This window comes from Prunus avium, chromosome 1, assembly GCF_965620075.1.
Source record: "Prunus avium chromosome 1, drPruAviu1.hap1.1, whole genome shotgun sequence".
In the NCBI taxonomy this organism is placed as follows: Eukaryota; Viridiplantae; Streptophyta; class Magnoliopsida; order Rosales; family Rosaceae; genus Prunus; species Prunus avium.
The window spans coordinates 8164619-8306404 of record NC_142284.1 but is presented as its reverse complement, the minus strand read 5'-3'; the positions used below and the strand labels follow the sequence as shown (position 1 = coordinate 8306404).

The window sequence follows — 141786 nt, the reverse complement described above, 5'->3', positions numbered from 1 at the left end:
ATGTTCTTGAGTACGAGCAGGGTTTAGTTTACACAGACACTTTACAGCTGGATCTTGTGCGTGTTGTGGAATCCAACGGCTGATGTACGAGCTGGAAGTGCGACCCAATGTCACGTTTGTACCAGCTGTCTCCTTCCTTTTTAGCTATTTCCTATTATCTTTTTTTGGGCGAAAGCTGTTTCCTATTAATAATCATGCTTTAATTTTTTTTTATATCCAATTCCCGGAAATTATTATACCCACAAAAATTGGAAAGACGAATTCTAAGCTTTTATCATTATTCCAAAAAACCTCCATCCATTCATACTCAAATTTCGGACAATTCAAAAAGGCCAAGAAAATCTCTACTTTATTTTATGCTTCACTTTCCCGAGAAAATAGAATGCCGGAAAATTGAACCTTTCTCTCAGACTCTCCTCTTTTCAAACGATTCTTAGGATACCCACAAGAAAGGCATATTGAAATATTTCCTTTACAAAATAGAAAAAAAAATTATAACAACTTCACAGCTCTCCCAAGTAAAGAATGTATCTCGGATTTTTTTTTTCTTTTTTTTTGCCCTAGGATTCTTTTTCCCCAGGTTTTTTTTCCTTTTGGTTGGGGAAAAAAATCCTAGAAAATTTAAAGTAAGATTAAAAAAAAATAATAAAAGGAAATAAAGGAAAAGAAATATTAATTTACAGGCTTGCCATGATTGTAGCCGTAATAAGAAAGATACCACCTAACAAACTTCTTCAACCCGGTCTGCAAATCGGTTGTGGGCTTATAACCGAATTCCCTTCTGGCCAAGCTTATATTCGCGTGCGTGAACGGAACGTCGCCGTTTCCAGGCATGTCCACGAAATTCTTCTTCGCCTTCATCTTCAAATGCCGCTCCAGGATGCTGACAAGTGTCGGCACGGTCACCGGTGACGTGTTCCCCAGATTAAAGATCCGGTACGGTGCGGGGCCCCGCTTCTTCCCGCCCGACCCGGTACTCTTCCCGGATGTATCCAAAGACCCCAAACAACCCTTCACAATATCGTCAATGTACGTGAAATCGCGGGCCAAGTCGACCCGGTTCTTGCCCCGGTAAATGGTGATGGGCTTGCCTTGGAGGATGTTGCGGGTAAAAGAGAAATACGCCATGTCGGGTCGGCCCCACGGCCCGTAAACGGTAAAAAATCTCAACCCGGTAACTGACAGGCCGTAAATATGGTTGTAAGTGTGGGTAATTTCCTCGCCGGCTTTCTTTGTGGCTGCGTAGAGGCTAGCGGGCTGGTCGGTGCGGTCAGATTCGGAGAAAGGAACGTTGTCGTTTAGGCCGTAGACGGAGCTGGACGAGGCCCAGACGATCGACGGCTGGGGATTGGCCGTTTTGCAGACCTCGAGAAGCGTGACGAGGCCGGCGATGTTGCTGTGGACGTACGAGTGGGGGTTCTCCATGGCGTACCTGACGCCGGCTTGAGCCGCCAAATGCATCACGTGCGTAAATGCCACGGTGTCGAAGAGCTTGTCGAGGAGACGATTGTCGTTTATGTCGCCTTCCACGATGAAGACGCCGTGGCTCTTGAGCAGCGAGCGGCGGGCCTTTTTCAACGACGGGTCGTAGTAGCTGTTGAAATTGTCGATCCCGACGACACCGTCTCCGCGCTTCTTGAGCGCCAGCGAGACGTGGGTCCCAACGAAACCGGCGGCGCCGGTGACCAGTACGGCCATGCCGCCGGAGCGGTGGATCTGGGCGGAGTTGCGGACCTGCTTCTCCCACTGGATGCCGCCCCAGGAGGCGGAGAAGTACCGGCTACCGGAGTCAACGAAGCTCTGGAAACTCAAATACGACGCCGTCAAGGCGATCAGGAACAGGGCCCACAGGAACATGGTGCTGGTGGAGGCGAAGCATCGGTGGAACTGGCGGTTCATGCCGTGGCCCCGCTCGATCTTGAACTTGCCTGGCGTCGACGGAAACAGCTCATCTTCCAATGCAGACGGCATTCTCTGGTCTCTCTCTTTCTTTGTTTTCTCTAACCAAAATTGAAATCTCTTCTTTTTTTCTTTACAGAATCTTGGGTTTTTAGATTTGCAGAGAAAGAGAGGGGTAGAGAAGAAGATTGAAGAAGAAGAAGAATACAAGTGCAGAGAAAAAGAAATTTTATTTTTGGGTGATTAAATTTTCTGCACCTGCTAATAGATTGAAGATGATGATGGGTTATATATAGTGGTCACCCACATTGATACTCGACAAGGCAAACGCGTGAACGCGTTTATGGACCGGGACGGCCAGTTAGAAAGTGATAGAGAGAAAAGAGAGAAACAAAAAACAAAAACAAAAAACAAAAAAACAAAGAAAAAACAAAAAGGGTATTTTCGTCACATAAAAAAAATAAATATACCTAGGGTTAATGCAGTTGAAATTGTTGAATCAACTTTTTGTTTTTTCAGAATTCCATGTTTTTAAGCACTCGACTGTGAAAGGTAGAAACACTGTCCTCCGAACCGACCTAACAAAAGTTCAATTGGTAGATTCTGTTTGTTTCCTTAATTGACTAATTAAACTAAAAGAGTGGATTGGTGCTGGCAATAGTAATTATACGACACAACATAGCAATGTTGCTTGATAATTTGTAATTGATTTTAATTAACAAATCTGATTTACAGTAATATAAAGCGATGATGGAGATTTTTTTATTATAAAAATACAAGCGATATTGGAAGAAAGGGAAATCGAAATTAGAACCTCGATGCATACTCTTGATCACTTGAGCTACAAAGTCCCTTATGATAGGGGGAGAGTAGGCTTTATGTACTGCAGTCTAGATAGTGGTATTGGTGACTCAATCAATCAAGTAGGCGATTTGATAATTTGGAGAACATGGGCGCCACATCATTGGGCTGTTTGGTGATAGTGAAAATCTGGGTGCAATAGAATATCACTCAAATCCCAAAACGAATATTTTATTATTCGTTTTCAAAAAAATAAAAAATAAAAATCAAGAATAAAATAGTTGAGAGAGTAAGGTAAATAGTAGTTTAGCTTAGTCTTAGACCGGTCACCGGAAGAAGCGGTCATGACTGAGCGAGAAGATAAAAGAATTGAAGGGGAATTGAGAAAAAGGGATAAATCGGGAGAAACGGGCAGAAGCCGCGTGGCCGGTAGAAGGAACGAATTGAACTAATTTTTAATTTTTAAAAGATGTTATTGGGGATCGCGGGCGGTGCTCCTTCAATTTGATTTCTGTTTTTCAAGAAGAATTTGTACCTTTTGTATGACTCACACACTCTCGCTACCAAACTTTTGCCAGTTCAGCACACTGCGGTGGTGGGGCCCACCAAGTAACAACTAAAGTTTAATTCATTTATTTAAATTGTTTGTGGTAATTTGAAATGGATATAGCAATGTTTTGGTATCTCAAGCAACTTTATTTAAATTGTTTGTGGTAATTTGAAATGGAGATAGCACTGTTTTGGTATCTCAAGCTAATCATGCTATATCAAGTAGAAAAATTATCACGCATGGTATAACATGACTGACGAAAAATAACAAAACAGTGTCATTTCCGTTCCACACAAGTGTCCGTGTTTGAAGAGAGCAAGATGAGCTATTTATAGAATGTGGATTTGCTGGCAGATGATGAGATAGAGAACATGATCCCTGATAAGTCCAAGACTGTGGACTTTTGTACATGTGCAATGTGCATGGTTGTCTTGTCTCCACCTCCACTTCTGTGGAACTTTCCTTGAATGTTCATGTATACTTAAATGACCCCAATTTTATTTTTCAATGCATTTTTCTTTTTTGTACTTTTCGTCAACTCCTCCACTTTGTATAAAATATTGCCAAAAATCAAAAGAAAATTCCTCCTCTTGTATTAGATTGCTTCATTGATTTTAGCACCCAACTAATGGTTCAGTATCTTATGATTAGCAGGATCAATTCCCTTGTTCTTTCTTTAGAGCTGGAAGTTCTTGTTTGAACTAAAGAACTTAAGACATATAATCCATAATAATAATTTAATAGCACCCCGTATCATAAGTTTCTACTTCAAATTTTAAACGAGTAATTAGGTTATAATAATTTTAAATATACAAGTTGTTGTTGTTTTGATTTGATAATCCCTAAAGTATATATGATTTTCATCTAATAACATGGTATGTGCCTTTTTAAACTACTTAATAGTATATGCATATGTAGATTCGTGTGTTTGTGCCCTTTTTATTATTATATATATTTTAATTTTTTTTTTATATTTTAAAATTTATAGAGAAAGGCGATAATATTTTATTGAAGAAAAAATGACTCACTAGTAAAAAACAGCCCCCCCCCCCATATATCACGCTTATAAAAACTACTTATTACCATTCTTAAATAAAAGATCAACAATAAAATCTCGTACCACATGCGTTACCACTCGTTAATTTAATTAGGCCATCTCTAGTCATAGGGCTAAATGTAGTATAGGGCTATAATTCTAGCCCTCCAAAAAATTAATTTTTTAAAGAATAGTATAGGGCTAAATTTTTCTATCTTCAGCCATGTAGGGTTATATTTTAGGGCCCTCCATATTTTAATATTTTGAGAAAAAAAAACTATGGTTCAATACTCATATATTCCACTACTATGTATTGTTTAATTTAATTAAACTACTATTTAGAGACAATATTTCATACTCAATTTTTTTGAGAAAAACTATGGTACAACACTCATACCTCCGGTCAGAATCAATTTTTTATATTAAAAAAAATGAATTTAAATACATTTAAAAAGTTAAAGAAAAAGTAACGGCTAGCTGACGTCAACACACACCTTTAATATCAGCCTTTGGATATGCAGTTGCACGAGATGTTCCGTGCTCATGCCCAAGAGTGATACTTTCTCTTTCTGGGCAGGACATGTGCTAGGCCACGAAAAAATTGGCCGGAGCTATAGCTAGGCTACAAGTGGCCAAATTTTTTTTTAATCTATGACTGAAGATGAATTTTATAATATTTTAGAGCTACATTTAGTTTAGCATATGGTTAAATCAATTCCGTTTTCGTACAAATTAAATTACAATGCCTTTTCGCATTTGACAACTTTTTCTGTCGATTGTAGGTAGAAAGCCGCTACTTTTGACCACACCTCATACACAACAGGCACTGTAGCCCGTGCTAAATTGTCCTTATCTAAATGAAAAGATAAGACCTATGAGTCTATCACTATATAGTTTAACTTTAATGAGTAGATAGCCCAATCTTGTTTCTTTGGTATCACGTGGACTGGGAACTAACCCCAATCGTTTTGCCGATTAAAGCATCTCTCACTTCACTATCGACTGAAAAACTCAAAGCTCTCTCTCCTCTCCTCATCTCTGCTATCTCGTCAATCTGTCTCAGTCTCTCACCACCACTACCACTGCGATACGCCATCTTTGTATTTGAAACCTTCTCTGTTGGATGATGAGGTTAATAAAGCAAAATGACCAAACAATGAAGGTCGGGTTTTGGGTGGTGGGTGGGTGGGTGGGGGAGGGTTCTGGGGTTGTGGGTAAGGGAGGGAGTGTGAGAGGATGTGGTTCAGATCAGAGAAGGGGGTTTTGGGTTGGTGGGTTGGCAATGGATTGGGTCAGATTATATATTTGTCAAGAATATTAAATTCAAATCCAACCCGTTTAATAAACATGTCATTTTCGGGTTGACTCGTTTATTTTCTGTGCGAGTTTCGGGTCATGTACGTGTTGACCCACTAAGTGGTTAGAATAATAAAAATTAAATAAATAAATCTGAATTGTGATAAATTAATCATGTAATTGCATTTTTTATTTTTTTTTATATAAAATAATTATTGCATTTTTCCTCTCTATATATAAAGATTGAGAATGAGAAATTTTAAAAAAAAAATTTAAAAATTTAAAATAAAGAAAAAACAAAGAAATGGGTTGGCGGGTTACATAGGTATTTTATTAGATTGGTGGGTTATATAGGTATTTTAGCGGGTTGACTTGTTTAATAAACGAGTTAAACAAGTGTCGGGTTGGCAGGTTACATAGGTATTTTAGCGAGTTGGCGGGTTATATAGGTGTTTTAGTGGATTAGCGGGTTGACCCGTTTAACAAACGAGTTAAACAAGTGTTTTAGCGGGTTAGCGGGTTGACCCGAAACCCACCGGTTTATAAACGGGTCACTGGCGAATTGACCTGAAAATGACCCCTTTTTTAATCGTGCGGGTTCGTGTTATTTTTTTCGTGCAGGATTCAAGTCGTGTAACAGGTCGTATTGGAAATTGCCACCCCTAGAGAGAGATAGGCGAAAGGGGAGGAGGATGGTGCAATGGGGTTGGGTTTCATCTTCGTTTTTTAATAAATCTTTTGTTTTTATCTGGTTTTTTAAAACTCTTTTAATTAATTAGAATGTTCATAAAAGATTTATCTGTATTTTGTTTTGCTTTTCTAGTTTTTAAGGTTATCTATTGTAGACATCCCTGAACTTTGGCCCCAGTTGCAATTGGGTCCGTGAACTTTTTTTTGTCCCAATTACATCCTTTAACTAGACAAACAATTGCAATTAGGTCATGCCGTAACAGAATCTGTCGAGTTTGACTATGTAAATGGCACATGCTCTTGTTCTAAGGGGTATATTCGAGTTTTCGTCGTTTTGAACCGAACAAATCCCATTTATAGCTGAAGAGAGGGGGGAAATCACACTTCGAAACAACCATTGGAGTTCCATTCCGTGAACCGACCCTTCTGCGGTAGCCATTGGAGTTTGATTTGCTGCAACAGTGACTAAGTGAGTGAGAAATTTTGTTTGTAAGCTTCGAAATTTGGGATTGATTGGTGTTACAATTAAGGGTTAGGGTTTCATTTTGGGGATAGTTGGGTTTTTCGTCCTTTTGGCTGATAGTGATGGAAGAGTTTGACTTTTGTTGGGCTGGTGTTGCTCCTAAATACAATAAGTGATTCTGCCTATTTGAATACATATCAGTTGGTTTTGTTTTCATCTGTGTGGTCCATAGCTTTTTAAGATTCCTTACATGCTTGCTTTACACTGTCATTGACTGCAACCTTTAGGTTTTTTTTTTAATCCCTTCTTGTGTTCTATGCCTCACTCCAAATCGACTGAAGTTATTCTATAGCAATTAAAAAAACTCACCGAATTGTGTACAGTATATTTTGGTTTTGGTGCCCAACATTGAATTAAAACATGATTTTGTTTGATTTTATGAATCCAAAACAGGTTTGTGTGTTTTAGCATTGTTTTGACCCTTGTTTACTATGCAGGAAACCATGAAAAGTGTACTTTAGAACTTCACCATGGGGGTGTGTTGGAAAGTGGGGAGTATAAAAATGGAAAAGTTTGTTACATGGATAATGTTATAGATGATTTTCTATCATTGGTGGACTTAAGAAAGGTAGGGAAAGGGCTTGGTTACAATGTAGACATTTCCAACTCCAACCCCAATTTGGAAATATGGTATAGGAAGGGTGGAAAGCGTGGTGTAGATGGGCTTGAACTTATCAACTCTGATGCTAAACTGGTTGACATGTTGGCCCAAATGCCATGTAATAGGATTCTTGTGGTGTACTATACTGAAGTGGGCAATTCTAACACAGTTTGGAGTCAAGCATCTTTTGGGTGCCGTAGTTTGGATGGTGCAGACAATTATGCAGAGGTGTAACACAATGTTTAGGTGGAAGATGAAACTGACGTGCAAGACAAAAGTCAGGTGGAAGATGAAACTGAGGTGCAAGATAATGTTGATGTGAAAGATAAAGATGAACCTAAGGTTGTAGACAGTGAAGAAGATGATGGAGAATTTGTTGATAGTGATTACGAGTTTCGTGAAAAAGAATTTGGGTTTAAGACAGTTGAAGTGTCTGTTCATGAAGGGGCAGAGCCCACTATGAATGGTAACAATGAGGGGTCTACTTTTTAGCCTCCTGGAGAGGTGTCATCAGATGGTGAGCACACCTCAGAAGTTGATACTCAAAGTGAGGGTGATGGGGATGATATGGAAGGGGATAATGAAGGGAGAAGTAAGGTGAGAAGGAAAAAAAAACTGCCTTGGTTTAAGCAGTATAGGAGGGTTACTGCCTTGAAGGAATATTCCATTATTCAAGGAAGGTGGGTGTACTTTGAAAAAAATGACAAGACTAGAGTAAATGCAATTTGCAAAGGAGGATTAAAATGTCCATTTGTGGTTTATGCTTCACAGATAAACCAGGATGTTCAAACATTTGCAATTAAGAAGTTGAGCTTAGAACATACATATGGGAGGGTGGACAAGCTGAAGTTTGCTAATTCCAAATGGATTTGTGACAGATTTTCCAGAAAGATTAAAAGAAACACAGATTGGAATATGAAAGCATTTCAAGGAGAAGTACTGGAGTCCTATCATGTGAGGGTGTCCAAAACTCAAGTGTATAGGGCAAAGAGATTGGCTAAAGCACAAATTGAAGGAAACTACATACAGCAATATTCACGGTTGTGAGTCTATGCAGAGCAGTTAAAGATTACCAACAAGGGTAGTACAGTGAAAATTAAGTGTGATCTGGTTAGGGGTGAAGCAATATTTCAAAGTATTTATGTGTGTCTAGCTGCTTGTTAAAAAGGGTTTTTAGAAAGGTGCATGCCTATTATTGGGGTTGATGCTTACCATTTGAAAGGTTATTATCCTGGGCAAATATTGACTACTGTAGGAGTTGAAGGTAATGATGAGTTTTTCCCAATTGCATATGTTGTGGCTGGGATTGAAAACAAGGACTCCTGGATTTGGTTTCTGTCTTTGTTGATTGAAGATTTAGGTATTACAAATGGTTTATCCTGGGTTTTCATAAGTGACAAGCAAAAGGGCCTCATACATGTCATTGCACATGTACTACCAACTGCAGAGCATAGGATGTGCGTCAGACACTTGTACAATAACTTTAGAGCAACACATCTTGGTCCCACTCTTAAACACATGTTATGGGTAGCTGCCAGAGCCACTACTATTCCTTGGTGGGAAGCAGATATGGATAAGACGAAAGAAAAGGACTTGGAAGCTTGGAAATGGTTGGTGCAGAGACCACCCAAAAATTGGACCAAATCTCATTTTCATCTAAGGTATAAGTGTGATCTTCTGTTGAAAAACCTTTGTGAGAGCTTTAATGCAGCTATAATTGATGCCAGAGATAATTCCATTTTGACATGTTTGGAAAGTATTAGAATGTATGTGATGCTTAGGATGGCTAATCGAAGGGCTGCTTGTGCAAAATGGAAACACCCTGTTAGCCCAAGGATATTCAAAATAATGAGAAGAATAAGATGGGAGCCTCTCAATGCATTCCTAGATTGGTTGGGGAGAAAATGCATCAAGTCAGTCACATGTATGGTGGGGAGTTTGTTGTAGATCTAAAAGCAATGACTTGTAGTTGTAGGAGATGGGATTTATGTGGCATACCATGTGCACATGTTGAGATGAAAACCCTATTCAATATGTAGATGAGTGTTATAAGCCAGAGACATACATGAGGTCATATGAACCAATAGTTCACCCCATCCTTTCTATGGATCAGTAGGTTAAGTATGGCTTGCCTCCAATTAGACCTCATTTCATAGTTCACCCCATCCCTTCTAGCAATGTTGCCCTAGCCCAAACTAATGCTGCTCCAAATCAAACTTACACTGCCCCAGCCCAAATTCAAGTTAATAGGGGCAGAAGAACATGTAGAGGCAGAGGAAGAGGAAAAGGCGTATGGAATCAAGCTGCAAGGGTGTCATCTTCACAACCAGTTAGTTGCCTATTATTCTTGCCCAACTCAGGTTTTTTTTATGTTTGCCTATATAGTAATATATGTTCTTTGTGTTTTTAATCTGAGGTGGTAAGTGGTATCAGTCAAGAAAGGGCCAATCTGCTAATGACATCCTCACAACAAGTGCCCTTGCAACCACCATTCTTTTCACTTACTCAACAAACCACAACCCGTAGAGGAAGATTCAAACACAGTGTCAAACGAGGAGGACAAGTATAGATTGTGAAGACCTATTTTTTGGACTTTTAAGACCTATTTTGAACCTTTAAGTACTATGTGGATGTGTATTTTGGGTGGACAATTATAGACTGTGAAGTATGCTATTTGGTAATGTTATTTTGAAGGCTCCTTTGCAGTTGGATTATGTAATGTTCAAGTATATTTTGGATTGTATTTTGGTGAATGTTATTTGGTAAATGTTGGATTGCCCATGTTCATTAATACATTGCCAATTCAGCACAAAATCAGCTTACATAGCAGAAGGTTTTATACACTGCCAATTCAGCACAAAATGACCTTATATAGCAAATGTTTTATACATTGCCAAAGAGGCACAAAATAACCTTATGCCCAGGTTTCTGCCCAGATTTCTACACTAGCAATTCCTTCCCATATCCTGCCCATACTACCAATTCCTGCCCATTTCTACACTACCAAATCATCCATACTAATGAACAATATCACAAACATAAAACACAATAGAATAACAACCCAAAACCACCTTTGTCTTTGTCGATAACTCAAAATTTCCCCTTCTAGTACAACAACTTATTTACCCATTCCCAAAATCTGATTTTTCAAAATCTTGATTTCTTCTTCCTCTTCTCTCAATTTTTGCTCTAATTTATTCTTCTCTTCTTCCATCAATCTGAAGTTCTCCGTTGTTGCTCTCAATTCGTCCTCCATTCCTCTTAGTCTTCTAAGTAACCCAGGCAAGATTTCCTTTCCTTGTGGGCATGTTTCCTTCTCCACCCATGCAAAAAAATGCAACCCCCACTGTCTGCAATTGAAACAAAACGAAACACTAATTTCAGACCCGACAAAATCATTTTTTACTTCAACCAATCTTCTACAAATATAAAAACTTACCCGATTATTGCAACATGCCTCAAATCTTCTTCCAAGATTCAGATCTGTCCATGAAGTCTGGCGTTTGATTTCTGACCCACACTCGCAGTAACGACGGCTGCAATTTGAATCTGTCGAACTCTCCGACATTTTTCCTTTCCTCGCAGTCCCCTTTCAGTTATTCAGTTCTTCATTTTGGGGATTTCTAATACTGAGGGGTTATGAAGTGAAGAAGAGTCTTCAAACTCGAAAGGACGCTTTTACCCCTCATTTTGACGGACAAATTGACAGAGTTGGATGGCAAAACCTAATTGCAACTGTTTGTCTAGTTAAAGGATGTAATTGGCACGAAAAAAAGTTTACGGACCCAATTGCAACTGGGGGCCAAGTTTAGGGACTTCTACAGTAGATAACCCTAGTTTTTATTTTCTAAAATCTTTGTCTAGGGTTTTTTTGCACATTAGAATTTTATTATTATTATTATTATTATTATTTTAGAACAGACATTTGCAAAAGGAAAATACTCTCCTTCTCATGGTAGGAACTCCTACTTTCTTGCCAATCACAGTTTGACATATGTGTAGAGATTTTTCTTTTTGTGTTTTTGATGAATTATTTTCGCATATGTGTCAAGCTGTGATTTGCAGGAAGTAGGAATGTCTCCTTCCTTGAAGGAGTGTCCTTAGCAAAAATACAATTGAAAAATAGTTCACATATTATTATTCTCAAATTGTACTGGCAGACATGTTTTCACTATTTTATTTTCTGAATATGTTTTCCAATTAATCTACCAAATGCATTCTCAAATCCTAAAAACGCAAATTTGTTTTCTTGTTTTCATTCTCTAAAAATGTTCTCCGAAAACATTACCAGACGACCCTTAGTATTTAGCTGTTTTGGAGCCATTACCTGAGGAAAGACCACTTAATTCTCTATAACATAGCCCGAATTTTTCTGTTAATACTTTGTTTTTTCCCTCTATCAATAAAACACTATCACCCTTTGAATCAAAAGGTGGGTGTACCAGAGAACAACACAGGCTTGGGCATATTGTGAACAACGTGTCTTTGAAGAGGATATATATAATCAGCCAACAAAGGATTTATTTTCATTACTTTGGGAAATTGCTTGAGAAACGTATATTATTATTTAGGCTGACAAAGAGACAAAATGACACATGCATATGGAATAATCGATGGTATAAACGTCATCAGAAAAGAACATGATAGGGATAGTTAAGAATACAAATGGAAGCAATATGTAAAGACATCCAACAAAAATAATTTAATATCGTGGCCAATTCTTTTATTAACAAACACTCTAAGAAAGGTACAACATATTACAGACAATCACACTCACCACCTTCTTTTTTCGTAGCACCATCTATTTGATTATTTATTCAAATTCATCTTTTCATACATTTTTAGCTGAATAAGGTGAAACTTGTCACTAATCTCATGCCACGAGCCACAGTTCCATGCAGGCATGGCTAGAGCCTCTTATCCACGCCCTCGGTTTCCTGAGCCTGACCCAGCCCTAGACCCGGCAGAAGACCCAGCAGACGAACCTGCTTCGGAAGAGCCCGACCCATTGGATCTCGACGACGAAGATGAGCTTGAGCTAGAGCTGGAGCTAGAGCTAGACCCGGACCCCGAACCTGACCCCGCACCCGAGCCCGCTCCACTACCACCTAGCCCAATCCCTATTCCAGCACCCACTCCAACCCCAATCCCACCAAGGTCTATCCCCAGGTCCTTTCTTGCCACCCGGCATTCGGACAGGACAGCACTTGAAACAAGAAAAGCAAAAAGGGCTAAGGACTTCAAACTGAAACTAAAACTACCCATTGCTAATGAACTTGAGACTTCAATAAGCCAAAGGATCTAAAATAGTACAGGCTGAAATGTCAATACGAGCGGGACGTGGATAAATAAATGAGCTATTTATAGTTGTAGATGATAGTGGAATTGGAGGCAGAAGCGTGTAAACTAAGGCATATGAGAGGAAGTGGAGGAGCATGTGCAGATTGCTTTATTCTGGGAATTGCGATGTGGGACAATTTTTAAGAAGTCTGATTGAGCAAAGTTTGTGGATAGAAATGGAGGTGAGTTTGAGTGGGGCATTCTTCATTTTCGTAGTAACATAGGTTGGTGGCTATCATTAGGGTGGTGCCAACCCACTCCTATCACAAAACCCACTCATCATAGTGCGCGTTGCTGAAAGTGGAGTGGAGTATGGCTGGCTCCTACTAAATTTTATTTCTAGAAAGTATGATATATTTTTGCCAATTTAATGTGGAGAGAGAAGAGATACATATGATACAATTTTTTTTTTTCAAAATTAGGAAGGAGAGGGGGGTTTCTCACGCACACTACCAAGGTGGTGCAGAGTGAATCTGAGACCATTAATATGTAAGTCAATACCATTTTTCATTGGGAAATTAGTCCACAAAACTAAACTCAACCAATTGAGAGAGGATATATAATTATGTATTTGACATTTGCCAATACATTAAGGTTTCCTCATGAGGATGAGCTGAAGAAATCCCTCTTCAAGAATTATTCCCACAAAAAGTTATTAAAATAAGAATCTGCAAAGGCAAAATTAATCCACCAAACGAAAACCAACCAATTCAGAGGCCATATTTATACATTTATAATTAACATTCCTCTTCAAGAATCCTCCAAAAATTAGCAAAACGAGAATTTGCCTTTATGAGAAATATCTATTGATTTTTTTTGTTTTTTTTGTTTCATTGATATTTTGTTGGTATGAAAACTTTCCTTGAAGAGTGCAGCTTGCATTTTTCCCAAGTTTGTGGACGTATACAGTTAAACTTTCCTTTATAACCTTCCTCAAGAATTTGTGGCAATGTGCTTGGAAAAATGGCTCAAAGAGGCAACTAAGTTTCGGAAGGGAGAATTCAATGAATTAATCATAAGCACTGACATTCGAAATGCCCGATTATCAAACTACATCAGAAGATTAAGTCCACATTCGAAATGCCCGATTCTCAGTTTAGTAAGAAATGTTCTCTCATGAGTTGTCAATTGGATATCTCCGGAATCTATATTTTGTAATGAAATTTTGGAATCAATTTGATCAATTGTGACAGTCTTTAACCTAACTTAAGTAGGGATATCCAACTCCTTGACGATGAAGATCACTTGCATGGCTTGTAAGACCATCTCCAGGAGACTCTCCAAATTTTACCCAAATTCTAGCTAAAGTAGCTAGAAAGCTAAAATAACTAACCACTTAAAAGGTGGTTCCTCCAGCAGTCTATATTTTAGCTAGGATAATGCTATGCTTACCACATAATTATACCACATTTTTAATACCATCTCACGTGGTAGTTGAGGTGGACATCCAACTCATTAAAATTATATATATATATATATATATTTTAAAGATATAAGTTTCTTATAATTTTTATTAATTAAAAAATATTAAAAAACTTAACCCTGGAGACTTTTCAATTTTCATGTTATCTGTTGGCCTCCCCAAATTCCCTCTCTTCCTCTGCCCTTGATCTGCCACCGCTCCACTCCCTCCACTTTTAATTTTTGGTTAGTCCAGCTTTGAGATGATGTCTACAGTCTATTGTTAATGGTAGTTGAGGGGTCATAACATTGCTCCTTGCATCACCAGCTCCGACTACCTCTCTATAACCTCTCATAGAAGGACCATTTATACCGCGATGATGTTGATCATGATATGGGTACATCAAGCAGATTTGCAGTTGTTATTACATGTGTACTAACCAAAAAGCCAAGGAGGGAGTCTTGTGGCGGCGAAGAGGCGATGGATCGGCTGCATAGGTCTGGCAGAGTGCCTCCGATGGGGAGGAGAGGAAGTAGGGAGAGATGGAATTGGGGGAGGTCGACAGACAACGTTAAATCTAAAGAGTCTCTCTAATCCAGTAGGATTAGGTTTTTTTAATTGATGAAAATAATAGGAAATTGATATGTCAAAAAAAAAAAAACTAATATAATTTTAATGAGTTGGATGTCCACCTCAACTGCCATGTGAGATGGTATTAAAATGTGGTATAATTATGTGGTAAGTATAGCATTACCCTATTAGCTAACCTCGAATATTTTATTATTTTAAATTCATTAAAAAAATAAAAATAAAAAGAACCCAAAAGCCTTATTCTTTTCTTCTCTCTCTTTCCCACTCTCTCTTCCAGCTTTTTCTTCCCTCTCTCTCTCTCTTGCGCAGCTTTCAGTTGGCGAGCCTGAATTTCTCTCCCCCCCTCGCTACATGTAGCGAGCCAAAATAGCGATCTCCAAAATGGCGAGAGAGGTAGCGACTCTGCTGGAGGGTAGTTTTTCCTTCTTTTACGCTAAAATGGCTAGGGAGGATAAGGGAGTAGCGATGCAGCTGGAGATGCTCTAACAAGTTATTAATTCCTATTCAAACCTCACGCGAATCCTGATTAATTCTTATACCATCTCATCAAGGTAACAATATGCGTTCTTCAAATTTATCTTTCGATTAGATTATAATTGACTGATAATTAGTTAACCGACATATAACATTGCACCCAAAATAAATATGTTTAGGGCAGTTTCATGATCTAGTCTATAGGCTGAAGAAAACTAAAGTGGGATATATGAACTGGAACACCATTTAAATATATATATATGAAATGAACCGATTACAAAGATGATGATTCAAGGCTAAACATCAGATCTGACTGGTACACAAATTCACCATCTTCCTTATTTATACACTACTTTAGCTCCATGCACGTACTTCATGTATTAATATTGCATTCTCTCAGTTTCCGCCTCCACTGCCATAACCCTCACCATAGCCACGGCCTTCACCATGACCCTCACCGTTACCCTCGCCACTGCCCCGGCCCGAACCCTCCCCACGTCCATACCCCGAACCCCCACCTCGCCCACCACCACCGCCTCGAGCACCTCTCCCTGACCCTGACGAGGCCCGAGACCCTGCAGATGACCCTGCCTCAGAGCCTGCATCGCCTGACCCTGAACTCGAACTAGCACTCGATGAGGCTGAACTCGAAGAAGAACTACTTCCCCCGGACCCGGATCCCGACCCTGCCCCGGACCCACTTCCGCTTCCTCCAAGTCCTATACCCAGGCCTACTCCTCCTCCAACCCCAATTCCTCCAAGATCCACACCTAAATCCTTCCTAGCAACTCGGCCTTCTGATACATTAATAGCTGACAAGGAGATACCAACAAGCAAAGCAACAAGAGCTAGTGACTTGAATGGAGCCATTTTTGGAAATGGAAAACTGGAAACAACCAAGGTAGCTAGTACTTAAGGAGAGCTTGAAAAGCAAATGCAAATGAAATATATGATTTCAAGGCGATCGTTGTACTACCTGTGCATGCATATGTTGGAGAATCCTTAGCTATTTATAGTACTACTTGTGCATGTTGATATTGTTGAAAGTGGAGATTTGTTGGTGTGTTTTAATCTATTTTGAAGTGGGAGGTGGTGAGGTGGCCCGTGGAGGTGGTGATGTTGTTTCCATGGCATTTTGGAGGACCAAAATTATGTGGCTGAGAGATGGCTGAGTTCTTGGAGATCAACATTTTTCGGACAAGTGTTTGAATGCTGGCGCCGACCCATTTGATTCCCACTCAATATAGTGGAGCAGCACTGGTCTTGAGTGGAAGTTTCTGATAAAGTTCAATAATTAATAAGAGATATGTATGACCACAAATTGAATATGAAATGTTTACGTATCTTTTCAGACAACCTTGAGTTGCCATCATTCATAATGCAACATGAGATGGGTAATTTGAATTCGCACATGAACAATACATACATCAAATAGTGGAAGAGATTTGAGTCCATATAATTTCTTCCTTAAAAACTGAAACTGATATAATTTCTAGGATATTCTTGGGTGTTATCATATACAACCCACATCTCCATTCAAACTTCTTATGCATCCAAATGAAGGAGAACATAATATATTAGTGAATAAGAACTTGATTTAAACCAGAAAAAACAAAAACTTGAATAGAGATCCGCAAAGAAAAAGAATTTGAATAGGGGAAGGCACTAATCTTTTTCTGCTAGTTATGATCTTCTCCAATAAGGGTCAGCCTTTTCTAGAACGATTTTTCCCGTTAGAAAGCAGCAAAAAATTACAATTTTTATCCTTTTTTTAAAGAAAAAAAAATGCAGTGTTAATAATATTTTGCTTTGGATAGTTTTTTAATGATGTGGCAAATTCAGGTTAAAAGTCAAGAAAATCCAAGCAGAGAAAAACCAAGCATTACCGTAAAGGATCAGGATCCTCTACTTGGTTAATCTTGCGTGTCTAAATAGCATTACCATTAAGTGAAATAAAGAAACAGTATCGCTGGACATGGCTGAGAGTTGGCAGTTCCTCCCTTCCTCCACCAAATCTACCCATCGCCATCTTCTATTTTTGTTGTTGAGAGTTGGGGTTTCCTCCCTTCCTTCAGTACAAATGAAATGCGTCCCTGGGCTACCGTCAGTAATAACAAAATGAGTGGTTGAAGAATGGAGAGGTTTACTTTTCTACTCTTCTCCAAACACCTATCTCACAACAGGTTGAAGATTGAAGTGCTAATGTACTTTATATTTTTTGTCAAATTGATATGTGTATTGAGAAATATAATTCTCAGTTATATTGATAAAGACAAAAAGGCCTCGTATATATATACAGAGGTTGTAGGCTCTACAAGGAAAACTAGGTAACTTGCAAACTACTCCAAATCTACTGTAATATACTAGGAAACTAAAAAAAACTTTTAAACATAAACCAAAATCTTAACACTCACCCTCAAGTTGAAGCATGGATGTCATCATGTCAAGAGTGCCCAACTTGCTTAGCAGGATGTGTAAGACGTGACTTCCCAATGTTTTGTCAACAGATCCACCACTTGGGATGAGGAAGGACAAATGAGGCAACAATCTATCTTTTTTTGAATCACATGACAATAAACTTCAATGTGTTTTGTGCGCTCATGCTAAACTAGATTGGCGACAATATGAAGGCTAACTTGATTGTCACAAAACAACTATGCAAGTCAAAGATTGGTAACCTGAAGATCTTTTCGAAGAAATCTCAAGCAAGTTAACTAATAAGTAGCAGCAACCATGGATCTATATTCTGTTTCAGCAGATGAACGAGAAATTGTTTTTTGTTTCTTAATATTCCAGGATATGAGTGAGTACGGGTGGGCATGGATTGGGTTGGATCAGTTTTAATCTCAATCCGATATATAGCGGTTTATGATTTCTTGGATCCAAGACTCGCTCATTATTAGGTCAACCCAACCCAAACCTTTTGTGATCGGGTTGAGCGGTTCGGTCTTATTAACTCAAAATTAAGCTTACTTTTACCCACTTATTTTTAGGCCAACTCAATTCACTGTGATCGGGTTGGATGGTTCGATCGGATTGACCAGAAATTATGCCCACCCTTATGAGTGAGTCCCAAGTAAAATACAATAACCTGAAGTAGATCTTCCAGTCATGAGAAAATTTGCCCAACTAAAATCACAAAAACCTCTGAAACGTAATTCATTATAAGAAGAGAAACGAAAACCTTGTCCTAGACTTGATTTCAAATAGCAAAGTGACTTAGAAGAGCTGTATCTAAGTGTGGTTTCCGTGGAGGGTTTAGTGAACGGAAGAGGTGGCTACGTGATTTGTGAGCGAGGTTGTTGGAAACGATGCAGTGTAAGTGTTCACTTTTGTGATCAAGTAGTATAAGCCATTAATTTGTTTCCCAAGATCAATCATCTTCTTCGAAGCTAGGTTAGTAGGTCTTATAGAACACAGAAGGTGGAAAAAAATTGAATATAAAGCATTTTAATCGAGAGGTGAGCATTCTAATATATTTTTATAAATAAATTCATTGAATTATATGTGTTGGTTCTCGGATTCTTCATCGTATTATTTATCGTGCTCTTAGGTCACAATTTACATCTTTGGACAACATCCTTGAGTGGTCATGATCTGCAGGGCTATTAACTAAGTCGTTATTCAACGGTGTCGAGACATAGAAAAGAGAAACCGTAACTAATAAAAACGCAGGCTTTTAACTTCTCTTTGTTCTTCAAGTTGACTGTACATTATGCACTACAAATCTAACTACTACTGCAACTTGTTTCATTACTTCTAGAATTTACTTGATGCTTCAAAACACTTGGAATCAAATGGTGAGTTGGCCTATATCATTTCTTGATCATGTATTCAAACTCTGACATATACATATTGCAAGTCAAATATATATATACTTGCAATCCAATTCGAAAGGACTATCCAATTTGAGTACCAGAAGAAACCAACTAGAAATTAATACATAGTATCATGCAGTTTAAATCGCTACAACAATGACATGTGAATGAAAAGAAGAAAAAAACCTGATTTTGGGGGTCGAGTACAAGTTCAACTCCATTAGTAATGGACACCAAAATCAAACTTCAACACTTCTTTATTTCATGTGTTCGTTTCGATTTAGGTAAAATATAGGGTGTCATATGCTTTCTACCATATACTCTTCATTCAACTGATATGGATGATCTCCTTGAGCGAACCCCATTAATAAAGCCACATTATCTTACACACACACACACACACACAAAAAAATCTAGTAACCAAATAATTTCAAATACATCACTAATTAAATAATTAAATACAATAGTAATAGAAAAACATTAGATGAATCTTTTCATAACTCATATTTCGAATGGAAAATGTAGGCACTACTACAAAAAGTGAAAAAGACGACCAGAAAAAGACGACGGTAGTAGAAAAAATCGTCGTTGTGTTTAAAAAGATGACGGTAACAAAAAAACCGTCGTGGATAAGTGACTTAAACAACTAAAAAACGGAGGTACTATTGAATATTTTTTTATAACGACACACACAAATAAAAAAGCGTCGTCTTATTAAAAAGGTTTTCTTCAGAGTTAAAATCTGACCAAAAAACGACGACAGCAGATATGACAAGCGTTGTCTTTTAAAAATCAAGTGTCCTGTTTTTGGTAAAGACATGGTTGTTTTGAAATAACTGTCGTCTATTATATGTAAAGATGACGGTTTTTTTTTAAAAGGGTCGTCTATTATGAAGTAAAGATGACGGTTTTTTTTAAAGGGTCGTCTATTATGAAGTAAAGATGATGCTTTTTTTATAAAAAGGGTCGTCTATTATATGTAAAGATGAGGCTTTTTTATAAAAAAGAGTCGTCTATTGTGAAGTAAAGATGACGGTTTTTTTAAAAAAAGGGTCGTCTATTATATGTAAAGATGACGTTTTTTTTTGTAAAAAAGGGTCGTCTATTGTGAAGTAAAGATGACGGTTTTTTTTAAAAAAGGGTCGTCTATTATATGTAAAGATGACGCTTTTTTTGTAAAAAATGGTCGTCTATTGTGAAGTAAAGATGGCGGTTTTTTAAAAAAAGGGTCGTCTATTACATGTAAAGATGACGCTTTTTATAAAAAAACGGTCGTCTATTATATGTAAAGACGACGGTTTTTTTTAAAAAAGGGTCGTCTATTATATGCAAAGATGACGCTTTTTATAAAAAAAGGTCGTGTATTATAGGTAAAGATGACAGTTTTTTTTTTTAAAAAAGGGTCGTCTATTATATGTAAAGATGACGGTTTTTTTTTAAAAGCGTCGTCTTTTAAAACACGCTAAAAAATGGCCGCTTAAGTGAATTCGCGCTCGACAAATTTTCAAATTTTCACCCGTCTTTAAAAACCTTATCTCTCATTAACAAGCGTCGTCTTTTAAAACACGCTAAAAAAAGGCTACTTAAGTGAATTCGCGCTCGACAAATTTTCAGATTTTCTCCCGTCTCTGAAAACCTTATCTCTCCCTCCTTGAAACCCTCCTGCACTCTCTTAAACACCCTCATGAAACTCTCTACAAAATCATCAAAAAATCGATATCAATGAAAGAGTTGAGAGATTTTCGCAGATCCATAAGATGTAGAGGGAGGTTCTGTATTTGAGAATCAAAGCTGGTTGAAAGGTTTGATTTGAAAGTCACCTAATCTCTCAATACCCTTCTATATCTTGCTAGTGAATTCTGGATTAGTCTCTTTGCGTTTCTAGTATGTTCTTTGTCTCCCTGATTTCAAATTTTCTGTCTCTCTTGATTTGTCTGGTTTGTTTACATATATTTTTTTATATTTCTGGTTTCTTTTTAGATTTTCTGATTTTATTATCAGGAGATGAGGAGGAAGCTTGTAGATTTATAACTTTTTCTTTTGCAGGTTTTCTATGTGAGTCGTATGTTTTTTTGTTGTTGAAAATTTGTTACCTTCTCGTTTCACTATCATTTTATTTATATATTTTTTCTTTTGTAGGTTCTTGATGGTCTTTTTTATGCTCATTTTACAAGTTTTCTATGGAAATCTGGTCCAATGGTAAAATTTCTCTTCCACCTAATTTTTTATGTTTATAATCTTAGCTTTTTTTTTTCTCTCTTTGTCATTTTGATTTATTTACAGGGATGATGGAGGAGACTTCAGTTGTGCATCATTTGTATGTTTGGATGAGGAAGGCTTGGATTAGGAGTACGTAGGTCTTGTTAGGAATTATGTTTGTTGTAGAATAAAGATTGGTTAACTATGTAATAACTATTGAATCTTCAAGTTTTATGAAAGAAACTATTTTTGAGTGTATATATTCATTAATAAAGCATTATGGTTGGTTTTCTAGTTAAAATCGTTGTATAGCATCATAGGAAATCAAAAAGAACTAAAATGTAGCAATTTGGGAACTTATTAGATGACGGTTTTTATAATAAATCATGATCTTTACAGATAATTAACGACGGTTTTTATAAAAAAGGTCGTCTATTATAGGTAAAGATGACGTTTTTTTTTTAAAAAAAGGGTCGTCTATTATATGTAAAGATGACGGTTTTTTAAAAAAAGGGTCATCTATTGTGAAGTCAAGATGACTGTTTTTTTTAATAAAAATGGTCGTCTATTGTATGTAAAGATGATAGTTTTCATAAAAAACCGTCATCTTTACATACAATACACGACGGTTTTTAAAACCGTCGTATTTCATCCTATAATTAACGATCTTTACCTTTAAACAACGACGATTTTCTTTAAAAACCATTGTCTTTACAGATAAACAACGACGGTGAAAAGCCGTCGTAGTTTGACACCCAAATAGACGGCGGTCGATTTAACGACGGATTTCAAAGCATTACAACGACGGTGGATCCCCGTCGTCTATTTCATTTTTTGTAGTAGTGAGGGTAGTGATCATCATACATGTCACGCCCCAGCTCAAGGGTCAATGAAAACTTGGATTAAGACATGATTCACACTTTAATTATAGAGTTTAAGAAAAACTATAATTAAAATGTGAGGAACACTTAAATAAATAAATGAATATTTCACATAAAATTTTTAGCGGAAACAACAAGATTCACAATCTTACACCATTAAAATATTTTACATATTAGAATTACTCAAGAGTTCACTAAAAGAGTAGCTCATTATTCAACCACAAGTTATGTACAAAAAAAAGGCTATAGACATGCCAACTTCATCTCAAATTAATCCTAGATTTCAGGTTTGGTACCTATAAAATCTATTAGGGGGTGAGCGAAATCACAACTCAGTAGGGACATAAACTTTTCATGGTAAATTGATATAACTAAATTAAGTGACATGCAATCACTTAGTCAATTATCATATCAATAATAATAATGCATGAATGTTCTTCATCTACTCTTTTTAATTCATATAACTGGACAAGCAGACCTACATGTCACATACCATGCTTATACCACTTGGTCCAGAATGCCTATTTATATGAACTAACCCCCTCATCTCAATCATCCCATAATTCCCCCTTTTATTTGTCATCTTGTCTAACTCCTTGTCGCTAGTCCCGCATCACCCAATAAAAACCATGTGCACTGTGTGTTAGAAATGTGCCCTAAGAGCCAATACATTTGATGTAATCTCCTTAGAATACATTTCGTATATGATAAATAAAGGGCAATATTATTTTGTTATCTTTTATGTCGTGTAAAGAAACAAAAGTCCAGGGTGTACTAAATAAGAGATAAAGTAATCTAAAGAAGTTTAGATTCGGGAGACCTTTAATCTCTAACTGTAGTATCCCAAAATGTTCCTAATCATAAGGTTATCAAATGGGCATTGATAAACCGTCAAGATTGGCACATACTATGTATGCTCAATGATGAGGATGGTTGGTCTCAAACCATTTGTGTAGTTGACACTAATACAAGTATGTGGGTGCTCATTAGTGAATGAGTACACTGAACGCGATCAACCGGAGTTCTCGTATGGAGTATTTATCTATATGTCAAACGAGAACTCATAGTTGCAATAATGCAAATTAGTCCTTAGACCTGAGGCATCATGGTTGTCTTGTGATGCGTTATTGATCTTTGATAGCTCACAAAGGCAAGTCGTAAAAGATTTTCCTTATGTGTTATTGGGATCTCTTAATTCATCATAGAGGCATGTGAATGTACAATAAGGAATCTCTACCTTGATAAAGAAAGGAGAATGTTTCAAGATATGATTCAGTGAATCTTCGGCCGAAGTACTTGAACATGATTTAGAAAGTGGTTTTTAATTGTGTTCTATTGAATCATATGAGTTTAATCATATTAGGGGTTTGACATTATCAATCCGTACCCTAACAATATGATTGGAAACATTGTATAAGAGAAGGACCGTATTGCATTGCAATTCCAACTGAATAGGTTCTTAATCTATTCTAATTAGCTTGGGTAGCCATGATATATTGCTAGATGTCACTCTTGGCTTATGGAAGTCCTAGGACTGATTGTGATCAATCCAAAATAAAGGAAGAATTAAAAAGGGGTTTTAATTCCAGTTGGTTAGAAAGAGTTCTAATGTTTTCCCACTGCCTTGCTAAATTAGAACCTAATGGATCGCACACCTTAAATGGTTAACTTTGAGTAATACAAATGAGAATGAGGAAATCAATTTGATTGATTTGATGTGGATGATTTACTACGTGTAAAAATACATTTGGGCCTCGATAATAGTTAGAGGGAAGCCCAAATGGTTGGGTATCAAGCCCAAGGGCTTAAGACACCTAAATATTATGGTTTAAGTGTCATAAGGCCCAATTTTGGAAGCCCAATGGGGTTTGGCCGAAAATGGTTAAGTGCATGTGTATGGGAATTGTTTCTATAAGCTCATTTGACACACAAACACAATCCAACATCAACCAAAGAGGTTTGGGAGATCAAAGAGAGATAGTTGTGAGTTTTTCAAGAGTGAAACACAATCTTCTTTCAAAGGGGTTTAGATTGAAACCAATCTTGAGAATCTTGTACTAGCATCCTTGTATTCTCAAGATACCTCTTCTCATCTCAAGGTTTCATTGGTGTGGAGACTTAGAGGCCATATACTTTTGTGGCTCACAAGGAGGAGAAAGATCAAGAGGAGATCAACAAAGGAAAATCATCAAGAGAAGACCAAAACACAACTTGGTTCATATAATTGCTTCAAGGGTAATTAGATCTTATCCTTTCTCTTGAATTTTCATTTATGAAAAACATATCAATGTTCATGGCTTAAGATACTTGGAAGAAGTTTTGTTTTTGAATTTAAACAACCACCATATTCTTCCGCTGCGATTAATTTGATTAAATGCATGTTTAATATTCAAATGAACTTCTTAAAAATGTTTTAAAACCAACAATTGGTATCAGAGCCATAGGTCATGAACTTGATATGTTTCTAGGGTTTAGAGATGCATATGTGGGTTGTGAATTCATTTAAAAGTATAATAGTTATACTTGATTTATTTTGATTTGATTGAATAAAAATCAAATGGAGTGAAAGGGGTTGTTTGGGATTTTGAATTTCCGGATTTGTGTTTTGATGATTGATGCTCTCTTTGAATGCATATATGTATGTATGAACATTAGAGCATAGTTGCATTAAAACCCCCATGATTTTAACTTCATGAAATATATGATATTAAGAGCATGAGATGGTTAAAATGGAATATGGATTTTTCCGGAAATAGCATGAACATTCATATAAGTTCATATGCATGTTCTTGGTGTTCTTGATGTTCTTGTTATGGGATCTTTTTGATCCATAAGTTAGGTGGCTAATTTTGATGATTGTGTTTAGTGGAATTTTCCACCAAAATAGGTCAAAAGATGATGATGGTGTTTTATTATAAAATTAAAAGTTTTTCAAAAATTGTTTCCACTTAATAAACTTTTACCCACCACTAAAATGAATAAGATTACTTTGGTGAGTGTGTGGGGCTTTCTAGGTATAAATGTTGGTGATTTGATATAAAATGCAAAAGTTGATCAATTTATTCATATCACTAATTATTTTCCTACCACACTAAAATTATTTTTGATTACTTTGGTGAGTGTGGTTGGCCTACCTAGTCACATTCATGATTATTCACCTTGTTGGAATAATCATGATCACCACTTTGTATTATACAAATGTATGCTTTAACCCCACTCCCTAGTGGATCAACTTTGGATCCATTATTAATTGTTGAATGGTTTTGGAACTAATTACTATATATGATAAGTGTAACTATGTCCAAAAGATTTACACAATTACTTTTGCTATTGTAGTAAAACGTTTTCACTCCATGGTAAATTTATTTTGAATATGGTTACCACTTGAATTAAACCCACATATGTATGCAACCCAAGAGCATGTATTTACATTGCTAGTTTAATTGTTTAAAGCGTTTAAATAATTAAAGGATGGTTATGGACTTAGACCAAACAATTGAGCTATGTGATTGGCCGCTTATTGGATATGTATTCATTTTTGATTGGCTATGTAATATTGAAATGGCTTTCATGCCTAATTTATTTGGCTATGTAATATTGAAATGGCTTTCATGCCTAATTTATTTTTATGCGCGCGTAATTAAAATGAATCACCTTCCAAGACCATGATCCAACATGGTGGCTCGTGTTGGATCAACAAGAAAGTCCATAATCATCCTATAAGCCCAATGCAATTTGAATGTTCGGTAATGACAATAATTAACCAATTAGTAGCACCATGTATTCTCGCTATCTTAAGCAAATGGTTTCTAAAATATTTAGTGGGAGTATTATGTGCTACTAATATGTTGCATTGGGAACCATTTAATGAGATTAGATAGGTAATTTTAACAGGATTAAAATTGGATTAAAATGAGACCAATTCAACTACCCTCAAAGCAATATTAAGTTGATAAGCGAAATGGCATTTTGAATGCTATTTTGTGGCCTTCCACCGTGGTAGTCTCTTATTGGGTGGCACATTTACACTTTGTTGTACCTCAGTGAGGCAACATCCAGTACTTTTAACCATCCAAGGGAAGCCTATTACACATACTTGATGTAGTGCGGATAGATAACGAGTGTGGCCAACAAATCGTTAGGTTGAGGTCATGCTTGAAACCCTATACCCACAAGCATGGTGGGAATAACTTAACTAAGACGAACGAAACCAACAAACTGTTAGGTTGAGGTCTAGTTCTCTAGAGGCCATAGTGATGGGTATTCACATGAATGATGTGATTGGATAAGAGTATCCTCTCATTAGTAAGATAGCAATCCAACAAACTGTTAGGTTGAGGAAAACTATATGAAAATGAGACTCCCATCCCCACTAAGAGTTTCAACGGAAACTCTCGGATTTCAAGAGGGATATGAAATTTGCCAAAAATAGTGGGAGCTACCATCATGACTTAAAGACCCTAAGTTTTTGGTAGAAGATTAATCTAAACTAAAATTTGTTTACGTTGTTGCAGAATTTTTCAAATGGCCGTTAAAAACCCAATCTCATCGATACTTAACAATTACATCCTTGATGGCACGAACTATCCGGGTTGGCTTCGCAAAATGAAACTTGTCCTTAAAATGGATGAGATTGATTATGTGTTGACACTAGCCCCACCACATATTGCTCCTGACGAAGAAGCTACTCAGGAAGAAATAACTGCTTATGAGAAGCATGTCAAGGATGATAGTAGAGGTAAATGTTACTTACTAGCATCCATGAATGATGAGCTACTAAAACAACATGAAGATATGGAAGATTATGCTTCCATATTGCTTCACCTTAATGAGCTTTATGGTGAAGCTACTCGTAGCTTGCGATTCAATACAATATGTGAACTTGTCAATACAAAGATGACAAGAGGGACTCCGGTTAATCAGCATGGTCTCAAGATAATATCATTACTTGAGAAATTAGAAAAATTGGATTGTCCATTTAATGCTGAAGTTCAACAAGATTTTTTTCTTTCGTCCCTCTCATCAGATTTTTCCCAATTTGTTATGAACTATAATATGGGAAAGATGGAAAGTTCTTTATCTGAGCTACTCAATATGGCTATAGTAGCTGAAAAGAATATCTCAAAGGATAAAGGGCTGAAAGGGACAGTTGCGGTGTTTGAAAAGAGTTCTTCCTCCTCTTCCAAATCCAAACCGAAAGGTAAGGATAAGGGAAAGAAGAAGAAAGGTTTTCTAAAACCCAAGGAAAGAAAAATAACAAAGAAAGGCAAGGAACCGAAAGGAACTTGCTTTCACTGTGGAAAGGATGGACATTGGAAGAGAAATTGCAAGGATTACCTCGCAAGCTTAAAGAACAAGCCTTCGGAAGGTAACACTCTTGTTCTTGAATCAGTTTTTACAGTTAATACTTCTACCTGGATAGTTGATTCAGGAGCTAGTCAACATATTTGCAATTGTGTGCAGGGACTAGTAGGAAGTAGAAGACTCGGAAAAGGAGAAATGGTGCTAACTGTGGGTAATGGCACTAAGGTAGCTGCCAAAGCTGTAGGCACCTATCGTCTCAATCTACCTTCCGGGGAGACCCTGAATTTGAATAATTGTTATTTCATTTCTGGTTGTGTAAAGAACTTAATATCTGTCTCTATGCTTTTAAGAGACGGATTTGTTGTTTTGTTTGACAAACTACTTTGTTCTATTTCACATAATAATCGAATTATTGCTTATGCAAATTTGATTGATGGTCTTTTTCATTTAGAAATGAATGGTAGTATTAACTGTATAGATAAAGATGCACCTAGACCTAAAAGGCCTAGAGAAGTGGATAACTCAACTAAATTGTGGCACCTCAAACTTGGACACATTGGCCAAGATAGGATTCACCGGATGGCAAAAGATGGATGCCTTGGATCTTTAGACCCTGCTCCTATGCCTACTTGTGAATCTTGTCTACAAGGTAAAATGACCAAGTCTCCTTTTACAGGAAAAGGAGAAAGAGTTACAGAGTTGTTGGGGTTAATCCACACAGATGTTTGTGGACCTTTGTCTACAAACGCAAGGGGAGGTTATTCATACTTCATTACCTTTACTGATGATCATTCACGGTTCGGGTACTTATACTTAATGAAGCATAAGTCTGAATCTTTTGAAAAGTTTCAGGAATTCAGAAATGAAGTTGAAAACCAAACAGGCAAGAGTATTAAAATCCTTAGATCTGATCGAGGAGGTGAATACTTAAGCACAGAGTTTCTTGATTACCTCAAGGAACATGGCATCTTATCACAATGGACTCCACCAGGGACTCCACAACATAATGGGGTTTCTGAAAAGAGAAATCGAACCTTAATGGATATGGTTCGTTCCATGATGAGCTATACTGATTTACCTATATCCTTTTGGGGATATGCACTTGAAACAGCAATTCATTTGTTAAATAGAGTGCCTTCCAAATCTGTTCCACAAACTCCATACGAAATGTGGTTTGGGAAGAAACCAAGTCTTGGTTATATCAAGATTTGGGGTTGTCCAGCATATGTCAAAAGACAAGATGTGGATAAACTAGATGCAAGGTCAGTGAAGTGTAGATTTATCGGGTATCCCAAGGAAACTATGGGATATTACTTCTATCACATCGACGAGCAAAAGGTGTTCGTCGCAAGGTCAGCTACCTTCCTGGAAAGAGAATACGCTCTTGATGGGAAAAGGGGACATGAGATAGAACTCAAGGAATTGTCCAAAGAGCTAGAAATCAACACTGAACTGAATGCAATCCCAGATCCACAAACTGATATGACACAAACTCCGCGTAGTTCAAGTAGGGTTAGAAGAATGCCTGAGAGGTATTACGGTTTCCTTCATGAAAACGAAGGAGAGTTAAATCTCCTAAGTGATTGTAAGGATATTGAAGACCCTTCGAACTACAATGAGGCAATGTCAGACATTGACTCACAGAAATGGCTTGGAGCCATGAAATCCGAAATGGATTCTATGTATACCAACCAAGTCTGGACTCTAGTTGATCCGCCTCCTGGTATTGTACCAATAGGAAATAAATGGATCTTTAAGAGGAAGATAGGCTCAGATGGGAAAATAGAAACCTACAAGGCAAGGCTAGTAGCAAAGGGCTACAAGCAGAGAGAAGGGATTGACTATGAAGAAACCTTCTCTCCTGTTGCTATGACAAAGTCTATTCGGATTTTGCTTGCAATAGCTGCATACCATGATTATGAGATTTGGCAAATGGATGTGAAGACGGCTTTTCTTAATGGCCACCTTCAGGAAGAACTATACATGGATCAACCTGAAGGCTTCATTTCTACAGCTGATAAGCATAAGGTATGCAAGCTACATAAATCCATTTATGGGTTGAAGCAAGCTTCTAGGAGTTGGAACATCCGCTTTGATGAAGTTGTCAAATCGTTTGACTTCATGCAAAACATGGATGACCAATGTGTGTACAAAAAGGTCAGTGGGAGTTCGGTAGTATTCCTAGTGTTGTATGTAGATGACATACTGATTATTGGAAACGATATAGGAATGCTATCTTCAGTGAAGCTGTGGCTCACTAAATCATTCGCAATGAAAGATTTAGGGGAGGCATCTTATATACTTGGTATAAAGATTTATCGTGATAGATCTCAGAGAATAATTGGATTATCTCAATCATTGTATATAGATAAGGTGCTAAAGAGATTTCATATGGAACAATCTAAGAAAGGGTTACTTCCAGTTAGACATGGACTTCACCTTTCTAAGAACATGTGTCCGAAAACTCCTGAAGATATACAGCAGATGAGTAAAATCCCTTATGCATCAGCAATAGGGAGTCTCATGTATGCCATGGTTTGTACAAGACCGGATATCAGTTATGCTGTTAGTATAACAAGTAGATATCAGTCAAACCCAGGATTAGATCATTGGGGAGCCGTTAAGTGTATCCTTAAATACTTACGAAGAACTAAGGATATGTTCCTTATTTATGGAGGAACATCAGAGTTACAAGTGGAAGCGTTTACCGATTCTGATTTCGCATCTGATGTTGATGATCGTAAATCCACATCTGGGTATGTCTTCATTCTGAATGGAGGCGCTGTTAGTTGGAGAAGCTGTAAACAAAGTGTTACGGCTGACTCCACCACTGAAGCTGAGTACATTGCTGCCTCAGAAGCGGCAAAGGAAGCTGTTTGGATGAAAAAGTTCATTACCGAACTAAATGTGGTTCCAACCATAATGTCACCAGTGCCTTTGTACTGTGACAATAATGGGGCGATAGCTCAAGCCAAGGAACCAAGGTCTCATCAGAGATCCAAACACATTGAAAGAAAATTCCACAAGATTCGAGAACTCATTTCGAATGGTGATGTGTGCATCCTAAAGGTTGCATCAGCAGACAACGTAGCAGATCCACTCACTAAGCCTATGTCACAGTCACAACTGGATAGACATACAGAGAAAATGGGTATTAGATACATGGCTAAATGGCTCTAGTGCAAGTGGGAGATTGTTAGAAATGTGCCCTAAGAGCCAATACATTTGATGTAATCTCCTTAGAATACATTTCGTATATGATAAATAAAGGGCAATATTATTTTGTTATCTTTTATGTCGTGTAAAGAAACAAAAGTCCAGGGTGTACTAAATAAGAGATAAAGTAATCTAAAGAAGTTTAGATTCGGGAGACCTTTAATCTCTAACTGTAGTATCCCAAAATGTTCCTAATCATAAGGTTATCAAATGGGCATTGATAAACCGTCAAGATTGGCACATACTATGTATGCTCAATGATGAGGATGGTTGGTCTCAAACCATTTGTGTAGTTGACACTAATACAAGTATGTGGGTGCTCATTAGTGAATGAGTACACTGAACGCGATCAACCGGAGTTCTCGTATGGAGTATTTATCTATATGTCAAACGAGAACTCATAGTTGCAATAATGCAAATTAGTCCTTAGACCTGAGGCATCATGGTTGTCTTGTGATGCGTTATTGATCTTTGATAGCTCACAAAGGCAAGTCGTAAAAGATTTTCCTTATGTGTTATTGGGATCTCTTAATTCATCATAGAGGCATGTGAATGTACAATAAGGAATCTCTACCTTGATAAAGAAAGGAGAATGTTTCAAGATATGATTCAGTGAATCTTCGGCCGAAGTACTTGAACATGATTTAGAAAGTGGTTTTTAATTGTGTTCTATTGAATCATATGAGTTTAATCATATTAGGGGTTTGACATTATCAATCCGTACCCTAACAATATGATTGGAAACATTGTATAAGAGAAGGACCGTATTGCATTGCAATTCCAACTGAATAGGTTCTTCATCTATTCTAATTAGCTTGGGTAGCCATGATATATTGCTAGATGTCACTCTTGGCTTGTGGAAGTCCTAGGACTGATTGTGATCAATCCAAAATAAAGGAAGAATTAAAAAGGGGTTTTAATTCCAGTTGGTTAGAAAGAGTTCTAATGTTTTCCCACTGCCTTGCTAAATTAGAACCTAATGGATCGCACACCTTAAATGGTTAACTTTGAGTAATACAAATGAGAATGAGGAAATCAATTTGATTGATTTGATGTGGATGATTTACTACGTGTAAAAATACATTTGGGCCTCGATAATAGTTAGAGGGAAGCCCAAATGGTTGGGTATCAAGCCCAAGGGCTTAAGACACCTAAATATTATGGTTTAAGTGTCATAAGGCCCAATTTTGGAAGCCCAATGAGGTTTGGCCGAAAATGGTTAAGTGCATGTGTATGGGAATTGTTTCTATAAGCTCATTTGACACACAAACACAATCCAACATCAACCAAAGAGGTTTGGGAGATCAAAGAGAGATAGTTGTGAGTTTTTCAAGAGTGAAACACAATCTTCTTTCAAAGGGGTTTAGATTGAAACCAATCTTGAGAATCTTGTACTAGCATCCTTGTATTCTCAAGATACCTCTTCTCATCTCAAGGTTTCATTGGTGTGGAGACTTAGAGGCCATATACTTTTGTGGCTCACAAGGAGGAGAAAGATCAAGAGGAGATCAACAAAGGAAAATCATCAAGAGAAGACCAAAACACAACTTGGTTCATATAATTGCTTCAAGGGTAATTAGATCTTATCCTTTCTCTTGAATTTTCATTTATGAAAAACATATCAATGTTCATGGCTTAAGATACTTGGAAGAAGTTTTGTTTTTGAATTTAAACAACCACCATATTCTTCCGCTGCGATTAATTTGATTAAATGCATGTTTAATATTCAAATGAACTTCTTAAAAATGTTTTAAAACCAACACTGTGGGATCCATGAGATCAGGTACTTGCCAAGAGTTAGACTCAACTACACAAAAGAATATTTCCATTACCCTATTTTCCATAATTATTTTCTCAACCCAAGAACTCCAACCAATTTCCATGACATGACATAATTATATCTTTCACATATCTCTTATATCTAAAAACAATGTAATCATTCATGCCAACATTAATCAAATAGTTAACAACACGTAAACACCCCACATCAAGAATATTATATAACATCAAGAACATCCATTATAATATCAAGCATAATATAGTGCTCACGAAATTTAATTAAATCAATTCCCGTAAAAGGCCCCCGAAGAAACCCCCTACCTTGACATTAATGCTTTTGCAAGAAATGTAAGACTATTCCCAATTCTCCACCGCATTCACAAACTCAGTCTCACTCACTCACTCTCTCTCTCTCTCTCTCTCTCTCTCTCTCTCTCTCTCTCTCTCTCTCTCTCTCTCTCTCTCTCTCTTTGTTCTATTGCCTCTACGCTTTACTAAAAAGGGAAATGTGATTTAAAGAACCAAATGTTGTATTTACAGGATACTGAGGGTGGTAGCTATGTTTATGAGATAACTTCAATCTTTAAAGATCAACACCTTTTATCTTAATGCCCAAGTAATTTTTCTTTCACTCCAAGTCAAAGTAAGATAAGAAGGGATACCATGAGGACACGTACTGATGGGTTAAATGACTCAACCATTTATTTCATTGATATCTCAACAGCTTGTGTAGGGGACTTTTTCTTCTGGTAGCAGCAAGTGGGATGGGCTGCTGCAAGGAGCAATCTGATGCCAGTGTCCCCTTGTGTCTGAGTTCGAAGATCAAGTCCCAAGGATGTCTCAAAAGGGTAGTGAGGCCTTAAGAAACTCCTTGGTTACCTTCACCAATGAAAATAGCAACAAATTACAGATAATTTCTTGGTGTTTACAGATAGAATCTTAGCTTGGCATGAGAAATTTGTGGCATGGGAGCTTAGTTGCCATGAGTTTAGTACTAAAGAGAAAATTAAGTGTTCCTGGGGAAATATGGGTATTAAGAAAAGGGATTTTGAAGAGAGGTTTGGTTGGGAATGAGGGAAGGAAAGGAAAAGATGGCTTGGGCGCTATTTCCGGCAGCTCGACAGTGACTCTGTCAAATGTCAGAATAGCATGACAAAGGGGAAAGCTGAGGGAGGAGATGAACTAAGCATGAAAATTGCTGGGTTTTGAAGTAAGAGAGGAAGCTTGCTATCTGGTTGTGGATGATTCTCGTTGGGTGGAAGAGGCCCTATTTATAGCTGCTGGAAGTCATCTGTTTTCAAGAAACCCTAATGACTTCCCTCCTATTTTGCCAAGCTTTTCCCTTCCTTTCTCTCCTCATCCTTTCAATCATCTTCTTGTGGTGAAATTTACTCTGCTCCTTTGCATAAAATCAGGGATTTTGGGAGCTTAAGGCCCCCTTTCCCGCGGCTGCCTCTGAAGAATGCCTATTTTCAGATATCTCTTTTCTCCCTTTTCCTCTTCTTTCCATGGCCAGATCTGATGGAGAAAGGAAACGGGTATGTATGCTGGTTCAAAGGATGGCATCTTCCCCTTCACACCACTATCCCTTGGTCCTTCGGATATTTCAGCTTGGAACTTGTTCCCTTGCCTGCGCTGGAGCCTTCCAGCAATTCTGCACATGTGATCCTCCTAGCCCCTTTGTGGTTTTCTGCTTCAACCAAGTGCTGAGGGCCTTGGACTCCCTTTATTCAATTTGTATGGGCTTTTTAATAAGGAAAGCCAAGTTATCCAATAAGTGGGCTAAGTGCATCAACATTTGGGCTTCGTGGGCTATCCAAGGTAATAGACTATTTTTTCACTAAGGTAATGTACTATTTTGGTTAATTTTAGTGGGCCATTTTGGTTGGGATATTTTCTCTCTTGTACTTACCCATGTTTTTGGGCCTAAGAAATGTGCATGAATTCCGAGGCTCCCAAGCGACCCGGAACTTCCATTTCTTGGTCCATCAATGGGTCTCATGACAACTTATTACCATCCATACCACAACCCACTCAAGCAAGCCCCGGGCATTCGAGTGGCTTGGGCCCACTTAGGCTTGTAGCGTGGTTGGGTGTGTAATAATGATTTCCTGCTTGGCATGGCATATCGCTTGGCATACTTTTATTATTATGCTTGATGAGATAATTAGCATGGATTTGCAGAGCTAATGCACATTATAATCTTAATCTTGATTCATAGCATGGCGGATTATTTATTTGGCATGGCACGTGGAGTGTGACTCGTGCATTGCGGACTTTTGTGTGCTCCAAGTCGGGTTTTTTCTCAATAAGGTATTGCGCTGGGCCGGGAATTCATTTGGGCCAAGCCGTGGATTTTTTGGGCCTCAACAGCTTGCAAGTAAATAAAACTAGTAAACTGATTTGGCTACCATGTGTGAGGGTCTTTCTCCGTCGAAAGGTTTGTCCGGGCTTGTTGATTCTTGGGCCGCTATAGAGTGGTAAATCAAGCATTCGTTGCCCATTTTTCTGAGTTAGCGAGAATTAGGCCCAAAGCATCCCGAGGGAGAAGCAAGTCCCAGGGGAGTACTTTGTTCTTCTTCCAGCAGCTGGGTGTTTTGTGCTGATGTTTCCAGCAGTTAGACGAAGAGTTGGAGATAGTGTATTGATATTGCACATGCTTGGCATGATAGTTTGATTTGGTGAATCAAGATACTATTAGGCTCGACATGAGAGGCTTGTGGCGTGGGAGCTAAGAGAAAATAAGCATAAAGAAATGATTAAGGCTTGAGATTTTGGGTGTTTTCGGCAGATAGACAAAGAGCTTGCGATGTCTGCGTTTTCTTACCAAAACGGAAATGACACTACTACAAAATTGTAAAACCACGACACAAAATAGACGACCGTGTAGTTTAAAACCGTCGTTGTATTTTAAAAGATGACGGTTTTACAAAAGCGTCGTGATATACCATTTTAGACACCACTAAAATAGAGTTGTGTTTTAAAAGACGACGTTTGTAAATTACAAAGGTCGTCTTTTAAAACACGCTAGGCTCCTTAAGTGAGTTCGCTCTCGACCTAATTTTCAGATTTCCTCCCAACTCGAAAACATTCCCTCCTCTACTTCTCGCAGCGCTCTCTCAACTCTCTTGAACGAACTCTGAATTTTCCTCATCTCTCTTCCTCCCTCGTCGTCACAGATCTCTCTCTTCATCTGTCTTTCTCTTTCTGCTATGCGTCTCTCTCTTGACCATTCGCTTCTTTTGCTTTGCAGGTCGTGATCGATAACGTCGTCTGCTCTCCACTGCGACTTTACTCAAGGTTTCTGAGCTCGCCATCTCGTCAGGCCGTCGTGGTAAGTGAGAGTTTCAATAAGAGATTTGGGGCTTTTTCTATTTCAAATCCCTAGTATCCTTTTACTTGTACTTTCTCATCGATCTCCATCTCTTTCAGATCAAACCCACCGAAACCCTAAGCTTGCTCCTTCTGCAACAAAACCTCCAAAGCCGCGAAGGCCTCTGCAACAGTTGGTCTGAAATTTCTTTTCTTTTTTATGTTCTTTATGATTTACCTATTATATTGTTTCAATTTGATTATGAGTTGTTGCTCTGTTTGGATTATGCTGGTTGTCTATTCATATATTTTTATTTTCTGGAGTGCATTTCTTTCATAAGAACTTTGGTCAGTCCCCTTTCTCAGTCTCAGGCTTTAATTTCTCGAACAGAGATGAGAGATGGTTTGTGGTTCGTGAATTTTAAGGTGGGGTTCAGATAATCTTAGTTGAGTCTTACTAATACTGCAGCTATATCATGTATATTTTAATCTCAGTTGATCTCTCTCTCTCTCTGTTTTTTTGTTTTTGGTTCTCTTTCTTGATCCACGGTATGTCTCAAAATGCATCAGATACTCAAAATTCGTATTTAGTTGACTACATGGATACATGATGGATATGCAAGGGATACATGAGGGGTTATTTTGTATTTTCTTTTCCAAGAACAAAGGGGAGAGGGTAATTTTTTTTGGAAAAAAATGGATTGTTTGGAATTGTTTCTATAAAAGCGAGATCTGAGTGCTAGTTTCAAATGTTAAAGAAAAAAATAAACAATTAATATTTAACTATATATTTCTTTATTGTCTTATCCCTGTATATGCTAATCTTTTGTCATATCGTCGTATTGTTTTGCATATCTTGTAACATATCTGTGCAACACAACAATGGATTATTAGCTTTCTTGTCTGAGATTTTTCCTTTTCTGATTTTTCTCTGACAACTTGACATTGATGTTCATTTTTATGCTTCAGTGTTGTAGTTTTGTCTTAGAATACTATATGATATAATTCTTTTTCAATGCTGTAGTTCCGTTTGGTTTTCGCTTTAAAATTGCTACTTTATCAAATGCTTTGGTTTAATTGGTTGAGTATTGGCCAATGCTTGGGTGGTGGTTGAGCTCATGAAATATGGTTTCGATTTTCATGTCTGCTTTCCTTAGTTGCAGCTAGGTGTGTAAGCTTTTCCTTAGTTACTGCTTCAGAAGTAAATTCCGCTTGATTTCTGCATTTTGGTGTATAAACCACAATAATTCAGTGCTTAGTATTGTGAAGTTGTTATCCAATTAGAATGAGTATAGTACCAATGTTGATAATCATGTCTAGCGTGTTAGAAATGGATAAGATAAGTGAACCATATTGCTGAGATTACTGTCATTACTGAGATTATTGCACTTTTTGAGGTGATTTCCCCCCCACCCCTCTCTTTTTTTACACTAACACTGGTACTTTCCTTTCTTGACTTTGTGGTGCTAAGGGTTGCATTTGTTTGCCAAATATTTAGGTATTGCGTGCTAAGAATCATTTATTTTACTCTTTTTTTTTTCTTAATTTGTGCGGCTGTATTTTACCTGAAATTAGAGTTCCTCTTTCTCTTTGACATGTTGTGATAAGTTTAATGGGTGATTTGTGTTTGTACCATATCTGACCCTCCACTCGTGCAACGACACGTGGATCTCATAAACTCGCCCAAGTACCCAAGGCCTCGGACAATCGGCATCGGCCACCGATGGCATTGCCTCAAAGCCACGAACAGCCGCTGCAGGCCCAACACAGCCTACAATCGGTATTCCATACCGATTCTACAGAATCAGCCTCGAAGCACCCGCCAGAAATATCTAAATACTCGTGTCAACCTCCTAGGGCCCTCCCACGAGTCCCACATCGGAAATGAGTACTAAGAGCATACTAAATGCCCTCTATAAATAGGCCCCTCCACTACAATACAGGGGTAAGACTTTTCAGCTTGACTTTTATACTTCTATATGGTCAACAGCAAGAGCTCTAAAAACAACAAACTTACTTCAGCATCGGAGGGTCTTAGGCTGGTTCCACACCGGTTCCATAGACCTTACGAGTCTCGACTTCTTTCTATTCAGGATCAGCATCCAAGGACAGGAAGGATCGGCATCCAATATTCAATCGATCTCTCGATCGTCCATCCCATTTGTAAGTTGCACTCATCTCTATCTGTTCAAGATTTAGCGCCAACAGATTGGCGCCGTCTGTGGGAATCGCTTATCGATCAACCCATATCTCAAAACAAAGAACTCTGAGACCAAAAAATGAATCCATCTTCGGCCCTCCCTACCGATGGCCCCATCCTCGGCCTCGTTGGCGAGCCAAATCCAACTCCCTTGCTTCAGACACCTGCTCGACCGACCACCCTGGAGGCTCGCATGGAGACCCTACAGCAGGATATGGCAAGAATGCAGGAGCACAACAATGTTCTCGCCTCCAAACTGGATGACACCCAGAGGCAACTGCATCAACAACAAACACTCTCCGTCCAGTTGCAGAACGATCGGGAACCAACCACACAGCTTCGGCAGGAGAAATCGTTTAAAAGTGTACGAAAGCCCACTTTCCAGGATAGAGGGAAGCAGCAGGCCGCGAACGGACCAACTGTCTCCCGAAGACTGTTCGTGCCCACTCCGAAGGAACGCCATCCCGAATATCGCGTTTATTCTGATTGCCACGAGAGGATCAACGATCGGCGCAGGGAACGGCAGTCATCGCCCATCCAGGTCCGGGCGAAGCTAGACGATCCACGCCTGGAGGTACTTGGACCAAAATCCCCCCTACGCCAGAGGTACGGTGCGATCGGCCTGGAAGAGACGGACGAATCAGATTATGTTCCAACATCCCCAGGAACCACAATCTCATCAGCAGGGCCCTCTGCACGACGCCACAGCCACCGATCAAACCAAGACAACGATCGGCGAAAAGGAAATTACGAGAGAAGCCCCAGCCGAACGGCAGACCAAGGAAGGCGAGGTCACAATACTGACCAACGCACAGGGAACCGAGCGGTCGAACCCTTTGGTGACGATCTTCCATCTACCGATCCGACTATTCGTCTCCTCCTACAGAAGATGAATCGCATCGAGAAGGAGCAAGACCAGGCTCGGACACCAACATGGGGAACGGTACAGCCAGGGCCGTTCACCAATCGAATCCGGACATTCAGACACGAGAAGGAGGTCCAAGCACTCCGCATATCGTTCTATTCGGGGGTGGAAGATCCCGTTACCCATATTCATACCTTCCAATCAGCCCTGGGTTGCAAAGGACTGACGGACGAAGGCCAATGTTTGCTATTCCCCTCCACCCTGACCGGAGCCGCTCTGAATTGGTTCTACCGGATGGAGCCAGACACGGTTGACAATTTTAATCAGTTGAAGCAAACCTTCCTCAACCATTTTATGATTCAAACCGATCGCCTATATTCCGCCGATGATCTATATACCGTTCGGCAGCAAGACGATGAGCCGTTGAGGGAATATGCGGCTAGGTTCAGCCATGAGTACTCCCGATGTCCGGAAACTGACGACAGGGCGGCCTTCGGTGCCTTCAAAAGCGGCCTTCGGTCGTCTCAGTTTCGTTATTTGGTCCACAGCAGCAACTGGACCACCTACTCCGAATTAATGAAACAGGCGGCTATCCACGCCAAGGCTGAGCACTTCAACTCCAAGGGATCAGCTTCGACCCTAATAAACAAAACGGCGTCGACCGATCAGCCTCCAACGCAAAACTACGACCGATTCCCGGTCGATCGATCGGCAAACCAGGCCCCCTACCGAACGGCACCCCCTGTCCCTGCTTTTTCCACTCAGCGAAATAAGCGGAAGGACAATTTCCGGGATCGGCAGGACAACAACAAGAAGGGCAACCACAAGGGGAATCGGCCAGACGAAATCTTCACTTTGCTCAACACCACCTATGAGCATGTTCTCCTGACCGAAGGGGATATGATAATGAAGCCGAACAATCGGAAACTCCCTCGCCAGAGCGAAAAGGACACCGGTGTCTTCTGTCGGTACCACCAATACAACGGCCACGATACGGAATCATGCATCGCGCTGCGCAAAATTGTTGAACGCCTCATCAACGACGGAAAGCTGGATCAGTATTTAAACACCAAGCCAGCAACGGATAACTCATTGAATCGGCAGATCAATATGATCAGTGGAGGAGCGCCCATTGCCGAAGCCAGCAACCGATCCGTAAAAAACTACGTTCGTGCCGTTCGGCATCCACAGATCCTCAGCGTAGCGGGAGGGCGCAATGACAAAATTCAACGAAACGGTTGGGAACCCATCACCTTTTATGAGGAAGAGGAGCGAGGCATCATCTTCCCCCACTCCGATCCTATGATCATACGGGCCGATATCTCGGATTTCGACGTAGGCCGAATCCTCATCGACACCGGTAGTTCAGTCAATGTGCTATTCGCCGACGCTTTCAGCGCCCTCGGCGTGGACCCTCGGCATCTGAACAAGGATATCACCCCTCTCCTGAGCTTCTCTGGCGACGTGGTTGAACCGATCGGCAGTGTCCAGCTCCCATTCGCCGTCGGAACCATCCCCAGACGAACGGTCCTCTACACTCATTTTCTGGTGGTCGACTGCCCAACGGCATACAACGCTATCATCGGCAGGACGGCGCTCACAAAAATGAAGGCCATGCTGTCACCACACATGCTCCTCCTCAAGTTCCCCACACACGCTGGCGTCGGCCAAGTACGAGGGGACCAATTGAGCGCTGTTGCGTAGATACAGCTGCACCAAAATGGATTCAGCTGCATCCTCAACTTGTGATACTCGCAAGTGCACGAGCCGTTCGGTAGTATAGCGTATGTAAGTGCGAGGTCGATCCCACGAGGATTGGTGATTGAATGATTCAATTCATTTTCCCTACACAAAACAGAAATGAAAAAGAAGGGAAATAAATAAAACAAGGAAGAAATAACTCAAGCAAATAAGTTCCCAAGTTCAATTAGATTAACGGATTGATTCTAGCTAAAGTATGATTAAGCCATGGTGTTTGGTCATAACCTTGTGTTCCTAATTCCCTAATTTGATCATTTGTTGTCTAACCTAAAATTAAGCATTAGGAACCCATTAAGCATAGAAGAACAATTTAAACAACCAAGCATGTATCTAATCCCTGTTGTCGAATGTCCATACATACTCTTCCTATTCATAGTTCAATTCGAATTAAAGCATGGTGTCTACTCTTAATTCAAACCAAGATAGCTAACATGCAAGCCTAAATGGTGATCAATCATTCAAACTAGCATATTAACTTATAAGCATAATGAATAAGAACAAAAACCATAATTGAAACTTGGAAACTAATTCAACTTGAAAACTTAAGAAAAGAATTTACATTACAAAGAAAAATAAACTACAACTAAGAAGCAAAAGGAAAGCTAGAATTGAGAACTAGAAAGCAAAATTAAGAGAATTTGAGGGAGAGAAGGGAAGGGAGCTCTAGAGAAGTGTTTGAGAGCTCCCCCCCTTGGGGTGTGTTTACAAGCTTGGGAAACCTCACTATATATAGGCCTAAGGAAGCTGAAAATCTGAATTAAGTATGGCTAATGCATACAACACTTGTTTTATAAAATCTGAAATGGTTGATGCACTTCACTAATGCATACAACACTTCCATTATAAAATCTGAAATGGTTGATGCACTTCACTAATAAATCCCACCAGCAGCCCTAGCTCATCTTCATGTCACCATGACCAAGCTTCCAACCAGAAATAATAGCTCATCCTGAGGTCAGCATGACCAGCAACTTCAAGGGCTTACGAATTGGGCTTCCCTTAAGCAAATTAAGACTTTAAGCACTCAAACTTGAAGTTCAGAATGTCTTCTTTCCATCCATATATCATTTGGGCCAATCCAAGGTCGGAGGAGGAAGTTAAGGCCAAAACAAATTGCTAACTCATTTTGCGCGCTGATAAAATCCATCCTGAGCATGGCTCTGTGTTTGCTAGGTAACAGACTCCATATTTATCCAATGGGGCTGAATTTTGGATATGTTATATTACACACCCATTGGAACAACTTTCATGAAGAATGTAGCCTCATCCGAGCTATGTAGGTTGCTGAAACAAAGCTTGCAATATGACCTACGAAACTGGGCTGGCAGGGGACTGTAGCCAAAATTGAGTTTGTCTTTAAGCTCTTCATCCATTCATCCAAATTAGGCCCTAACATGCATGGATTGCATGAATTATGCTCTCTAAAGCCATCATTATTACCTAAAGCTCAATGAACTGAAGGATAAACACAAAAAGGATTAAAAGCACAAGTTTAACTCAAAAACATAACCAAATCATAAGCTAGAAGGGTACAAAATGATATACAATTATGAACCGATCAAGCGCACGGACGTGTTACGTTTCGGCAACCAAGGAATCGGCAAGGGCTGCGCTTCGCGAAACATACTCGGTCGCCACCAGCTTGGGCGTACCGAACGGCAGGGGAACGGACAAACCGGATGACCCCCGAGATGAGGCTGTAACCCCACAAGCGCAGCCCGCCGAAGATTTAGAATCAGTCACCCTCTTCGAAGCACAACCGGACAGACAAGTTCGAATCGGTACAACCTTGAGTCCGGCACTAAGGGCCGATTTTATCACCTTCCTGCGCACCAATGCAGAAGTCTTTGCATGGTCATACGACGATATGCCCGGTATCGCCCCGAGCGTCATCAGTCACAAGCTCAGCATCTGCCCCACTTTCAAACCCATCCGGCAGAAACGGCGGGCCTACGATGCCGAACGGTATGAAGCAATGAGGCTCGAAGTGGACAAACTAAGGACCATTGGCTTCATCCAGGAAGTAACTTACCCAATTTGGCTGGCAAATTCGGTTTTAGTCAAAAAATCAAACGGCGCCTGGAGAATGTGTCAGGACTATACCGATTTAAACAAGGCTTGCCCAAAGGACAGCTTTCCTCTGCCACGAATCGATCAGATGGTGGATGCCACGGCAGGCCATGAACTTCTCAGCTTCATGGATGCATACTCAGGCTACAACCAGATATTCATGAGCCCTACCGATCGCGAACACACGGCATTCATCACCGACAAGGGACTTTACTGCTACAACGTCATGCCGTTCGGCCTGAAGAACGCTGGGGCGACATACCAGCGATTGGTCAACAAAATTTTTTCCGACCTCATTGGCACCTCGATGGAAGTCTATGTGGACGATATGCTGGTCAAGAGCAGAACGGCCGATTCTCATCTCCACAACCTTTCGCTCATGTTCGGCGTCTTAAAAAAGTACAACATGCGCCTCAACCCGAGCAAGTGTGCCTTCGGCGTTTCCTCGGGCAAATTTCTCGGCTTCATGATCAGCCAACGAGGAATCGAGGCCAACCCTGAAAAAATCAAGGCATTACTCGACATGCAGGTCCTGAAGACACAAAAGGATATTCAGAGTCTGACTGGGCGTGTTGCCGCTCTAGCCCGGTTCATCTCCAAGGCTACCGATCGGTGCGCTCCATTCTTCAAAGCCCTCAAAGGAAGCAAACGGCAGATTGTCTGGACTGCCGAATGCGATCGCGCCTTCCAAGATCTTAAGGCCTACATGAGCAGAGCACCCCTATTATCCACTCCTCTCCCCGGCGAAGAACTCATCCTCTACCTCTCGGTTTCGGCAACGGCACTTAGCTCTGTGCTCATTCGCAAGCCGAACGGCATCGAACTCCCCATTTTCTACATTAGCCATGCCTTGCAAGACGCTGAGATTCGGTACCCCGAGCTCGAAAAACTCGCCTACGCTCTCGTCCTTTCAGCACGCAAGCTTCGGCCATACTTTCAGGCTCACAGTGTTACCGTCCTCACCAATCAGCCTCTGCGCCAGATACTCCAGAAACCGGAGACATCCGGTCGGCTAGTCAAATGGGCCATCGAGCTCGGCGAATTCGACATCCGCTACCACCCTCGTCCTGCCGAGAAGGGACAGGCTGTAGCCGATTTCATCTCTGAGTTAACCGCGTCCGAGGGGCCAGTTCCGAAGGACGCCGCCTCCGATTCATCTTCGACGGTACCAGTCGCCCACCCGACCAAAGGAATCTTTAATCCGTCAATTCCACTTTGGACTCTCTACGTGGACGGTTCGTCCAACCGACAGGGCAGCGGAGCCGGCTTGGTACTCAAGGCCCCTGACAAGACAACCATCGAATATGCCATCCGATTCCAATTCCGGACTTCCAACAACGAAGCCGAATATGAAGCTCTGTTGGCAGGCCTTCGGCTTGCTAAAGAAATGGGCGCTCAGCAACTCAGGATCTGTAGCGACTCATAACTTGTCGTCAACCAGATACTGACTGAATTTGAAGCCAAGGACACTTCGATGGTTGCCTACTTGACACACGCTCGCCGATTGCTACACCACTTCACTGCGTACCAAGTTCAACAGATCCCCAGATCCGAGAACAGCCACGCCGATGCTCTATCACGCCTTGCATCGGCGATCGACGACAACATAGGGCGCCATGTGCCGATCGAGGTCCTCACTCGGCGCAGTACCATCGACCTCGAAGTACATGCCGTTCGGCAGGATCCAAGTTGGATGGATCCTATCCACGCCTACCTCGCCAACGGCACGTTGCCTGACCACAAATCTGAAGCAACGACTATCCGCCGCCGGTCGGCACGATACCTCCTTCTGAATCAGATTCTCTATCGGCGTGGTCACTCCTTACCATTGCTTCGGTGCATGACCCCGCAGCAGGGAAACTACGTCCTACGAGAGATTCACGAGGGGGCCTGTGGAAACCATTCTGGGGCTAGATTTTTGGCTTTCAAGACCATTCGGCAAGGGTACTACTGGCCGACTCTCCATGCCGATGCCACCACCCTGGTCCAGAAGTGCGATCAATGCCAGCGTTTCGGCTCCGTTCCAAAGCTGCCTGCCGAACCACTCTCTCCGATTGTTAGCCCATGGCCCTTTGCCCAATGGGGTTTAGACCTCATCGGCCCTATGCCCCAGGGCAAGGGACAGGTCAAATTCGCCATCGTCGCCGTCGACTACTTTACCAAGTGGACCGAGGCCGAAGCTTTGGCAACAATCACTGCAGCCAGGGTTGAACATTTCGTATGGAAGAATATCATTTGTCGATTCGGCCTCCCGAACGCAATAATCACCGACAACGGAAAACAATTCGACTCCTCTCAGTTCCGGCACCTATGCCACCGATTTGGCATCAACCTGTTCTTCGCCTCCCCAGCACATCCACAGTCGAACGGCCAAGTCGAAGCCATCAACAAGATCATCAAGAAGACGCTGAAGAAAAAGCTTGGGACAGCTAAAGGAGCATGGCCCGATCTCCTTCCGGAAGCGCTATGGGCCATCAATACCTCCTACCGACGGTCGACTGGCGAGACGCCATTTTCCCTTGCCTTCGGTTCCGAAGCCGTTGTTCCAGTCGAGATCAACGCACCCTCGTGCCGAACGGCATCTTACGAGCCAGAGCAAAACGAAGCCCAGCTCACTCTCAACCTGGACCTCATTGAGGAACACCGTTCCCAGGCTCAGCTTCGGAATGCCGCCTACAAACAACGGACTTCCCGCTACTACGACTCGCGCGTCAGACGCCGATCGTTTAAAGTAGGGGACTGGGTACTACGCAAAATCTCCCTCGCCACCAAGGACTCCAACGACGGCACCCTTGGTCCATCTTGGGAAGGTCCTTACGAAGTTGTCACCATCTGCCGCCCAGGCACTTACCGTTTGCGTGGTACCGATGGTCAAACCCTCGGCCACCCTTGGAATGTAGAACATCTCAAATATTACTACAAGTGAACGCCCCTTCGGTCATCACCTTTGTACACAAAGGTCATACCTTCGGTCGTCACCTTCGGTCATCCACTTTTGTAATCGGTTTAATTTGGAACTCCCTATTCTATACATACGGCACTACCATTCAGCAATATTATATCAAACATATTCTACATACGACATGCACACATACAGAATTAAGGGACATAACACATTAACCTGAAACAAACTTAACATTGATAAATAAAAGGCCACAGAAGGGCCATCTGTCTTTACAATATGTCATTCGGCACGCTCAAAAGTGTTAAAAACAAAAAGTCTACGAGGTGGGTGGATCGGCTTCGGTCGCTACAACATCGGCATCAGCTGACGCAGGCACAGGATCAGTCGACGGCTCGGCAGTAGAAGCAACGGCAGCCCTCGGCCCGGGATGACCTTCTTCCTCCCCACTGCTTGAATCGGTGTCGTCGGTTTCCTCGGGCTCGGCATCCTCCCCCTTGTACGCCTCCACCATCTCTTCGGTCACCCCTTCCGGTAATGGCGGCGGATCCCGGAGAAAGTTCAGGTTCAGCTTCTTATCTGCATTGTACCGCTTGAATCGGTAGACAAAGTCGTCACATTGCTCCATGACTTCTTTGTCTACCAGAAGCGTGAACTCCTCCGACGCTCGGTAGTCATCTACGGCTTTCGCCTTCGCCTCCTCTACCTCCTTGCCATGCGACCGTTCGGCCGCATCCATAGCCACCTCCACCGCTGCCTTCGCCTCCTGCGCCGCCACCAAATCCAACTCCGTTGCTGCCAATTTCGATGTCAGCTCCGCTATCTTCGCAGCATTTTCCTCAGCACGCCGGTCGGCCTCCTGAATGAGCTTTCCGGCTTCAGCAATCTTCGAACGGCCCTCTTCAAACTTCTTTTGGTACCGTTCGGCAGCATTGATGGCTCGCTTCACGCAGAGCCACATCTCCATATCAGCCTGATAACACATACCAAGTTAGTATGCCGAACGCATAACCACTTGAACAAAAAACACAACAAGTTAAACACTTACTGCAGCCTGAAGCCGGAAGGCTCGCCCGGTCTGCTCGCGCAACGTCTTCACCGACAGTTGCTCAATCTCTGACAGCTCCATTTGAGCACCATCGATCATGCTGTTGATGAACGGCACGGCCTTCCGAGGGCAAGCAATGTTCACCGGCCCCTCCTCTCCCTCTCCTTCATCATCGGGAATCACCACCGATGTCCCTTCATTCGGCCCCCTTGGCCGCTTCGGCAACGGCGTTGCGTCGAGGGCACCCTCAATCATCCTTTTTCCGGTTACTTAGAGGTGCACCTCCCGAACGGCCTCAGCCTCGGCCGCTTCGGCAACGGCGTTGCGTCGAGGGCACCCTCAATCATCCTTTTTCCGGTTACTTAGAGGTGCACCTCCCGAACGGCCTCAGCCTCGGCCGCTTGCTTCTCCCGGCGGCGATCCGCCACCGTCTGCTCATCACCTGAGGCCCCTGCCGCCGCCTTCTTCTTCGGTCGGGGGGACTGCCCTTTCTTTGGCTTCGGCGCCCCATGCCCCTCCAGCCGCCTCCTGGTCGCCTCGCTCATTGGACGCCCACCTGCCACTGCAAAAACACAAGTCATATCACCAACGGTAGATATGAAGAGGAAGACGCTCACGACGCCTGCCGAACGGCATCACTCACTTTGCCTTTTCTCCTCTTCCTCTTCCTCCTTTAACCTTCGGTCGTGCTCTGATTTGCCGATCAAGCCCGCCTTGTAAAGGTTCCGGAAGTATAGCAACTCCTTGAAGAAGCGATCTTCTTCGGCAATCTTCGTCCTCACCCTCTCGATCGCTTCCACTTCTCTGATCGGTGCAGACGGCCGTTTCAAGGACACTGAAACACAAACATCAGACGGTCAAAAAAAAAAAAAAAAAAAAAAAAAAAAAAAAAAAAAAACAACCAACGAACTGCCGAACGGCAGGCTCTACCCTACCGACTGTCTGGAAAGACGTAGGAATCCTCCTCTCCTCGATCACTCCTGGTGCCGATTCCCAGTCACCAGAGACGATGACCCGACGCTTGCGCCAGGTCTTCTGGGAGCTCGGCACCCCAACCACAAAGTGTCCACGCTGACCTGCCGATAGACAGTTGGACTGCACCCACCCTCCATTATCGGCACTCTTCGCCCTCGTCACACTGTACAGTTGGGCAAATTGTTCGTAGCTCGGCTCCCCCTCGCCAGCCAAGCTGAACGCTGCGATCATCCCAAGCAACGTAATCCAAAAGTTTGGATTATACTGCCCTGGTGCATATCCGATCGCAGCCAATATCTTCTGCACCGAATGTTTCAACGGCAGCCGAAGCCCATGCTTGAAGACATCAGTGAAGAAGACCACGCCCTTGTCATTATCACTGAGCGACTCTAAGGGCCCCGGGATCCGCATCCCTACCGATTCCGGAATATTGAACTCCGCCCGAATCTTCGCCAATTCAGCCTCGGTCAGCGTGTTCGGCTCTAAATCATCTACTCCAAACAACGGTTCCGTGGGCTTCGCCATCGGAATCCGTTGCCTCCCCCTGACAACCCTCAATACCCCTTCCCCTGGAACGGCAACGGACACGCCACCTCCATCGGCCTCCCGACCCGAAGTCGAAGGCTCCCCATCTTCAGGCACTCTCGTCGAAGTGCCCCCAGCCTCGGCACGCACTCTCGCCTTCTCTACTATTTCACAGCTTGAAGAGCTCCCAGAATCGGCACTCTCACTCCCCTCGGACGAACTCCCCGAGGACGATTCGTCCTCATAAGCCCTCGGACTACGCCTACCCTCGGATTCGGTATCTGACATCTACAAACACAAACGAAGGGAAACTAAGTGCTATGCTAAAATCAAAATCTTGTTCTACCCTTACACACTCTTGTTCATGCTTGTTCATACTTTGTTCAAACAAAAAATCAACGAATTCAACACTTTGATTCATACAAATGCCAAAACACGGCAACATACCTTGTTTGCACGGTGGTTCAAGTTCGCCGGAAATCGCCTCCGCCTTGTTCACACTCACCGGAAATCGCCTGCTCAGCCTTCGCACGGTTGCCGGAAATCGCCTCTCACAAGCTCTCTTCGCTCTAAAAAATTCCAAGTATTTGTCCTCTCGTCCCCTCCTCACATTTATAGAGCCGATTTAGCATCGGGACGCGAAGCGACGCATCGGGATACGAAACGCCGCGGCTCTTCACAAGCCATGCCGCCACGTGTCACGCATGCATGGGGGAGACCAAACGTCAGTTGCAACGCTTCCAATCCTCAGAGACGCTTCAACTTCCCGAACGTGGCGGATCTAGCCACCTTCGAGCACAACTCCACTAGCGATCGGCCGGCGTACATCGTTGAGTTTTCACTCACCTCTCGTGCCGAACGGCAGGCGCACATCGTTGAGTTTTCACTCACCTCTCGTGCCGAACGACAGCCGCATATTCACGAGTTTTCACTCACCTCTTGCAACAATCGGCACATCATGCCGTCTCTTCTCCAAGCTCACTCCCTTGGGCACTTGGGGGACTACATACCACCATCGGCAACTATGGGACCATTGTGTCCGGGTCAGAACTCCGAATACACATTCAAGTCCCCAACCGAGAAGCTTCTCAATCGGCAACTTGGGGGACTACTGTTTGTACCATATCTGACCCTCCACTCGTGCAACGACACGTGGATCTCATAAACTCGCCCAAGTACCCAAGGCCTCGGACAATCGGCATCGGCCACCGATGGCATTGCCTCAAAGCCACGAACAGCCGCTGCAGGCCCAACACAGCCTACAATCGGTATTCCATACCGATTCTACAGAATCAGCCTCGAAGCACCCGCCAGAAATATCTAAATACTCGTGTCAACCTCCTAGGGCCCTCCCACGAGTCCCACATCGGAAATGAGTACTAAGAGCATACTAAATGCCCTCTATAAATAGGCCCCTCCACTACAATACAGGGGTAAGACTTTTCAGCTTGACTTTTATACTTCTATATGGTCAACAGCAAGAGCTCTTAAAACAACAAACTTACTTCAGCATCGGAGGGTCTTAGGCTGGTTCCACACCGGTTCCATAGACCTTACGAGTCTCGACTTCTTTCTATTCAGGATCAGCATCCAAGGACAGGAAGAATCGGCATCCAATATTCAATCGATCTCTCGATCGTCCATCCCATTTGTAAGTTGCACTCATCTCTATCTGTTCAAGATTTAGCGCCAACAATTTGCGTTTTATAAATATAAAGTGAAGGTCTTGGGATAATTTGTTCATGATCCAATTCTATCAATATATGTTTTGCAAATTTCTGCATAGTGTACCAAATCTTAAGTGAAGGCACTTAACTGTTATCATGACATAGTATTCTTCAGCATCGCAGTGTGGTTTTAAGATGTTCACTAGGGCTGCTGCAAGAAAGTTTTTCACTAACATCCGTTTGAACAGGTAATTCCACTTTAGGTTGTATAGATAGCATTCTGTTTGAACAAGTAACTGCACTTCAAATAGCAATTTGCAATAGTTTATGCTTACCTCTGTTGCTAGAATTTCAAACCCATTCAACCTATAATTTAACAAGCACTTGGTTTGGCTTATTTAATTGTCAATTTCAGGTCATGCATATCTCAACCATCTGAAAAAAAAAAAAAAATTTAATAAAAAAGTGGACAGGCAATGTTCAAATAATTATATATAATGCAAGAGACGTGCGCAGGTGATGATCCTAAATTATTAACAACGGGCTAATTTAATTGTGCATGCATATATGATATACCACTTTCTTTTTATGCAATATGCTCGTGCATGTCACGTGCTCTGTGTACTTTCATTTTAGCAGAGCAGATCGCCACTTCCTTCATCTTTTATTCATTTTATTGCGCACTTAGAGTTAGAGCCACTTCTTTTATTAGTCATTGGGGAGAATTTAGCTTCATGTCGTTTTGCCTGTAATGTTGCTTCAAATAGCAATTTGAATATATGCATCTTTTTACTGCTTCTCTGTTATCCTTTTGTTGTTGAGAATCTGATATGTATGTCAATTTGATGTTTAGGAGCAAATAATTTTTCTGTTGGCAAAGCGGCTTGGAATGATGACAAAAATTAAATTATGTTTTTCTGTGCTTCCCTGGTATTATAGATTCTTTTACGGGAAGAATGAACAGATGTTGATTTTCTGCAGGTGGTGCTTTGATGTTGAGGTAGTTTACCTATGCAAATGGTTCATAATTCGAATGATCGAGATATCTGTGAACTGGTGGATCAAAGGAGAACCTGTTAAGCATGCCAAATATGCTTTAGGAGCTTGTGCTCATGTCTGTTGGATATAGAACTGCTATGTAATTGCTATTAAATTTTTGAAAGAAACGATTTGGATATATTGGTAAATTATGAAATTACTATTGAATCTTCAAATTTTAAGAAAGAAACAATTTGAGTACATATGTATGAGTGGGTAATAGCATATTTGGATATGAATTTATTGTTCACAAAGCATTATGGTTTTATAGTTAAAATTGTTGTAGAGAACCATTGGAAGTGGAAAAAAAAAAAAAAGCTAAAATATAAAATCACTACGTCAGTTTTGCAATAAATACATGACGATAGTTTCAACGAAACCGTCATCTTTATAGTTGATAGACGACTGTATTTTAACAAACAGTCATCTTTAGGGATAATAGATGACGATTTTTTTTTTAAATCATCGTCTTTTCAGCTAATACACGACGTTTTTCAACAAAACCGTCGTCTATAGATATCTATAGACGACGGTTCTTTCATAAAAACCGTCGTCTTTACAACTAATAGACGACGGTTCTTTTAAAAACCGTCGTCTTTACATGTAATAGACGACGGTTAATTACCGTCGTAGTTTGACATTTAAAAAGACGACCGTCGATTTAATGACGGTTTGAAAAAGAAAAAGACGACGGTGTTTCCCCGTCGTCTATTTCAATTTTTGTAGTAGTGTGACTATCATTTCAACTTAGCTTGAGAGGATGATTGGTGTTTTAGATTTGAGATGGAGCTTTTTAAGTGTGTGTGTGTGTGTGTGTGTGTGTGTGTGTGTGTGTGTGTGTGTGTGTGTGTGTGTGTGTGAGAGAGAGAGAGAGAGAGAGAGAGAGAGAGAGAGAGAGAGATGGAGATAAAGGATGGGTGGCTTTAGTAGATTTTCAACAGCTTGACGAATGCTTGGTCGTGCTTTTGCATGGTTGAAGATGACTTAATGATGTTGAACCGAGATTGTGCGAGCTTGGCATGAGAGCTTGGAGTGTGGGAGCTAAAGACCCGCAGGTTTAGCAAATGAGAATGCATGTGCTTGACTTAGTGTGGATAGGCTTGAGTTTGGGTGTTGAGAACTTGTTGTTTGTGGTTATGGCTATGGTGATTTAAGAGTTTTAAGAGAAGGATGATGAAAGGAAAAGCTTGGGGCTTGAGGGCTTGTCACGACCCGATTCGAAAACAAGGAATATTCTCGAATCAGGGTGTGAGTCATACCATAGTCATAAGAATAACTTCCTACAACCATGATATAATGAGAAAAAGAGCCACAAAATAATACAAATTTACTTAACAACACTAAATCAGAGTCGCAGTAGCTCGTAGTTAAATACACACTAAGATCTTTAACAAAAGGTTGACTACTTACAAATATTAATTACACAAATCAACAACAAAAGCCCAGCCGCTTAGTTGAACCCGCTTCCTCAAACTTCTTCTTTAATCCTGCACAATCTATTAGGGTATGAGCATTCTAATGCCCAGTAGAGTACCATCAAACCCCTCAAAGTCAGCTATCACAGTTAATTAAAATGTCATGCATCAAGCAACACAAGGTATATGATAATTATGTAATCAGACCAGATAAATAAATTTGCATATGCGATGATGTCATGAACTCACTCCCTTCTAATCCCACTAATTCATATCCTAGGGCAACAAGTCTGCATGTCTCATACCATGCGTTTTACCACTGTGGCTCCAATACCCTAAAATATAAACTAGCACCCATCTGTCCCTTAACCCAATTTTCTTTTGTTTACGAATTTCTCAACTTTCACTTATCATTAGAGGCCCTGCTCCCATCACCTTAATATATTCAAGCTCTGCTCCCGTCACCTGAATATATTCCACATTTAATTTACTTAGATATATCTAAGGCCTTCTCCCACCCCTTAGATATACCTCAAACGACAAACACACACACCCCAAACACCACTGTCTTTATGATGCATATGTAATGCAACGCAAACATCATTTATCTCTGCAGAATAATAATATAGATAATAACAATAATATTCCAGGCTTAATCACATGCATAATAATATTCACTCAACGTCAAATAATATCCACGGAGAAACATCAACAATAATCTTCACATAACATCAAATAGTATTCACCAAGCAACGCAACAATAATATTCATATTTATAGTACTATATATAAGCACCAAGATTAAAAGTGACATAGCCCAATCATCGGGAAATCAGGAAACCCTACCTCATGTCCAGCTAGCTTAACCTTGTGCAATTTTGTCCTTGAAAGTACTCAGAGTAGAACACCTAGTTAAGATAATTTACTGATTAAAATTTATTGGAAATAAGGAAACAAATTTGAGTGTCCTACTAGCGCACGTAGACCTAAAACCCCAAAATACACTTGACAAGTTGTTTAACCCGATTGTTACTCCCTTAACCTCACATCCAAGCAAGCGTAGAACCAAGCGTTAAGGAAAACTAATCTATTCACTTCCTATAATAGTTCTACTCTTTGGGATATTTAAAATCAGGTGGTTCGGCTCTAGACTCATAAAGAAAATTTAAAACTAAAATTTCAGTTTTGCTAAACATTTGGGTTGGAACACGTTAACTTTGAAAATTCACTAAATATTGAGTTTAAATCAAAATAATGTAAAACTTTCCAGATCACAACTAGACATAGAAACATTAAAGAAGTCAAAATTTGATAAAAAGTAGGGTTAAGGAAGCATGTCAAAATAGAAACCAAAACAGACTAGGCTGCATAATGTTTTTTTTTTTTTTTTTTTAAGGTTTGTACACTTTATTTTGAAAAATCACCAAAATTACAATTTACAACCAAACTGGATAAAAATTTTCAGATCTGAAGAAAATACGAGAAAGTAAAACATACTAAAATTTCATGAAAATTCAAGTTTAGGAAGTTTTCAAACACTCACTTCAAAACAGGGTATGTAGCAGAATCAAAACAATTCCAGCAGGATAGTCTCTACTTTGAAATTTCACAAAAAAATCAATTTAAATTCAAATGGCACAAAACCAACTTTGAAATAACTCTTGAGATATTCATTTTGATGTAACAAAACCCCAAAATGAAATTGGAACAAAAATCACATCGAAATAATCTAGAACTTCACAAAAACACCATTTGAAAGATATATATATATATATATATCCTTGAGGCATTCCAACCAAAACTTAGTTTAAAACTAGCACTCAAAGAGACAATAACAAGATGAGCTTCAAGACTTCAAAGAATCATTTACTTGAGATGATAGTGGCTAATTTGAGCAATTGAATGATAAGGAACAAGCCATTTGAGAGAAAGTACACATATCTATAACAAGAGATTCAACATAATCAATTGAACAAGTTTTGTTCATACCAATTTTTAGAGAGTTATAATGATTGCGTTTGGATGATCTTTGGATATGTTATAAAGAGAAGAATTTGGAGTAACTATCATGAAGAAACCATAGTGTTTTGATATTTTGAAATGAGTGTTTTGGACTGAAAACGAGGGAAGAAAACTAAGGTCGAAGACTATAAACAGGTTCCACTCTAAACATTCCCAAGGTGACTATAGAAGTCCGATCAATCTGATATTTTGATATGTTATAATAGACAGCATTTCAAACAACTTTGATGAAGGAACCAAAGTCATTTGAGTACAGGAAATCACAGAAACAAACTGAAACCGAGCATACTGCTGTGAAATCAGGAAATGGTAAACTCATTGTGATAAAACCAACGTTTCAGAGCCTATACTAGTCGGATTGAGCTGAAATTTGAGTATGTTATAGGAATCACGTAAATGAACAACTTTTATGAAGAAAGTTTTCTCATTTAAGCTTCCAAAATTTGAGTTCTCGGCTGTTCCAAGGAAGTGACGAATTTTGGATTTTGAAGAGGAACAAAAGAAAAATGAGGATGAAGATAAGTGAATGAGGAAGAAAGGATGATACAATGAATGATGAGGATAAGAGTGAATTTATGATTGAAGAGCCTTAATTAGAATAGGTGAGTCATCCATTTAGAAGAGGGTGATAATACAATGAATGGGAAGAAGAGGATAAGAAGAATCTTAGGCTAGACTAGGTGACTCACTCACTATAGGTTTACAACTCATCCCAAAAATCAGATTTTTTGAAGAAAAAGTAAGTGGGAAGGGGGGGAAGAATGAAGGAGGGAAGAAATGCTTGGCTTACACGTTGCCTCCTTTTTTTTTTTTCTACAAGGGTATTTTGGTAATTATCCACACCTAGGGGTATTTTGGTCACGTTTGTCCAACTTGAAATTAAACATACTTAATTTAATAATCTCAAATCCAAAATCACTTGATAAAATACCCACAATCATTCTCCACAATTATTTTATTATTTTTCACTAAAATATGAAAATTCACCTTGAATTTTTCGGGGTATTACAGGGCTATGGTGTTTATAGCTTGGAAGAGTATAGGGATGAAGAAAAAGCTTGGAGTTATACTTGGTGAGGCTTTGTAGGGAAGATGGAGGATTTCAAGGATGAGAAAGTAGAAGAAATGGTTGTGATAGCCGAGGAATGGCTGGGATGGCTGCTAGAATGCTTGCAACAGCCGAAGGGAGGAAGAAAGGTGGTCTGATGGTTGCTCGGGTGCTTGAGCAACCAAGATATGTTGGTCAATGGTTGTTGGGATGCTTGCAGCAACCAAATGATAAAGGTTAATGGCTCAGAAATGACTGTAATGGCTACTGGAATGCTTGTAGCAGCTGAAGAAAGGTAAGTTCTCCTGGTTGCTGAGAGGCTTGCAGCAACCAAGAGGGGTTAGTTTTGCCTGGACAATGCCTCCAAATTTATAGAAGGTGAAAGCTCTCTTTAGTTTCCAATATGTAAAAGGAAGTGTTGGAGCTAGTCTATTTCCAATGGGTAGAAGGGAGCATTAGAGAACTCCAAGTAATGGGCTTGGACTTTGGTGCTCCCAAGTAGCTAGCCCAAAGTCTCTATTATCCAAGAGCTTCCGTAGGCCTTATGGACCTCCGTAACCTTTTACACCAGAATCCCTCGTGCAATCCCCGTAAACCACATGACTTGGGTTTATGTGAGCTTGGTAGATGATTGGCATAGAAAAAATGTATTATTAGTTTGGCATGACATGTACACTATTTCTATATTTATTTAATAAATTAATTCTCAAAATACAGCTTGGATTAATGCATGACCAACATTATATGTTATATTGGGCTTTAAATGTCATTGAATTTCCTGTGACTTTTTTGGGTCTCAACACCATGCAAGTAATTTGCATAGTTGATTGACACATATATTAAGGAATTGTACTTATGCTAACCACGTGGAGCTTATAAGAAAACTCCCCAATTAGCTAGTCATGCATGAAATATTCCAAATAGATAGTCATGCAAAAAACAATCTTACTACCATTAACTAATTTTAATATTAAAAGAAAATATTAGGGAAATCATCAAAACCATTTAATTAAAAAGAACGAACATGAACTAGTTGAATCAACAAAGCAATTAAATATTTATTATAAACACAGACTCCATAAAATGATTATAATACTATAATTTATTGTAAAAGTACAACAATTATTATTATTATTATTATTATTATATATATATATATATATATATATATATATATAATTACTATAATTTAATACTTATCAAAATAATTACTTTAAAAAATATAATTTAATGCAACCATCGATGTATAAGATATAGCACTCCCACCCAAACTATATAAACCCCCACATTTTCTCCATTCATGACTCCCCCTGCAATAGAACACTTGCAACCTTTTAATTGGGTCAAGGATATTCAATTTCTTTCGCAGTTTTGGTTTACCCAAAGTACGCACCACTCTATAGAACATTTTTTATTTTACCGAGTATAGCCGCTCGGCTATACTATTTATTCATAAATTTTATTTTATTTTTTAAATTTTGATTATCGGGGATGCGAGCTGCTGTCGAAATCATAGAGAGAAGCCCAGGTCGTTGAGGTCAAGCGCACACCCACAGGCGTCAGAACTCATAAGGCCATAGCGTAACGTCATAACCCAGTTTCAAAAACAATCCGTCAGCTTTCTCGCTTTTTCTGCGCCCAGCTCTGCTCGGTACCATCGCCAGCAAATCACCCCCCTATCATCCAAGTTTTGCCAGATTGTCTCCACAGGGTCTCGTAAGTACCTTTCATTCCTCTCTCTTCTCTTCTTAGTTTGGGTATCAATTTATGAATTTGATGCCACTCGTTGCATATAATTTGTACGCTATGATTGATTTCTCTACCCGTTAAAGATTGAATTGTTAATATTTACATTGGGCATGAAATATATCTCAAAGGGTGTGTTGGGCAATTTTATGTTGGGGTTTTGCATGAAATTTGATCAGAACTGTGTATGAATGTTGTTATCTTCTTTGCATTGTCTGGTTTTCGATAGATGAGAGACCGTAATTTTGAGCATAAGGTGCAAGAAATGTGATACATTATGGGACTTTTTCCATTGATAGGGTAGAGGTTCTTCATTTCTTCTCTTATTTCTTGTGATTCCTACCTACTCACAAGGAAGTACATTTTTCTATTTAGGAAATTTGTTTTCTGTTAACCTGCAGATTAATTATGAACAGTTTATATGGTGGGCGCTATAATGTGGTATCCCACGGTTTTCAATGGGAAAATATCTGTTAAGGGGAGTATTATTCGCACTCCCTATCGTCCTCCTGTATTCCAGCGCAGGATTGGTGTGGCGGAGTGCCTAGTAAAAGTCAAAGAAAATTTCATATATCAGCAGATAAATCATGATTACTATGAAGTTGGAATTGAGGCTCTATTGAGTTCGGCTGAGTGGATTTGTTGAAACGAAGAAGAGAGTATCTGTAAGGCTTTCTCATTAATTGATGACGGAGCTCTGGTCTATTCTAGTATTTGATCAATAGTGTGTACATATTGTTTATACATTTCTAGTTTATCTGTTGTGAAGGTTATGCAATTGCCTATGTTTGCTACTTCCTCCATTGTTGGTTTGTTCTTGAGGTCACTCTTGTTTCTCTTGACAGGCTGCCGAGTTAATTTATCTTTAGGGAAAATGGGTGTCAAATTTCTCAAAATTCCTGTAACGCAAACGGATTGTTCAATTCAAATATCTGGTTGCAGTCCCTAACTTCTGTAATAATATAATTGTATTTATCACCAGTCACTGGTTTTATTATCTTTGAAAGCTTCTGGCTACTTCGAATATTTTATTTTTTAGTTTTCGCTAAGGCAGCTACCTGCATTTCAGGGCTCAGTGAATCACCATTGAACTTTGCTGTGGCCATAGGGATTATTAGACAAGGATGTCTGGGAGACGAAAATTTCTGTCGTCTTTTGAGCGACGTCCCATTCAATCTCCAGGTATGATGCGGCATGGTCCATTGCCTGGGTTAGGGCCTCCTCCTGGTCATCAATCATTTGAGGCACTACCACGTCCTGAACTTTTGGAAAATAAAATTGCATATCAAGCAGCAGAGATAAAACAATTGACAGGAGACAATCATAGACTGGCAGCTACTCATGTTGATTTGAGGCAGGATCTTTTAGCTGCTGAGGAGGAAGTACAGAGACTCAAGGCACACATGAGAAGCATCCAGACTGAGAGTGACATTCAGATGCGGGCTTTGCTTGATAAGATTGCAAAAAGGGAAGCAGACATTGAAGCTGGCGAGGGTGTGAAAAAGGAACTGCAAAAGGCTCACATGGAGGCACAGACCTTGGTTGCAGCGCGACAAGAGCTGACCATTCAAATTCGGCAGGCCACAGAGGAGTTGCAGAAAGCTCGTCTTGATGTTGAGAAACTACCGGGTTTGCATGCTGAACTGGACAGTCTGAGGCGAGAACACCATAGGCTGCGGTAAGTCAATCTACCTTTGAAGCTTACTTTGAAGTCTATTTGCCTATCTCCTAGTGAAACCCATAGAAACCTTTTCTAACTCTGAAGCTTAATGTAAGTCATGAAACCTTTTCTCTAGCTTTATCGGCAATTATTGCCACTGTGCTTATGCAAACGTAACAAATAAAAGGTGGCAATATCTTTTGTACTTATACTCATTCCAGATATAGGACTCTTGACAATTTTTATTCCCTTCGATAATATAAGCTAATGATTGATTAGTCACACATACAAATTGTAATGAATTATTTCCAATCTGTTCAGCTATTGGGTGGTTCCATATTTACATTTCATTGTGTTGTTCTGTCCAATTACTTTATTAGAGTTTCCACCGAATTAACCGTATGATGCCCACAATATGTATGTTGCTCAACTTTAGATCACAGTTCCCGTGTTTCTTTGTTCATTTTTTGGGTTCCTTTTGTGATCCATTTTGAAGTTTTAACTTGATTTCTGATGCTCTAAATCTTTTGTGTGTACAATACAGTTCAACTTTTGAATACGAAAAGGGTTTAAACATAGAGGAAGTGGAGCAAATGAAAGCAATGGAGAAGAATCTAATTGGGATGGCAAGAGAAGTAGAAAGGTTGCGTGACGAGGTCTCAAATGCAGAGAAGAGAGCCCATGGTAATTTTCTGTCTGTCTATCGTTTTGGCACTTTAGATGGCTTTTGTTCTGATACTTCTGATATTGAATTTAGCACCAAACGCACGTGCTGGCGGTTACACAAATCCAGATTCTTATTACCCAGCTAACATGCAAGGTGATGGTGTGTATTTTGATGGTTATGGAAGGCCCTATGTTTCAACCAGTGTTAGACCACCAGGAGAGGGAACAATACCATATGCCAGCAGCAGCGGCATAGCTGCTGGTGCAGTTGTCCCAACTGCTGGTGGTGGTGCTATTTGGGGAGCAGCATATGATCCCTCACTGGACACTGCTGCTGCTGGCGCAGCTGTCTCTAATGCTGGGCTTGGATCTGCTCCAAGAGGCTATGATTCTACGCTTTCTCGGTAGTGAATACAGGATGAGGCCTGAGGTTTTCAGGGCTTTAGGCGAACTATTAAAATGGAGCGTATATTTACTCACATAAGAAAATATGTGTGGCATTTTGGAGGGATTTTTCTTTTTTTGTTTTGTTTTGTTTTGGTTTGTGTAGTAAATCAAAGGAAACTTTTGCCATATAGGATTATTAAGTATTTAAATGATGGGTGTAATCCAATGTGAGAAGACCAAAGTACTTGTTATGCTTACTTACCTGAGCATGTCCGAAGAAGACCAAAATACATGTGCCTTTGGTTTTATTACTTTTTTTTTTTTTTCTCTCTATAGTATGGACAATGTTTCTCATCTCATGGAAAATTTGAAGACAAATTATTTCTGAAAATGGAAATACACGATTTCTCGTTAGAACATCAAATCTAATGGTGGAAGCAAGTCTATAGCTCTGTGGTGAGAGCATTTGCCTAGCATTTGCCTACAGAGTAGTGGTCTCATGTTCCAACCCCAATGATACCTTCTCGCCTTCTCGCTTTCCAAACTTTGACAAAAAAAATGGTGCAAGTAATATTTGAAGGATTGATTTATTACCCTTACAAAGGATCTGACTAAAGGAGAATCTTACCTTTATGTATTCAAGTGTACTTTTCATCCTAAATTGTTGTCATAATTAAAATGAACGTTATTGTGAACGATACCACAGGTTTGACAACATCAAATTTACCAATAGTTTTGAAAAAGTAAAAACACAAAATGGTACAATAGAGACTCGGATAATGGCCTAATAGTAATGGATAATGCTCTAAACTATCTTTATCAATAAACAAAAATCAGGGAAAAACAATTGAAAAAAAAGATATCAGTGTCTAATGTAAAGAGTCGGCTATACTACGTGTAAAAAATAATATAGCTGGTTGGCTATAATGTTTTTTATATATTAAAAAAAAACAGTAAAATTACAAATAATATAGCCGGGCAGGGTGTAAAGCTGTAAACTATTATTTAAAGGCATTATCTGGATCGATTTATAGCAAAGTAGATTCCTTTTATTGTCTTCAACTATAGCTTTGGCCGCAAAATTACAAATAAAGCTGATGCCAAACTAATAAGATCAACGAATATCTGCTTAATTAGTTCCTTTTTAGCATCTAATTAACTGATTAAACTTGAATTGTCCCCTTGGAGTGGAACAATTAGTGGCAGCAGGTAAATCAAATCATTCTAATTAATAGTTTTTCTTTATATATGTATTGCATTTTAAGGAAGAGCTGTGGCTTTTAGGCAGTTGGAGTTAAAAAATGGCATTGGAACTTTATGTCAAATCATGTGACGGGCATTTCCGAGAAAGTCTTTCCATCTCACATCCTCACAAGACAGGACAGGACAGGACTGTTAGCCGCCGTCTCCACTCTAATTCTTCCAAGTACTAGTGGAGTTTGGTCGGTTGGATTATTGTGGGATGAATTGTAAACCAAGATATTAATTAACTGATCAAATTCCCCCCATCTTTGTGATATTTGATTTAACTGTTGCACAGTGACGGTCCTCAATTTTTCAGGCCCGGGGCAAAAGTAAAAATTAGGTTTAGGGTTATACTATTTATAACAAAAACCATGGTATAGCAGTGTGGCTGTATGCTTTAAGAATATTGTATTTAACAAAAGTCTAGCCACAACGCTATACTATTTATTGGAAAAAAAAGTAAAAGAAAATGACCCTTCTAGTTACATTCGTTTATATTTTATTGATATTAATGTGCTAGTTTCGACATCTCCAAGGCAGATATTGAAGAGAGAGAAATTTCACAGTAAATCAATTTGAGAGTTCAATTTTTTCTTCTTCTTTCTTTGTGGGAATGTTTGCCTTTGGTCTACCTCGTTCTCTCAAGTGCTACTAAATTATGTTACTATAAACATTATTTGTTGTAAAGAATTGCACGCTGAGTTGGAGTGTTCTTGGTAATTACTTCACATTTCAAACAACACTTTACATGAAGAATACTACCACCTCGCTTACTACTAAACCTTTGCAAAATCACCATCTTGCATTTTTGTTACAACAAGTAAGAAATAATCTTAGCCTCTCACATTCTTCGAATTAGTAAAATACAGAACGGGAAAAATATGAATAAAATACGTACATGTTTTATTCGGCAATATTTTGACAAATTACAAATGAAAAGTTCGGCCACTATAAAATATTTTAATATGATTTATTTATTTTTTTTAATACATATTATTTAAATTCAATAATATACGAAAATTATATGTATAATACTTGAATTTTGTGTGTATAATTGAAAATTTTGTAAAAAACAAGTGTATTAAACATGACAAATATGTATGTATGTGTATAATACAAGTATTAAAAGTGAAAATACTAAATTATTTATACGAGTAATAGCTCTGGAAAAGTAAAAACTCAAAAGGGGACAATAGAGACTCAGATAATGCCTAATGGTAATGGATGATGCGTTAAATTACCCCTTTCAATAAACAAAAATTGGGGAAAAACAATTTTTTTTAAAACCATATAGCCGGGCGGCTATACGTTTTTCTTAAAAACCGCCGAGTATAGCTGCCCGGCTATACTATTTGTTTAAAAAAAACCCGCCTGCACCTAGCGGCTATTTCGCCACGTGTCAAAAATTGTATAGCCGGGCAGCTATACTAAAATCGTAGTATATCCGAGCGGCTATACTATTTTTATTATAAAAAATTCGAGTATAGCCGCTGGCTATACGATTTATATATAATAAAAAAAAGGACCCGCCTGGCGCAAGCCTCCATTTCGCCACGTGTAAAACAATAGTATAGCCGCGCGGCTATACTATTTTTAAATAATAAAACCGTAGTATAGCCTATTTTTATTATATAAAAAATGGAAGTGTAGCCCCGCGGCTATACTATTTTTATTATATAAAAAATCCCGGCTAGACGCTTAATAAAAGAGAAAGAGAACCCGCATGCGGTTTGTGTTTGTGTATATGAGCTTGTATTGTCTTCAGAAATTATGTACCAATTTGAAATGAACCCTATAATTTAGGGGTTTTATGAAGTTAAAGAAAATAGAGAGGAAAAAAGATAAAGCACTTGCCAAATATACCATTGACAATAACCTTACGTGGCGCTAGAGAATTAATCATCGGACGAAGGAACCGGAGAGGAGCTCAGCCCACCTTCATTTCATATATTCGCCATCTCCCGTTCACAAATCCTCCAAATCTCGCTCCTCTCTTTCATCCGTTAAGTCTTCAGTCATGGCCGAGGTTACCTTCTTTTCTCTACTCCCTTTGATCTATCTGTATGTATATGGTTATGGCTTCTGTTAGAATTCCAGAATTTTGTTTATTTATTTATTTTTTTTACGAATCTATCTCCGTTTGACTTTATTTTTCAATACTGTGCATTGGGTTTTCGTTACAAAAATCAAAAGTTTATGAATATTTCCGTTTTTCAAATTAATTCATTCGAAAAGTATTCCGACGAAGATTTCTGATTGATTTTTATTTTTTTGGGCAACATTTTCAATGGTGGGTGCAAACGTAGCATATATTTTCATATTACTGATGAGATTTTCCTTTATTAATTTTTTTATTATAAAAAACTCCTTATTTCCTGAGTAAAAAGAAGATTCAGGTTTTGAAATTTGATTATGGAGGATAATTTCAATCTGTATGGGTCATTTAATTTTGTTTAGCAGTATCAATCAATTGGATATAATATTTGTTCTGCCTGTTCATGCCCACTCTAAGAGAATGAATGTCTTTCGAAAATTGTGTGTTTCATTTTCTAAATTCGGTTATGAGGGTAATTATAAGGATTAACCAAATTCTGCCAATGTTCGACAATATTTAGTCCAAAATTTCCATTGGTGTGACTTTTAAGAAAATTTATAACATGTTTCTTGCTCATGCAACTCATTCCAATTTACCGGGCTGTTCTGTGTTCAGAGATTCGAGTTTGTCTCTTTATGTCATGTGAACAAGTTGTCACTGATTGAAAGTAGTACATGGACTTTAATGTATTTATGTGTTTTGATGGATGACATATTTGAAGATGTAAAATGTGGGGCAAGCGTTAAACTCATATTGATCTAGATCGCAGAGTCCAACTTAGATGGAGTTATATTTTATGGGGTTGATTTGTTTTGTAACTAAAATGATGTATTTGCGCCCTTTTATTTATATCAGCTATTTGTCACATTTTGTTTTCCTCACATGAACTTTTCTGCTATGCTATCTCAGATTGAGCTGAAAACTGCACCTGCTGATTTTCGATTCCCTACAACAAATCAAACTAGGCACTGTTTCACGCGTTACATTGAGTTTCATAGGTAGTTATTCGAACTTTAGCACATAGTAGCTTGACAGTAAACTATTAATTGAGATTTTTTATTTATTTTGAACATGTCAAACTAATTGCAGGTGTGTGGCAGCAAAGGGTGAAGAATCTAATGAATGTGAGCGATTTGCCAAATATTACCGCTCTCTTTGCCCGGGTGAATGGGTAAGTACTTCTTAGCTTATTGTATTGTCCAAGAAACCTAAAATTTGCTCATGCCTTTTAGGATACTCCCTATCTACTGTATTCTTATGGCACAGAAGTTTGAATAAGAGCTTCATGTACCTAAATTTATGAAATATAAAGAGGAAAAAAAGAAAAAGGAAGACACCCTTGTCTTTTCTAGTCCTGTTTCACTGTAATTTGATAAAAGAAATTTTGCAATTATGGGGGAAAAGCTCTTGCTAGAAAAATGTCCAAACTGCAAACTTTACAATTATTAGGAGAACAAGTTTGAAGGTTAGTATGTGTTTGAAATTAACTCATTCCACATTCATATTAGATTTTTGTCATACAATTGTCCTCTTGTTGTTAACTTGCTGCCTTTATTACCAAGTTGAATTTTGCGTGTTGTGTTCCTCGCGTAGAAGCTTAATGAGCGTAATTATACAGTTTATTTGATAGGTGGTTATTTTAGTCCCATCTTCATGTGTCCATTTATGTGTGAGGGTGACAAAATAGTCTTTTGATATACTTGAGGAAATAAAGCTTAACAACCACATCACCAGTCAGAGCCTGATATTTTAAGTTGTTTTAAGGGCATTGGTTTCTTTACCTTTATGGTTTTATACTCGGATTAAGCTGTTAGTGGCCTGTTCTCCTTCAGAAAGGACAATGCTTGGCTCCTGATATATCAGGACCCATTCCTCCTCCATAGCTGACGTGGCTTCCTTAAAAAACAACATGTGTTTCTTCTTCTTCTTTTGTTTTTTTTATAATTTTTTTTCTTTCAACTCCATTAACTTAAGCACAAAATCTGTTTCTGCCTCAACCACAAAATCTGGGTTAGGCAATTTGCAGACGAACCTGGTTGATGGGTTCCAGATAAACAAGTTATGAGTTTCATCATAACCAACATCTACAAATATAAAACCATTAGGAAATTTTAGGAAAGGAAAGCTTCTTCGTTGACATTTTAACCTTGGAAAGGACAGCTGATTTAGGAAATTTTACACTCTTTAAAATCCATAGCCAATCGAAGGGTTTTGGGAAGCTGATTTTCAGAGCATTTCTCACATCACAACAAAAGACATGAGCTTGACCGATTTTAGGGTCTGACTTCGATCACTGTCATCACCACCCTCCTCATTACAACCTCCATAACCACCACAGCCAAAGCTTAAAACTCAAAAGACAGATGGCTTCCCAATTGGAAGAGGGGCTATCAATTGTCTGTTTGCATTTTATTGTTCAAAAGGGAGCTAAATCTATTAATTCCGTCGGATTGGGCCGGAATCGATACAGAGCAGAGAGAGGAGATGGGATTAGGATTTAGGAATTGATACATAGCAGAGAGAGAAGAGATGGGATTATGATTTAGGAATTGATACATAGCAAAGAGAGAGAGGCGATGGGAATTGATATAGAGGAGAGAGAGAGGTGACAGCAATTGGGTTTGGCTAGGGGTGGCTTGGGGTGACGACGGTGTGGCTGGGTGTGGCTTGGCCACATAGGTTTTGGTGGTGGAGTGTATAGGTGGTTTCTAGATCCTTATTTTTTTCTCTGGATGAAGGCTTGAGTTAATGGAGTTGAAAGAAAAACAGTAAAAAAAACAAAAGAAGAAGAAGAAGCACGTGTTGTATTTTTAAGGGAGCCACGTCAGCTATGGAGGAGGAATGGCTCCTGATATCAGGAGCCAAGCATTGTCCCTTCAGAAATATGGAATGTTCAATTTCGAATGTTCCTTTTTCTCTGTAAGGTAAAATACGTCCATCAGTTGATTGACAAGTCTTGATTGTTAAAGAAAAGAATATTAGTGAACTCATTTGGATTGAATGATTGAATTAACAGGAGTGAAATCTCAAAAACTTTCTAGTTTATAGCTGTTTATTGGATCCCTGCAGTGATATTCTATTTTATCTATTTTCTGGGGTATTTGCTTGATTTATTATTATTTTTCCCTCATTCTTTTACTTTTGTTGGTTTCGCTATTTTCCTTCTGACACTTTGAGGGTTTTCCAAGTACAAGGGTTGGTACCATTTTATATAGTTAAAAAGTAATTGTACATTTTAATCTATTACATCTAAATTCTAATGTTTTTTTTGGGCTTGTATTATTGTAGATTGAGAGGTGGGAAGAGCAGAGGGAGAATGGAAGTTTCCCAGGTCCTCTTTAATTTAACATCAGAACTCCTTGGCATGATCTTTCATTGACATGAAAGTTGCATATCACTTCCGTTACCTTCACTCCAACCAGTTGTGCATGGTTTCTCTGTTGGATCATTGTGAATCAATAAATTACCTGTTCAGGTTTCTCTAATTTAATTGAAATCACACATTGACTGGTGTTTTAATTTATGATTTGTTCTCAGCACAACTAGTTCCATGTTTGCTCACACTTTGAGGATTTGTTTTTTTTCGTTCGGTTCAGTTGTTTTCAATCCCCTAGCTCACCCAAATAAACACCCACCAAAGGAGGAGAAAAAAAAAAAAATATATATATATATATGTGCGTGTGTGCATGTGTTTGAAAGGGTTTGTTTGCTTTCTAGCTAGCTATACGTGAATCAGTCTAGCTTCTTGAATATTCTACTTAATTTGTGAGATTATTCTCCCAAAATGTAGACCTGGAGGAGCTGCTTGTGGAATAGGTCACTTAAGGCTTCTTTTTGAAAAGGAATTATTTTTGCACTCCAAAAGTAGGTTGTTGCACCGCACGCCGCGGAGGCTTTTGTCGAAAATAGAAGAGCCTCACCAGTTATATTTATAGCTTCAAGGATCAGTCTCTACTTTTGTAAGGGGTATGGTTGAAGTTAGTATCTGAGTCTCAAAAGACTGTAATAGTAGAGCATCGAAGACACTGGTGATGAAACCAAGGTGGTTGGTGTGAGTGGTTCGGCACTCTCATTCCTTAAGAGAGGTCAGGGGTTCGATCCCTGTTCTCGTACGGAGTCACCACTTTAATCAACACTTTACCCCTTACGGGCTGACCCGATGTGAGTGGGGATTAGTCTGGGTTGTGGTTAAGGCTTAAATGTGCCACCCATAGTTGGGGCCCATTCAGGATCACCTCATGGTTCAGACCAAAAAAAAAAAAAGACACTGGTGATGGCCATAAAAAAGAGTTGGCCAAAATAGTGATAGGTTGAACCATGAAAACCTTGATCTCACTGTTTCTTTTTATTCTTTGAACTTGTGTAAAGATTTTGACCTTATCCTTATAAGAGAGAGATGGCCAACATGCTCTCTGCAGCAAGCAAGAGTATATTGCTTGAGATCAATAATTTTTGGGCCAAAGCTGCTACTCCGAGCAAGCTTGGACATTGAAAAGTTTTAGGAATTTTTATTCTCACAGCTTAAGAATTTTTATACAGTCCTTTTAAAAACCTTCAACAAAAAGCCGGTTTTTAGGACGAGTTCTACCCATGGATTACCATGCAACTTTATTATCTCAGAAAACCTTCCACAAAGCTATTTATTTTTTTAATCTAATAATTTTCTTAAGGGGCTTGGACTGAGGGCATCGACTTAAATTATGAACAATATTTTGGCAGGCCGTAAAGACTCTTAAACTTGATTTAGTGGGGTGCGCCAGGCCCATGCAGTAGTGCAACACTTGGGCGACGCTTGAGAGCCCCAATAGCAAGCTACTGTGATGAGCCCTCCCCCTAAAGAAATTAATTTAATATCGTGTGGGCCATTGGCCCACGTATCAGATATTAAACTGATAAGAACAGATACTACACTTGATCTTAGCCAAAAGGCCGAGAAAGGTATGTTTATTACCGTGTTGGGCTGATTATTTTATACACAGCTACGCTCTCCTCCTGTCTTCAACTGGTCGATGTGGGACAATGTGAGTGGATGTGGGACAATGGGATTGTCAATAACCTGTCTTGAAGAAATCTTTGCAGTCTTTGTGCTTCAGTGCAAGTACATCTAAAGCCTCTCCTCCACAGCCTTATTATCATCATAGGTATAAATCATCCAATAATTATAAAACATTTTAGAAACTGAACCAATTTATTGATTTGCTAAGGTGCTACAAATGAAAGAAATATAGATAATCAACCTCATTGGCAACATCATTCATGCCCTGCGCTGCCTTGTGGGACATCAGCTTGTGCAACTACTGCACTGTACTTGTCCTTTGGTTTGATCTTGACATATATATCAAGCCAACGTCTCAGCATGATCTTGACATAATTTGGTTTGGTTTTCAAATGCTAAAGTTTCCATAACCTCAGCATGAAATATATATATATATATATATATACAGAGAGAGAGAGAGAGAGAGAGAGCGCTTTCATTGAGGGATCCCTCGAATAACTTATTTGAGGGATCCCTCGAATAACTTATTTGAGGGACACCTTTGTAGGACCCACTCTGCATTGTATTTTATTAATTCAAACTTTTTTTAATAAAAATAATCATTCAAAGATCATCTCTACAAAAAATCACTTGAATTCGATATCATTTGACCACTCAATTGAGTTATTGTAATTTTAGTACTTTCTTAAAGCACCATTGTTAATGTATGAATTTTGATTAATTCTTTTGGCTTCCCTTGACAATTTTGTAATAGGTCTTTTATATGTATTTATCAAGCTCAAGGATAGATTAAGATTAGCATCTCTAAGTGTTCTTAAATCTCATCTATCCTATGGAGGTTCAAGCAATTTGACAAAGGTAAATCATGCATTGCATATCATGCATTAAAACTGTTTTCATAAAAGATGACTAGTCATCTTTGCTCAGTGCGATTTCCAGCTGGTTAACCATCTGTTTTGTCCTATTCTATTTCTCTCTCTGCTGCCATGTGTCAGTCTGACCTAAGGGAATCTTTTGTCTGTAAAAGCAAGTAAATCCCTCATTTGGAAGCCGTCTCTTTTGTGTGGAAGTTTTGGAAAGATTGGCTTGCCATCTTTCTCTTCTTCTTCCTCAAGAGTAAACCATATATTTCATCTATGAGTTTTTCTAATTGATTTCTTTTTGAAAAACTGCTTTTGAAATATGAATCTGCATCTAGCTATTTAAATCATTCTCTCATATAGATCTAGATCGGATTTGTGACTGATTTCTTCAAGAGTATGGTTTCTTGAAGAAATGGGTCTTTCTCCCTTGAATCCAAAGTTTGGCTTCGTTCTAAGTTGGAGCTTGCAAGCTAGTGCCATGGGATGATCGAGCTGGAGAAGGAGCTGCCATTGCCATGAAGAACTAAGCTTCGAGCTTTGCTAAGTTGGAGAAGAAGATTGCACAAAGGAGGTATAGCTCATCTTCCTAAATAGATCTGGGTTTTGCTTGAGCTTGCTTGTATTCCTTTGTAAGAATCTTTTTCTACTTAGTGGATTGCCTAGTCGGTTGATGACTCCCAGTTTTTCCCAATGGTGGGTTTCTGGGTAAACAAAACCTGTTTTGCATATCTGTAAATTTATCTGGGTTTCTGTTCTTGATGGTTGACTAGTCATCTATATATGCTGTTTGCTGTTTACTTGATATTGATGACTTCACACACTTTCACTATAGTTGTTGCTAGCACAGGGGATGCCTAGATTGATGGGTCCTTCTGAGTGCCTAGGTTGTCACTAGTAATCTTCTAGGACTGCAGGTACTCTGTGGCATACTCTGTGTGTTCTCTTGATTGTTGAGTTGTTGTGTCTTGTTTGTTTAGTTAAATTTACCCCTCGTCACCTAAGTATCAATTTCAACCATGTTTATTGATTTTGTAGGACACAATTAGATATCTAAACGGTTTCCAATTTGTCTTATTTTTTGTAAGAATGATCTATGAATGAATACCTAAAAATTAGATGGTTTGAATCATTTGAAAAAAACAATTATAGAGTACCTTAAAGTGCGTTCTTATTTGAGAGATTCCTGGTTATAAAAGAGTACTAATATATATATATTGATGCATAATATTGGGTCAACAAGATCAAGAGAGTAAAATCAGAGTCTCACAAAGTACACGAGTATTTACCTGGTTCATTCAAATTGGAGTAGATAGTAAATCAGTTGTCAATTGTATTGCCTTTCACCATAAAGGTTACATTTACATTGAAAATTTCTCCCAAAGTAGGGAGAGCCTCTTATAAATAGATGAGGGTTTGGGCCCTTCATTGGCTTCTAATAGCGCTGGGCATAACATGGTGATACGAGAGTAAACGGGTAGAGTAAACTAAAATAAAAGGATATGTAATGCATGGTCAAAAATTTATGGGAAATGCTATTATTACTGTAGCAAAATTCTCAAATAGCGCTATTACTGTAGCTAATCGACAATATCGGTAGTGTTGATATAGTTTTTTTTTTTTTTTAATGTTCACATCAAGAGTATCTTGAATTGTATGTTATCGAAATAATGAGACAATATCGACAACATATTAAGATAATCCCAATATAATTAGTGGAACATACAATTATTGTAGCAAATAGGTCATATGTGGAACATACATTTCCCGATAATTATAGGTCGGTAGCTCACAATCATATACTAGATAGACGGCTGAAAAGTCAAATATCATCTTATTACCACAAGAAAAACACAAGGATAAGATCAGAGGGAGCATATGGGTCCAAACATTTCGTGGCTTTGATACATTTTCCATGCTATTAGGGTTAGGAGTTATTCTCTAATCATGTCTTTGAATAATATAAGAAAAACTTGCTTTCCACCAATAGGACTTATTGTGTCGTTTTGTAATAGGATTTATTGGTATGTCCAGTTATCGCTTGACATCATATTCTGTATGATATTTTTCTTTAATTTTATAAAAAATTTCGTTGACGTGTATCTCAATCTTTCATATGTGGTTTAACAAGCAAGACGCCCCCCCTCTTCTTTTCTTTTTTTTTTTTTTTTTTTTGAAATACAAGTAATGGTCTAAATTACAGGGGAGGGGTGTTTCTCACACACGCATTATCAAGGTGTTATGAGAGTTCAAACTTGAAATCACTAAGCTGCAGGTCAATGTCATTTTCCATTGGGTTAGACCCCGTTGATGAAGTAAGACGAAACCTTTGACAAAAGTGATACTTGACTATATATAAGTAATAGGTCTTCATATTTGGCACAGATTAATTGGTGATATAATTGCAGGATTCCATATGATTTGTCTAATTTTCATTAGCAATAGATAGTAAAAAGGATCACGAAAACAATATATACTAAATATTAAGATAACTGTCTTTGTCAGCCACATGGCATGTTAATATTTTCCACCTAACATAAAATAAGTAATATGTGTCCATAATTTAAGGCAAATTATGACACGTAGAAGGCAGTCGGTACAAGTTATTGTGAATTTGTGAGAAATAGTAAAAACGTGGAAGTTGTGAATCTCTATATTAAGAAAAAGAAAAATATTTTACGTAAAGTAAAGAAAAGAAAAGAAAACAACAAGTAGAGTAATTAGTTCCAAAACTAAAATCATGGTCACTTTTGTTTTAAAACATAGAGTAATTAGTCAAAACACGGTTTCACGATAGCAGTCAAATTTAACTCTAGTTTTGAATACTTATGTATCTTTTATACTAGTATATATATATATCGGCTCTTCAATCGTATAATTCTAGCTTCATCCATGTTGTCGGAGTTGTAGGGGTTTACTCCGTACCCATCCCTAATAGAGTGTTGAATCTATATTTATTTATCATTTTAACCTCAAATACTTTATAAAATTATGAAATGATTCCCCTGAACAATATCAATTATTTCAAACCCTCAAGAAAAAAAAAGGAAGTTTCACTATTATACTTAATATAGGGGCTCAAGTTATAAATAAAAAAACCTATATAAAATGGACTTTAGAAACACACCTCAAGCCCATTTACAACATAACAAAAATGTTTCGAACTTCCTATAAATTACAAAACTTTCTTAAAACAAACTCAACCCCAAAACCTCATAAAAAAGATATGAAACACTCAATATGGTATCAGAGTAATTTAATAATAATAATTAAATGCAATAGGGCTAGCTGTCATTTTTTGGGTTTTTTTTTGTTTGTTTATAGAAATTAAATGGTGTAGGGTTTATTATATCACTAGTGCTAAGCACTGGCGGATCCACAGAGGCGCACCTCCCCTCGCCGGAAACTTCCTTGGGGATGCCGGAATTTCCCCCTTCGCTAGTGCCCACCAATTGTTTGACTAAATGCCTCAAAGACGTTGTATTGTTTGCTGCTGTTTGAGACCCTGAATATTTACCTTATATTGTTGGGCTCAATCTCACGAGCATGTAGGAGAAAACGGTTCATCAATCGGAGCTACACAACCAAAGTTATGAATTTTCAAAGTTTTTCTTGAATATTTGAAGTTATGTTGCAGAGGAACAGTTTAAGGAAGAAGAAGACTCTACGTCAGCGCTTCTGATTTTGATTCTTTTTTAAATGGCCCAATAGCAAGCCAACACATGTCTATTTCTAATTGGCCTAGCTTAAAAATTCATTAAATACTCATATGTGTGCCAAAAAATTCACCGAAAATTACCCCAAACTTCTAATCACGTGTACATTTATTTCATGACCTCCAATTTACATGTGCTTTTGGTTAGATTAATTGGTAAATTTTGGTTAGATTAATTGGTATTAACTTTTGTTAGATTAATTATGTAATTGACATGGATTTTGTTCATATTTGATATGAATTTTGGTAAACTAACTGTGTCAATGACAAGGATTTTGTTCATATTAATTGATATCCATATAGACTATAATCAATTAGTTGTAGACGTAAAACTTTTATTTGTTTTAATTATGAGTGACATTTTGCACCTCCCCTGAAAAATTCCTGGATCCGCCACTAGTGCTAAGAATGGGTATATAACTAAATATCTTAAATTAAAAAAATGGTATATTCACTTTGGTAATGTTTCTTTAAAACACATTTATTTTTCTCTAAGAATAAACAATATCCATAATTAAAAAAATTAATGAATATATTATAACGTTGTCTACAATTAAAAATATTTAGTAATTACGAATAATAAAATAAATAATTATGGGACACCCAAAAACTTAAACAATGCCAACAATAGCTTTAAAGAAAAAAAACTAACAAATGAAGCAACACATTATCTTCAATCGATAAAAATAACCATAGCTTAAACAATGCCAACAATACCATGTTTGTTTACTATATAGAAACTTATAAATATAATAAATCGTGTATATATTAATTTTTTTTTTTTGTGTAGAATAGTTTTAGCCACGACAGGCTGAAAAAAAAAAAAAAAAAAAAAAAATCCCCATGCAATTCCGTACGTACACACACGGTATAATCTCCGAGAACCTTTCGTGAAATCCACAATATAAATTAACCACATCCGACAATAAATCTTTTGTTGTTTTGCTTCAACTTCTTTGTTCATTCAATTGGCTCGATCTGTCGGAGGCTCAATCTCTCTGCAGGCTTGGTGAGCGTGGGTCTCTGATAAGATTGAAAGTAATTCTCAGGATGAAGATAAGCAACAACCTGTTGGGTCTTCTCAACATCCTCATCTTCTTCGTATCGATTCCAATTGTCTATTTCGGGATAATTGCGAACAAGACACACAGCGGAGGAGAGTGCCTCGACCTTTTTAGGAAGCCCTTCCTTGTAGTCGGCGTTTTCGTCATGGTGATGTCAATCTTCGGCATAATCGGGGGGTGTTGCCGGGTCCCTTCGATCCTATGGACGTACCTCGCCATCATGTTCCTCGTCTTGTTCGCCTACTTCTCCGTATGGATCTTCGCCTTCTTTATCACTTGGAAACCAGGTGGTGGAACGGAGATTATTGGTACGGGGCACAAGGAGTTTAAGCTTAATCGATACACCGAGTGGATGCAGATGAGGGTTCAAGACAAAAAGAATTGGAAGAAGATCAAGCACTGTCTCATTCTTGGCGATTACTGCCCTAATTTGATGCCCGGAAATGGCACTTCCCTCCGGGATTTCAACAAAGTGGAATTGGCACCAGTTTTGGTAAGCATACATATACAAGTTTAATATATTGCTTATGGTTTTATTATTTTTTGGGTATACAAATTAATTTTTTGAGCTGGCAGCGCTCTAACTCTTCGCTTCACATGAAACTTATTTCGGGTGGTTTTAGAGTGCTTTGAATGAAAATAACCCTAGTTAGTTTATAAATGGAGAATTACTATGTATACCATATTTAAAAACTTATCATGCACTATTCATGGCTCATCACTAATTCATTGAACTTATATAGAAGAATGTATGATGAATTTTTTGGAGTGTTAGTAAAAACTTCATATTAGATATTAGGGGTTTTAGGATCAAATAGTCCTAAATTATAGTTCGATTTGCATTTTGGTACTTCAATTCCAAAATGGATGTTGTGGTCCTTCAACTCCACTTTTGATGGCATTGTTGAACATGTTGTATGTTCTATTAAATACAGGGGCGAAATGGTTTTTTTATATTATTTTTAGGGAAGGGATTTGAATTTGTGTGCAAAGGAGCTGGCTCACTGCCCTAACCAATTCGCCTAACGATACAACAAAAATGGCAACAGTTACCATTATGTCACCAAATTTGGTGACTGTTGTGGGGGTTACTAAAGGCTTTAGTTACCTTTTTTTGACTTTTTTGGTGACTAAAAAGACTTTTAGTCACCCTTTTTACTTTTTTTAGTGACTAAAACCTTTAGTAACCCCCACAAAAGTCACCAAATAATGGTAACTATTGCTACTTTTTTTTTGTAGTGTGTAACCCTAGTCTGCGCATATAAAGCTTTAATGGTAGACACTTAGCTTAAGTTTGCACTACTATTATAGTATATATATGGGTTTAAATATATTGACTACAATTTCCAATTTATATAATGTTTGCAGTCTTCTCGATCGGATTTAACAAGGATCTTTAATTATGTGTTTATGTTGATTTGCAGTCCAGTTGTTGTAAGCCATCAGTTGAGTGTGGATTTAGCTATGAGAACCCTACCGTGTGGAAGAAGAAGAATAACAGTGCTTCTTCCAACCCTGACTGTAAAGCATGGGACAACGACCGAAAAGTTATGTGCTTCAACTGCGAGTCTTGCAAGGCTGGAATGCTGGAACAACTAATAATTTCTTGGAAGGCGATGCACCTTTTCAGAACCCTAATGCTTGGCTTCCTCTGTTTTGTGTACGCTGTTGCATGCTGCGCATTCAAAAACACCAGAGAGAAATTCTGACCATTAATGGACGCATGCATGCATTGAGAAGTTAATTGGACGCATGAGATGATCATCATGTAGATCAATACTGTTTCAATGTAGGATTGGGAGCTACCCAACAAAGAACCGAGTTCCTACGCGCATCCTTTATTTATTTATATTTCTCTATTCGGATTTGCTTGAGTTTAAACAAAAGACTGGACCTCATCAAAATACAATCCAAAGGGTTAAAAGAACTAACACATCAAGACCTCATAAATAAAAACTATACTAATGAGAAGGAAAGAAGTGTTTTTGGATTTGAAATTACAAAGAAAACATAGAATTACCATGGAGAAAAAGAAACCGATACCTTCTTGGTATGTTGGGCAATATTTTTATAGTGAGCAACACTGTGAGTTTTAACAAATCATAATCATAGGAGAAACAAAAGCGATAGAGGGAAAAACAAAGGGCTTTGATTGATTTTCAGACTTCGGAAATAAAATGGTTTCTGGGTGAGAGGGAAACAAAAGCGATAGAGGGAAATAAGAAGGATCCTTTGAGTTTCAGGCCTTAGTGGGTTTTGATAGATGAAGCTGTTATTAGTTCGTTTCTTTAACCATTAAATTTTATTTTAATCAGGTGGAAACTTTTCATTAAAAGTTAGCACAAAAAAACCAGGCAGAGCCAAATGATTGAAACTTACCAAAATTGGATTGATCGGTTTGGGCGGATTTGAATACCCTCTTTTTCTCCTCCAACCCCTTTCCGATGTATGCGTGAAAGGTTTCTAGTCTTGGATAAATACTTTCCATCATGTTTACTATATATGAAAGGTAAGATTCTTACACCATCAATTTAAAACGTGTATTTAGACATTTATGTATTCTCCCCCATGGAAATATGTACGGTTGCACTATATAATCTCCGAGAACTTTTCCTGGAATCCACAATATAAAATCAACCGCATCCTACAATCATTGTTTTGGTGTTGCTTCTTCCTCTTCGTCTTCATCTTCATTTAAACATTTTGATCAATAATCTATACATCTGAGGCTTAATCTCTCTCGTTTGAGGAGTTTGGGTCTCGGATAAAAAAGTTTTTTCAAAATGAACCTACCAAACAACCTGTTGGGTCTTCTCAACATTCTCACCTTCCTGATATCGATTCCAATCGTCGTTGTCGGGGTACAGATGAACAGGGTAAGTGGCGCTGGGGAGTGCTTCGAGTTGTTCAGGAAGCCCGTCCTCATATTAGGTGTGCTGATCATGGTGATGTCCATTGTGGGCATAATCGGCGCATGCTGTCGGGTCTCTTGGGTCCTATGGATCTACCTCTTCGGTATGCTTCTCCTCATCATCTCCCTTTTCGTTGTCTACGGCATAGCCTTGATTGTCACGTGGAAATCAGGCGGCGGAACTAGGCTTCCCGGGACAGAGTTGAAGGAGTACAAGCTTAGCAGCTACTCGGATTGGTTGCAGAATAGGGTTCAGGGAAAGAGCTGGGACACGGTCAAGAATTGTCTCGTTGTTGGCGATGGCTGCTCTGAAATGCCCAAGAATGACACTACACTCAAGGAGTTCAATATGAAGGAGTTGAACCCCGTTATGGTATACATTTTGGAATATTTACATTTTTTTTTTCCAGGTCTTTCTTTATTTTTGGACTGTTGGCATGTCATTGGTGTCTCTACTAGTCTTAAATCATCCTACAAGTTATTAATTAGGCGGCGAGATTATGTCAAGTAAAACCTTCTTTTTGGTGACCTATAGAGTTCTTACGCGTGAGAAATCATCTTCTTCCCCTATAGTTTAGTTTAGACTATCGCTTGCAAAACCCAAAAAAAAAAAAAAAAAAAAAAAGAGTAACCTACACTTGCTATAATTACCCCTATGGTGCTCTCATCACTAATCAATAGTACTAGTAAAAAATGCATTCCAATATGAACATAGTAGTAAAACTGGATTACATTGTTGAAAGAGAACGACTCATTTCAATCTAGAACTCTTGCAAGCTTTATACTTAATGTTTTGGTGCCCCCTCCATGTAAATATAAAATTCTGCTCCGCCCGTGACTATAATATACGATACTAAATATTCATCCATAAAGTTTATGTTGTTACACAGTTCAGAATTCAAATTCGGATTTTTAACTTGGGGTGAATAGATTAAAATGTGTTTGATATTATTTTGCAGTCTGGTTGCTGCAAGCCATTAGCTGAGTGTGAATTTAGCTATCAGAGTCCCGCCGTGTGGAACAAGACAAAGAGTGCTTCTTCCAACTCTGACTGTAAAGCATGGGACAACAACCCAAAGGTTAAGTGCTTCGACTGCGATTCTTGCAGGGCCGGAATTCTGGAGCAGCTGCTAATTACATGGAGGAAGGCTCACTTTTTCAAATTTGCATTGATAGGGTTCCTCTCGGTTATCTACAGTATTGGATGCTGCGCTTTCAAAGACAGCAGGAAGAAACCTGACTATTGGAGGCAATGATAAAAAGAGTTGAAGCTGGACCAACTTTTGCATCTTCCTCTTATTAGTTGCTGGTCAACCGCTGGTCCTGTTGACTACTTATTTTTGGATTGGAAGCCATCCTAAGCTTGGAAACTTCCTCTAGTACAATTTTTTTGGTTGTTGTTTTCCCTCCTGTAACTAAAATGATAGCTATTATATTAATCACTAATTTTTGTTTTATTTATTTAGTAATTAGATTTTTATGTCAAATACGAATTAGGGCTTCCTACCAAATCCAAATTAGGGCTTTGTACCAAGTTTTTGTTCGTGTAAAAATTTTCCAAAGCAACTTTCGGATTCATTGAAAAATATGCGCATTTATTCATTGCTGAACTTTTGCAGTCTCGCGTTGAAATGTCCAACCATTTATGTAATTTCCTAGGAATTACTCATCATTAATTAAGTTGTGAAGATTAATTCTTGTTCTTGAAGCACACTTGTGTCAGCAGCGTTTTACTTTTATTTTTTTATTTTTAGAATAAGCGAAAGTTTTTTTTAAAATTTTTTTATAAATAAAACAAAAGTACAAAGTAAGAATGTGTTGAATATGGGTAACCTTCTCAATTACCAAATGCAACATGCATATGTTAAATTGATTTGGAGGGAATCAAGCAAAACCCAAAAGTGACTAAAATCTCTAACTTAGCAATTAGAAGCACATGTATTCAAACCTTGCAATACAGATCCGCCGCGCAACAGTAGAAACGGAAAATCCGTATCGAAAACTGAAACTAAATAGAAAAAACAAACAACCTAATTAAGCAGCGTTTTCTTTCATAATTTTCTATTATTGCAAGTTTATCAAATATGATGTGATGTAATTTTGGTAGTCATTAGAGAATCTATCATTCTCTTTGAAAGAGAGGAGTTCATAATAATGAAGACATCTCTAACAATATAAAGTACATAATAATTGTTGATGCACAATTTTCGTTGAACCATTTGAAGGGAAAATAAGCTCAAGCCCAAATATGTACTTGAGCCCCTTTAAACCTTATGTTCTCCCAATTTAGAGTGACATAGTTGATCTTCTTGTTGTGCCCCCCTACGCAATGAAGACCATACAATAAGTTGAAACCTGATAAAATTGGCAGAACCTAACTGACAGTTCGGGTTTGTTTGGTTTTTGTTTGGTTATTGATTTGAACTCGAACCAAACAAAGGGTATATGGTTCGGTGTCGGTGTGCAATATTCAAAACCACCGATTTAACCGAACTACTTGTACACGTGTCAAGCTTCTATTCGTTTTTGGTGTAAAACCTATAGACCGCATCACAGAGAATTCCTAGCCCCCTCCTCCGGTAAACCCAGCCACACTATACCACCAACGTCATGTGTCAAATCACTTGCAACTGCTTAGGGATGGCAAAAATCCCCTCGAGGGTGGGTCCCCGACCCTAACGGGGGGAGATTTCAGGGCCAAACAGGTATCGGGTACGGGGATCCCCGAACTTGAAAAATCCCTTACGGGTATGGGGAGGGGATGGAATTGGTGTCCCCATCCCCAAACCCGACCTGAAAATATATATGTTTATATTTAAATAAATAAATATTTAATTATAATATTTATGTTTAACCCTAAGTTAACCTCCTTCTCCTAATTCTTCCTAATCTTCTCTAGATTTTCATATTGATGTGATTTTGAATAGTTGAGTTGAACTTTATAGTTAATTTGAATGTGTTGAATGATAATTTAATATGAAACTTAATGTTAAAATGTATTATAAATGTTTTTTATGCAAAAAAAAAATCAGGGATTCGGGGCGGGTATGGGGGATAGTCCTCTGACGGGGACGGGGACGAGGATTCCCCAAAACCTATTAAACGGGGATTGGTTCGGGGATAGGGGCGGGGATGGAGATGATATTGTCATACCCGGCCCCTACCCAGCCCGTTGCCATCCCTACAACCGCTCTAGCGTCAACTTCATCTACGCCTCCTTCCCTTTCCTCTATCTCATTGTCATCTATACGACACAGATTCGATGACCCCCAAACTCCAAGCCCTAGTCTTGGAGGCGGGGTTGGTTTGGCCAAGCTTCATCATACGAGAGATAGACAAATTTGATTTGAGCGTCTGTCGAGAACATAAGGGAGAAACACTTGTGTGAAACGTGTGATAACTATTCCATGTGGCATTTTTGTGATTGGTTGGGGAAGGCAAAACAATGTTATCTCCGTTTCACACATGTTTTTCTAGTGGGAAAGGGAACCTCTAAACGTAGATGTTTGGAAGATGAAAATGCAGCGAGGGGATGGAAGTTTTTTTATTATAATTTAACTTTTTTTTTCATTTTTAATGTTATTTTATCATTTTATATATTTGATTTAAATTATTTTAAAGAAAAAGAATTTATTATTATTATTTTGGTCCATGTGGACTATGCATAAGCACAAAAGAAAAGGGCACTTGTTTTACACATCAACAATTAAAAAACTTATGTTTTGGGTGACGAAAGGTCGCATTTGTATAGTTTCTGTAAGTTCATGTACCAATTTGTAGGATCTTACAAGTTCAGGTACTAATTAGAAATGACCTCCAAATTTAGAAGATTGTATGTAGTTAATCCAAAGTTAAATAATGAAAAAAAGTGGGCTTTATTTAGAGTATTGATTAATATATTGGGTCAAAATAATTAGATAAAAATATTTTAATTTGAAGTGTTGGATGTGGGCACTGGGAAGGGAGAGTATCTAACTGTGATAAGTTTCGTGTGGGATTTGACGGTGTGAGTCCGAGTGAAATTTACCTTGACAAAATACGAAAATTTACTCCGAATCAGAAAAGAAAAAGAGCTCCGTATTGGATATACACGCGCACACGGTTTAATCTCCGATACGCTTCCGTAAAACCCACGATATAAAACACCACACCGTCCCCCTTCTCCTTCTCAATCCCCACAACAACAATTCCTCATTCTCCTTTTCCCTTCTTCATCTCTCTCAAGTTCGATTTTTGTGAATTGGGTTTTGTGATTTTAGCCTCCTTTCACAATGAAGATCAGCAATAACCTCGTCGGGCTTCTCAACTTCCTCACCTTCCTCCTCTCAATCCCGATCGTCGTAGCCGGAGTGTGGCTGAGCAAGCAAGGCAGCACCGAGTGCGAGAAGTTTCTGGACAAGCCCGTCATCATTCTCGGCGTTTTCCTCATGCTGGTCTCGCTCGCCGGCCTCATCGGCGCCTGCTGCAGAGTCTCGTGGCTCCTCTGGGTCTACCTCCTCGTCATGTTCCTCCTCATCGTCGTCCTATTCGCTTTCACCATCTTCGCCTTCGCCGTCACCAACAAAGGCGCCGGCAAAGTGCTTTCCGAGAAAGGGTACAAGGAGTACAGGCTTGGGGACTATTCTCACTGGCTGCAGAAGAGGGTCAACAGCACCAAGAACTGGAATAAGATCAAGAGTTGCCTTATTGATAGCAAGGTCTGCTCTACGTTTCGGGACAAGTATTTCAACGATACCATCTCGGAGTTGTATAAGGAGAACTTGTCTGCGCTTCAGGTATGAACAACATTCATGGGTTTTGTTCATTTTTTTTCAATTGGCTTTGGGTATGTATTGAGCTTTGGTTTGTGCTTGGTCGAGATCTGGAATTTTGGTTCAATTTCTGGGCTTAGTTCTTAGTCTCTGAATTTGGGTTTGTTAACTTTTCATGCCTGTTTTGTTTTCAGTCTTGGATGTGTTTGATTTTAAGTTGGAATGTGGATTCTGAATGTGGGCTATGGCTAATTTGTCTGGTTTGATTTGGGTTTTGCTAATATTTGCTCCTGCGTATGCCTCCTTTGAGATCTGAATTATGGGGTTGTTAGGAAATGATCTGGGCTTGATGATATTACATTAAATTGATCTGGGTTCAAATTTTGTTTCAACTTGTTTGGATTACATTCTTTTGGTGTTGGAGTTCTGACTTTTTCACTTTCCAATTCGAATTTTGGATAGTTGTCTGGTTGTTTGTTTTGCTTTTTATTTTTGCACTTTATTCTCATTGAGAGTAGTAATTTAAAGATAATTAGTTTTATTACAAGGCCATCTTTACAAGTTTTCAACCAAAGGATAAAAAGGCTGTATTCTTTTCTGGTCCATCCTCCATTTGGATGACTGAATCTGCAACTTTTGTATGCTTTTCAAGTTCCCCTTTTTGAAATGAAGTCTATTGTATTTACAGAGGCTAAACTAGTAGATTTATTATTTAATTAAAAAATTATTATACTTTTAAAAGTGTTTGTACTAATCACTGTGCACGATTGATTCTTTAGAGAAACCAATTCCCATCGTAAAGACTATTTTTTAATAGCCATTTTGTGGTAGGGGATTGCTCTTTGTAATGTAGACATTTGGGGAACGTGAATAGCCCTTCTTTGTATAATTTTGTATGTTAAAGTGCCAGCTTTAATTCGTGATGCTATGCATTGACTTGGTACTCTGTGGACTAATGATATCATTTCATTACTTGGTATCTGTTCTTATTCTTCATGACCTTTGAGTATCCTGCTTTTTTTGAAATTGCTTTTGTGTTGGTCCTCAAAGAAAAGAATAATCACTTTTCGAAACAAATTGCGCTGGATGGCCTACCTACCCCTACCCCCCCCCCCCCCCCCCCCCTCTCCGTCCACATGTTGACATGTTAAGAAATTTGGACCTTTCCTTTTCAATATTCTAATATCCCATAATAACGAGGGGCATTTTGGTATTCTAGTTTCCATTTGGTGATTGTAATGATGTTCTTATACGCTACGTTTAGACAAGGACTGTTTCAAATTTCCTTGGGAGAAATTGCTCTCGAAATATGTTTCAGTTTTGTATCTTTTTAGCTTTGCTTACCTTGAAAAGAATAGAATTTAATTGTCTGTGCTGTTGCCGGTGCTTGCAGTTTAGATTTCCTTGTGTTTAAGACAATGTCTCATATTTTCACTTTATTTCGTTTGCCATCTTCTCAGATTGAACAATTTATCTAACGTGTTTACTGATCTCCAGGCCGGTTGCTGCAAGCCATCAGATGATTGTGGATTTACCTATGTGAGCCCTATTAACTGGAGCAGCAATGGTACCATCGTCTCTTCCAACCCCGACTGCCGCACATGGGAGAATGATGCAAAGGTTCTGTGCTTCAACTGCCAGTCATGCAAGGCTGGACTGCTGGACAACATAAAAAGTAACTGGAAGAAGACGGCCGTCGTCAACATTGTATTCTTGATCTTCCTCATTGTTGTGTACTCTGTTGGATGCTGCGCATTCAGGAACACCAGGAGGGACAATGAATATTGGAAGCATTAAGCAATATCAGATATTGGCATGTAATGTAGAGAGTAGTTTAGCAGCTTGCTCTTCGTAGTGAAACCTATGTCTTCTTAACTTTCTTATGTTTATTAATTTCTTGTAAAGTATTTCATCACGTTTGGTTTAGGTTATTATAGTTTTTCAGCTGCTAGTCTTTTCTTCTTTTTACCTGCTTGTGCTGTGACATTGTTTTGGGAAGTCATCTTTGGCTTTATTTGTGTGTGCATGCATTTTGCTAAAAGATGTGTTTGGTTTTTGATGCTGGCTTGCTAGAGACGGCTACAAAAATCCGAAACAGTCATTTTCAGTCCACCATTTTCTTTGATGCATCCATTGATGATGGTTTGGGGAGTGATAAGGCTCTTACCGATTGTTCGGTGTCCTTGCCATATGTCATCTACGCAGTATACCCACTTGTACTCATAACACGTGCGTTATGGCTGCATGACATGTTGTTCACTTGCCTAGACGTGTGGCACATGTGTTCTGGCTGTATGACATGTTACCTAGATGATGATGTCATAATAAGGATAAATTTGTAATTAAGATGCCCTGAGAGGGGGTTCTTTTGCACACAACTTAGAGCACTTTCACCCATTTGTAATTAAGATGACCCAATATATATTTTTTCGTTGTTGACGTCATCCCTGATCAGCAAACCCAAGCAACATCCCATGCTATTTAAAAGTTATAATTGAATACACCCCTCTAAGTATTTATTAAAAAAAATTCTAAAATTTTTAGTATTTTTTCAATTTTTTTAAAAAAGAAAAAATCATTGTTGACATCATCGTTGACATCAACAAACCTAGGCTATTTTTGTCTTCGAGCCTGCCCAAGCTTGTGGAGCCCACCAACTGCCCGGGCTACTGAAGCCTGCTAGAACGCGAAAATGGGGCTAGGGCCCCTTCCTGCCCTGGCCAAGGCTAGGCGGTAGAAGTGCTCTTAGATGCCATAGGGGTTCACATCTTAAACTTTTAGTCTACAAATCAATGCCATTTTAAATTAGGTTAGACCCTGTTGACTCAGCTTGCTCTTATTACAAAGGATTTCCATTGATGATTGTACTTATTATTTTATCTTTTGATTTAATGTATTAGAATTTTATTTTATTTGAAATTACAAATTTACTCTTATTATCAACAGAAAATTAGATAAATTTAAAAAATTTAAAAGCAATCGTTAAATTGGTTTTATTAATGACTTCGAGTGCTAAATTAGCTAACTTTTTTAGTTCAGAAGGTTAAGTTCAAAGAGGATTACTCCAATTCCTACTTTTTATCAACACATGGACGGGTATTGGAATTATTATAATTCCTAACTTCCATGCGTTTATTAAAATATAAGGAATAAAAAATTATGGGGGTTCTATATTAAAATCCGTAATTCAATACTTGAAAAATCATGAATTAGATTGATTTGTTGAAGCAGATTTTTGGTATAAAAAAAAAAAAAGAAATCCCAAATAGGGCCTAAATAAAATAGTTAATTTTATACTCGCTCCCGACTTACTCGATTCATGACTTCTTCCATTCTAAATAAGCATGTCTCGTATTACCATCTGGTGACTCGCAACAAAGGCATATACATGATACATCACATCGTATAAGAATAAATACATATTGTTTAGACATACCAAAATTGTTAAGTTTTCCTCATAGTTTAAGGCATACCAAAATTGTTCCCAATGTCGACGTAACTGGTGATGGTAATATCAGCAATTGCCCGACATTTTGGAGTGTGCGGTCCACCGTAGATATGTGGCTAGTTTTGCAGATAAGAAAATTTGAGGACGACTTAAATCCTCCTCAAGATACATGCTATATATGACCCAAAAAAAAGAAGATATATGCTATATAAAATCATTTACAAAAGGTAGAGTGAGTGCTAAGGGTCATAGCTTTGGAGATTGATCGAAGGACCACAATTCTTCTTGGTTCAACTACCATCTTTAGTGGGGAACCTAATCATGCACAATTACATATGAAGCTTGTCGTTACTGCTATAGCCTCATTTGCTTTCATCTTTTGTTCAGAATTTCATGCAATATGTATATCCGTCAAAACACCGTTTTTGTACTTGAGCACACATTTGACTCTACTTTTCCACCTAAGTTCCACGCATTTTGTAGTTTAGCACACATAAGCCTAAGTAACTGCAATGGGCTTGTGGTCTATATATGCTTAAGAGTATTTATCTCTGTATTTGAGGTCTTAGATTTGATTTTCCCTTCTTCAATATCGTTTGCATTTAATAAAATCCTAAATTACGTCATTAAGAGAAATTATTGTATGGTAGTTGAATACGACCATATGATAATTCGTGTGCGTGTGTTCACCCCAAAAAGTGTGGTCAAATACTTTAGCACTTGGATTTTTATCTTAAATTATTTGGACCCCAAGTTGGGCTCAAGTAGATTCTGTAAGTTTTTAGTCTTAGTCGTATCACTGTTGGTGTTAAAAAGCCCAATAGAAAGAGTATGATTCAGACAGTATGTAAAGTGAGAGTCTTGCACCTTAAGAAATCTTAACTTCTCTTCAAACCATGGTGCTCTATATTAATTATTTTCTATGCCTAGTTCATTAAGGATCCACTTGTGTGATGATAAACTCAAAGTAACACAATTCTAAAGTTGAAATCGGACGAAAAGAACTGTTTTCATTGATCATGAAATAGTGTCTGAACATACATTACAAATTAAAAGAAGCAAATGTAGTCCGATTAGACTGAAATATAAGCAAAAGCACTATAATCGGATTGAGTATAACTCAAATTGGACGAATATACAATGGAACTTTAAAATAATCACAGCTAGAATCGAACGCCAACTGGAAATTATACCAACCCAAGAAGGAGACAGAGCAAATAATCAAAATATTTCTCAGGATGGTCGACTTGAAATCAAAAAATGAAAACAACGAAGTTGCTGAGAAACTTGATACCAAGTTGATCAAGGTGAAGTATGTCTTTTAGAGAGATTGTGTGTCCCCGTTTGGCCTTGACTTCATGATAATATAGGGACTCCTGATGGCATTGTGACAGTATGCAAAGTAGCTCCAGTACTAGGGTACGTACAACCCTCCATCAATTATACAGTTATACAATTATACTTGTACGAGTTATTCCACGTACTCTCCATATCACACTTAACTATAAGAGATATTTAGTTATATACTCATTCTTAGCACTAATAATTATATAAACCATACACCATTTAATTTCTATAAACACACCCAAGAAAAACCCAAAAAATGACAGCTGACCCTTTTGAATTTAATTTTAATTATTAAATTATTTTGATGCCCTATTGAGTGTTTTGGGCTTTTTTATGAGGTTTTGGAGTTGAGTTTGTTTTAAGAAATCAATAATAGTTTTGTAATTTAAAAGAAGTTAAAAGTTTTTTGTTATGTTGTAAATGAGCTTTGGGTGTGTTTCTAAAATCTATTTCATATAGAGGTTTTTTTTATATAATTTAGTCTCCTATATTGGGTATAATAGTGAATCTTCCTAACTATAATTACTCCCGTCACTTAGTAAATATTACTACCATATCCACATGACGTCACACTGAAAACAATGTTTGAGTCAGCTCCACAGTAGTAATCCTGACTTAAGCCCATTTTACGGTAAAAAACGACTTGACTAAAAAGAAATGAATTACAAGCCTAAAAAGAACCAAACAAAACAAACAAGAACAATAGCATGCAGACTCAGAAAACAAGAACTACCGAGCCCAAGCAAGAAAAACAAAAGAACATGCAAAGAATCTAACCACGTAGGTGAAGTTCCAAACAGATATTACCAGGGGGGGAAAAACAATTAACCAAATGAGAGAGAAGACAAGTCCCAAAGACAAGAAGCAGAACAGTGAAGAAGACCACACAACAAACAAAGCAAATCTTATGTTTTTTTCTCGTTTCTCAAGGTGAAAATCTCAGTTATTTTCAGTCCTAACTAATTCAAAAGCTTTGATTAAAGGTTTTTTTAAAATAACTAAATAATGTATTTGAGGGGGTATTTTAATGAGGCTTATCTCACATTGTATTTTAATAATTCGAAATTTTTTAAGTCTGTATTAATAAATTATTTTTGCAAAAATCACTCAAATTGGAAGGCTGTAAGAGCATGTCTAATGCAAGAGGCTAGGTGCTATTTTAGCCCCTCATTCACAAAATATAGCCTCTCAAATTTTTTGTGGTTCTATGGTGAGGGTTAGGGGCTAAAACTCAAAACTTATTCTTTTAGTTTATTATTATTTTATGGACAAACTACAGTAAACTCCCCAATCTATAGGGTCATTTACGATTCCATACCCGATTTTGGGGATATTTACAAGTACACACACAACGTCGCGGAAAACTTACAAATTGCCCCCTTCATTAGCGAGACCGTCAGGAAATCCGTTATCTGCATACGTGGCGTCTAGCGGGATGAATTTTTAAGGGCATTTTCTGCATCTCATGTCCCTGGGTTTCGCGCCCAAAACAACACGTGGCCTTCTGTAATTAAAAAAAAAACATAAAACCCCTAAATCAAGTTCCAGATCTAAGCCCCCACTTAGACCTAAGCCCCAAGTAGACAGAAGTGGTTGCCCAGGTTCCAATTTGAAGAAGACAAAGACGATCGACGATGTTGACGAGGTTGATAATGTCTGCAAATCGAACATGCGAAGTGGGCCAACCTATTTGTCACTGCGGCAATCAATGTTGTCTGACGACGTCATGGACTGACAACAACCCTGGGAGAAGATTTTGGGGCTGCGCCGATTATGGGGTAAGAAGAGATTGTGCATTCTTTGAATGGTATGATCCATAGGTATGCGAAAGGTCCAAGACTGTGATATGTGGACTATTGAAATGATTACGTAAGGAAGAAGAGGAAAACCGAAAATTGAAAAAAGAGGTTGGACCTGCCTTGAAAGCACAAAGATTTCTACGAGCAAGTGTTCTGGGTTCTTGGATTTTTTTGATTGTGTTGTTGGGAATGTTAGTACTGGAATGGAAAGACTCTGGATCTTCCAAGAATGTGAAATTAGCACTTACATTTTAGGGTCTAGAACTTAGAAGACTTGGGTGATGTTTTTTGTGGCCTTTCCTTTGTAATTTCCCAAGTCAAGTTGTATGAAAGATGTTTATGTATGAACAATTGTTAGGCAATTTGGAAATACATAGATTGTTGATGTATGCACAATTGTTAGGCAATTTGGAAATACATAGACTGTTGATGTATTGTCACGGCTCGGACCCGGGGGTAGGTGGAAATCCCGCGCCCGATGCATGAGAAAATAACAAGTAAAATAAAATAAAAAGAAAGCCGAAACAGGGTTTAAAATAAACTTCTCTTATAAAAATAAATCCAAAATCTTACAACTTTACAATTAATAAATAAAGCTCTATCACACTCATCTAATTCAGCTTCAACCGATTTAGTCCTTGTCTTACCCACTAATTCATCTGAGGGATGAGCAACCACCGCTCAGTAAGTAGATTATGTAACATGACAGTCAAGCAATGCCGTTTTACACACTCTAGAAAATATCATGAAAAGATACACCAATCAAGATCATATCACATCATCCCTTCATATCTTGGTTATCCTTCATAGCATGTAACCAACTACATGATTCCTATCGGCCTCACTGCCCTATGTGCCCGTGTGGTACATGTCACATCCCGGATCGGCTCTGCCGTAGCACGATATTGTCCGCTTTGGGCCCCCCCTCTCTGGCCCTCACGGTTTTGTTTCTGGGAGCTCACGACCAACTTCCCAGTGGGTCACCCATCCTGGGATTGCTCTCGCCCCCAACTCGCTTAACTTCGGAGTTCCTACTACTCCGAAGCCAGTGAGCTCCCAAAAGGCCTCGTGCTATATGGATGCGGGTGTGTACATATAAGGCACATCACCCATTCTCCGTTGCTTGATGTGGGATCTCACAATCCACCCCCCTTAAGGGCCCGACGTCCTCGTCGGCACACTCGCACCACACGGCAGAGTGGCTCTGATACCAAATTGTCACATCCCGGATCGGCTCTGCCGTAGCACGATATTGTCCGCTTTGGGCCCCCCCTCTCTGGCCCTCACGGTTTTGTTTCTGGGAGCTCACGACCAACTTCCCAGTGGGTCACCCATCCTGGGATTGCTCTCGCCCCCAACTCGCTTAACTTCGGAGTTCCTACTACTCCGAAGCCAGTGAGCTCCCAAAAGGCCTCGTGCTATATGGATGCGGGTGTGTACATATAAGGCACATCACCCACTCTCCGTTGCTTGATGTGGGATCTCACAGTACATCTATCCCTCGGATACTCCAACATTGAAGTTCTCATGTTCCATGAATAATGCATACTTCATATTCCAATCAATATATATATATATAGTGTGAAAGATTGCACCAAATTAGACATGCTTGACTTGAAATAGAGAGATATTTGTAAATAGAACAAACCCACGATAATTCGTGGTTTTCATATTTTATCACAAAATAAGAACTTTTAGAATACATTCCATAAACCACTCACTTCGATAATGAGAGCTCTTAAAAATAAATTGGCAAGACAACCCATCTACCTATCTCCTCCAAGAATTTCCTCACTATTCTCTCTCCCTTTACGTTTTTCTCTCACTTTTTCCTCTTTTGATTTCTTTCTCTTCTCATGCACAACTAGGCATGAAAACAAGAAATGGTTATCCTATTTATACTAAGAAGAGGCGGCAACAAACTTTCCTTCAATTGGTCCAATTTATAGCAGTTGATTAAGGTTTGGCTCCAAGTTTAGATAGCTGTTATTGGAGTGCCAACACCTCATGCCCAAATGGAGCTTACTCATCTAGCTACAATGACACTTGGAGTCTAATGTACGTTTTGGATAATAACTAGGCTATTGAACTTGGTCAGCAAGACACAAAGAGATAAAGCTGTAAAAAAAAAAACAATACATATAAATATTACTATTTTTAATAACTAATAAGATAAATTTCTGAAAATATAAGACGTACCAAGATAATTATATATATATATATAAGTTATAAACCAAATATGTAACAAAATATTTTCTGAAATATATAAAAAAAAAATACGGGGTTTCATATGTATGCACAATTATTATTAGGCAATTTCCAAATGAATAATTGCTTGAAGGCAAATTCCATTATATTTTGAGTTCAAAATACATACATAATTTTCCAACCTTTGCAGCTCAAATTTACAAAATGAACATGAGCACCTAATCTGGAATACAGCTACCAAAAGTTGACAAAATGGCCACATCACAAAACCAAAAGTTGTACTAGTTCAAAATAAAATATATGGCATAAACTAAGAACTAAGAGCCTATGTTCTCTGTCTCTTGGATGCTCTCAATCCTATTCCAGCAGTTTCAGCTGCATTTGGCTGGAAGCATTTAGTGCAGCCTTCTTTGCAGCAGCAGCAGCCTTTGCCCTTGCATATGAAAGCTTTCTCCTAACTCTTGCAGCTACTTTTGCTTCATCCTACCGAGAAAAAAACACTTTTAGCTTCAAACAATAAAACAATAAAACAATAAAATAGTTTCCATTTTCAGGAAGAAACAACAATAAAAATAAGCACTCACAGCAGCAACTGCAGGGTCTTGGTTATGTATTTTTCTTGGTCTTCCTTTACCCCTTGATAGGGGTATTCCCTTTTGAGGTAGATTCCGATGGTGAGTGGCTTTGTTATGGCCAGTTGAGCCACAAATACTACACCTCATTTGCATTCCTTGTCTTCCCAACCATTTTTTCCCAGTCTTATCTATTCTTTCTTCAGCTCCTTTTATCCTCACCTTTCTAGGTCTTCCAGGCTGTCTAGTGTAGGCTGGTGGCTTTATTGCTGTCTGGTTAGTCTTCTCCCATAGCTGTGACCCATTAATTGGCATAATGAGATTGTTATAGAGGGCCATGTAACTTTCCTTGCTGTAGTATGAATGCACATAATCCTCCACAGCTTTACCTCCTTTGTAATGTATGACAGCAATTCCATGAGCATAAGGAATGCTTGACAAGTCCCACTTTCTGCAAGAACAAGTGTGATTATCCAAATCCACCACATATTGGTCACATCTTCCTGCATCCACTTGATATTTAGGACCACCAGACCACTGCACAGTACAATTACATGCTTCTAACTTTTTTTGTTGGACATGGTCAAAAATGTTCTTGCATATTTGACGAGGCCAACTGCTCATCTTGTCCCTCCTCCACTGGATCCTTCTCATCAACAAGCACCTGATCATCTCTAGCATTGTGATAATTGGCTTGTCCATTGCTGTCTTGATACTATTGTTGAAGCTTTCACACAAGTTATTCTGCAACATATCACACTTATCGACGTCTTCCACCTCCAATATTGCTCTTTGTCAATAACCCTCGAATATTTGAATTCACACCTAGACCCGACGTGATCTAACCTACCACAAAATAGACAGAAAAAAGGAATTCTTTCATATTCTATTCTGTAGGGTTTGGTAAGTTCATCCGGTACAAGTCTCAGAGCAACACAACGTTTCAAAGGTTTCGTCACCTTTAAACCCACCGAGATGTGCAGGAAACTCCCCAAACAATCACCATTAAGTCATTTATCTACCATAACAAAGGTTCCCATAAAATTCCCAGTTTTTTCTCCCATTGTTAGAGTAAGGAAAAGAGGTGGAATACCCCTAACCCTAACCCAGAAATTTTGTAAGTCTAGCGGAACAGTATGGGGATCAAAGCTACCATCAGTTGCCGACAATAACAATAACCATCAGTCTATGGCGATCCCCTCATCACCCTCTTACGATCGAGATCAATCTTGAAAGAAAATAGAAGACGTTTAGAATCCTCCAAGGTAAGAGAAGAGAACTCTTCCCGTGTATGCCAAATACGCTTTAGCGTGCCCACCAAGGAATCCTTGTGATAGTCTTTAGTCGTCAGCAACTGCCCCACCAAGAGAAAGCGAGTAGCTTTTAGGCTATCGAGATCATCAAGAACAACAACTTCAACAGCCTCTGCATTCGAGATCGCAAGAGATCTAGTAAGCCCCTGTGTAATCCCATCGATGAGATCCATTAGCCTTAGAAAAAGCAACCCGCAGCCAAGACTTTGAGAAGAAACTCAAATTGAGATGACCAAACCAAACCCTAAGATGAAAAACTCAAACCCCGTCAACCAAACCAGCACCAACTCCACCACCAAATGATGGGAAACCCTACAGACGATGAGAACCCCCGCATACGATGAGAAACCCAACTCCAGCACACCACGCAGATGATGAGAAACCTTGGCGGCCAAACCAGCACCTACTCCACACAGAAGGTTGTGACGGCGGACCAAAACCCTATTTCCTAAACCCTAACCAAACACGGAAGGGAGACTCTATAAATTTGTACCTAATTTATTTAATTGTGGCCATGTTAATTGAACGACTGAATGGGCATTATTTCAAAAACTTTCTTTTTCTTATACTATGAGTTGGAAGAAATAATAACTGCAATTTCTCCATATTAGAAATTCAAATATGTAAATGCAAATCTATTTTGAATTTTAAATGATATACATTACTAGCAATATGCTCATAAAGGAAATACCAAAAAAAAAAAACAACCCGTGTGTAATAAAGAAGGGTATTATAAGAAGATGAAATGGATATAGGTCAAGGAACTGAAGTCAAAATTTGATTTTACACCACAAATAGTATGAGAAATTATGTAAAGCAGTACAGTCTAGCTTTCTATAATTAATATTATAGTTCGAAATGGACTTCAATGCCACATGCATGCATATTGGCTCCATTAATTGCAAATTTATATATTTGTTGATCATCTTTCTAATAAAAGTGGACCCATTAATGTATATGGGATCCATCTGTATTAGATAGATAATCAGAAAATGTAGTACTCATATATATATATATATGATGGAAAAGAAGTTTTATCAATGAGCACTTTGGTGTAAAGCTTTTTGCAGGTAAAAAGCATGGGTGGGATGGAGGATTACAAGGCGGTGGTGGCTATGATCGGAATGCAAAGCATCTATGCAGGGCTTGCTCTATTCACTAGAGTTGCTTTGGTACAAGGAACGAGCCCCAGGGTGTTTGTGGTGTACAGGCAAGCTATAAGCAGTTTGCTCCTGGCTCCTTTTGCTTGCTTCGCCAAATGGTAATTTCGTCCTCTCTCTCTCTCTCTCTCTCTCTCTCTCTCATATATATATACTTGATTTTTTTGGCAGGAGAAATCCATGCAGAGCTTCCTTGGGATTAAAGGGTTTTTGTTTAATATTTCTGTCCTCTCTTATTGGGTAAAGTATCTAATGATTTATTATCCATGTTTTCGAGTTGCTAGTAACTCGTATAACTAGGATTTGTTGTGGAGCTTATGATGCTGAAAATCAGTGACATAATTTTTCCGCAGAGTGACTGCAAATCAGAATGCTTACTTTGAGGGCCTGTATTTAGCCTCTTCAACAATAGCAAGTGCAATGGCCAATCTGATTCCTGCAATCACCTTTGTACTGGCCACAGTTGTTGGGTAAGCGCACATTAAACTCTTTGTGTTTGTATTGCAACTCATAACAATAAATCGGCTAAATTGAGTTATTACCTTAGTAACCATTTTTTAATTTATTATTTGTTTCTTAAAATTATGTCATATTCAACCTACGTATAACAAATTTATGTATCACCTTTCTAACATATATGGAGCCCACCAAATATAATGGGTCTCAGCTCTATTAGAGACACAAGATTGTCTATATAAATGTAGTCTCCCTAGCATTTCCCTAAGAGTTTTTCTATTTAAACCCCACACTTTTCTTTGTTCACCCCAATACTTAAATCATTAAGCTCTTAAGTTTTATTATTGTGTAAAAAGATAAAAAAAAAAGTCATTCAACTTAATACCTAACCCTAGTACGGGAGCGGATCTGCTGTCCCCAAATTACATGTACCCTTGTGTCCCCTATCTAATTGTTTGACACATGTCCACCCACTTAACCCTGAATTAACACCGTTAACTTATTAAAATTTAGAAAGAAAAAACCAACACCGTAGCAGCAGCAACCACCCGTCATGACCTTCATGCCCCTTCCCCTTCTTCCCCTTCCCTGACCTCCTCCCTCAGCCACAAAATCACACCATATATCAGTACTCTCAATTGAGAAACCCAATTTATGAATCCCAAAAACCCAATTGAAAAACCAGTATACAATTGAATGCAGAAACCCAATTGAAAGATCATGAAGGAAAACCATATACCAGTACACAATCCCAGAAACCCAATTTATCCTTCTTCCCCTTCCCTGACCTCCTCCCTCCGCAGCAGCACCCACCTCTTCCCGTCCTTGAAATTCCCTCACAATGCAAACTACCTCAATTCCCTTCAATTCATTCAATAAAATTATCAGATCACCGATTCAAGCCTTTATTTTTGGGTGCATGAATGCCAGAAACCCAATTGAAAGACCATTAAAATTGAAACCCTTCCAATTATGAAACCCAAATTTGAGGGGAGATCGGGAAGAAGAGGAGGAGGTGGTAGTGGAAGAGAAGTGGGCAACAGGGTGGAGGTTGTGTGTGGCTTAGGTGAGGGGGCTGGAACCAGCGAGGTTTGGGGCTGTCGAGGTTGGGTACTTTGGGGGGGAACTTTGTGACTGCTGTTTTTTTTTGTTTTTTTTTATATGGTTTAGGATTTAATTTCTTTTAATTTTTATTTTATTGAAAGTTAACAGTGTTATTACTGGGGTTAAGTGGGTGGACATGTGTCAACAAATTATACAAGGGACACGAAGGTACATGAAAAATAGGGACAGCGGATCCCCTCCCCCCTAGTACATCTATAAACACACCCACCACTCTTTATATTAAGTTCTAAAAAAAACACAAACTCCTCTACGCCTTTATTTTATCAAAGATTATTGAAGAGAAGTTTGTTTTATCCAAAGATATTATGACCCTTTTCTGTTTGAAATTAAAAAAAAAACTAGTAAAGTATGACCACCACCCTCTTTTCCCATTTTGAAATATGGAATTGGAATATGAAATTCTATTGTATAAATATCGAATCAGACAATAGAAATATTAATTTGTTAGGTGGATCAAATTGACATATAATTTTGATTTTTTGAAGTAGCAAGATGCTCTGGTTGCCTTTTGTTCATGTGTCTACTAATACCATCTCCAGTAGGGTATTTATCCATCGTTTTTCCTAGTTCATTCTCAATTTTAAAAAATAAAAAATAAATAATAACATAATGCTGCTACACATTTGACAACATTATTTTTATCTCTTTTAAGTAATGTGAGGGTGAGGTAAACTTAGAGTGGTGAGGGGCAAGATAGCGGGAGTGTGGGGTGTGGGGTGTGGGGTTGATGAGTTTTTTATTTTTATTTTTTCTGCTGGGTGTGTATTTAGAGGTAGTTTGGGAAGAAAGTGGGATTTTCTTAGATATTGTGAAAATTTTAATTAGAAGTTAGAGTGAACTTAGAATGTTGGGTGAACAAAGAGAATTCGGATTTTAAATATAAAAACTCTTTCCCTAATATAAATTGATTAATAGCTTACACAGAGCCACATGTACGTAGGCCTGAGATGGCCTTGCCTCCCGTGTAGTTCTATGTACCATTCTAAGGTTTTGTAGCACATTCAGGAAAATATTGAAACAAAAATTCATGTAGTGGCCCCACAGTTGACATATTTGGAGTTTTCTGGCTCCACCCCTTATTGCAATTGCAATGGCTAATCACGATTCTAACAGAAACTTTGAATAAAATAATTGAAAGCAAATTAAGTAAGCAAGGTTTTTTTTGTTGGTCAAATTAAGTAAGCGAGGTTATTTATGCCAAGAAGTTAGAAATTAGTGACTGAACTTGATCTGAATTTGTTTTGTTCTATTGTAGATTCGAGAAAGTTAATCTGAGAACCGTGAGAAGTAATGCCAAGATAGTAGGGACAATCATCTGTGTTGGGGGAGCCATTTACATGACATTTATCAAAGGCACAAAGTTATTGAACACAGAGTTTGTAACCTCAAAATCTCTCTTTGACATGGCGGGTGAGAATTTGAAGCTGGGTTGTCTATTTCTATTTTTATACAGTGTTTTTGCGTCAACTTGGGTGATTCTGCAGGTAATTCTCACCAACTTCTGATTCATCATATATAATTCAAGCAATCAAAAGTATAAAGAATTGTGTTCAATTTGCAAATAGGTCCCAGTTTCAGCATGTTGTCCAGACCACCTATATTCAGCTTTCTGGATGTCTTTCTTGGCAACTATACAATCAGCAATAGTTTGTCTTGTTTTGGAGCATGACCTACAAGTATGGCATTTGCATTCAGCTCTTGAACTTGGAAGTTTAGTATATGCAGTAAGTAGCCAGTTCTCCAAACTTTTTCTTTTTGTTAAAACAATAGAAATCTTTAGTGTGGATTTTCTAGGTACTTAAGTAAACATGTCAGTTCAAGTGCGGATTGTGAAAGACTGGTTCGGCACTATATAAAAGGGCCATCGGCCTCTCAAAGTCCGCAAACAATCAGAAATATATGGTCGGGCACCTGACCTCTCACTGCCGAAAGTGCTCACGTCCGCACTTGAACATCTGTTTAAATTAAATGTACTAACAAGTACTAATTTGAGGTTCTCATCTACATGGCTGCATTATTTGGAACTTTTAACTTAATAGGGATTTTATGCTGCTGTGTCCTCTTTCATACAAACCTGGTGTATATCAGAAAAAGGTCCACTCTACGTTGCCATGTTCAGCCCCCTATGTACAGTTATTACGACCATTGTAGCGGGTCTGTTTCTACATGAAGAATTATATTTGGGAAGGTAATATATTATTTTTCACAATTTCAGCTATATTTAATTTTCAAACGTATCCTTCAATTGTCAAGAAAGTTTCCTCCTTTGGTTCACTCAGCTTGGTGGGTGCTATTGCTGTGATAATTGGCTTATATGTTGTGATATGGGGCAAAGCCAAAGACCCCCAAAAGATGAAACAAGAGGTAGATTCGGAGCAGCCTTCTGATCAGCCGAAAACGATAGAAGTCTTCATTGATGACTCTTTAGAGAAGACGAGCTGTAAAATTGATCTGGAAGAACCACTTCTGCCACAAAAATTACCTTAACTATTATGATTAAACTAAGTACTTGTGTTTCGTCCCAAAAAAATAAAACTAAGGACTTGTGATTCTCGTGTTCCTTTAATGGTGGCCAAAACGCAACCGCTTGTAACATGGCTTGTCATTTTCACTATCCCTAAATTTGGACTTACTAGAATTTCTTACTAGGTTTTCAGTTTGAATTCCCTATGGATTTTGTCATGGCTATTTTAAGTTTCTTTCTCTTATCAATATTTGACAAGAAATTTTATTCAACCTCCTTTTTTTTTAATCTTTTTTATAATAGATGGAATGAAACATCGATCAATCTTAATCTTAACTTATTTCTCCACTTACCGTCACAATTGAGTTTCAACCTCCTCTAGTTTGATGTATCTTAACCATATAGTATTTGATGTCATTTACTAAGTATAAATTAGCATTACACAATCTAGTTGGTTTAGCGACTAAGGCATGATTTAGTGGCAGCCGGAAACATGCATGCACCGCGTGGATCACCTCTGTACTGTACACCAATGGAACATTCGAGGGTCAACCTGGATATGGTACCATATCGATTCAAAGGATTGAAAGAATAATTGTGTGTATTGACAAAGTGCAAAATAGCTATCATTCACTCATTTTTTTACTTTTATTTATTTTTATTTTTTATAGAATTTTTCATAAAAAGCGTTATAAATAAAATAAGATTTAAAAAATAAAAGTAAGGAATGAGTGCAAAATGATCATCATGTACTCCTTATAATCCTTTCTTATAAAATACAGCAGCTCCCTCTCATTATAATAAAAAAAACACTGGCTGGGAAAAATAAAAGTACAAAATAAAAGTTAAATTTTCTTTTATGCACATGAAGAAGACATAGCCTATGATGACAGACATGATTAAGTTGATGGAGATAATTAAGGTTGATGAAGATAACTACGGCTGATGTGGATGATGAAGTACCACTAAAGTTCCATTAAAAATGCTTGAGAGCAAATGTTAATTAGGTCAGCTGGCTCAGAGTATGCCTTTGCACCCGAGTTTGAACCCCCTCCTCCTCATACATTAGAATAGTTTAAAATATTGCATTTATCAAAAAAGGAAAAACTAAGGGATGAGACAAGAGTCTCTTTCTATTCAGGGTTCTCTCAATTTCTCAAAAGGTTATTTGATAGACATCTGGTTGGATCCACTCTCCATCGTATTTCAATTATACTTTGCATCGTATTTCAATTATATATGAAATGTTTATATATATTTAAAATCTTCATTCATAGATAATTTTTATACATAAATTTGACAAACTGTAAACCACTTGTGATGAAACAACTAGAACAAAATGATTTCATATAAACGGTAAAATGACTACTTAGAGCCTGTCTAATGGGATTGATATGACCTAGGCTAGGTCCATATCTGGCCTCAATTGAAAAAAGACACTTTCTAATGCATGTGTTTGGTCCAGTCCAGTTTGGCCTAAGGCAAGATGAGGGGCTAGTTTTGCCCAAGTGCTAGCCCGGGCAAGAGTGGTCCCACAGTCAGCTTTTGAAAAGAAAAAAAAAAGTGCGTAGCAAAGCTGACTTTTCCAAATGTAATAGCCTATGAGAAGCTGCCACATGGCGCCCTCAATGACAATAGAATGGAATGGCTAGTTGCTGGGCTTTTTGGTTTTATTTATTTATTTAAGTTCAGCCTTTTTTATTTAGTCCAACAACTAGTTCAGCATTTTTTTACCCCCCCTTTTTTTTTTTTTTTTAATATACTCCAAACATATTTACTTGTTTATCCTTTTTACATTTCCACATTCAAACCTCAATAAATAGGCTTTCTTCATCTTCTTCTCACATATACTCATTTCTATACTTCAAAATCCAACACTTGGATATCTTTTCTTATCATTTCACAATGAAGATGAAAAATAAGTGTTTTTATCACCAATAAAATAATAATAAACTAAAAGAAGAAGTTTTGAGTTTTAGCCCCTAGCCCCTTACCACTAGAATCACAAAAAAATTTGACAGGCTATATTTTGTGAATAATACCATTTCGAGGGGCTAAAATAGCACCTAGTCCCTTGCCCCTTGCCCTTGCATTAGACATGCTCATACAGCCTTCCAATTTGAGTGATTTTTGCAACAACAAAAAAAATTAATATAGACTTAAAAAATTTTGAATTATTAAAATACAATGTGAGATAGGCCTTATTAAACTACCCCCTCAAATACATTATTTAATTATTTTAAAAAAAACTTTAATCAAAGCTCCCTCCATAAGAAGACCTTGACATGTTGAATTAGTTAGGACTAAAAATAACTGAGATTTTCACCTTGAGAAACGAGAAAAAACATCAAATTAGCTTCTCAACCCACGTTTATTTGCTTTGGTTGTTGTGTGATCTTCTTCACTATTCTGCTATGTTTGACCGAATTCATGTAGATGAAGAAAATGCAGCAACATAATGCAAATATCAGTTGTCCAGTAGATGGGCCTTGAAAGTCTGATCATCAACTTCGCTAGACCATTAACAGGCTTCCACGGATCAACTTCGATTGTTGTGGGCACAATAGTTCTAGATGTCTATTCTCCACCAGTGATTAGCGCACAGAGCTTCATGATCATTAAGACAACCTCTCCTTACAATGGCATCTTAGATCAACCATGGTTGAGCAAGATAAATGCCGTCTCTTCTTCCAAGCATGAAAAGATACGTTACCCAATCTTTGGGGTTAATATTGGGCAAATCAACAGTGATCAAGCAATGTCAAAAAGGTGCTCAGCCCAAGGACTAAAGAGTAGCAAGGGAGCAGAGTTCATTCCCATCACTTCAGCAGAAGAGAAAGGGAAAGGGCTTGCCACTTTTCAATATCAACGACTACCGAACTAGGATCAAGAAGAAGGGGTATGCCTTGAGTCCTCAACTGAAGAAGGATAGAAACCCGAAGAGGATGTCGAACTTATAACTCTTGATCTTGACAAGCCTAAGAGGAAAGCACAAATTGGCTCGAGACTCAGCGTAGAAGAGAAATTGGAGCTGCCCATTTTCCTTCCAAACAACAAAGATGTATTCACATGGTCACCCTCCGACATGCCTGGCATTGACCCATAGGTCATCTGCCATAAGCTTCCAAGCTTCATAACCGAAATCGACAAGCTTGAAAGGTCAAATTTAACTTGAAAAAATCGCTAAAGTTTTCAAAGCACATTACAACACAATCAACGTTCATAGTACATTGACATGAAGAACACCCCATGGTATGAAACACTTCCTTGAAAAATCTCGACATGGGGAACTTGAATCCCAAAGAGATGTAGAATGGACGGAACGTGATTATCCTCGCATTTGGATCACTCAATCCGCATGTTCCACATCATCGGATAGCATTTCAACCAAGCGCACATTCACACTAGCAGAGAAGGCCGCAAAGAACTGAGATCACCACCTTTAGAATTGTGCCTCAACATTGACACGATACAGGTTGGCTATGAATCCTTTTCTGTAAGCATAATATCCGCCAAGCAAATACAAGGAAACTTGTGAATAAGATGATCAGCTTCCTTCATCAGACGACATGGTATCACAACAACTGTAAAAGGTGGAAGATGGTCAGAACTACAAAATAAAAACCACAAGAAGGAGAAAATCTTGCCGAACAACCCACGATGGTGGTAAGAAGAATCGGACGACTGGCCTCAGCATTGTGAAACCAGTCAGCTGGCTGAGAATTTTTTTTTTTCAGCCAATTGGGCTCAGCTTGGGAGAACCAGATGGCGAAAAAAAACATTGGGCATGATGGAACCGCCAACCAATCCTAGCATAGTGAAACTGCCAACCTCAACACCACATTCAATTGGTCTCAGCTTCAAACAAAATAAGAAAGAAAAAAAAAAGTTGTGGCTTACTAGGGGGAGTCGGCTCTGTCCTCAAAGTACAAAGTTCAACTCCCTTGTCTCTTGTCCTTGCCGCAAGCCAGAAAGAAGAAGAAATTAAATAGTGGATGCGACAACAAGACGAAGAGCAAGGGTTTTTATATCCCTTGGGAATTCTTGGTCAAGAAGGAATTTCCAGATCATTTCTTTATAAGGAGTCCAACATCAAGAAGGAATTTAAAGATCCTTTCTTTACACGAAGTCCAGCAACAATTGGGATTTACAGAATACAAAATGCCCAATTATTATATCTCCTACATGCCCCACATGTGACATGCATAAGCTAGGGGGCATTTGTGGGAGCCAATATTTTCTCGACCACTCTTGTGACGCAACGTGGAAATAAGAACAAAGGTCAAACTTGCCCTAGGTCACATGAATTATGTTGATTCAATCCTCATTTATTTAGCCTATTAATGGGCATAAAGTGTTGGAATTTTAAAAAGGTTTTAAAAATTTAACCGTTTTATTTATTTAATTTATTTGGCTATTTATTTTATTTATTGTGGAGATTATAAATATTTAATATTCAGGTTTTATTTCAATATTGAATGCCTTAATTTTGTGGTTGGTGAACTTTTGTGGTTGGTGAAGATTACATGTTATTGGATGCCTATAAAAGGCCACTCCTTCACATTTGAAACACACACAGTACACCATCAGAATATCACATACCACAATCACCACCATAAACTAATTCTCTTATTTTCTACTTTTATATATATTCTCTACTTTATATTATTATTTTGGCAATGGTTCTGTGACTTGGATACCCATATCCGTCTTTGAACGTGCTCATAGCAAATCTTGAGTTTGTGTACAAGGGGTCGTATCTTGGAGTCTTGTAGACCGTCAATACCTGCACGTAGGGAAACTACAAAGGTTTTAAGACAGCGTCTTTGACGTGCTTCACCGTACCAAACTCACCTTCTTACTTATTATTTATTTTGCTTTTTCTTACCTATTATTTTATTTTCTTAAATTTCATTGTACCTTAAAAGCTTTCCAATTTATTTATAAGTTATTTATAATATAAATGTTTTTGTATTTGGCTTTACGGAAAAGGAAAACTATATTTTTTATAACAATAAGTAGATAATATCTCCACAAATCAAGAGATCCTCATTGCATTCAATCTCCAAGATATCCTTCAATCTAAAGGAATTATTCCTTTTTTATTCCAAAGGTGGCTACATGATATTTCTCATATATAGCCAAGGATATTCACCAAACGAGATAATTCGAAACTCAACCCTAGAATTCCAAACCCTAATTCGATTTTGGCTAGAGAAGCAACTCACACGCTTCTCCCTCTTTCGCATGCCACACTCTCTCTCTCTCTCTCTCTCTCTCTGAAAATTCTCCTACACCTTTCATGAAAAATACCTATCTCCCTGAGATTATTTTTTTGAACTGATGTTTTGCAGGAAATTTTCGAAGATAATTTAAAGTGGAGTGAAGTTCTTCATTTATTTCACTCAGGCAGAAATTTGCTACCACAATAAATACATTTGAAGAATAATTAGTTGATTGCATATCATCGAAAGTCAATGCGGAGGTTTTGTGGCTCTGAATGGTTAGTTTTCAAGTTTCATGATTGGGCCTGGTGGTGGCGGCACTGTGAGTCTGTGGTGGTGGTGATATACAATAGTATCGGTGCGATGATGGGCGAAGTCGTTGCATGTGGTTCTTGAGTAGGACTCAAAAGCTAATTAGAAAATTAAGTTGATAAAAGATTAAAGAAAAATTAAAGCAAGTTCAAATAGATGATGTGGCAAGTGACATGGATTGCCATGTCATGTGCCACATCAGTTGGTATTAAAATGTTAGTAAATTAGTTAGTGCTCATAGCATTACTGTAAAAACAAACACACCAAAAAACTCAGACACATTTGAACCTATTATAGTAATTTAAAAAAGAAGATAACTTTAGCGATCTAATCCATTATTAGAAATCAAGGTCCCTAGTAATATTTTTAAAAAAAATTGAAGATAACTTTAGCGATCCAATCCATGATTAGAAATCAAGACGTTCACAACGTTTTAATGTGCCTTAAAAAACATTCTCAGGAGCAAAGGGTCAAATTTGGAAACGAATAAATAAGAATTTTTTAATAAATAACAGGAAAATAATGGCATGCATACCATCTTAATTATGTAATGTTGGTGTGGATCAAACTCAAAGTCCTCTAGTCCAAATTCAAAAGCCAAAGGTGTTTAATCTAAAATATAATAAATGGGAATAGGAATTCTAATTTTCCCTAGTTTTTTGTTTTGAGATTAATAAGGATGGGTTACAAAGTAAGAAAAAAATAATTTGAAGGGGAAAAGCCAAGGAGGACGCCGCAGTTCTCACACACACTACCAAGGTGCTATGAGAGTTCGAACTTGAGAGTCGAGACCACTGGTTTACATATCAATACTCTTTTCCACTGGGTTAGACCCTATTGACAATGTTCCCTAGTTTTTATTCCATAATAAGTAGCAGAGATATGAAAATACCGATTGATCATTGTCAATAATGATTTAACATTAGATAGCTGAATCAAATTTTCCTTGTAATTAAGCAATCATATATGTATATATATGTAGTATTTTTAACTAGAAGCTATAGTTGAATGTACATGCTCAGGCACATCCTAAGGGAGAAAATCCAACATTTCCTCCTTCAATGTCATATATAACGTCGAAGCTCTTCTGCTGAACATTCCCCAAAATCGCTAGGTCAACATCATTCTAGTTTCCCACAAAGGCCAAGCAAAATCGGGAAGTACTGGGCACATAAGTCATCCCCATCCAGCTCAAATTCAGAGTAACTTTGTCGCTAAAGAGAAACCCTATTTGCTTAGGGACGGACTTATACACATGCTAACCTGGGCTATAGCCCAGGTGATTTGATTTTTTTATAGCACAACGTAATACCTTAGCCCACCCAAGCACACCCCACACCCCCCCTCTCAGGAGCTACTTCACTCTCCTCAGCACAACTGCTATATCTACTCGCTCATCAACGCAGCTGCTATATCTACTCACTCATCAGCGCCCATGCACTCAACCAACCTTTGCTCATCCAACGATTAGTTTTAAAAAGTAATACTCACCCTCATTGAAGCTGCTCCAACTACTCAAGCATGATTCAATACTATTAGTGCAATGAATATCAATGACAAATTTTTGAAAATTACTACTAACTTCAATTTTCTTTCTTTTAGTAAAGTTTTTGTACTATTCAATTTTCCCTATAAAACCCACATATTTCTTCAAAATCTTCACACCACCAAAATCATTTGCCACTCTTTAATTTCGCTTAATCTTGTACTCACAAAATTATTTATTAATTGCTTGTATATTTTTTATTAATTTCTCAACATCATTATGAATATATTATTTATTAGTATATGTGTGTGTGAGAAACCTCCTCCCCCTTTAAACTATCACTTGTATTAAAAAACTAACGGCTTTTTTCTTTTAGTTTAATGTTGTTTTTATTTAAGGTTGTACTATGCATTTTGAGGGGCTCATTATGTCCCCCTCTATATTTTTTGTTATCAATAAAATTCACTCGTACTGTCGAATAATTTATCCTTTTAGAAGGTTTGTACGTAAGGTAAATTTAGCCTGCCTCATTTTGAAATCTTGAGTCCGTCCATATTCATACACATCTTGAAGCATCTTTTATCTTACCTAGCCATTCTCATACAACTACATATCCAATATATCCTACGTCATCCATTTTGAATAACATAGGCTAAGCCATCTCCAAGTGCAAGACATTCAGCAACCGTCATAGAAGACTCCATATTCTTCGCACCTGCTACGTACCAAAAGATGATCATCCGCATCACGAATGATAAAACCAACTGCAGCCATATTGTTGCGAACAGAGCCATAAAAATTAATCTTTAGCCAATCAGGGGGCGGTGGCTCCCATTTAATCGAAAACTTTGCTAGAGTGGTGGGAATTGTGTCTCCAGAAGTATTCTACTTACAACTAAATCCTTTCTGTTTGGTCCAATACAACTAACCCAGTCTAATTTCCCTTCAGTTAGTTGGAGCGATGGTAGAAAGCCTGCCAGTATTTCAACCAAATCAAGTCTTATAGTCAAACTTGGCTAGGCAAAGCCATCACATATTTAATGTCAACGACCTACTCCAAGCAAGAAAGTTGCATTAATGTGTTTCCTATTCCATCGGCCTATTCTGTCCTTTCTTGGTGTTCATCGCCATGTAAATAAAATACAAAATAGACTTATTCCGGAACGTATGTTTGTTATCTTTTCCTATCAACGAAAAGAGGGGATTTGAACATGAGATATGTGTCAACGTTCATAAGAAAATTATCATCACTCGATCAATTGTTTTTTTCATTTAGCGGACTTTCTTTTTCAAATCTTAGAAAAGATCTCCTATGAAAGTGAAACTTAAGCAATATCGACCTGTTGAAGTCAAAATATTATTGATGTGAGAAATGTATTAAATGATTTCTACCACACACTTACTCAATATATTGCACCTGACGACCACTCTACTAGATCTAGAAGAATCATTTACAACGACACGATAACAGGACATGAACACGCATGAAAAATGAAGTGTTTGGGTTGAGCCTTTTCGAGCTAGATCCATAATGGATCGACACGAGGGGTCAGGTTGAGTATACGATAGAGTACAAGTACATATACAATTTTTCTCTTTTTTGGTTGAATGTACATGTACATTATTTAGGGTTAAGGCATTCAAATATTAGGTAAACTTTGATATACTCTTGCCCTAACATATAAATGACTTGGGAATTTACCAACGGTACCCTTGGTTCTTTAACACCAGACTGCTCATGTCAATAAGGGCTAGCATTGTTCATTAATAACTGAGGTCTGATGCTACCTTAACATTGATGATGAAAGCAAATGTCACAGCAGATTATGAAATTACGAAAACAACCCAGACAGGGCAAAAGCTCATCGCCCACTCCCAAGCTCCCAACCATATGAGGCATTAATTGTTCTAGGGGGTGGGATTATTAGGCCATCACTCTACAGCTGTGGTCAGTTTTCATCACATATGGTGTGAAAATGAGAACGCGTAGAAGTTCATAGAATACAACAAGAGCCTTATAAGGGGTTGGGGAGGTGACTGCGACCGTCCAAAAGCTGACATATAGCAGGACAAGGAAGAAGCAAAGCTACATGTATATGAATAAAAAATAGAAATTGATTAAGAGCCCTAACTGTCTTTGATGTGCATCCTTTGATTCTTTGATCTATATAAGTGCCTTGAGGGTTTGGAGAAAAAGAGAATCATAAAGGCTTTTGTTGACTAACTTTGTGCCATAACATAACACCACATGTATCTTCCAAGAGAGAGAGAGAGAGATTCATCTAATTAAAGTTGTGCAGGCAAGAAGTAGAGAGCCGCACAATTTTTTGCTAGCCAATTTCAAAACGCAAGGTGATGATAAAATCTCTTGAGATCTTTCTCTCTTCAGCCAGCTAGTCCTGTCAGCTCTTTATCATCTCTCTCCAACCATCTTTGTGTGACTTTGATCAGAAAAAGAAAAACAGATTTTGGTTATAGATCATCAGAAACCTGTAGAGAAGATTTGTTTTTGTAGGGTGAAATATGGCTGCTCCTTTGACTGCTTGGCCTTGGGAGTTCTTAGGCTCCTACAAGGTATAGAAACTAATCTTCATGATCCAATATATTTGTTTTCTGTTAAATTTTACATCTTCTGCATCTTTTAATAGCTTGTTACTGATTTGGGTCTGGTTTTGTTTTTGGATTTGGAAATTAGTATCTGCTGTTTGGACCTCTGATTGGAAAAGCCTCGTACTCAATAATTCATGAGGATCCCCTCAAGGTCCTCATGAACAGCTGGTGTCTAAATATTCTCATAATATGTGCACTTAGAGGCTTAGTTCATCAGCTATGGAGTAGTTACACCAACATGCTTTTCCTAACAAGAACTCGTCGGATTCTCCAACAAGGGGTTGATTTCAAGCAGATTGACAAGGAATGGGACTGGTAATTAATCAATTCATATATATTTTCACTTTTATTTATTGATTTGTTTAATTTAATTTTGGATCAAATTTTTTTACTTTTTTTTATATAAAATTTAAAAAAATTGGCAGGGATAATTTCATAATTCTCCAAGGTCTAATTGCCTCCACGGCCTGCTATTTGCTTCCATTTCTTCAAAACCTTCCATTGTGGAACACAATCGGCTTTATTTCTACACTGGTACTGCACGTGGGAGTTTCAGAGCCTTTATATTACTGGATGCATAGACGTTTCCATGGCAACTACTTTTTTGAAAACTACCATTCACTTCACCATTCCTCTCCAGTACCGCAGCCCTTTACAGGTAAGATCATTAATATGAGCACCGACTTATAAATTCTCTTCTTCTTTTTTTCTTCTTCGTCCCTTTAGTTATTTTGACTGATTAATTTATTAATTATTTTTGTTAATATTATTGTTCAGCTGGAAGTGCAACACTTCTGGAGCATCTGGTTTTAAGTGCAATTGTTGGAATTCCAGTTCTTGGTAGCACTCTGATGGGTTGTGGATCAATCTTCGTGATCTACGGATATGTTTTGGTTTTTGATTTTCTGAGATGTTTGGGGCATTCCAATGTTGAAGTGATTTCTCATAAACTGTTTGAGAAAGCTCCCTTTCTCAGATATATTCTCTACACTCCAACGTAAGTACCCACAATTATATATAAATTAATGCATACTTTTAACTAATTTCATCTTCATATGACATATTTTTGTACCTTCAAACCCAAAAAAGAAGCCCAATCTTTAAATAGTGTATGTTGCCTCCAGAAGAGAAGGAAATGAAACTTTTTTCTGTAAATGGGAAACTTACTGTAAATGGGAAAAATAACTTTTAGGTAATAAATGAATTTTTTTATTTTTTATTTTAAAATTTGTTGGGTGTTTTTACCTTGAAAATGGTAATTTTCATGCACCAATTTAGTAAATTAAAAATCAGTTTCTTATGTCTTGCAGATACCACAGCCTGCACCATACAGAAATGGACACCAATTTCTGCCTTTTTATGCCTCTCTTTGATGCAGTGGGGAAGACCCTGAACAGCAAATCATGGGGACTACACAAAGAGATAAGCTTAAATGCAGGTGGATAATTTAAAAGTTACTTTCATCCTAATTTTTTTCTTCTTCTTTTTTCATAGTGACATTGACATCATAAGAAATCTTGTAACAAAACAATATGGGAAGGTTGAATATTATTCATAGGTCCTACAAGTGATGTCCAAAATAATATGGTCATAATTCGTTGACAAAGATTGACCATGCATGCCTCTCAACTTTAATAAATTATTAATGCATGGACAATAACAGAAAGGTCACTGAAAACTTTGCACATTTTCATCCTTAATGTTGCAGGTAAAAATGGGAGGGCACCGGATTTCGTTTTCCTCGCACACGTGGTGGATCTGTCGTCTGCTATGCACGTGCCGTTTGTTCTCCGATCATTCTCATCACTGCCCTTCACCATGAGATTCTTCGTGGTGGGTTTCTGGCCTGGCAGCATAACAGCCATGCTAGCAATGTGGGCATGGGCTAAAGCTTTTTTAATTACCTTTTACAACCTCAGAGGCCGCTTGCACCAGACATGGGCTGTGCCTAGATATGGCTTTCAGGTTTGCCCTCGTAAGATTTTTATAAAAATTTTGTGATTTTGTGATTTTAATTAATGCAATGTTTTTCTATAAATAAAAAAATTGTTTTTTTACCTTGCAGTACTTTTTACCATTTGCCCTAGACGGTATCAATAAGCAAATAGAGCAAGCAATCCTTAGAGCAGACAAGATGGGAGTCAAGGTCATCAGCCTTGCTGCATTAAATAAGGTTGGTATTCGTTTTCTTTCGGAATTCAAAATATTTAATCCAGTATTATGAATTCTGAGTTTGGTTGTTGGCCCCGGCCGTACTAATATTAACTCTCTGAATGAAATTTCTGATCTGCCAAACACCCCACACCGAAAACGAATGCACATGTTTTTGCTGCACATAACATTAGCATTTAAGACTCGTGATGGATGCTTTGGAACTAAAAAAGTACGACAAACCTAAACAACAATGCACCAACCAAATGCCACTTTACCATATTAAAAATATGAAATTTGTTTTGGTCGAATATAAAAAATGTGAATATGGTTTCGAAGATAAAAAGCGTCGTTAATTTTATTTAATTATTGTTATTGTTACCAAAACTTTAGGTCATTCATGTTCTTGACCTGACCTAGCAGGAGAGGTAACATCCTCCCACAAGTTGCGGGCAAGATGAATGACATGAGTAGGAGGTTGAGGTTGTTAGTCCTTAAATTTGGAAAGCAAAAAAAAAAAGGTCGGGCTATAGTTATGGCTCCAAATTCAAATTAAAAATATTTAACTGTTCATTTTCTTAATGTAGAACGAAGGACTGAATGGGGGCGGAACACTCTTTGTGAACAAGCATCCAGACCTTAGAGTTCGAGTTGTCCATGGGAACACCTTAACTGCAGCTGTTATTCTCAACGAGATCCCGAAGGATGTCGAAGAGGTGTTTCTCAGTGGAGCTACCTCCAAGCTTGGAAGAGCCATTGCCCTCTACCTTTGCCGTAGGAAAGTTCGAGTCCTTGTAAGTATATTATTTCCTTTTTCCTCATTTACTTATGAAGGTGATCATGTGTTCATGTTAGGGCATGTTTTGCACTTCTTCTGTAGAAGCACTTTTTTCCTTGAAAAAAAGTCTAAGTGCTTCTAGGAAATTGATTAATTGCTGTAGTTTTTCATGGGGTTATTAATTAATCAATGATGTATGGCTCAGATGCTGACTCTATCAACAGAGAGATTTCAAAAGATTCAGAAGGAAGCGCCAGCAGATTGCCAACACTACCTTGTCCAAGTCACAAAGTACCAAGCTGCTCGCAATTGTAAGGTAAGCGATTATAAGGAAGCGCCAGCAGGGTTAATTATTTATTTGCAATCGTTTTCTATATGAAATACAAATATAAAGCATGAGTATTTGTTTGTGAGTCTAATTAATATGAACTATTGTTGGTACCAATTAATGGCAGGCATGGATTGTTGGCAAATGGATTACACCAAGAGAGCAACGTTGGGCCCCAAGTGGTGCACATTTTCATCAGTTTGTTGTGCCACCCATCTTGCATTTCAGAAGAGACTGCACTTATGGTGATCTTGCAGCCATGAGACTACCTGATGATGTTCAAGGGCTTGGCTCCTGTGAGGTAACTAAGCTCTTTTCTTATTAGTAATTAAGATTTTTGTATTGTTGGATAACATTGGCTTGATTTACATGGTCGGCGCATTTAATAGCCACCGACATCTATGACACAAAATGAGATGGCTAAAAGTACTACGTACAAATGCCTAATAGCTAACATTCACGGTTATTCGTGTCAATTTGCTATTAGGCACTAATAGTGTCTTTAGCCACCTCATTATGTGACATAATCACATATATCCTCGTAATATGTCGTCTAAATTTTTTATCAATTTTATAACCTATCAATCATTGACGATAATTTTTGGTAATATTGGAAAATGCAATGTAGTACACCATGGACAGAGGAGTGGTTCATGCATGTCATGCTGGTGGCGTGGTTCATCTGCTAGAAGGCTGGACTCACCATGAAGTTGGGGCTCTTGATGTCGACAGAATTGATATAGTATGGAAGGCTGCTCTAAAACATGGTTTAAAGCCAGTTTCATCAAGCAAAGTTAATATCACTGTGTAACAACATATCCGAGTGAATTACGAAAGCTCTTGGCTGTATGATATATGTACTACTGGTTATTACTCTTTATACCTGAATGAAGCAAAGAGACCCTTCTACTTTTACGTTCTTACATACTAGAAATTTGCATCTTTGTGTTGACTAGAAGAAAGAAAAGTCACATTTGGAACATAATAAAGAGGTAGTTATAGATTTTCAACTTTGGATAAAATTGTTTTTTAATTAAATTAAAGTTTTGGTCATTTGGGGTGCATATATAGGTTTTTTTTAATCACAAAACACCCCTGGGATTCACAAAACTATCATATTGCATACTTTATGTTTTTTTTGAGTCATTCGTGATTCTTAAGGTGAATATGTGCGCTCACAAGTAGTCTTTACCATCAAGTTCTGTCCAAAAATATATTAAATTGATGACTACACATATCCAATTATATGACGCCACGTGGATTAAATAAAAAATAAATTAAAAACTATAAACCATTAAAAAAAAAACTTTAAAGTAAAGGAAATGAACGTCACAACGTCCGCATAGGAGAATAACTGATTTATAAAACTTTATAAAATATTTTTTATAAACCATTTTAAAAATGATTTTCCCACTCCCCTTTTCTCCATTTACACTCTTTTTTATTTTTTAATCAATTTTGTTCTTTCTCTTTCCTATTCTACCCTTACCTGCATTAATTTATTTTTACTTCTCTTTTATATTATTTCTTTTCCTTTTTACTTAATTTTCCAACTTGAGCTCTATTTTCAATATATTTTTTTTCAATGGATGGATGAATTCTTTAAAATGAATATTTTTAAAACAAAAACAAAAAAATTTCAACCCATCTCTGCACTCCAGCCCCACCGCCCACTACCACCCACACCATCCACCACTGCACTGCCCCCACGATTGATAGCCGAGCCACACTCAAACTCGAAAACTTTTTTAAAAAACCCATATCTGGATTTGGTTCTTGAAGAAAGAGGGGGGGAAAGAGAGAAAAAAAGGGAGAGATAAGAAGGGTGGGCTTCGTTGTTGTCGAAGAAAGAGGGAAAAGAGAGAAAGGGGGAGATATAAAATATGTTGATACAGGACTAGGCCTAACAAAAATAACCAAACCCTCCCTCATCACTAGGTGAAGTGATAGGGCCCAAAAGGCCAAAAGAAGGCCCCAAATCAATCATTTTGTGCCTAAGGAGGCCCACGAAGTAATGGGGCCGAACAGGCCCAAATCATTTATGCAGTCGGTTCTGAGGGAACATATATAAGTTCATCTTTATATTTAAATCACATTACTTGCACTTCAAATACATTTTTGACCTGAAAGGTTTCAAATTTACAAAATACATGTGGTTTGCAAGTGATTACACGTCTTTAAGTTTATTTGATGATATTGTACTCGATGATAAAAGAAATCATATGAATTTTTCTTCTAATTAGATAAATCGATAATATTTTAGAAATCTAAACATTACACTAACAATTAAATTTTGATTTTATATAATAGTGTAAAAGATAAATATATAGAAGTACTTTTCCTTCTTCCTATTTTTTCACAAATAATTCTCCTAAATAATTAACCTTGTTTAGAATGAATCATGTTTTCTTTTATTTTTTCAAGAAAAAAAAAACAAGAAAGATGTGTCAAAGATTTGGGAAATTGTATTTGATTTTTTTGACACATCTTTCTTGTTTTCATATTTATTTAGGGGTTATTTGATAATCATTTCGTTTGATTTTTCAGTTTTCATCTTCACTTTTATTGAAAATTAAAAACTGAAAAACATGTTGGGGGACAGATTTCGTTTTCAATTTTCAAAATAACCCTTATTTTTAAAAATCACCCTTAGTTTTCATTTTCATTTCCTTTTCAGACCTATTTAATTCATTAATTATACATCACCACATATTAAATGCACTCCAGTTACCAAAACTCGTTGTTTGGGACTTGTCACGCCCCGAACCCGGGGGTAGATGGAAACCCAGCGCCCGGTGAGTGAGAAAATAAAAAATAAAATAAAATAAATAAAAGCCGAAACAGGGGTTTAAAATAAACTTCTCTTATAAAAATAGATCCAAAATCTTACAATTTTACAATTAATAAATAAAGCTCTATCACTCTCATCTAATTCAGTTTCAACCGATTTAGTTCTTATCTTACCCACTAATTCATCTAAAAAATTAAACAGGGTGAGGGATGAGCAACCACTGCTTAGTAGGGACATGAGACCTTACCACAGTAAATTGATATAACTAAATTAAGTGACATGCAATCACACAACCAAATATCACATTAATAATAATACATGAATGAATGCTCTTCATCTACTCCCGTTAATTCATATAACTGGACAAGCAGACCTGCACGTCCCATACCATGCTTATACCATTTGGTCCCGAATGCCCATTTATATGAACTAACACCCATCTCAATCATCTCATAATTTCCCATTTTGTTAGTCATCATGTCTAACTCCCTGTCGCCAGTCCCGAATCACCTAATAAAAATCATGTGCACTGTGGGATCCCTGAGACCTGGTACATGCCAAGAGTTAGACTCAACTACACAAAAGATCCTTCCCATTACCCTCTTTTCCATACTTTCTTTATCCACCCAAGAATTCCAGCCAATTTCCATAACATGATATAATTATGCCTTTCAAATAATAATATCATGCATAATATAGTGCTCACGAGATTTAATTAGATCAATCCCCGTCAAAGCCTCCAAGAAACCCCTACCTCGATTCCAAAGCATTGCTCCAAGTTAAGAAAATACAAGCTAAGCCCTAAATCTCCTCCAAGAATCACCTCTCTCTCTCTCTCTCTCTCTCTCTCTCTCTCTCTCTCTCTCTCTCTCTAAATTTCTTTTCTAATTTCTCATGTTTTGAAACTATAAGGTTATGCTCCTATTTATAGTGTTTATAGGGATATGATAAACTTCAATATTAAAAGGATAAGAACATCCAAGTTTATCCAAAAGATAAATATCTTAACAAGATAAGATCATCCAAGTTTATCCAAAAGATAAATATCTTAAAAAGATAATATCATTCAAGTTTATCCAAAAGATAAATATCTTAAAAAGATAATATCGTCCAAGTTTATCCAAATGATAAATATATTCTTTTATCCATTTAAAATACGGGTCTTCACAGGACCTCTCTTCTTGGATCCGGCCTCTCGATTCTTGTGTTTGGCCACGAACCCAATCCAAGTCTCTAAAACTCCATATCCAAAATTCACAAAAAACTCATCCTAATTCCAAAAAATTTACCGAAAAATACTACGAACTCTTTGTAAAATGCATTTTCATTCTATGTTATCAAATTCACAATTTGACCTCAAAAAATTTAATTTCCAAGTTTCACATAAAACTGAAATTAGTTACCAAACCACCGTTGTCCACTTTTCACTTGTCACTTTTTTTAAAAACTGTAATTAGTTACCAAACACGTTTTTAGTTTTTGAAATTTATAGAGTTATTTACACTAATAGCCCTTTGAGGTTTTCATATTTTTCACAAAACCCCCCTGAGGTTTTGGAAATTATATGAACACTCTTTAAGGTTTTAAATTGTTTATACAAAACCCCTTTTTGTTGATTTTTAATCCAAAGATTGATGATTTTATATATAAAAAAATTTCTCCAAATGACAGAGTTAACCTTTCATTGAGGTTAATTTTTTCATTTGCATACTTTTTTTGAATTGAATCATCAATTTGTGGACGAACAATTAACGAAAACGGGTAATCTGAAACCTCAGGGGGTGTTCGTGTAATTTTTAAAATCCTAGGAATTTTTGTGAAAAAAATTAAAAATCTCACTGGGTGTTAGTATAAATAACTCCAAATTTATAACATTCCATTGCCACCCTCTAAATTTCCTAAATGCAAGGCCTTGCCACACGTCGCAGTTTCTTCCAACCCCCTGCGCCAAAACGACACGCCAAAGGCTCTCACTAGCAGACACCTGTTCACAACAATTCCAACCGCCACAATGTTCGAACTAAAGCCAACCCCAAGAACCAAAGAATTTCCACTTTTCTGTTCCCGAAACCCAAGCCACAGCCAAAACCAAAACCAGAGAAAAGAATTATGGAGAAGAAAATGTTGCTAGAAGTTCAAAAGAAAAGACCCATTAAGCGTAATAAGAAGAAACTGCTCAAGAAAGTCATAGACTATCTCATTTCTGACTCTTACATGTTTGCTCCTCTAATTTCTCATCCACCTCACGGCTTTAGCTCACCCATGAAGACAAGGGCATCTATTACAGGTATAATTTTCTTTTTCTTTCAACTCTGTTCTGAGATTTTACTGTTTATAGTATTTATGACTTCTGTGGTGTATTTGTGTTGATGGGTTTTGAAGATTTGGCTCAATTGGGTGGTTTTTTGTATTCTTAGGAGTGGAAGGAAGGAAACCCATTAAAGGAAACAACAAGAGGTTGCTGAAGAAGGTTGGGGACTATCTGAAGTCTGACTCTTACATGTATGCTCCCCTGCTTGCTTCACCTCCATCAGCCAGTACTAGTAGCCCTCCTAAAGGTACTATTTCTCCTATTATATTCTTTCCTTTTCAATTCTAATTTGGACCATATTATTCTTCCAGTTTTAGAAGGGTCTTTATCTTTTGGCCTTTTTATTTTGTCTCATAATATTTTCTGTGCTTTGGTGTCAATTGCGCACTGTAAAGGGGCAATGGAGTTAAGCACACAAACTTAAAGAATAAACTGATGAGGACATCTTTGTCAAACCCATTAGGGTTTACAAAAGAAAGAGATGGAAGAGGAAGTCATTTAATTTGGTTTTTAAATCTGGCAATTTTTTATTCCTGCGATTAGTTTCTAACTTGTTCTATAAATTTTCCAGATTTTAGTAAGATTTTTAAGTTTTCCAGATTTTAGTAGGATTTCTAAGTTTCCTATTTTATTTAGGTTAGAATTTCTGTTTTAGCAAGGGATTTTTTATCCTATTGTCTCTAGGTTTTAGTTTTCTATAAATACCCCTCTCATGTAATTCATTGTGGAGTTGAGATTTGAGATATTAAGAAAAGTTTACTTTCCAGAGATTAGAGACTCCTTGGTGTGAAGCCAAAACTCTTTTGTTGTGAAGCCATTTGCTGCCGCTAAATTACCTAAATACTCAATTCACCCATATCCTACATCATAAACTAGTAGGGAGCACTTTAGTTATAAACTACAAATTCTATAACACAGTTTATTAAACATTTGTGTTTGAGAATATGCAGATTAAGCTCTTTTATGGATGCAATGATGGTTATTAATTTCATAATTTGTGATACAATCATTAAGTCAAACACCTTTGCAAAACTAAGGCCTGGAAATGTAAAACTAGGTTCAATTATATTTGTGATGGTGTACTTAGCTAAATATTTTCATTCTTCAGTGTGGGCAAGGAGAGATGTATTTTAAGAGGCTTAGTCTGTTTCATTGATAAGGATCTGGCGATGTGTTGAATTGATCTCTAGAAAGTTCTGTGTGTTCTTGGAAAGCAAATTAGAGTTTTATTAGGCCACAAGAAAAAAAGAGAAACAATGCCTATGAAATCTAGTAAATGATCCCACAGTCCAAATTGGTAGAATCTAGGAAGTAATTGATTGATACAGCTTTCAGAAATGCAAATGGGCATTACATATGTGATTCAGTGGTTTTTGCACCCTGCTAATCTATTTGATATGCAATGTATCTATACTGTTATATAATGCCAAGTATCACTAGTTTATTCCTACCCAAAAGCTCCACCATTTGGTGCTTAGTTTATATTTATCTCAACTTGAAAAATCAATTTTTTCTGCAGATTCCCCATGAAAGTTGTCTTAATCAGCCAAACAAAATCATGCGTGAATCATGTTTGATGCATGTGATCAAGCATAGCAACTTAAGATGTTAGGAGTGGTGGTGGTTATTTAATTTATACTTTAAAAACTTGGAGCTGGTGAAGTATGACTGGTCAAAATTATATCGAAAAAGAAAAGTAAGAAGAAGTTAGTCGAAGGTAAATATGACTTGGGGCTCCAAAATGAGTTATGAAGCATGTTACTTGATATTGTAAATTTATGGTACTTATGTTGGTGTCAAGAAAATAATCATATTTATAGGATGAGTGGCTGTAGTCATAATGTTTATCACTGTAAAGTTATTAAAAGATTTTACAGCCAAGTTCTAAAAGAAGTAAAAGGAAAATATTTATGACCCAGTTCTACCTAAGCTGGGTCTACCTTGGAGGTTATCTTGACACTATTATGTGTGTCTGTGCATGTGTGTTACTGTTTACTGAACAGTAGGAGAGATGGCCAACAATCTCTTGCTTTTCTTATTAACGTTTGGAAGTTTTTTGGGTTTTGTAGAGAATGTGGTACCAACCTTTTAATCGAAAGAACATCTATTAGAAGGCATATGTACATGTGTGTGTGCCTATGTGTGTGTGTGTGTGTGTGTGTGTGTATAAAAGTTGGGAAAAAATACATCTGTGGCACTGCCAATCTTTGGTGTTTTCTGCAGTTAGAGTGGAGTTAAAAATGAAGAAACTCTTAAAAATGTTGTTTTTATACTTTAATTAGCTGAACTTTTGGGTGGTGTTTACCTGATGTAGGCCTCTTCTTGAAATGCATCCAGGTACACCCAGTTGGCCTAGATATAAGTTAGGCACTGATTTGAAGTACGTCGTTGGAGCCTTCCAAGTTTATTGGCATTCACAATAGAGTTTCACCTTTTTCCTGTTTGATTGGGTAATTAACATAAGAATCAATTGATGGGGTCAAGTTATGAGAAACCATTGGTGCAAAAGCAGCATCAGTTGCTAAGCGTGCTTTTGATACCATTAAATATGTTGATGCCCAAAATTGGACACAACTTATAGAAGGTCTACCTCAGTCGCGTGGCCCCTTCGGCAGAGGTGTGGTACCGGCCGAAGGCTCTCCGATGCTAAAGTTAGCTTAAGGATAGAGAAGATAAGTAATTGGATAGAGTTCTCTAAGTTTACTATTACTTTGTGCATTAGTGCAAGAGCCCTATTTATAGGCAAAAGGGGTGGAGCACCTTGGGTTATAGTTTCGATGTGGGACTGTGGACATAGCTCTAGGGGTCGTCATGTGTCCACATGAAAGTGGCATGGCAGGTACCTTCATTGAGCCGGATCGGCAGGTGAGGTTGCCAAGGGCTCACCCCTGCTGATGGTACTTACGAGTTCCAGTGACTAGGCGGGGCCATGTCGGCTTCTGCTCTGTGGGCCATTTGTTCCACGTGTCCAGTTGAGAGGGTTTGGTCAAAATATATTCAGAGTTATGCTATGATAAAATATGAGTTATGTTGGTGCCTCTGCCATAGGTTTTTGTTGGTTCTATATTCTTTAAGCATATAGGATTATATTGCAATTTAGATTGTGGTTTCCTAGAACTTTCAGATAATAATTTATACACAGGAAAAGCAACCTCACAAAGATGTGAGACCTTGACAGTGGCTCAAGGAGTGACAAAGCTGATGCTTAGAATTTTGTTTTCTCTTTTTGTTTTATTTTCATACACCTTTGAGATTGAAACTCTCATCAAATTGAAATTCTATCTGTCCATCCCATGTTTTGGCAATTTTCGATAAATTTTTATTTTTGTGAGATAAATCAAGGCTAGAGAAATGCTAAGGGTAGCTGCCGGTGATTTGCATGTGTGAGTGAACCCATGCATTAGAACTTCATGTAGAACAGGCAGTCAGGATTGCTCAGCATTCCTTGAATTGGAAGGCCGTTGAGGAGGAAGCAGTATTGTAGCCAGAAATCTACTTTTTAGTATGTTGGTTCTGGCAACTGAAATCACCTAAACTTGTGAGGTACTGAGGGCTTCAGGTGCGCAATGTAATGTAATATGCATCACAGTGAGCATACAAGTTGCAAAAGTCTGATGTTTGGCCTGCTCTTTACTGAGCACTCAAACAGTATTCTGTTTGTTAAAATAGAGACTCTGCTTCCTTTTGTTTTCCTCCTCTTTGGTAAGCTTGGAGGGAAAAAATAATTAGAACAGTGAGCCACCGCCAGAAGACCATTTAACAAATATCAATTCACTATTATTTATGTTTTTTGGCAGTTTTGAGGATACAACTTTTCTATCTTGCACCGAGTTACTAAACTCATGCTCAGTTTAGTTGGAGATGACACAAGTAACTTAATAAGTAAACAAGAAATATCTTACATTCTGGTGTGCTTTATTGCCAAGTTGATTTGCTGTCCACATACATAACGTTGTAATAACATATGTCCATTGCTTATGGTTTTAGTATGGTGTTCTATTCGGTTCTTTTCACTTTTTTCCAACTTGGTAGTCAATCTTTATATGTTACACCAATATCCTTATTCTTCTTGTCCCAATCTTTTGAATTTCAGCGTCTTCAAAGTACCTTAAGAAGGTCGTCACCATGGCCAATTCAGAGAGGAAATTATTTTTAAAATACAACAAATCAAATGAACGGTTTACAAATGTGATAGCAGAGGATCAAGCCTCCAAGGGCTGGCTTCCTGAAAAAGTCCTTTCAGAGCAGCAATCTGTAGTGCACAAGGAAACAGTGAAGCATGTGGTTCACCATAGCTGTCGCTCATCATCGATGTCAGCTCACCTTTTTTAGCACATGATATGTTCATAATCCTGCAGGCAGTTGCATTCTTTTGTATAACTCCATTTTAACAGCAAAACCATACCGCGATGTGGGAAGCTACGACCTAGCTTTTTAGGTTTTATGTATTTGTCATGTACCTGTTTGTTTCTTTGTACCAAGGGTCGTGTATCTGGTACCCTTGTGGTCTATATATGCATTGATGGTAGACAGGTCCGTTGGAAACAATTGAATAATATTATTTAACTTAACACATAATTATGGATATGGCTGCATCTTATATTATTTGTACTTGAGAATGGGTATTAGGTTATGTGGTTTATTGTAAGAGGATGAGTATACCGTACTGTTTAACTTGTCACTAGCATTATCTCAGGAAAAGATAAGGCCTTTGAAGATATTTGATCAGTTCAGAATCATTCATAGTTATCTTGATGCTAGATAGTATCTGCATTGATCTCTGAGGTGTATGTTTTGTTATGTGGTGCAGGGAAAGGACTGCTCAGATCGCACCTAAGGAAGCTTGTTGACTGAAAGCATAAGGAATCCATTACGAGTTTCAATAACTGGAATGTACAGGCATTGTTGTAATTAGGATGCTTATGCTTTCGTTTAATTAGACATAGTCACGTTCTCTAAGGAATGTTATAATACGATAATGAAGCCTGTTGTTGTGAGCTTGTATGATGAGTATTTACTGTTTGAAGGTCTTTGATCAAACTTGGCCATGTTCAGCACGGGGTCCCTCAGATGGAAGTTGCTGTCTAAAGGACAATTTGCTGTTGCAGGGTGTTTTTTAACGCAGCCCCATTCTAATTCCGGAGGAATACAGATAATTGGCTGCTAGAAGTTACGTCAACAAGAACTTGCTTTTAGATTTTGTGGTGTAATTTCCCCTGTTGAATTACGTATGCACAGATATGAAAACTTGCACAGCAAAGAGATTGGAATTGGAGATTTTCCATACTGAAAGCTACTGCAGAGGAAGTGAACTTTAGTATGAATAGACTTGACATGAAATCCTCGTGGGCGGGGATATGAAGGTCGTCTTGTCAAAACTGAACTGCTGATCATAAGAGGCCAGGACAGCTCATCAGTGGTCAGGTAACCTGTAACTCATCTAGCAGTATTATTTGGTTGTCTGTTGAATTAGAATTTCTCAAAAATAGCTCCAAGTTCTTGATGTCATAAGCAGCTTCTAATAGTACTTCAGTTCTGTCATGGCGCTCAACATGCAAACGACGAAGTCAATTAAGGATGCAGAGCTCAGTCAATTGGTAAATATTTGGGCATATCATGTCCACTACCCCACATGGAGATGAAGGTATCGGCTTATGAAATGAAACAACACGTGGAGTCACATCGACCCTTCACGTGTGATGTTTGATCTGACATGGATACATCTCAGAACACCCGCATGCGATGGGAACATGCACTGAGAATTGTTATTGCATGTGAGAATTGTTATGACACGTGCGAAACTATGAGTCAAGTATCATTGTTTAATCAGGTAAGCGTACATCATGGTTGGATTGGTTAACTCACTAGATTTATAGCATGTTTACTTAACTATTTGGAATCGGGTAGAAATGGTACAGATTACTTGTAAGTTTACTAAATTTCCATGGATTGGAATTGAAACCAATTTGATTATTAAAATGCTCGTTGTTGGGTTAAAGTGGATGGCAAATTTTGAATTTTAAAATTTGTGTGATTATATAATGGGTAAAAAAATATGAATTTTTGATTGGTTAATTCTCTAAGATTTAGAATACCACTTCCCATCCAAAAGTCTAATTCCTCCAAATGAGGAGTTGAATTCCTAATTTGTGTGGACTCTACTCGCATTTTCATTCTTTATATTAAGTAAACACATGAGTAATCTGTAATTGGAATCCAACTTCTTATTTTGATTCCGATTAGGGATTAGTAATGGATTTTGATTACGAATCAGTAAACATGTCATGTAGAAGGAGGATTAGGGTTGATTTCCTACTATTTTGTGGGGATAAAATGGAATAAAACTTATGACCAAAAAACATAAAAGAAGTTTCTTTCATGAATAATTCATCTTCTATTCCAATTTGGAAAAATTTCTTTATTTCTTCTTTGGCATGTCTTCATAAGTTTCCATATCCAATTCAATCCAAATTTTAGACACCAAAACGATAGGATTTTAACTACATAAAATCCTTCAAGTTATGAAGTCGATTTCAAATTTGTCTCCTTTTTTTTTATAAAGATTTTAAGATTTATACCTAAACTCAAACAAAACTTACATTTAACTCGAGTTCTTTTTGTGATTCCATTATCATGTGTTTAGAGAAACCAATTTTCTAGCTAATGCTTTAGCCAACTTAGGTCATGGGATGTTCCCTTCCTTCTTTTTGGGAGGTTGGACGTTCTTTATATGTAGTGCCTATTTTCTTTTTTGATCTCTTTGGGCATGCATGTCGAGAGGTTTCAGGTTGTAATTTTTCTTTCCGCATAAAAAAATCAATAATAATAATAATAGTAGTAGTTCGATAACAATGTGAAAATTGTAGGTCCCACTTTTTATGCTTATTTAGACTTTTTTGGTGCCACATGTGAAGATAAACATTACATCTTTATACATAGTTTAAAATACAACCAAAGCAGAAGAAAACAAAAACAAATAACCTAACAAAACAAATCTATAACACTCGTCGCAACCACACGCTCAACACCTCTTCCTCAACTCATCCTCCACCCCTCACCCCTAAACTCCGATCCGACCCACATGCCCCCAGCCTCTAAGAACAGCCTCTCCTTGTTGTTTATCCACCTCAACTCTGATCCAAACAACATGTCCCTATTTAGGGCTGGCTCTGGAGTGGTACCATCGCACAGGGCTTCCTATTTTGGAGGGCCCCGATTTTGGAGCAGCCCCGAAAATTGAGCCTCCCCTTCTTTATTATCACCAACAACATCCCTCAACTCCGATATGACCCACCTGCTCCCATCCCACCCCCAAGGGCAGCATCGACATTGTAAAAGATTAAGATCAATATGAAATTGTATCTTAACTGTAAATTTCATGAAACCTTTTCTGATATAGAACCCTCGATGTAACATAGAGTCTAGGGCGCATGTATAGGCCCCAACAAGAGTAGGAAAGGGACAGGCAAATGATAATGATAATGTAAGACATAATATTTTTGTAGAAAAAGAGTGGATGGTAGCTCTGGCATGAATAATATATATATCAAACTTTATGGTCCATAATCAACTATAATAATGCAGGTGATGGGAAAAGAGGAGAAGCAATTGGGCCTAAAGGGGAGAAATACAGCCACAACAGTAGCCTATCATGCTTGCACGTGTGTGGCATTCAATTTGGAACCCCCACACGCAGATGGAGGACAACAATAATGCTATATTAAGTCCATCAATCTTTTTCTGGGCTAGGCTGGTTTGTTGGCTTCTATCAGGAATCCCCACGTTAGAAAAAGACCTTTTAATGTCCATATACAAATACGCACGGCACTCCAGAAAGCTCACACACACACACACACACTCTCTCTCTCTCTCTCTCCCTCCTAAGAGTAACAAGTCAAGCAATGTCCATGGCTGTTAATTCTTCCACCACATTATACATGAATGATTGGTTCAGCCTTTTGACTTGGTCATTACTTTCAGCTTCCCGCATATGCGTGTTAGGTTAGATGATTAGGGCAATCAGTCCTCTCTTTGAACTTCTGTTCGAATTTCCCGCTCTGTATATTAGAATAATTTATAGTAATTTACACTATCGTTTGTATAAATAATAAAAAATTAAATACTAAGTTTCCTCCAATTCAAAGGCTGCTTAAATATTGCATCACTAAGTATGTAAAAAAATTTACATGTAATAGGGATAAAACTATTTTGCTATCCTCAATCAATAACACAATACCACGTGAAAAAATATCATACACATCATTGCATTATGGATTGAAAATAGCAAAAAATTCTATCTCCATCACACGAAAGTTTCTCTCCTAAGCATGGCACATTAGTTTGAATATTACGGCCAGTGGCAGATTCGAAAATATTTCTTTGGGAGTTGAGATGTAAAAGTTGGAGAGGACTGCTGAAGTGAATATGACGTACTCCCCATGGCCAGTAAGATTCACATGTCGGTAACAGTCAATTCAAGGAATTAAATCGTTATTTATAGAGAAGTTGACCCATCACCCATCCACCGTGAAAAGTTGAAATTTCTTTTTGCCATCAAGTTTGTACATATGCAGGCAATTATGTAGTCTTATCAAGTTGTACACATCTCAATCACATAATTAGACAATAATTAATCAATAATTTATATTAAGACGGTATGACAAGATAACATTTCTGGATTTATATGTGGACTAGATAAATAAGGGAATGTTCTTTTTTTTTTTTGTTATTGACAGCTTCTCTTTTTTTAATGAAATGGGGGGATCAACCTCAAAAACAAAAATTAAATAGTAAATAGAATACGAGTTCTATGAATTCTTGTCATATCATTAGTTAAAATAGTTATTGACAGTTTATTTGGAACAACGTATGATTGGAAACAGTAAATATAGTATGAGTTCTATGAACTCTTATCATATCATCAGTCAAAATAGTTACCGACAATTTATTTAGAACAACATATAATTAGAATGCTGCTAAACCAAGTATATGAGAGAATTTTCTGATATGTATTTCATTTTCCAAAAAGAGGTATTTATAGTACAATGATGTAAATTCTAATCGAGTAAAACAATGAAAGTAAATATTCCTAATTATAATATATTTGTTCAGAAGGAAAAAAAATAAAGATCCCAAATAAAATAGGAACATAATCTTTGGGATTGTGGGGTTATGTTTCTGCTCACTTTGTCTTGAGATAGGATCTCTAGAAATGTGGGGGTAAAGTTTTTGTCCATTTTGTTATGAGATCAAATTTCCAGAGAGATATTTCACCAACAAATGCTCACTGAAATTCTACAATTTAGATGTCCGACTTCAACATTTTTTGGATGTGTATGTAAAGTGGAGTCATACTTCAATTATATTTTTCTCCACCCATCAAATTTCCAAAACAAAGACTTACCCATCTCACCTTTCCAAGGATTAGAGCATTCACAGTGGGGGGTGTGTTTTCGGGGGTGTAAAGCCACTTTTACATCCCCTTTACACTTCCGGGGGGTGTAAATACGTTTTTTGCTCCAATTGGGGGGTGTATTTTCGGGGGTGTAAAGCCACTTTTCTCCGTTTTTCCTCTATTCTTTTTGCAGCTAGGTCTCACCTGCAAGAGATGTAAAAAAAGATGTACAATTGCATCTAAATATACATCTCAAGGTGGTGATGTAATTATACATTCATATACAACCCCCCCCCCCCCCCAATTGCGGGTGATTCCGATCACAATGGATGTATATTTAACATACATCCCCTTATACACCCCCCACTGTGGATTTTCTTAGAGAATGGTTGATATTAAGATATCAAGAGTCTTTGATATACAGTTTGGTTTCATGCTCGTACAATTATTCACATTTTTCGAACCCAATAATATTCATTGTGTTTGCTTTGATTGGATGGCTGATTGATAGTTTGATTGACAGTTCTCTCTCTTCAACATTTCCCCCAACAATGGAGATTGTCTTGTTAGGTTATAGTTATGTTTTCCCTTTCAATGTGAAAAATGTGTGGTCTTGGATTCACAGTGAGTAGGGTTACTCATTTAGGGTACGAAGCGACCACCACTCAAGTTCCCAAGATGAGATCTTCCATGCCCTCATATCAATATGCATGAAAAAGATTTATAGGCGCACGTCATTTGAGGACATAAAGATCATATAGCTATAGCTATGTAGCTTAGAGCATCCACAATGGACTCTCTAAACCACCTTTTTAGAAAAATTTAAGGAAGAATTGGAAAAATACAACTTCAACCATGCTCTCTATCCACCTCCTAAAATAGAGAGACCTCTAGGAGCTCCTAAATATGAGGAGAGAGAAAAGACTTCTAGTGGCTCCCTATAATTTAATGTTGCTTTATTTAATGAGTATTTCAAACCTTTAATTAATGCTAACTATTTTTTATATTACTTTTTAATAGAGATGGACGAATTAAAAAAGAGTTATAGCATTTATGACTCATAAACATGAGAGTATGATTGGAGTTTAAATTTTATAGAGAGCTCCTAAAATAACTTTTATATGTTTTTAGCTAAAATTTAACCAAAAAAATAGAGAGCATGATTGTGGATGCTCTTATATATCTATACATTTATATTTGATTTCATGACTATTAAACAAATTCCGGTTAGTAAACATTTAAGAGGGCGAAATTGAAGCAAGTGAATTTAGGAATAAGATTGCAAATAAACTACTTTATTTTTTATGAGTAGGGGACATTCGAACTTGGTTAGTAAACATTTAAGAGGGCGAAATTGAAGCAAGTGAATTTAGGAATAAGATTGCAAATAAACTACTTTATTTTTTATGAGTAGGGGACATTCGAACTTGGGACGTCCATTGAAAAGAGAGATACCACTAGGCGAAATGCTAGATGGAAAAATAAATAGACTCTTCATTTTTTTAAAATTAATTTTGATTAATTAGTCTCAGACTTGATAATAGAATAGATGCAAGTTTTATGTAAGTACATATTTATGTAAAAGTTGGAGAAGAGGTTCAGGAAAACTTGTAGTACCAATGAATAATGTGATAAATTAAGCTTAAATCACAACTCATAGTCAAGATGATTAGAATAGTCAGAATGCAATACACGATGAGTGATGTGAAGTGTCTCATTTTGGCCTATATAAACATCCCCTTACCCCCCCTCAAGAATGCATATCTCTCTCTCTCTCACTCACTCACTCTCTCTCTCTCTCTCTCTCTCTCTCTCTCTCTCTCTCCAAAATGAGAACAAGGAGTTCAATATGGAGAGTTGGGTCCAAGAAGAGAAAGCTAAGGCTTTCCTTGATTAGGAACTCCAAGGACGCCAAATCTTCCATAGAAAGGAAACTTATGCAGCTCCAGAAGCTCATCCCGGGATGCATCATTAACAGCAGCAACCCAGAAACCACGTTCCAAGAGATTGCTAATTACATCTTTCTCTTAGAAGCTAAGGTGAATATCCTCAGACTTCTGGCCACTTCATATGGAGTCTAACGAGAAAAATAATTCTCGCGCGCCCTTGATGCGCAAAGAGCTAGCAATATTCACCTTGCGAAAGAGAGGAGAGAGAGATGCAAATCTTTCTAGTACTTACCTTTGTACTTTATTTAATTTCTATCTTTGCAGGAGTGTAAATAAAGGCATAAATGTATGATTGCTGTTGTTTAGATGTGGGTTTTGATAATTCATATCAATCATCTATCCTTATCTTTCCTCTTTGCAAATGGTTGTACTGGGAGTGAGTGAGTGGATGTACAAAATGATTAAACATGAATATGGTATAGTTTCCAGAAACATTAACTTATGTACTTGGATAATATGGAAAACTTTTTGTCATGCTTGCCGACAACCTTAAGAATTAAATGACAAATTATAACAATTTTTTTTCTTATTTTTCACGGAGAAAAGAAATTTTCAACACATGACTGTCGATCTGGATGGCTAGCTGGTGTATATGCATCTAACTTACCTCTTCATTTGGTAGTATTTCTCTTTCTATAATATTATTTCTAGAAAGATATTGCACAAGATTGTTGTGGTTTTGCCCTTATATCTTATGGAGATTAACATTTTGCATGAAAAGAACATGATCATCCATGATTCAGCCATAGGTGATATGTCATGCATCAAGAAAACGTTATTGCAATGCCCTAATCAACTTCTCCCAACTACTCTTTAATTATCCTCTTCTAAGTCACCAACAAGAGTAGTGACAACGTTATTATCATCAATCCACTTTATTCTTAATTTTTTCTCGTCTCCATTCATGCATTATTTCCTAAACTTGTTTGCTACAACCCAATAATATAAAGTACACTACTTGGCCCCCATTTGAACAATTGATAAGATTGTAATTACAACCGGATTAAGTTCATTATTGCAAGAAAAAACGGACATTTATGGCAGTAACGTAGTTAGTACAGTTATTCGTGTCCAACTATGTCTATTGTTAATTTTTTTCACTATAAAAAGATACACAACATTAATAAGATGGCTATAATTGGTGCCTAATAGCTAACATCCTCGGTTTATTCGTATCTATTCTATAATAATGCACTATATATAGTGCCCTTAATCATCTCATCCTATGCTACAGAAACAGATGTTAGTGGCTAAATTGTTGTTTTAATTCTTGTAATATCTTCTAGGTCGGTGGTTGTTTCCTTCATCCACTTTATTTCGTGTTGTTTATGCTTTAATTATATATGTATATATATGTGTGTGTTATATTTTGTAATGACAAAATCAAGCCAACCTATAGGTCTAAAAGGTCAAACACTCGCGGAAGCTCTTGACCAATGAATGTGGACCACGTCATAAAAGAAACTTAATGGTAATTTGTGTGTGGCCTAATCACGTACAACCTATGCCAACTTTGGGTCCAAGAATGGACTGATGTCCTATCATGTGTTTGGCCTGGATGATGTAATTCCAATTTTCATCAGTATCAAATTTCAAATTAGGTTTCGATGCATGTAAAATTTAGGAAATAACGAAAATCACAATTTCAATTATTTGGATAGTCATAAAATTAGTTTAAGAATTTCATCTAACTAATTGTATGTATCTCGAAAGAATATTACTTGCTTCCTTACCGGTAAGGGGAGATACTCCTCCTTCAATTGTGTAGAGAAATTGTGTTACTCAAGCACGATGCCAGAAAGAGAAGTACAATTGTTCAAAAATAAAGAAAGAAAAGTACAAAAGAAAAATAGATATCATATTTCTATATAAGTAACCCTTATGATTGTATGTATCCAAATGGTATTGTTGTCTTCTCCCTTCCCTAGCACTCACATAATCTTATCAATTGGAATTACAATGAAGAAACATCATTACAATAGGAAAATACTTGTCTTCTTCTTCTCGAAGTAGGAGTCAGTTTAATGTGCACATGAAATTTTCTTTTTAAGTTTATGATGAATTATTTTTGCATATGTATCAAAATGCAATTTTGCAACGAGGAATGACAAGCAGTGTCCACTACCATATACCAAGAATGTCAAAGAGATTTTCCATTTTTTATTTTGTTATTTTTATTTGAACCAACTTTAAAACCAAAAGTCCATCAAGCAATATGATACCCAGTTAGTGGTGTAATGATGCCCTTAATTAAGGCTTTGGTCGCTTCTCAGGCACTCTTAAGACACACTAGCTAGTCTCATCTTCTTCAAGCAAAGTCTGCAATTAAAATTAAACTATTGTAACTATGGTGCTACGTACAAATGTATATATATATATATAGATTCTATGTAGGACTACACAAGAGGGGGAAGGCTAGATCTAAATTTGGATTTAATTAATCTTATTAACAGGAGGGCTTTATGGCTTTTGCTTATCCGATCAAAATAGGCTGGCACTCGCTTCAATGACAATGCATCTTCACAACGGGGTTTGAAATGACCTCCCTTCCATTCGTTGGCAGTCACATTCTTTGTTACACAATATCTATCTACTACTTGATTGCCTATTGCCTAACTTCGTTGTAGAATTTCTCATATTGATCATATTTAATGCTTGGAATTGACAGTCTTCTCATCCCACAATGGACTAGATTCTATGGAACGTTGTTGGTTGGCCTATAGGTTTTTTTTTTCCAATTTGTGTGCAAAGAGAAATCAACTGAGCTGACCAGAAAAACAAAAAATTAAATGTTTTTCTTGTTCCAAAAAAACAAGTAATCAAATTGAATAATTTGATTCAGCTGAGCTATTTCAATCGACAGAGTTGAGTTGCTTTTGACTCAAAACAGCAAGAAACAAAAAGAAAGATTAAAAGTATAAAAACAAGGCCCTCAACACTTAATAAAGTACAGCATCATGTTCAAGTGTGGCCCAAACCAAAATATTGAAAACATCATGTTGCTTGAGATATTATTAATTTTCTTTCTGTTCCCTAATCTCTTTTTGTTTTTTTATACAAGCGATGATCTAAATTATAAGGTAAGGGTTTCTTACACACACTACTAAGGAGCTATGGTTGTTCGAATATGAAATCACTAATATGCAAATCAATGTCATTTTTTCCTGAGCTAGACCCGTCAGCTTCCCTAATTTTTTTGGTTAACTATATATTAATGTCTAATAAACTAAATAGTCCTAAGATATATACCACCCATCATTGAAGCTATTGTAGGGCAGCAAACCTTTAGAGGACACATGTGGGTTCCATCCATGTGTGCACATGCATGCGTCTGTTAAATTACGGTTGTGTCTTCGTGTGCACTCGTGCACGAGCTGCACGCTCATTTGATTGCTCTCAAATCAAATCTTAGGACTTATGAGGTTGTGCTGTGTTTTTGTTGTGGCCTACAATTTCCATGTCTTCCTAAGCAGCAGCGTGGTTGATTTTCCGACACACTTTATTTCATTTAGTCTTAATTACTTTAGAGGCCTACATCTTTATAATTATTAATTTCATTTTTGCCTTGTATCGGTAGAGTGTGTTAAAACCCCCTTTCTTTATAGTTTAGATTATCATTTGTGTTTAAAAAAATAATAATAATATTTTAGGTGTATTCAATAAGAATTTTAAACGAGTGTGTAAGAGTCTTTGGTTTATTCAATCAGGATCTATCTACGAAAATATAGGTATATTCAAAATGTCAATAATTTTGAAAGAATTCATAAATGTTGGAGTTGAATGGATTTCAAAGTGACATACATGCATACCAAACTCCATCATTTCTCTACACCTCTCCCTAAACATTTCAATAATGGACTTCATGGTAGGAAATTTTAAGTTGACTCTTTCTCAGGAAAGGATTTGGGAGAAAAGAAAAAGAGAGGAAGAATGGAGATGAGATGATTATTTTAAAAGTGAGAAGCGTGTTTATCATGATTGATTTGATACATTACGAATATTTTAGGAATAATGGTGAGAGAGATGCGAGTGCTTTTATTTATAAAAAAAAAAAATTAATCAGGGTTGGGAATATGAGGTGAGTGGAAATAAAAACACCCTCTATATAATCACGAGCATAATTCCCATACAATATCACTTGCTTTGCTCATATATATGCAATGAAGAAAAAGATGGGAGGTTAGTACTTAGCAGTGCTTAGTAACTTCGGGTCCATAATAATTTATAAAGATGCAAAACAAGCTAAAACTCAGACGCCTTAGGTGCAGAGAAACTCGCCTAATCCTCTAGGACATTGTCCGATTTTTGTACTTGTTTCATCCCTCATTATTATCGTTTTTTATTTTTTGGTCTGACATTATTATCGCTTTTAACGTGAAAATAAAAGTATAAGCTCTCGCAGTATGTGTAAGTGTGGAAGCGTACGTGGGGCGGGGGGTCCAAACATTATAGTCACAGTCAATGGGAGCCAAGTACAGGAGTCAATTGTAAGGATAACCGCAAATCAAGGGGAATGACCCCTGGGCGCTTGGACCTCCATGTGCTTGACCTTCTTTTTCAAATATCTATATCAAAATTAACTTGCATTTTCAACGCTCAAGAAAACTGAGCAGACATCCGCTCTAGCCAACCGCTTCTCATTTTGCACTCAAATTCAAATTATTCTACTCGTAGTTTAGATTAAATTAAAGTAAAATATCGTTTGTATATATAAAAAAAATGAACAAAAGAATAATTATTAATTTTCCGTTTTCTTCACTAATATATATTCACAACTTGGGATTTTTGTAAAAATATCACCTGAACTTATACATTAGTTTTAATTTGTCACCTTAAAGAAAAATTTAAGCAAAATATCACCTTAAGTTTTCAAAATCCATGATTTGTCACCTGACTTTAACATCATCCAATTTTCCATCCATTTTAAAGGGTGTTTTAGTCTTTCCAATATGTAAACCCTCTTTTTTATATAATTCAAATATAAAGCTATGCAAACCCTCTTACTTGAAAAGACTAAAATACCCTTAAAAATGGATGAAAAATTGGATGATGTTAAAGTCAGGTGACAAATCATGAATTTTGAAAACTTAAGGTGACATTTCGCTTAAATTTTTCTTTAAGGTGAAAAATTGAAACTGATGTATAAGTTCAGGTGACATTTCTACAAATATCCCTCACAACTTTATTGAAAGAGAAAAAAACTGGCAAACAATCTTCTTCGGCACTTGTTTTCACTTGTTATGAATACCATGAAGGAAGTTGAACTTCCACCCCTAAAACAGAAGTAGTTCAACTCCTTATAAGCTCATGCTAGTTCTCTTAAATTTTAGATGTGGGACATTTCTTCACATCATCATAGTTCGAGTTTCAGAGAGTATATTTTTTTGTATTTTTTTTCAATTTAAAATATAAAAAAACTCACTTTTAGTAGTCTATTGATATTTCTCTTACTACGAACAAACAACAAAACATGTTCAATGAAATGAGCAAAAAGGGAAACTTGGTTCTCTTGATTTGATTAGTGTGCATATACAAAAACGTGAAACATATCTTTCAAATTATGTAATTAGTAACTTCTGCATTTTTCTTCTAAATTCTTTGAATATTCTAGCAATAATGTATGTGTCCTACAAAATATTTAGGAAAAAAAGAAAGAAAAAAGAAACACTTCCTTTCTAACGTTTGCAAGTGCATATGCATATGCAATTGTTTTCCCCGACAGACCTACATGCATGTTTTGGTACCCCGTACATATATAAAATTAATGGTATTTATTTTAATTTTATAAAGTATAGAAAAGAACAATTAAGTAGTCGGATATTGAGGGGCATGCCAAATTGCCAAATTGCCAATGCCAATGCAAAAGCAAAATCGAAATCGAACTTGAGATTCAAATCTAACCGTTGACAATGTGGTCTCAGCATTATATTTTCTACATGATATATATATATATATCGCAGTCTTAAGCTGCCAGACATTTGCAGAAGATTGGTTTCTACGTACGAAATGTTTTAATGGAGAGGTAGAGAAAAATGGCAAAAGTTAGGGCCACACGCACATGTGATATGTACCTCTCAAACCCTAAATTTCTTAGACACCGATGAAAAAGTAGGGAACCGTCCATCCAATTTAATCCCACCAAAAATTTGTCCACGCATGTAGCTAGCCATATATCGCAAACTATGATTACTTATTTGGATTTTGAAATTTTCAGAAGAAAGAAAAAAGAGACAATAAGCTCAATTACTATTGTTGGATTTTAATGTGTTTACTGTTATACAGTGGGTCACATGTGAAGCCAAGTTCACATTGAATTTAATTATTTGTGTATGCATGCAACGGAAAATTAGTCTGAGTCGGAGTCGGTCGGGTCGATGGCAATACCTAGTCAAGGTGTGGCCGGTCTGGGTCGAAGTCTGGGTCTAGGTCGGGGTCCCGCTATAATACCCTGCTAAATTTCATTGAGATGGATCAAAGGCCCATTACTAGCAACACCGATATTTTTTCCAACTTAACTACCTACAAAGCCCAGTAGGTGTGGGGTTTATCACAAAAAGCCTTTAGGAATGGAACCACTTATTATATATAAGTTATAAGTTATAATTTATTGAGTTAAATTTTTGATGTGAGATTTTATATTTTTTAACTATTGGTGCTACAACTTCTGCAACTATGTAGATGATGAGCTTATGATTGTCATTATTGTTGCAATCAGCAACACCAAAAATAATCTTGCTGAGGGGAGGTGGGGATGAGGGGTGGCCGAGTTCCCTTTTTTTTTTTTTCCTTCTTTGTTTCATTTTTCTATTTTCTAAATATTTAATAATAATAATAAAACATTAGCAAGTCACGTGAAAGACACGTGACTTTTTGGACAGAATTATGGATTTAAAATACAATTTTAGGTGCAGAGATAACTGTTCTTAATTACTTGAGATACAAACTCCTTGCAATTTACGGATGCACTTAAAGAGAGCCTTAGAAAGGAAAAAAAACCTTTCTTGTAATGGGAATAACACTGTTTTGCTATCCTCAGCCAATAACACAATGACACGTGAAAATGTTAACCCACATGTCATTGCGTTATTGATCAAAAATAGTAAAAATTGTTATCCCGGTTGTATGAGAGTATTTCTCCTTAAAATGGGCAAACCTTTAAAGCCCCCATGTGGAGGACTATCTTTTCTCAATTTCCCTTTAGGCAAAGCCAAATTACACTGGCCTCAATTTTCTCTTCTAGTGGACCCATTTGGCCTTTTAGCATTGCCATGTTTTCCGGATCCCGCCAATTCCCACGTTTCTTTTCCTCCATCTCCATATCAATCGACCCACTTATATAAGCTAAGCTGACTAGGGCGGGACTTGATTAAGATCTCAATCTCTAAAGATTCATATCATGCAAGCGATTTTGAACACTCTGAGTGTGTGCTTTGGCTCATTGTTCAACTCGGATAATTAGGACATACTTATGACTCAAAATTCTGTACTTATGTTCAACTAAAAAAATATGACAGTTGTCAACAGGGTCTAATTCAATGGAAATGACTAATAATCTCGAGTTCGAACCTTTATAATACTTTGACAATGTGTGTGAGAAACATATTATACGTAGAAAACATAAGCAACAAAAATCTTACTACTACGGAATATAAATATCCATTGAATGATATTAGTAGCACTCATTTGGGCTTACTGCATAATTATAATGTGATCGTATGATCATGTGATCTGAATCATTTGTTCAAATCACATTATGACACTATGTAATAACTCCCAACGAATGTTAAACCTGTCGTTGGTTAGTAATGCACTTAAGTGGGTTTCCAAATCATGTTGTTAAAGCTCTTACGGTCTCCTTTCTGTGCATGCTTTTGACTTCTCCTAAAAAAATGTAATTCCCAACATTTTGCCCTTTCGTTCAAGCCACCCTGTATGCCCTATAGCCTAATGAAAACGAGATTTGGTCACATGATCATTTCTCGTATATCAAATCTAAATTAAATTTTATTGATCGACCAGCTAATTGGTAATTCTTCTGAGTAACCTCAAGCCAATATGGATAACAGAGAGATCCTGTCATTTTCTACAAATTCCAACATTTTCTTCATTAAATTTATTTAAAATTTTGGTCAAATTAATGGCTCGAGGATATTTTCATAGCTATGAGAAAAAGGCCATTTTCCCATAGCCCCCCCAATTTGTATCTACTCTACATGTCCGGACCAGAAACCAGTACGGATAGTCAAAATTCTATCTTGTGATGAGAGACTAGTCAAAAAAACTCACAAGTCATGTTGGTAGCAACATTAAAGTGAGCCATCCAAACGATGGTTGATTGAGTTGGTAATGAACGTTCTCTTCGCTAGTAAAATCTAGGTTTGAGTCATCCTCAAAGAGGTCTTAGTATGCCCTAACCTTGAGACGGGTAGCCTCCTCTCCTCCTAAACTTTTCTTTACTAAAAAAGAAAAAGTGAACCATCCAATAATTTTATCAATAGCACGTTTGACCCCTTTAATTTTATTCTTTTTGTGTTACAAAATCTTGATTTTTTTGTATTTTATTTTTTTCGTATTCATGACGTATCATTTAATGAGTTTTTTGTCTGCATTCACAACAGGTTACAAATGTTAGGTTTGTATTGCACTAAAGAAACCCTTATATTCTCATGAACCCCTAAAAAAGAAAAAAGACCTTTAGTCCATATTATAAATCTAAATTGCACTGCTAACTGGGTTTAACCAAGTGAAAAAAGCTCTTAATCTGCAGCTCAAATCTGCAGCTCAAAAGGTCTTATGTTCGAATCACCGTGACATTTTAATTGTGTGTGTGAGAAACCCTCCTCCTTTGTAGTTTAAATTATCACTTGTACTAAAAAAAATTATTTTATTTTTCTTTTATATTCTCTAGGTTTGAAGTGGTGGGTTCCACCATGTGCTTCCATGTGCTGTGTCTCTCTCTAAGGCCCGCAGCTCCTGTCCTTTCAGCACATAAATTGGGTTTCTGCGCTATCTTCTCCTTCTCATTCCTCTCTCTCTTCATCTCCCTCTCTCTCATACTTTCTTGGATCTGTAGAGGAGCTAGAACACCCTGCAAAACTTGTCTGTCATTTATACTTCTCATGATTTTCTCTCCTATCCAGCAGAAGAGAGAAACCTTATTGTAACCAAGGTACTTATGTTTCTAGCTTGTATATATGCATTTTTTTATAAGTCAAATAGTTCCATCTCCGAGCTAGCTAGATTAATTAGTTTATTTTCTGAACAATCTCCTCAGTAGTGTTGGATTTTCAGGCCAGATTGTCTTTACTATTTTCCTTTTCATATGCTCTTTTAGTTATATTGTATTTGATTTATATGTGTGGCTAATATTGAATTATTCATTCAATCTATATAAGTACAGTTAACTTTTTTTCTTTTTTCTTTTTTTGGTTAAGAACATGAATATAGTTATAAAGTTCCACCACTTAAAAAACCTACTTGTTGATTGAATTTTTGCAGAATGCGCAATTCTACCTCTCTCAAGCAAGAATTTCTCAAGAAATGGATAAAGGGTCTCCAAGTATGCAACAGCTCTTCGGAGAAGAAGATGACCATCTTGGAGAGAAAGAAGGCTATAAAGTTGTCCGCAGACATAGCCATGGCTTCAACAAGAAACGGCACAACTTGTTGGAGCCGCGCCATCATAGCCAACGCCACGCAAAGCAACAGAGTCGTCGTTGAGCGTATACTGGGTCCTCACAAACCCTCAAGATCAGTGTCGTCGGTGATGCACAAGAAGATCTTGAAAAAGAGCCGGAGGGTATGCAGTAGCAGAAGCCGTCGAGTGCTGATGAGGAAGCGTGACGCGGTGAAAACCCGTTCGATTGCGAAGAGATTGGTTTGGAAGAAAACACAAGTGCTCAAGAGTCTTGTTCCTGGAGGAGAATTCATGGAGGATGAGATGTGTTTGATTGCAGAAACCCTAGATTATATTGTGTCTCTGCGAGCTCAGGTTGATGTAATGCGGTGTCTTGCTACCACCACTGAGTTAATAAATGGTAAATAAAAATACAATCAGTGGTGGTAAATTAATTACTCGATCGATCTTCTTTTTCTTTTTGTTCCTTTTTGCAAGAGAGTACTATAGCTAGCTACTAAGATATTATTATAAGTAGAGATGAAGTTAAAAAGGAGGAAGCAATATTGTACAGATGAACAATGCATATCAGTAAATCAAATTTCACTTTTTCACTTGTTATCTCGATCCATCTACATAAATGTTTGTGTGTATATCAGCTCTATATGTGTTCCTTTTTTGAGTCTCTAATTTCGAGCGTAAGAAAGTTTCATACTCTAAAGTAATCAACCATGTCGAAAAGCAGCTTGCTCCCGGATACCTACGAAATAAAAGGTCGGTATCAGTGCAACCAGCAGCCACATTCGAACTGAATCCCGATATTTATGTCTGCATAAGAGCAAATTTTTAATATAATTTATATAGAACTGTTCAAGTGCTGGCAGTAATTCTGTTCAGTATTCAACAGGAAAATTCCCATACTCAAGGAGATACACCCAATTAGCAATTTAATACTAGAATGAAGGGAATAATCAGAAAGTCATATATGCTTACATTATATTATTATAACAATGACACAGAAAGTTTCCTCATAAAAAGAAAAAATGAGAGAGAGAATATTCGAGTTGGGGAAGAGTAGGTGCTCCTTGGATGCAATTCAATGTAATACCAATTTGAGCATTGCTTATACAGGCTGTGCAATTCTTCTCTGCTTATATTTGGCTAGGAAACTGACAGAGTTTTTTGTATTATTGAGGGATGTGATACAGAAAAAGTTGATGTTGCCTTACAGATTATAACAATGAAAGGCCATAACTCCACACTCGTGCGCATGCATTTCCTGCCCAGATTATGACAACAACAAGAGCTAGCTAGCTAGCTACCGCCAACAAGCTACAAGTCAAAAGAATTTAATTATCAAATTTCATATAGATAAAATTTATATAAGAAAATAAATTTATAAATTGGTATGGTGTGGCATTGTTGTTCATTTTGAAAAGCTGGTCGCTAGGAGCGTGTAGCTCAAGTGATTAAGAGTAGTTATCCATGCATCCGAGGTTCTATGTTCGAATTCAACTCCCTCGGTATTGCTAGTGTAAGAAAAAAAAATTATAAAAAAAAGGTAGTCATGGGCAGCCAATGCTTCCATGATTATCGTATCAAAAAAAATGCTTACATGATTAGACGTATCTATAATCTGTTGTCTACACTCAAACACAAACAGTTATTGGAGCTAAGCATGCATGCATCTCATCATCTTTACCCAATTCCCAGTCCACATTGACGTTGGTAATATATCTATTTGCATCATTATTTTGAAATCATGATGGAAAAGGCCTGTTAGGCGCAACTTGATTTATGATATGGTGTTGATATAGACAACAGAATGATCGATATATATATCCTCCATACTGCCATGTTCACAAACAGCTAGCAGCTCAACCAATTAATCATAATTGGGAGGGAGGCCATCAAAAGGCTGTTCCTCAAGATATCAACATGCATCAAGTCATTTTCAGAGATATATATATCTCAACCAAATAAACTTATTTGAGGCAGGGACGGATTCATGATTTGAAAACGAGATGGGCTAAATTTACTTTACATACAAATATTTTAAGAATATACAAAACTGGACGGTACAAATAAATTTCATTGATAAAACAAAATACCCTAATGAGGAATACATATAAATAGAAACTAGTAAAACGAAAAAGACTACCATTAAATCGAACCACAACTCATGTTTTAGTTTAGGCTTAAAAACATACAAGTCACCTGGGCTGTGGTCAGGTTACCCTCTTCTAAGATCCATCCCTAATTTAAGGGATCCATCACCTGGACTTATATGCTGCACCAACAAGAACTTTATGCTAAAATTCTCTACTCCATGACCAAATATGCGTGTGCACATACACAACTTGCCATATCCAACCACAACTCGTTATGCACACCATATACATTCGACCAAAAGTTCTAGTATGGTTCAGTTGTATAGGCCGCCGCTTTCACATCAAAACCCATCCATCTTCTAATGTAACAAGATGATTTTGAGAAAGGAGGAAAACGGGTATGAGTAATTTTTCTGTATGAACGTAACAACAAAGTTAGCATATATGCCAATGTGATATAAACTCAGTATATGTACTATTTTAAAACATGTCACGCGGTATTATAGTCATCCGATAATTTCTCGTGACTTTGTCATATCCACTACTAACCATTGTGGAAAGTAGCTTTTAAAAAACAAAACCCTAACAACAAAACATCTTGCCTTTTTGCAAAGTGGAGATTTGGGTTGTATCTATTGAGTGTCATAGAGTGGTCACTCCATGTATGGTAATGCTTCACAGCCCAAGTATACATATACCACACAGCTATATAACCCAAGGCCTCAAACGCTGGGCCAGAAGTGGCTTAAACTTTAATTGGTCAATTCATGCGACCTAAATTATTTTCGGTTTTATGTTAAAATAGGCTCTTTTCAAAACCTCTATTCAGTAATGGAAAAACAAAGGCACTATATAGGGACAACACTGGTACATTTATATGAAGGGTGTTTGAGTAATAGCATGTGACCAAATTCTATATAATAATAGAATTTGCAATGTCAATTACTAAATACAGGTTTTGAAAAAAGGGTCTATTTTCCTAGCCCCTCACTCCTAAAAAAAACCCTCCTATAGCCGTTTTCACTTTGAGGGGGTAGGAAGCCACTAACCTTCCTCCCCTCTCCCCTCTTCTCTTCATCCCTCTATCCTTCTCTAATTTTCAGATACAAAAGGTTTTTCCTATTTGTCTTCGTTTTGTCATGATTTTCCTCCAACCATCACAATCGACTGCGTCTTGGCGTCAGATCTCTACCTGCGTTTTGGCGTCGGATCTCCACTACTATCCTTTTTGCGATTTCTTTCTATTTGGAATAAGTTACAGAGACCCTTTGGGTTCTCTGTATAGTTTTCACATCTCATTTTGTGAGAACTTTTCACTTCTCCTTTGTAAGAGCTTTTCATCTCTCATTCGTGAGAATTTTGTATTGTTATGGCTTGGTTTTTTCAAGCTTTATCTTTTTTTTATTATTCTGAATTTGCAATCTTAGTTGGGATGCCTATGCCTAGAGTTTCTTCGATCTTGTGTGATCGTTAGTGGAGGCGCACCAGATTGTCTTAATTTTGATGTTAGACCGCTCCGTTATTGTAATGACCATTTGCGGCTAGCGGCTTTTTTGGCTGAATTATGAATGAAATACTAGAATTTCTTTATATATATAAAAAAAGGTCTATTTTAGCTAGTTTCACAAATATTTTTACTTCCTGCTCCTTAAACATAGGAGCCTCTCTCTCTCTCAACTGGCCTCAGAGAGAGAGATGAGAAGGGAAGGAGGCTATCATGGCGGATCAGGGCTCGAGGGCCTAGGGACACCTCGAGGTAGAGATGGGGAGGTTGGGTGGTTAATGGGTTGTAGTCGTTTGAAAGGGGTAGGCTAGCTGCTAGAGGGAAAGATAGAAGGATATACATCATACATGGTGGTTCTAGTGGAGAGAGAGCCATCAGTATTATTATTATTTTTTTTAAAAAATTAATTCCTTTTTAAAGACTTTTATAAATAAATTATTTGTTTACGACATGAATTGATGAAAATACCTGAAAAAGTGGCCTCCTGCATCTCATGTAATCATATTTGACCCAATTTTGGATGCAAACTGGGCAGAGGTGGTGCATTGTTAAACGTTTACAAGTATGGATGGTTTATTGTATCTGTTTTTAAGGGTGCTGATTTTTCCTTTTTTTTTTTTCCACTTATACTTTTTTTTGTTTTTTTTTAATACTTATTACTATAACATATATACAAGGGTGTGTAAGTGAACAAAAGATGAGTGGGAACATATAATTTCCAACGAAGGAAATATAAGTAAAAAATAAAAAATGAGTGGAAAAATCAGTTCTTTTTTTAATCTAAGTGGTAAATCCACAAAAGTGGAAAAGCCGAGGTGCCATTGTGCAATTTGTCCTTTTTCTTATTGAGACTACTGATCCTGGACTTATATATTTGGACTGGACTCGTAAATGCAATTTGTCCTTTTCCTTTTGTCAATATAACAACAAATATTGAATGATGACTTGATTTCACCGGATTTATTGGCTTCATGTGTTTGGTGTTTTTTTTTCTTTCAAGGGAATGTGTTTGGTGTTTCATGATATATGGAACACGATGGGTTCTTTTTGTTTTTGTTTTTTTTTTCCTTTTTCAATATTTGGAAGAAAAATATCATTTAATTGCTAGTTGGTAATTAGGATGACCTACACATTAAATTGGGATTCATCTTTCATGTGTTAGATTCATACCTAAGTAGGCTGCAATGCCACAACAAAGATGTAAATTTGTCATTAATAAACGGAATTCATTAAAACTAATGTGTGATACTTAGGCCTCGTTTGGTGGTCTGGATAGGACAATACTGGATTGAACTTTGTATTTGAGATTGGACTAGTTGAGATTGGATCAGGCTTTGAGTTTGTTGTTTGATACTATACCTACTTTGGATAGGACTGAAGAACATAATAATTTTGGAAATTTTGGAAAACTGAAGGGAAAAGAAAAAGTTAAATTAAAACAAAAGAAAAAGTTAAATTAAAACAAAAGAAAAACTTGATTGTATGAAGTTATGAAATTTGAAAGATTCACCACAAGAAAATCTGAATATTTTCGAAAGAAGAAAAAAAATTAACGCAAAAAAAAAAATAGATTGGACCCATGTCCATTTTAATTGATAGTGTGTTTACTAATCAGGAATTGAATTCCACCTATGGAGGATTCATATGTTTACTTCACATCAAAGAATTAAAAAAATAAATGGGGCCCACGCAAAATTAGGAATTCTTGGGTGGGAGGTAGTATTCTAATTCATGGAGAACTAACCCATTAGGAATTCATCTTTCTTACCCATTATATCCTCACACAATTTTAAAAATCCCAAATTTGCCATATATTTTAACCCAACAATGAGGACATATTAGTAATTAGCACCACTTATACTCCAATTCCATATAGTTTAGTAAACAACTTCAATAAAAATCTGGAATCTAACTTCCCTCAATCCATATGGTTTAGTAAACAACTTCAATAAAAATCTGGAATATGATTCTCTTCAATCAAACTC

General features: G+C 37.7%; 15 protein-coding genes and 1 non-coding gene across 28 annotated transcripts; 11 read left to right on the top strand and 5 right to left on the bottom strand.

Moving 5' to 3' along the window:
* Positions 1 to 456: 456 nt before the first annotated feature.
* GAE1 (UDP-D-glucuronate 4-epimerase 1) lies at positions 457 to 2176 on the bottom strand. Its single transcript, XM_021963171.2, has one exon. It carries the CDS (start codon positions 1969 to 1971, stop codon positions 673 to 675), a length of 1299 nt encoding a protein of 432 aa, XP_021818863.1. The 5' UTR covers positions 1972 to 2176; the 3' UTR covers positions 457 to 672.
* A 6405-nt stretch (positions 2177 to 8581) lies between these two features.
* On the top strand, positions 8582 to 9343 carry LOC148297228 (uncharacterized). Its single transcript, XM_088255544.1, has one exon. The coding sequence runs from the start codon at positions 8582 to 8584 to the stop codon at positions 9341 to 9343; it is 762 nt and encodes a 253-aa protein (XP_088111670.1).
* A 2751-nt stretch (positions 9344 to 12094) lies between these two features.
* Positions 12095 to 12750, bottom strand: LOC110760844 (uncharacterized). Its single transcript, XM_021963186.2, has one exon. The coding sequence runs from the start codon at positions 12659 to 12661 to the stop codon at positions 12314 to 12316; it is 348 nt and encodes a 115-aa protein (XP_021818878.1). The 5' UTR covers positions 12662 to 12750; the 3' UTR covers positions 12095 to 12313.
* Positions 12751 to 15433: 2683 nt separating this feature from the next.
* Positions 15434 to 16350, bottom strand: LOC110760847 (uncharacterized). Its single transcript, XM_021963188.2, has one exon. It carries the CDS (start codon positions 16071 to 16073, stop codon positions 15600 to 15602), a length of 474 nt encoding a protein of 157 aa, XP_021818880.1. The 5' UTR covers positions 16074 to 16350; the 3' UTR covers positions 15434 to 15599.
* A 19022-nt stretch (positions 16351 to 35372) lies between these two features.
* LOC148297227 (uncharacterized) lies at positions 35373 to 40690 on the top strand. Of its 2 annotated transcripts, XM_088247493.1 has the most exons (5): positions 35373 to 35734; positions 35833 to 35909; positions 36079 to 36138; positions 36737 to 37657; positions 37806 to 40690. In XM_088247493.1, the coding sequence occupies exon 5, from the start codon at positions 37992 to 37994 to the stop codon at positions 40479 to 40481; it is 2490 nt and encodes an 829-aa protein (XP_088103619.1). In that variant the 5' UTR covers positions 35373 to 35734; positions 35833 to 35909; positions 36079 to 36138; positions 36737 to 37657; positions 37806 to 37991; the 3' UTR covers positions 40482 to 40690. The 2 variants fall into 2 exon arrangements, with proteins under 2 accessions (XP_088103619.1, XP_088103618.1); XM_088247492.1 differs by lacking the exon at positions 36079 to 36138 and having other exon boundaries at positions 36737 to 40690.
* Positions 40691 to 45707: 5017 nt separating this feature from the next.
* On the bottom strand, positions 45708 to 47003 carry LOC148297226 (uncharacterized). The gene is made up of 4 exons (XM_088255511.1): positions 46933 to 47003; positions 46559 to 46840; positions 46014 to 46483; positions 45708 to 45729 (listed from the first exon to the last, which is right to left on the bottom strand). The coding sequence occupies exons 2-4, from the start codon at positions 46811 to 46813 to the stop codon at positions 45708 to 45710; spliced, it is 747 nt and encodes a 248-aa protein (XP_088111637.1). The 5' UTR covers positions 46814 to 46840; positions 46933 to 47003.
* Positions 47004 to 56735: 9732 nt separating this feature from the next.
* LOC110760858 (protein FLX-like 4) lies at positions 56736 to 60017 on the top strand. Of its 8 annotated transcripts, none has more exons than XM_021963203.2 (6): positions 56736 to 56963; positions 57395 to 57658; positions 57839 to 57928; positions 58063 to 58671; positions 59198 to 59337; positions 59411 to 60017. In XM_021963203.2, exons 4-6 carry the CDS (start codon positions 58118 to 58120, stop codon positions 59725 to 59727), a joined length of 1011 nt encoding a protein of 336 aa, XP_021818895.2. In that variant the 5' UTR covers positions 56736 to 56963; positions 57395 to 57658; positions 57839 to 57928; positions 58063 to 58117; the 3' UTR covers positions 59728 to 60017. The 8 variants fall into 8 exon arrangements, with proteins under 8 accessions (XP_021818895.2, XP_021818894.2, XP_088103805.1 ...); XM_021963202.2 differs by having other exon boundaries at positions 57839 to 57947; XM_088247679.1 differs by lacking the exon at positions 57395 to 57658.
* A 2820-nt stretch (positions 60018 to 62837) lies between these two features.
* Positions 62838 to 66588, top strand: LOC110760863 (Cytochrome c oxidase, subunit Vib family protein). 2 transcript variants are annotated; one of them, XM_021963212.2, is made up of 4 exons: positions 62838 to 62977; positions 63956 to 64044; positions 64136 to 64217; positions 66335 to 66588. In XM_021963212.2, exons 1-4 carry the CDS (start codon positions 62969 to 62971, stop codon positions 66386 to 66388), a joined length of 234 nt encoding a protein of 77 aa, XP_021818904.1. In that variant the 5' UTR covers positions 62838 to 62968; the 3' UTR covers positions 66389 to 66588. The 2 variants fall into 2 exon arrangements, with proteins under 2 accessions (XP_021818904.1, XP_021818903.1); XM_021963211.2 differs by lacking the exon at positions 62838 to 62977 and having other exon boundaries at positions 63914 to 64044.
* Positions 66589 to 67792: 1204 nt separating this feature from the next.
* LOC148297225 (U2 spliceosomal RNA) lies at positions 67793 to 67988 on the bottom strand. Its single transcript, XR_015833359.1, has one exon. It is a non-coding gene; the product is annotated as a U2 spliceosomal RNA (small nuclear RNA).
* Positions 67989 to 73574: 5586 nt separating this feature from the next.
* Positions 73575 to 75507, top strand: LOC110760864 (tetraspanin-8-like). Its single transcript, XM_021963213.2, has 2 exons — positions 73575 to 74174; positions 75106 to 75507. The coding sequence occupies exons 1-2, from the start codon at positions 73668 to 73670 to the stop codon at positions 75388 to 75390; spliced, it is 792 nt and encodes a 263-aa protein (XP_021818905.1). The 5' UTR covers positions 73575 to 73667; the 3' UTR covers positions 75391 to 75507.
* A 789-nt stretch (positions 75508 to 76296) lies between these two features.
* Positions 76297 to 78056, top strand: LOC110760855 (tetraspanin-8-like). The gene is made up of 2 exons (XM_021963197.2): positions 76297 to 76965; positions 77552 to 78056. Exons 1-2 carry the CDS (start codon positions 76465 to 76467, stop codon positions 77846 to 77848), a joined length of 798 nt encoding a protein of 265 aa, XP_021818889.1. The 5' UTR covers positions 76297 to 76464; the 3' UTR covers positions 77849 to 78056.
* Positions 78057 to 80739: 2683 nt separating this feature from the next.
* LOC110760841 (tetraspanin-8) lies at positions 80740 to 83287 on the top strand. Its single transcript, XM_021963181.2, has 2 exons — positions 80740 to 81367; positions 82841 to 83287. The coding sequence occupies exons 1-2, from the start codon at positions 80864 to 80866 to the stop codon at positions 83138 to 83140; spliced, it is 804 nt and encodes a 267-aa protein (XP_021818873.1). The 5' UTR covers positions 80740 to 80863; the 3' UTR covers positions 83141 to 83287.
* A 9822-nt stretch (positions 83288 to 93109) lies between these two features.
* Positions 93110 to 97258, top strand: LOC110760859 (WAT1-related protein At4g28040-like). The gene is made up of 7 exons (XM_088255470.1): positions 93110 to 93291; positions 93362 to 93430; positions 93544 to 93660; positions 96027 to 96255; positions 96337 to 96495; positions 96811 to 96959; positions 97051 to 97258. The coding sequence occupies exons 1-7, from the start codon at positions 93110 to 93112 to the stop codon at positions 97256 to 97258; spliced, it is 1113 nt and encodes a 370-aa protein (XP_088111596.1).
* A 9033-nt stretch (positions 97259 to 106291) lies between these two features.
* CER3 (Fatty acid hydroxylase superfamily) lies at positions 106292 to 111040 on the top strand. Its single transcript, XM_021963160.2, has 11 exons — positions 106292 to 106832; positions 106954 to 107183; positions 107294 to 107526; positions 107646 to 107865; positions 108179 to 108306; positions 108577 to 108833; positions 108934 to 109041; positions 109607 to 109813; positions 110003 to 110113; positions 110253 to 110426; positions 110754 to 111040. The coding sequence occupies exons 1-11, from the start codon at positions 106782 to 106784 to the stop codon at positions 110934 to 110936; spliced, it is 1902 nt and encodes a 633-aa protein (XP_021818852.1). The 5' UTR covers positions 106292 to 106781; the 3' UTR covers positions 110937 to 111040.
* A 3769-nt stretch (positions 111041 to 114809) lies between these two features.
* On the top strand, positions 114810 to 120231 carry LOC110760831 (uncharacterized). Of its 4 annotated transcripts, XR_002527300.2 has the most exons (4): positions 114810 to 115203; positions 115334 to 115474; positions 119321 to 119760; positions 120038 to 120231. XR_002527300.2 is itself a non-coding variant. In XM_021963163.2 (3 exons), exons 1-3 carry the CDS (start codon positions 115026 to 115028, stop codon positions 120079 to 120081), a joined length of 363 nt encoding a protein of 120 aa, XP_021818855.1. In that variant the 5' UTR covers positions 114810 to 115025; the 3' UTR covers positions 120082 to 120231. The 4 variants fall into 4 exon arrangements, 3 of the variants coding, with proteins under 3 accessions (XP_021818855.1, XP_021818854.1, XP_021818856.1); XM_021963163.2 differs by lacking the exon at positions 119321 to 119760; XM_021963162.2 differs by lacking the exon at positions 120038 to 120231 and having other exon boundaries at positions 119321 to 119814.
* Positions 120232 to 135578: 15347 nt separating this feature from the next.
* On the top strand, positions 135579 to 136807 carry P1R1 (transcription factor). Its single transcript, XM_021963155.2, has 2 exons — positions 135579 to 135739; positions 136069 to 136807. The coding sequence occupies exon 2, from the start codon at positions 136070 to 136072 to the stop codon at positions 136613 to 136615; it is 546 nt and encodes a 181-aa protein (XP_021818847.1). The 5' UTR covers positions 135579 to 135739; position 136069; the 3' UTR covers positions 136616 to 136807.
* The last annotated feature ends 4979 nt before the right edge of the window (positions 136808 to 141786 follow it).

Excerpts from the sequence above, each read along its gene's own strand:
- LOC110760859 (XM_088255470.1), top strand. The coding sequence starts at position 93,110 with ATGGGTGGGATGGAGGATTACAAGGCGGTGGTGGCTATGATCGGAATG. Across the intron at positions 93,292-93,361 it reads TTTGCTTGCTTCGCCAAATG|GAGAAATCCATGCAGAGCTT; the intron begins GTAATTTCGTCC and ends TTTTTTTGGCAG. Across the intron at positions 96,256-96,336 it reads CAACTTGGGTGATTCTGCAG|GTCCCAGTTTCAGCATGTTG; the intron begins GTAATTCTCACC and ends ATTTGCAAATAG.
- LOC110760858 (XM_088247679.1), top strand. The coding sequence starts at position 58,118 with ATGTCTGGGAGACGAAAATTTCTGTCGTCTTTTGAGCGACGTCCCATT. Across the intron at positions 58,672-59,197 it reads CGAGAACACCATAGGCTGCG|TTCAACTTTTGAATACGAAA; the intron begins GTAAGTCAATCT and ends TGTACAATACAG. Across the intron at positions 59,338-59,410 it reads TGCAGAGAAGAGAGCCCATG|CACCAAACGCACGTGCTGGC; the intron begins GTAATTTTCTGT and ends TATTGAATTTAG.
- LOC110760844 (XM_021963186.2), bottom strand. The coding sequence starts at position 12,661 with ATGGGTAGTTTTAGTTTCAGTTTGAAGTCCTTAGCCCTTTTTGCTTTT.
- LOC110760841 (XM_021963181.2), top strand. The coding sequence starts at position 80,864 with ATGAAGATCAGCAATAACCTCGTCGGGCTTCTCAACTTCCTCACCTTC. Across the intron at positions 81,368-82,840 it reads AGAACTTGTCTGCGCTTCAG|GCCGGTTGCTGCAAGCCATC; the intron begins GTATGAACAACA and ends ACTGATCTCCAG.
- LOC110760831 (XM_021963162.2), top strand. The coding sequence starts at position 115,026 with ATGGAGAAGAAAATGTTGCTAGAAGTTCAAAAGAAAAGACCCATTAAG. Across the intron at positions 115,204-115,333 it reads GACAAGGGCATCTATTACAG|GAGTGGAAGGAAGGAAACCC; the intron begins GTATAATTTTCT and ends TTGTATTCTTAG. Across the intron at positions 115,475-119,320 it reads TACTAGTAGCCCTCCTAAAG|CGTCTTCAAAGTACCTTAAG; the intron begins GTACTATTTCTC and ends TTTGAATTTCAG.
- LOC148297226 (XM_088255511.1), bottom strand. The coding sequence starts at position 46,813 with ATGATTGAGGGTGCCCTCGACGCAACGCCGTTGCCGAAGCGGCCAAGG. Across the intron at positions 46,484-46,558 it reads CCTTCCGGCTTCAGGCTGCA|GCTGATATGGAGATGTGGCT; the intron begins GTAAGTGTTTAA and ends ATGTGTTATCAG. Across the intron at positions 45,730-46,013 it reads ACCGAAGAGATGGTGGAGGC|GTTAATGTGTTATGTCCCTT; the intron begins GTACAAGGGGGA and ends AGTTTGTTTCAG.
- LOC148297228 (XM_088255544.1), top strand. The coding sequence starts at position 8,582 with ATGCCTATTATTGGGGTTGATGCTTACCATTTGAAAGGTTATTATCCT.
- CER3 (XM_021963160.2), top strand. The coding sequence starts at position 106,782 with ATGGCTGCTCCTTTGACTGCTTGGCCTTGGGAGTTCTTAGGCTCCTAC. Across the intron at positions 109,814-110,002 it reads GTAGGAAAGTTCGAGTCCTT|ATGCTGACTCTATCAACAGA; the intron begins GTAAGTATATTA and ends TGTATGGCTCAG. Across the intron at positions 110,114-110,252 it reads AAGCTGCTCGCAATTGTAAG|GCATGGATTGTTGGCAAATG; the intron begins GTAAGCGATTAT and ends AATTAATGGCAG.
- P1R1 (XM_021963155.2), top strand. The coding sequence starts at position 136,070 with ATGCGCAATTCTACCTCTCTCAAGCAAGAATTTCTCAAGAAATGGATA.
- LOC110760855 (XM_021963197.2), top strand. The coding sequence starts at position 76,465 with ATGAACCTACCAAACAACCTGTTGGGTCTTCTCAACATTCTCACCTTC. Across the intron at positions 76,966-77,551 it reads AGGAGTTGAACCCCGTTATG|TCTGGTTGCTGCAAGCCATT; the intron begins GTATACATTTTG and ends ATTATTTTGCAG.
- LOC110760864 (XM_021963213.2), top strand. The coding sequence starts at position 73,668 with ATGAAGATAAGCAACAACCTGTTGGGTCTTCTCAACATCCTCATCTTC. Across the intron at positions 74,175-75,105 it reads TGGAATTGGCACCAGTTTTG|TCCAGTTGTTGTAAGCCATC; the intron begins GTAAGCATACAT and ends GTTGATTTGCAG.
- LOC110760863 (XM_021963211.2), top strand. The coding sequence starts at position 63,929 with ATGAACTTTTCTGCTATGCTATCTCAGATTGAGCTGAAAACTGCACCT. Across the intron at positions 64,045-64,135 it reads CGTTACATTGAGTTTCATAG|GTGTGTGGCAGCAAAGGGTG; the intron begins GTAGTTATTCGA and ends AACTAATTGCAG. Across the intron at positions 64,218-66,334 it reads CTCTTTGCCCGGGTGAATGG|ATTGAGAGGTGGGAAGAGCA; the intron begins GTAAGTACTTCT and ends GTATTATTGTAG.
- GAE1 (XM_021963171.2), bottom strand. The coding sequence starts at position 1,971 with ATGCCGTCTGCATTGGAAGATGAGCTGTTTCCGTCGACGCCAGGCAAG.
- LOC110760847 (XM_021963188.2), bottom strand. The coding sequence starts at position 16,073 with ATGGCTCCATTCAAGTCACTAGCTCTTGTTGCTTTGCTTGTTGGTATC.
- LOC148297227 (XM_088247492.1), top strand. The coding sequence starts at position 37,992 with ATGAATCCATCTTCGGCCCTCCCTACCGATGGCCCCATCCTCGGCCTC.